At 38.8% G+C, this 144,179-nt stretch overlaps 3 protein-coding genes, 1 long non-coding RNA gene and 1 other non-coding gene across 7 annotated transcripts in view; 2 read left to right on the plus strand and 3 right to left on the minus strand.

Annotated features, from left to right (window-relative positions):
- Positions 1-25,958: 25,958 nt before the first annotated feature.
- On the plus strand, positions 25,959-81,262 carry DAPP1 (dual adaptor of phosphotyrosine and 3-phosphoinositides 1). Of its 2 annotated transcripts, XM_024574733.3 has the most exons (9): positions 25,980-26,215; positions 42,699-42,821; positions 47,182-47,315; positions 58,473-58,603; positions 73,892-73,939; positions 75,281-75,343; positions 75,966-76,051; positions 78,167-78,254; positions 79,584-81,262. In XM_024574733.3, exons 1-9 carry the CDS (start codon positions 26,115-26,117, stop codon positions 79,650-79,652), a joined length of 843 nt encoding a protein of 280 aa, XP_024430501.1. In that variant the 5' UTR covers positions 25,980-26,114; the 3' UTR covers positions 79,653-81,262. The 2 variants fall into 2 exon arrangements, with proteins under 2 accessions (XP_045039590.1, XP_024430501.1); XM_045183655.3 differs by lacking the exon at positions 42,699-42,821 and having other exon boundaries at positions 25,959-26,215.
- LOC112317914 (small nucleolar RNA SNORA42/SNORA80 family) lies at positions 49,853-49,990 on the plus strand. Its single transcript, XR_002976163.1, has one exon. It is a non-coding gene; the product is annotated as a small nucleolar RNA SNORA42/SNORA80 family (small nucleolar RNA).
- LOC128780707 (uncharacterized) lies at positions 78,166-86,494 on the minus strand. The gene is made up of 2 exons (XR_008426708.2): positions 82,345-86,494; positions 78,166-80,349 (listed from the first exon to the last, which is right to left on the minus strand). It is a non-coding gene; the product is annotated as an uncharacterized lncRNA (long non-coding RNA).
- A 3,743-nt stretch (positions 86,495-90,237) lies between these two features.
- Positions 90,238-107,192, minus strand: LAMTOR3 (late endosomal/lysosomal adaptor, MAPK and MTOR activator 3). The gene is made up of 7 exons (XM_024574885.4): positions 107,012-107,192; positions 106,685-106,730; positions 103,735-103,769; positions 97,628-97,686; positions 93,737-93,870; positions 92,599-92,662; positions 90,238-91,082 (listed from the first exon to the last, which is right to left on the minus strand). Exons 2-7 carry the CDS (start codon positions 106,691-106,693, stop codon positions 91,009-91,011), a joined length of 375 nt encoding a protein of 124 aa, XP_024430653.1. The 5' UTR covers positions 106,694-106,730; positions 107,012-107,192; the 3' UTR covers positions 90,238-91,008.
- Positions 107,193-123,370: 16,178 nt separating this feature from the next.
- DNAJB14 (DnaJ heat shock protein family (Hsp40) member B14) overlaps positions 123,371-144,179 on the minus strand; it is a 46,664-nt gene continuing 25,855 nt past the window's right edge. Inside the window, exons 4-8 of one of the 2 annotated variants that reach the window (XM_024574797.4) lie at positions 133,685-133,870; positions 132,017-132,111; positions 131,165-131,274; positions 130,161-130,333; positions 123,371-128,307 (exon numbers count right to left, since the gene is read on the minus strand). In XM_024574797.4, the coding sequence (XP_024430565.1) occupies positions 128,183-128,307; positions 130,161-130,333; positions 131,165-131,274; positions 132,017-132,111; positions 133,685-133,870 (689 nt within the window). In that variant the 3' untranslated portion in view covers positions 123,371-128,182. Of the gene's footprint in view, positions 128,308-130,160; positions 130,334-131,164; positions 131,275-132,016; positions 132,112-133,684; positions 133,871-144,179 lie in introns of those variants that run through there. The other variant, XM_045183702.2, reaches the window with a different exon arrangement.

Raw genomic sequence — 144,179 nt, forward strand, 5'->3', positions numbered from 1 at the left:
ATTATAAATATATATATAAATACTGCTACAAGAAATGCCTGAGATTTTATTTCCTATGATTTATTCTAGAATTTTTGTGGTTTTGAGTCTAACATTTAAGTCTTTAATTCATTTTGAGCTTATTCTTGTGTATGGTATAAGAAGGTGGTCTAGTTTCACTTTTTTGCACATATCTGAGCAACTTTCCCAACACCATTTATACACTAGTATATTCATACACTATCTTTAACCCATTGTATGTTATTGCCTCCTTTGTCAAATATTAATCAACTATAAAAGTGAGGGTTTATTTCTGGGCTTCTATTCTGTTGCATTGTTCTATGTCTCTTTTTATGCCAGTGCCATGCTATTTTGATTTCTATGGCCTTCCAGTATTGTTTGATATCAGGTTGCATGATTCCTCTAATTTTGTTCTTATTTCTCAAGATTGATGTGGCTATTCAATGTCTTTTGTGGTTTCATATAAATTTTTGGAATATTTGTTCTAGTCCTCTGAAATATACCATTGGTATCTTGATAGGAAGTGCATTGAATCAATAGATTACTTTGGATGGTATGGACATTTTAATGATGTGAATTCTTCCTATTCATGAACATGGCATATACTTCCACTTATTTCTATCTTCTTCAGTGTCTTATAATTTTCTGAGTACGGGTTTTTACCTCCTTGGTTACATTTATTCCTAGGTATTTTATTTCTTTTTTGATGCATTTGTAGATGGAATTGTTTTCTTAGTTTCCTTTTCTTATAGTTCATTATTGGTGTATAGAAATGCAACTGATTTCTGGATTGCTTTTTGTATCTGCTTCTTTACTGAATTCACTTATCAGTTCTAGTTTGTTGTTGTTGTTGTTATTTGGGTGGAATCTTTAAGGTTCTCTCTATACAGTATCATGTCATCTGCAAATAATGGCTTTTTTACTTCTTCCTTTCCAATTTGGATGCCTTTTATTTCTTCTTCTTGTGTGATTGTTGTGGCTAGGACTCCCAGGACTATGTTGAATAAGTGAGGTGAGAGTGGACATCCCTGTCTTGTTCCCAATCTTAAGGGAAATGCTTGTAGTTTTTACCCATTGAGTATGATGCTGGCAGTGGGTTTGTCATATATGGCCTTTATTATGTTTAAGTGTGTTCCCTATATTTCCAATTTGCTGAAAGTTTTTATTATACGTGGGTGCTGGATTTTATCAAATGCTTTTTCTGCATTTATCGATATGATCATGTGATTTTTATCCTTCATTTTGTTTATGTGACATATCACATTTATTGATGTGTGGATATTGTACTAACCTTGCATCCCTGAAATAAATTTCACTTGATCATATGATCTTTTTAATGTATTGCTGGATCTGGTTTGCTAATATTTGTTGAGGATTTCTGCATCTATGTTCATCAGGGATATTGGCCTATAATTTTTTTTGTACTGTCTTTACTGATTTGGGGATTAGAATAATGCTGGTCTCATAAAATGAGCTTAGAAGTCTTCATTCCTCTTGAATTTTTTGGAATAGTTTGGGAAGGATAGATGTTAGTTCTTTTTTGAATGTTTGGTAATATTCACCTGTGAAGCTGTCTGGTCCAGGACTGTTGTTTGCTGGGAGTTTTTTGATTACTGCTTTAATTTCATCAGTTGTAATATATCTATTCAGACTTTCTGATTCTTCCTGATTCAGTTTTAGAAGACTATGTTTCTAGGAACTTATCCATTTCATCCAGATTGTCCCATGTGTTGGCATATAGTTGTTCATAATATTTTCTTACAATTCTTTTTATCTTTGATGTCATTTGTTACTTCACCACTTTCCTTTATGTTTTATTTATTTGGGTCCTCTCTTTTTTTCCTGATGCATCTGGTTAGAGTTTTGTTAATCTGTTTATCTTTTCAAAGAACCAGCTCTTGATTTTTTTAAACTTTTGCATTTTTTAGAGTCTATTTCATTAATTTCTGCTTTGATCTTTATTATTTCCCTTTTTATATACTTTGGGCTTTGTTTGTTGTTGTTTTGTAGTTCCTTTAAGTGTGAAGTTAGATTATTTATTTGAGATTTTCTTGTTTCTCGAGGTAGGCCTGTAATGCTTTGAACTTCCATCTCAAGACTGCTTTCTCTGCGTCCCACAGAGTTTGGGTTGCTGTGTCCTCATGTCCATTTGTCTCAAGGTATCTTTTGATTTCTTCATTGATCTCGTTGTTAACCATTTATTACTTAGTTACCTGTTATTTTAGCCTCCATGTTTTTGTGTATTTTTCAGTTTTTTTTTTGTAACTGATTTCTAGTTTGATTCCATTATGGTCTGAGAAGACACTTGATATGATTTCAATCTTCTTAAATTTTTGGAGCCTTGTTCACTTTGTGAATTTAAAAGAGCATTAAAGTGCTGATTTTTGTATCGCTGGAATCAGTAAAGCAAAACAATGGGCTAAGTCAGATCTCAGCTCCACCACTGACTATATGCAGGACCTCAGGCAAGTACTTTATTATTGCCCAACCCATTTGCCCAGCCTGTTAGAGGGGTTGAAGTTTCTGTCAAGATACTCCCCATGAAAAGTTTGAAGGCCTTTCCAATTTCATAATATCCACCCCAAGGTGAACCAAGATGTTTTGAAATTTTAGCTGCACTGCTCCCTTTACTCTGCCCCCTTCACTGTGGCCCCACCCCCAGCCCACAAACACAATTACGGGTAATTTCAAGGGTGACCCATTTTCATAACCTGATTCTACCCTGGCACCTCCTGGGAAGCTAGAATATCTGAGAAATATATTAGCTGGCTCATTAATCAAATCATTTTTGCACTTTGTCATTTGCACATATTGGTTAGTGCAGCAATCTTTTCAAATGAAGTCAGACAGAAAGTACAAGAAGGATTTGAATAAGGCCCACATGATCCAAAAACATGAAACCACAGTTTCTCTTTGTTGAATTAGCAGCTACTATTGGAAACTTAAAAACAAGCTGGTGTTTTTGAGTTTTCATTTCAGTCTGTGCTTTTGTTATTCAGAAATTAGTGCCCAGACGATTAAGTATGACCTTTCCATACAGATGGAGCCTCTCTTCACCAGGGAGAACAGTACCTGTCACACTAACCCTCAAATGCAGATGTTTGTATATATTTAAGATACAGTGTCTTAAAATGGCAAAGTGAGTGTTGAAATAAAGGTTTTGTGGAAGGGACGATAATACCACTTAGTCTGTTTGGATTACTTCATAGGAAAGCTATACTGCAATTCTAGGAAATTAGGGGACATGTCAAACAAAGCACTCTTCTTGAACAACATGTACATGTGCTTTCTTAAAATGATTGGGATAATGTACCAACACTGCTCTAGCTGAAGGTACTCTGATAAGAGGTGTTTTGTTAAACGCAAGTAGTCCCCGGATTCAATGCAAAACATAATGTGCACAATGCGCTTGTTGGTAGTTTCCACAACACTGCATGATGGTTTCCAAAACTTCACAACATCTCAAAGTTAAAAGGAATCTTCAAAGTGATTTTCTCCAAATATAAGAATACTACTACTAGCAGCTACAAAGATGAGTGAAGGAGGATTGGGAGCAACTGAACCCCAAGAATAACCAAGAAGAATTGAGAAACAATAATAAACTCCAGTTGGAATATGAAGGCTGTCTGCTGTAGACAAGGAAGAATGATGTTGCAGATGAAGTCCGAGAGCAGTCTTCTGGAGAAGTGTCATGCTCAGGGAAAGCTAGTCCTTTTCTTCTATTCAGTCCTTCAACTGATGGGAAGATGCCCACCCAGTTATGAAAAGCAATTTACTCAAAATCAATCAATTTAAATGTTAATCTCATTCAAAAACACTCTCACTGAAATACCCAGATTAATGTTTGACCAAATATCTGGTTGGCCGGTGACGCAGTCAAGTCAACACATAAAATTAACCATTACAAACACATAGTATCAAGACATTTAAAGTCACTGCCTTCTGGAGCTCACATTCTAGGCAGTGACCCAGATGATAAGTGTTGTTTCAGTTGCCTGTCACAGGGTAACAAACCACCCCAAACTTTGTGGCATAACACATCAACCATTCTACCATGTGCCTGTATTCTTTAGATCCAAAAATCAAACAGGAAATAGAGAAACAGTATGTCTTGTTTCTGTTCTTCAATGTTGGGACCTCATTGGCAAAACTCAAACCACTGGGAGTGACTTAAATGGCTAGAGACTGGAAACATCTGGAGGATTCTTCAGTCATCTGTCTAGAACTTGGAATGAAATGATTCAAGCCAGCGCACATACCGGAAACACTCCACATGATCTGGGAATGACAACTGGATTGTAAAAGAAAATGCTTTGGGGGGAATGCCTGCAGAGCAAGCGGTCCATCAGATCAGGGAGACACTGCAAGGCTTCTTATCTAGCTTCAAAATCATTCAGTGTCACCTGCACCACATTCTATTGGTCACAAGTGAGTCACCAGGGCCAGGCCAGATTCAATTAGGTACCAGCTACTTTTTTAATATAAATTTGTTTGTTAGCCCAAACACATAGTTACTTATTATAAGGAAAAATTAATATATGCACAACTGTTTTTGATAAACACAAACATTTTAAGTCAGGAATTATGATGGAGTTATATCAACTTCTGTTATTTGTTTTTGGTTGCACATAATGAGAATATTCTGACCCACAAAACAAGTATTTGCAAAAGGTGATAGTTTTTATTTCCTCATCTAACAGCACACTGTGTAGGCACCACCTCTTGATGGAGTAACAAGGTCACATTACAGATTACGTCAGACGGAGATATAGATGGATAGACAGATAGATTGATAGATGATAGATAATACATAGTTGTATGCAATATAATTTATTTGCCACCACAAGTTAGCAGATATCCTACATAATTAATTCAAGTAGAGCTAAAAAGAAGTGGCATTCAAAATATTTAGATTACAAATGACTACAAAAGATCTTTTGGAATGGTAAAAACAACCTAAAATCAGATTGTGATGATAATTGCACAGCTCTGTAAATTTACTAAAAATAATTGAATTGTACATTAAGGAAATGAACATTACAGTATGTAAATTACAACTCAATACACCTGTTAAATACATAATTAGCACATCACAGGTACTGGAGAACCAAAGCAGACACAGATGCTGGCCCTGGTGCTGGGATGGGGTCCTGGAGGCTCTTTGCTTTAATGGAGCATGGAAAGGTCTCAAGTGTCTGGGGGACATGGGTGGCCAAGACGACAGGGAGATGCCTATAGGTTCAGACAGTGGCTATTTCCAAACTTGTATGGAAATATTTTACTATTTTAACAACCAAGCTGAGCATTTTGAAGCAATAAGGCAGAGTAAGGGAATAAAAATGACAGGCCTGGGGCAGAAGGAGAAGCCTTTCAGATGTGTGGTGTTTAGGGAAATCTTTCTGAGAAGGTGACCTTTGAACAAAACACTCAGTGGACCACAATGCTATGAAACTAGAACTCAATCATGAGAACACTGAAAAATGCATAAAGACATGGAAGCTAAATAACATATTATTAAACAATGAATGGGTAAAAAACAAGAGCAAAGAAGAAATCAAAAGATACCTTGAAACAAATGAAAATGAGAACACAGCAATCCCAAATCTGTGGGATACTGAGAAAGCAGTCCTAAGAGGGAAATTCAAAGCATTACAAGTGTATCGAAAACACAGAAAAACTCTCAAATAAGCAATTTAACTTTACACATAAAGGAACTGGAAAAAGAAGAACAAGCAAAGCCTAAAGTGAGTAGAAGGAAGGAAATAATAAAGATCAGAGCAGAAATAAATGAAATAGAGTAAAAAAAATCAATACAAACATCAATAAATCCAAGAGCTGGTTCTTTGAAAGGATAAAGAAGATGAACAAACCTTTAACCAGACTCATCAAGAAAAAAAGAGAAAAGACCCGAATAAATAAAATTAGAAATGAAAAAGAAAAACTAACAACTGACACCAAAGAAATACAAAGGATTGTAAGAAAATATTATGAATAACTATATGCCAACAAACTGGACAACCTGGGTGAAATGGATAAATTCCTAGAAACATACAGTCTCCCAAAACTAAATCAGGAGGAATTAGAGAATCTGAATAGACAGATTACACTTAGTAAAATTGAAGAAGTAATTTTAAAAACTCCCAAAAAACAAAAGCCTTGGATCCAAAGGTTTTACAGTAAAACTTTAGTAAAGTTTAGTAAAGGTTTGGTAAAACATTCTGGGAAGAACTAATACCTCTCTTTCTCAAACTAGTTCACAAACTTCAAGAGGAGGGAAGTCTGCCAAACAGATTTCACAGGGCCAGGATTATCCTAATTCCAAAACCAGTTAAAGACACTGCAAAGAAAGAAAATTACAAGCCAATATACCTGATGAACATACAACTAAAATCCTCAGCAAAACATTAGCAGGCTGAATACAACAATACATCAAAAAGATCACACACCATGATCAAGTATGATTTATTCTGGAAAAGCAAGGTTGGTACAACATTTGCAAATCAATGAATGTGATACAACACAGAAACAAAATGAAGGATAAAAACCATGTGATCGTATCAATAGCTCCAGGAAACGTATTCAATAAAATACAGCACCGTTTATGATAAAAACTCTCAGCAAAGTGGGAATGGAGGGAAAAAACCTAAACATAATAAAAACCATATATGACAAACCAACTGCCAGCATCATACTCAATTAGGAAAACTACAAGTGATCCCCTTAAAATCAGGACAAGACAGGGATGTTTGCTTTCCCTTTTCTTATTCAACATACAAGGAGTGCTGGAAGTCCTAGACATAGCAACTGGACAAGAAGAAATAAAAGGCAGCCAAACTGGAAAGGAAAAAGTGAAACTGTCTTTATTTGCAGATGGCATGATACTATACACAGAGAACCCTAAATATTCCACCAAGAAACAAGTAGAACTGATAAATGAATTCAGCAAAGTAGCAGGATTCAAAATTAATATCCAGAAATCAGTCACATTTTTATGTCAACAATGAACTAACAGAAAAGGAAATTAAGAAAACAATCCCATTCACAATTACTACAAAAAGAATAAAATACCTAGGAATAAACCTAACCAAGGATGTAAAAGACCTATACTTAGAAAATTATAAGACACTGTAGAAAGAAATTGAAGAAGATACAAATAAATGGAAGCACATACCATGTTCATGGATAGGAAGAATTATTATCATTAAAATGTTATGCTACCCAAAGCAATTTATAGATTCAATGCAATTCTTACCAAGATTCCAATGTCATATTTCATAGGACTAGAACAAATATTCCAAAAATTTATATGGAACCATAAAATTCCCCACATAACAACAATGATCTCAGAAAGAAGAACAAAGTTGGAAGAATCATACTACCTAATATCAAACTCTACTGTAAGGCCATAGTAATCAAGATAGCACAGTACTGGCATAAAAACAACAACAACACATAGATCAATGGAACAGAACAGAGAGCCCAGAAATAAACCCACAACTTTATAGCCAATGAATACTCAACAAAGGATGCAAGCACATACAATGGGCTAAAGATAGTTTATTTAATAAATGGTATTGGGAAAATTGGACAAATATGTTCAAAAAAGTGAAATTAGACCACCTTCTTACATCGCACACAAGAATAAATTTAAAAAGGATTAAAGACTTAAATATTAGACCCCAAACCATAAAAATCCTAGAAGAAAACATAGACAGTAAAATCTGAGACATTGCTCATAGAAATATTTTATTGGGTGTTAATAAATACCCACAGCCTGTATTTTTTTTTGTTTCCCTTGCCTGTATCTCCACAGGCAAAGGAAACAAAAAAAATAAACAAATGTGACTACATCAAACCAAAATATTTTGCACAGTGAAGGAGACGATCAACAAAATTAAAAAAATCTACCCATGGAATAGGTATTTGTCAATACATCTGATAAGGGGTTAATACCAAAAATTTATAAAGAACTTACAAAACTCCACACCAAAAAAACAAACAATCCAATTAAAAAATGGGCAAAGGACCTGAATAGACACTTCTCCAAAGAGGACATACAGATGGTTAGTAAATATATGAAAATATGTTGAACAATTACTAATCATCAGTGAAATGCAAATTGGAACTCCAGTGAGATATCACCTTACACCTGTCAGAATGGTTATCATCAATAAATCAACAAACAAGCACTGGCGAGGATGTGGAGAAAAGGTAACCCTTTGTATGGTTGGTGGGAATGCAAACTGGTGCAACCACTGTAGAAAGCAGGATGGAGATACCTCAAAACATTACAAATGGACCTATCTTTTGACCTAGCAATTCAACGTCTAGGAATATACCCAAAGAAACCCAGGACACTAATTTGAAAGAACATAAGAATCCCTGTGTTCATTGCAGTGTTATTTACAATTGCCAAGATATGGAAACAGCCCAAGTGTCCATCAATAATGAGTGGATAAAACAACTCTGGGACATTTACACAATAGAATACTACTCAGTCATAAAATTAAGAAAGTTTTACTCTTTGTGACAACATGGATGGACCTGGAAAATATTATGCTAAGTAAAATAAGCCAGTCAGGGAAAGATAAATACAATATTATTCCACTCATATGTGGAATCTAATGAACAAACTGAACTAACAAGCAAAATAGAGATGGACTCATAGATAGAGAGCAGGATGACAGCTTATCATGGGGGAAGGTTAGGGGAGGAAGGGTCAAAGGAAAAGGAAAAAGGGCTCATGGACAAGGACAACAGTGTGGTGATTGCAGGGGATGGGAATAAAGGTGGTATGGTAATGAAAAATATAATAAAAAATAAAATGCAATATTTTGGAAGGAAAAAAATAAATACCCCATGAAGTGTAAGAGGGAACCAGGTGAGACCTGGAGGTATAGAGAGCCAGGAAGAGGGAATAGCAATTACAAAGGCCTGAGGAAAAAGTGAGTAAAGTTCAAGGAGGAGCAAGGAGGAGGGAGGAGCAAGGAGGAAGGAAGAGATAGTTTGGACAGTGCTAAACATGTATTTATTTTTTATAATCTAGGGAGATAACCTGTCACTAGTTCAATAACAAAGCAACCAAACATACTGGTAGGAAATGAAATAAAGTCCACAGAAGCCATGAACTTGATCCTTGACTTCCATTCTCATGGCCCTGATGGAGTATGTAAGCTTTGCTCTACTGTGAAATCACAGTGGATGAGGGGCACACATGGCCCTCAGGAAAGGTTGAGAGAACAGAGCTTTTCCTGGGTGACACACCACAGTGATATTTCTAGGGAACCTCAATGCAAAACAAGGATTTCCCCACTACTACAGAGAATGCTTGATTTTCCACCTTTCTTGAAGTGGTTTTGTAAACTACACAGCTGCATTTCTGTAAAAAAAAAAAAAAACAAAACAAAAAAACTTCATATACTTGAAGATGATATATGAAGGAATTAAACCAAGTGATTGGTTTAGTGAATGGAACAAATATTTCAAATTAAATGAAGAAGGCTGAGAATGGAGTTCAAGATTGAATACTGAAAATTAAAAATGGGAAAACAATAGGGGAGAAATAATAAAGAGGAAAGGGGAAAGATTGGAAAGATCTCTGCTGGGTGTATGCTTCTGGCAGATATCTGGTTTGTCTGGAGATGGAATTGGTAAGCTGGAGTGCCTGGACCCTGGGAGCCAAGACTCCAGAAAGCCATGATTGATTGTTACATAGCTTTTCTTCTAGAGGAGATCAGTGGTCTGGGACATTGGGAGATGCTCACTGCAGTCTTTCAGCTGCTCCGGAGCTAGCATTTTGTCATAATTATTTGATTAAAAGGAATAGAGGTGTGAATTTAAAAAGGTGGTTCTAAGGAAAGTAATCTCACAGGGTGATCTGATCATAGATTCCTAACTGAGCAGGTCGTGGTGAGTAGTCATGCCTCAGGCACATAACTTTTGAGTAAAATGTTTATCTTTGCCTTAAGCAAGCCCTGCTGATTGTTCTGTGCATCTAGGTTAACATACATTTGAAAAAAAAAACAAAAAACCACCTTCGAGAAAGCACATAAACTGTGCTGTAATCCAGTCCTCACCATGCTATCTCCAATCTTCTTTAGGTCTACTCCTTAATTTCAAAGGCATAAAAAAAAGCTGCAAAATGGTTAATCTTCAGAGCGTTTGAGATCTTGCTCCCCAGCATATTTTTCCAGTTTGGCTGAAACAAACTCTTACAAAACTTCTCTACAGGTTTGTATGTTTCTTATGTCAACAGGGGGAACATAACTTTTATATTGAAACCCTTCTGTGGCAGCCATGGGAGCCCATCACAGAAACTCTTCAGAAAGAACCTACTGTGAAGGCCATGACAAGGATACTAAAGCTGGACTATTCCTTCCCACTGTAAACTTCTCTAGTGGGCAATCTTTGTTCTGGGGCTGCCTGTTGCCCTGATGGAGACTTTCTTAGAACTGAGGCTCTTTGTATTCAATCCCCCTTCTTCTTCTTCTTTCTCTCCCTCCACATGGATCAATGTGTACTGAGTTGAGTAGTGTCCCTCCAAAATTCACGTCCACCTAGAACTTCAAAACATGATTTTACTTGCAGATAGATTCTCTACAGGTATAAGTAGTTAAGATGAGGTGGTCCTGGGCTAAGGGTGGTCCTGAATTCCAATGACTAATGTCCTCACAAGAAGACCATTAGAAGACGTGGAGAGAAAAAGGCAGTGTGAAGAGGCAAAGATTGAAGAGATGCATCTACAAGCCAAGGAACACTAAAGGATTGCCAGCAACTGCCAGAAGCTAGAGGAGGGGCGTGGAACAGATTCTCCCTCAGATCTTCCAGAAGAAACCAATGCTGCCAAGACCTTGATTTCAGACTTATGACCTCCCAAACTGAGATCAAACAAACAAACTAAACAAACTTCCAAACAAACTAAATTTTTGTTTGTAGATACCCAGTGTATGGTACTTTCTTATGGCAGCTCTGGAACCTAGCACACAGCTCCACATTGTGGTCTGAAGCTCTCCTGGTCTCCTTCTCTCCTCCCCTCATCCATCCTTTACAGGCATTTCCACCTAAGATATTTCTTGCACTTTTAGTTCCATCTTGGCATCTACCTTCCAGAAATTCAAACTGACACAATGCCCAAAATAAAAAGTTATCCCAATTGTCATCTTTCTCTCAAAATCTTCAGAAAGGCTCTCTACCATCAACCAAAGAATTGTCAAGCTGTTACTACCCCCCAGGTACTGTGCTGAGTGGAAGGGGTATAAAAATAAATGAGACATAAGCTCTCCTCTAAGTGCTCTCTCACACAAATGAATAGAGTTTTGTCCTGAGGAATACATCAAGAAAAAAAAAAAAACCCTTCAATCTCATTACCATGGCAAAAGTGTTATCATCTAGATATGCGAAGTATATTATGGCAGTGCAGATGCTGAGCAGCACAAAGACCACCTAACCCAGTCTGCAGAAGGGGAGCCAGAAAACCACCACAAAAAAAAGAGATAAACATATGCTGAGGCTTGAAGATGCAAAGAAGGTGGCTGGAGGAAGCACAGGGCAGGGCATACCAACAGAAGGAGAGTATGCCAAAGCAAATGTATTCTTTATGGGACTAAATTTAAGTGGTGCTTGAGTCTCCTCCACCCTAGGGAAGAAGAAAGGAGAAAAGGTGACCAAGTAGTTTCTCAGAAATGGGCTTTTGTGTTGTGCTGGTGCTGAGGATACAATGTGGAGTCTTGCTAAACCTTCTCCTACTCCTCACTCCTCACCAAGTCAGACTCACTCCTTGTTTTGCATGGGATTTTGGAGACCCTGTATGGAGTTGGGATTTAGACAGACACAAACATGACTGATGATCTAAGAAACCCAGCAGAAATCTGTTTGCATAAAGTTACCAATGAGAGCAAAATGTCTAAGTAAAGAAGGACTCTGGTATGATCAATATTATATAACGGTGGTCCTAAAGAATGGTTCTGGATAGAATATGACAATTATCAAGCCTATCTTAATCCAGTTCCCTGGAGAAACTTATGCTAAGGCTGTCTGGATACGGCTGTAACTCACCAACTTCAAAAAATGGGTCACCTCCAACCAGCGCAATGCTGAAACAACTTTCCTGTCCCCACCAAACATCATCAAAAAAAAAAGAGTGAGCCATGTAGGATCACAGACATAGAGATATCTCTGTAGAGACAGAGATAAGGATTATACATAGAAGAATGAATAGCTTTCCCAGGGAACTTCAGAGATCAGGAAGGAGCAATGGCATCCATGAGACAGAGCATGGAACATGGCAGTCTGGTGCAAGCCTATTTAACAGTGAAGGACCTGGAAGCAGATGGTGATGGCATTCCATGTGTAGCAGCTGAGAAGAGAGTAGAAACTAAAACACAAGTCAGAGTTCAAGGTTAGGTCCATACACCACATAGCCTATATGGGTTGGTGGAAGAAAAATTGGCCAAAGACCATTAGAATGACTCCTAAAAGGAGTGGTGAGAAGAGAAGCCAGAACAGCCAGGTGGCAAGGTTCAGCCAAAAATGAATTGTGTGTGACCAGTCTTGACCACAGGGCTCATATAGGGAGAACAGAATGGCTTTCTCACCACCCCTTGGACATCCAACCGCCTAGCTGAGATATCCATTTGGTCATCCTTGTCATTTTTCAATGACCAAATTTACCTTTATTAAATATTTCCTGAGCATCTGGAAGCTCACACCATGGCTCTACCAGGCTTAATTTTTCAGAATTTTAAATCACCCAGTAAATGAATGTACTGGAAAGGTAAAATCCAAAGTGTTTATATCTTTCCTTTCTCCTTCTGTGGAAACTCCTTCTATTTCTGTTTCCATTGTCCCATTCCTCTGAAAGAGGAAGGGGTTAAGAGTGAATTTTACACCTTGAACTTGATGAATTATAGCCATATCCAGACAGCCTTATTCAACAAGGAAGGTAGGACTACTTATATGAACAAGAGAAGAAAATAAAATAGGGTTCCAATTAATTTGAGAAAACCAGTTGCCTTAGCCGTTGCTACTATATTAAGTGATCACATAACAGTAGCAGAGAACACAGAGGTAGTAGCTCAAAGTAAAATTCCAATATTTCTAAAAGCAAATTGGCAGCTCTGAGCTCGCCACGCAATTAGGAGGAGAGATGAAAGCCCTCCTTTTGGAGAGCTGAACTTCTGCTGAAAAACAATGTCCATTCTTTCTTTGTCTGCTGTTCTTCTGTTCCAATTTAACATTAAATGGTAATTTCTTATTATCCATGGGTAGGAAGAACAGACAGTGAGAAACAGAGAAATGGTCCATCAACCCCAAGCTATTGTAACCTCAGTCCATGGTAATTCCAAGTCTTGGTTTCCCCTTCAAGAATGTATCTTTTATTTCCCACCAATGTAAATGATGGAAAAGAAGAAAGAGTACGTGCTTAACAGTAAATCAGTAACACAGGGAGCCCACAGAACGATTCCCACTGTGGAGGGCACCAGTAAAATTGCCATTGCTGGATGACTAGGTGAAAACCAGACATGCTGCTATGAGATTTCTGTAGAGACAAATAAATTAGAAAAAGATCAAAAAGGGTCTTCAACAAAATGGAATCATTTCTATTAAAAAGTTCCCCTTAGTAGAGAAGATGGTGGAAGCTGACTCTACTTGCTATTGCCCCCAACTCAGATAGTTGGATTATTTTTTGAAAAATAGACTGATCATTCAACGGATTGTTAGCTGAAATGAAGTTTGGAAGCTGAAGAGTACAGAAGATGCTTCACGGCAGGCAATAAGAAGATCCTGTAGGTTGAAAGAGAAATACCCCAGGAGTGGCGTCTGCAGATGCAGAGAACCCAGTCAGAAATCACAGCTCTGAGGCTCCCTCCCCTCCCAGGGCAGAGAATCCCTCAGACCCCGGCCAGGAGTGACTTGGATACACAAAGTTGGGGAGATCCAGACTACACACAAACACACATCGAGCAGCACACCCATAGCTGCAATGGCAAACACCAATCAGGAGAGTGCCAGAGAGAGAGAGGGATTCCATCTGCACCTGGATCAGGTGGAGACAGTCCGTGGTCAGCCATGACTGTGAGAGACTTTTGGATTTTTGGAGAGGTGGTGTGTGAGGAAAGCCGGACAATGACTCAGTGCTGCAGTGGCAGTGCCCAGAGAGACTTTTTAAAAGGGGAGCTGAGGCATGCTAGGAAGGGACCCTGTGCACTGCTGCCCTGCCAGCAAAGGGAAAAAATTGAGGATGTGGTTTGCTCCTACTGAGTGCAGCTGGCAGAGAGATCAGAAAGGTGCACACCAAGGGGATATCTCAGCCCCAGCCCAGCACAGCTGGTAGGCCAGAGGCTGCAGAGAGTGGAAAGCTGGGGACTGTGTCTGCTGCAATGGCAGTGGGCTGGGAACTGGACAGGCAAGAGTTGAGCACATGAGGTTATTTACAGCCAGACAGAGCCCCTTTCCCAAAAGGATGCATCCAGCCCCTATCTCCTGCAGGTTTGCAAGCCACCACCAACAGGGAAGCTCTGCAAAACAGGCAGGACGAGCTCAAGAACCCCTTGTAGAGTGCATATCCACAAGACAGAAAGAGAAATGCCTAACTGGCCCATTTTGAACTTCTCTCAGAGAGACAAAATACACTGAACCCTATTCCTAGGGCCCTATTCCACTGAGGCCAGCAAACTAGGCAGATCAGAAATTGGTGCAGCAAGGAGAAATCAGGGCTCTGCCCAGCCTCAGCTAGCACACAGAGCTGCCATCAGCACCAAGCAGAAGAGTTGACCCTCTTACACAGATGGGCCCCTCCCTTAAAACAGACAGCTAATTTAGCAGAAACTACACATTATTGGAAATACTCTGGAACAGACCAAGACAGGTAGTGTGGGGGCAGGGAAAACACACCCACAACTTTCCCAGAAGAATGAACAATGACTCCCAAGGGAGATCTAGGTGTCCCACTCTCCCTATTGAAATAGAAGCCCCCTCTAGACGCAGGTGAAGGTAATAGAGGAGATGCTGCCAGAAGTTGGACAACCCAGCCCTGGACTTTGAGCTGATAAAAAGCCAGAGGTGGATCCAGAAATAGAAGACAGAAGGAAAACACCAAACTCTGCTGAGATGAATCCCACCCCATTCTTCTTCAGAATTTGTTATTTTTTTTTCTTTCACATAACCTTTAAATACTTCTTTTGTGTCAGTTGTATTCCAACTAATTCACTCTTCTTTGTCTGTTATTTCTTACTCTTTTTATTTATATTTTAAGTATATTTTTTGTTTTTATTTCAAATCTCACATTGTACCTTTCCCTTGTCTTACTTCATTTTGCCTTCTTCCTGCCTTTCTTATTTTTGCTGTAAATTTTATTTTCCCCTACACTATACCTTCTTCCTATTGCTTACTCTTACTATTTCTCCTCCCTCTATCCTCTCAAAATCACTCTTCCTTCCTTTAGTCAGTTCACATTATTTTCCCCCTTCTTATAAGATTCTTATTTTCTTTCCACCTTTATAAATTGTGGCTTGCTTGGCATGGATATTATGGTTATTGCCATTCTTCTTCAACTATTCTTATTTGCTCACTATTTTTTATTTCAAATATCATAGTTTACTCTCCCCCTGGCTTATTCCATTTTGCCGTCTTCCTGTTCATGCTTACTTGCGTTAGGAATTTTATTTTTCCCTTTTATTAGCCTCAATTCTATTCCTGACTCTTACTATCTTGCCTCCCTCTATCGTCTCAAAATCATTTTTCCTCACTGTAGACATTGCATATTCTCTTTTCTCTTGTGTAATATTCTTTGTCTCTTTCTACTTTTATTAATCTTTGCTCAACTGTTATTGTTATTGACACTGTTGTGCTTTTTCTACAATTTTGTTCCCTTTGGTTAACTACTTTTTAAATTTTATTTCACACCTTATATTACACTCTTCCCTTTTCTTGCTCCATTTTGCTGTCACCCTTCCCTGTTTTACTTACATTTTAAATTTTATTTTTCTCCCTTTCCTTGCCCTGTTTCTATTCCTTACTCTTATTATTTCTCCTTCCTCTTCCCACTCAAAATCATTTTTCTCTCCTATAGTCATCTCATATTCCTTTTTTCTATTTTATAGTATTCTTAATCTCTCTCTACCTTTATTACTATTTGCTCAATTGCTGTTGACATTGTTCATATGGAAAGGATGGCAGAAAAATAGTGGCAGAAAACTTCCCTAACTAGGTAAGGGAAAAAAGTCATACAAGTGCAGGAAGCACAGAGGGCCCCAATTAAGATGACATAGAAAACCCTATAATCTCCACCAAAAAACTACTCAACCTAAGAAGTGAATTTGGCAAAACAGCAGGATACAAAGTCAATACTCAGAAATTGATGGCACTTGTGTACACAAATAATGAAATATCAGAAACAGAAACTAGGGAAAAAATCCCATTTGCTATAGCAACAAGAAAAATAAAGTACCTAGGAATAAATTTAACCAAAGAGGTAAAAGACTTATACTTGGAAAACTACAGAACACTGAAGAAAGAAATTAAGGAAGGTACAAATAATTGGAAGCATATGCTGTGTTCATGGATTAGAAGAATTACCACCCTTAAAATGTCCATACTACCAAAAGCAATCTATAGATTCAACACAATTTATATTAAATTACCAATGGCATATTTCACAGATCTAGAACAAATATTTCAAAAATTTATATGGAACCATAAATGACCATGAATAGCCTCAGTAATCTTGAGAAAGAAGAACAAAGTAAGAGGGATTACAAAAACAGTCTGGCTCTGGTATAAGAACAGATACATAGATCAGTGGAACAGAATAAAGGGTCCAGAAATAAACCCATGTCTGTATGGTCAATTAATATTTGACAAAAGGGCATGAACATACAATAGAGTATGTTCATGCTCTATTGACTCTAAAATAGCCTCTTCAACAAATGGTGTTGGGAGAACTGGACTGGTAAATGCAAAAAAATGAAACTAGACCATTAACTTATACTATACACCAGAATAAACTCAAAATGGATAAAAGACTTAAATATAACTCATGACACCATAAAAGTCCTAGAGGAAAACACAGGCAGGAAAATTTCAGATATCCCACGTGGCAATATTTTGGCTGACATATCTCCTAGGGCAAGGGAAATAAAAGAAAAAAATAAACAAATGGGACTGCATCAAACTAAAAAGCTTCTTCACAGTCAAAGAAACCATCATCATAATGAAAATGGAACCAACTATGTTGGAGAACATATTTGCCAATGACACACCAGACAATGGAATGATTTCCAAAATGTATAAAGAACTCATATAACTCAATACCAGGAAGATAAACAATCCAATTAAAAAATGGGCAAATGACCTGAACAGACACTTCTCCAAAGACATACAGAGGGCCCATAGATATATGAAAAGATGCTCAACATCACTAGCCATCAGAGAGATGCAAATTAAAACCTCATGAAATAACACCTCACAGTGGTCAGAATGATCATCATTAATAAATCAACAAACAACAAGTGCTGGCGAGGATGCGGAGAAAAGGGAACCCTAGTACACTGTTGGTGGGAATGCAGACTGGTGCAACCACTGAGGAAAACAGTATGGAATTTCCTCAAAAAATTAAAAATGGAACTGCCTTTTGACCTGGCAATTCCACTGCTGGGATTATACCCTAAGAATCCCGAATCACCTATTCAAAGAACTTATGCACCTCTATGTTCATAGCAGTGCTATATATAATAGTAAAGTACTGGAAACAGCCTAAATGCCCATCAGTAAATGAGTGGATCAAAAAACTGTGGTACATTTACACAATGGAATACTACACAGCAGAAAGAAAGAAGGAACTCCTCATTTTCGATGGCTTGGATGGAATTGAGAGTATTATGCTAAGTGAAATAAGCCAGTCAGTGGAAGACAAATACCATATGATCTAACCTATAAGAGGAACCTAATGAACAAAATAAACTAACGAACAAAATAGCACCACAGGCATGGAAACAAGGAACAAACCGACGTAACCATATAGGAGGAGGGAGGGGGATAAGGGTAGAAAGAAGCAGAAGGGACTAGTCAAAGAACATGTATGAATGACCCACAGATGTGGACGACAGGGTGAGAATTGACTGTGGAAGTAGGGGTCGTGGGATGGGTAGAGAAGGGCCAAGGGGGAAAAATTGGGAGAACTGTAATAGAATAACAATTTTAAAAATTATTTAAAAAATTTCTTAGAGGAGTCCCATGTGTTAGCTCATTCTTCTAACAATGAAATTCCAATCTGGACAAAATATCTCTCTCCAAATTCCCTGTATGAGAAAATTGATGATCTGAGTGTGATTGCCATCCAAAAAAAGCCTAACATTTTTGATAAATAAGATATTTTCCAACAAAGAATAAGATGTTCCAAAATTGTTAAAACAAGGTGGATTGTTTTTGTCTATTTTTGTGTCCAATGTCAGTATAGAAGGAATTAGACACTATGAGCCAGCACCATTGAAGATGTTATTAAAATAAATAAAAAGTAAATTATGTCATTTTTAAAAACACACTTGTTTAAGATATTTGGAAGCAAAAGTTGTGATTTCTTTAATAAAAGAATTATAAAATCCAAACAACCTAATGGAAAATATATAACTGCTACTGAATGGACCTGTAGGGGAGGGACAATATGCTATTACAGAATGGGTCCCCCTATACTAGGTTTGCCTTGCCCATCACCAGGGAATTACAGCTCTCAATGTCAGAGACTGGTGAAAAGGAAAGGAATTATTTATTCAAAAGTTATACAGACTTAAGAGAATGGCTTAATGTCTTCATTAAAATCCCATGTCCCTTAAAACACCCACAAACACACACAGTCCTTCCTTCCCCACTTTTGCTCAGTCCAGGGTATCATATCTCAGGAAAAGAAATAGAAGTCCATGGCTCAGGTAGCCCCCGGTTCCTCCCAGTAATCCGTGCTTGGCTGGCAGGCCTCCCACGGTTCCCAGAACCAACGGCTGTGTTGCCAGGATCTCCAGTTCTTAATCCAAACCTGTGTGGCACCTTCTCCAGGCCCACCAGCAAGAGTCCTTTCACCCCTTTCCTTCCTGCAGCGCCTCTCCAGCATTCTTCCGAACTGCTGAGAGAGAGCTCTGCATCGCTGCTACATCTTGCTTTCTAGCTTCCTAAGCTGCGTGGCAAAGGGAGCCCCAAAGCTGCGTGGTTCCCCCTGCATGGCTGCTGTGCTTGGGGTTAAATCCCAGTGACAATCTTCCTTTGCATCCTCATTTCTGACTCCTCCCACAATCAGTTACACCTGCCAGCATTCCCATATTTTTCCAGCTTTTCTGGGCTGCCATAATAAGTCCAGGCAGGCGTGACCCTTTGGCAAGGAGCCAATCATCCCCAAGCTCTCACGCAGGCACTGCAACCAGGGGGAGTTGCCTTTACATCCTGGGTGGGAGTCTCCCATCCTCTTGGCTCAAAGCATAGCCACAGCCATTTAACATATCCATGAAACCAGTCAAAAGTTATAGATATGTTAAATGACTGTTCTAGAGGTTATTTGAAAAACTGTTGGTATGCAAAATAACTCAATGGCCCTGCTCCATGTGTCCCATCTCCCAGTTCAGACTTGTAGGGGTGAGTGTTACAGAGCATGCAGGGGGGTGGCTCACGATAAATTATTACAGAAAGGATTCCCCCTTTCTGTCTCTGGAGGTCCCCCCACACACACACCTGCTAGGTTTGCAATGCCCGCTGCCAGAGAGTGGTGAAAAAGAAAGAAATTATTTATTTAAAAGTTACACAGACTTATAGTAATGGCTTAGTGTCTTCATTAAGATACTAAAGTCCTTCAGAATACCCACAGATGCACAGTCCTTCCCTCTCCCTGTGCCCAGTTGGGGGTACCGTATCTCAGGAAAAGAAGTAGAAGTCCATGGTTCAGGCTCCAGGCACTATCAGCTGTGTGACTGCTGCAATCTCCAGTTAACCCAAAGCCATGTGGCACCTTCTCATGGCCCACCAGCAAGAGTCCTTCTCCCCTTTTCTTCCCAGCAAAGTCTCTCCTGCTGCCTAAGCCGCATGGCAAAAAGAAGCACCCCAGAGCCACATGGTCCTCCCTCTCTTCACTCCTTCAGAACCGCGTGGTCCTCCTCCTTTCCCCTCAGAACCACGTTGTCCTCCCTATTTCCTATTCACTTCATCAGAACTGCCTGGACCTCTACCTATCTGCTTGCTTCAGAACCTCGTGGTTCTCTCTCCTATGGATGCCGCACCTAGGTTTAAATCCCAGCACCCATCTTCCTTTGCAGCCCCATTTCCGACTCCTCCTACAGTCAGTTACACCTGCCAGCATCCCCGTATTCTTCCAGCTTTACTGGGCTGCCGTAGTAAGTCTGGGCAGGTGTGGCCCCATGGCAGGGAGCCAATCATCTCCAAGCTCTCACGCAGGTGCTGTAACCAGGGGGAGTTGCTTCCCAGTTACATCTTGGGTGGAATTTGTTCCCATCCCCCTGGCTCAAAACATGGCCACAGCTAGTTAACATATCTATGAAACCAGTTAAAGGTTATAGATATGTTAAATGACCATGCCAGGGGTTAGCTGCAAAGCTGTTGCCACCCAAAACAGCTCTGAATGGCCCTGTTCCATGTGTCCCATCCCCCCTGGCTCAGGCTTGTGGGGGTGAGGACATCCTATATATTTTTTTCTAATATTTCCTGGACACCTTGAGTTCTGGACCCCATTACAAATCATTTCTTGGGGCCCTACTCTTGGCTGCACCCTGCTTCATGAGGACATTATATATTTTTAATATTTCCTGGACGCCATTACAAATCCCTCTTGGTGGTGGGGGGCAGAGCTGGCTGCACCCTATTACATTACCACAGCAATTTTCCACTTGTACACTGCAAGAACTTTAAGAACATGCAATACCTGACTACTTAGTCATGGGTACCGACCTCTTTTCCCATAGATTTATCAAATACAAAATGACAACAGCCAAATTTTGAGAGGGAGGATGGTGGCGAGGTAGGTGTGAGCAGAGCCCACTTCCCCCTGCGCACAGGTGAAACACCCAGCCAATCTGAGGAACAGAGTGAACAGCCAACCGAATCCCAGCTTATATGAAGGTCAGAGGCCAAAAAATGTAGAGGACATTGAATAACAGATGGTAAGGAGATTGCGTTGGGATGGTAAGGTCCCCAGGAGCAGTAGAGGGAACAGGGCTGCTGCAGCCCCAGCCAGGCGTATGTCACAGGATCCTTGGACAGAGCCACATAAACAGCTCCCTCCCCTGCCAAACAGGGAGGACAGAGCCGGGGGAATAAAGACAAAGTGGGAGATGCACAGGGGCTGTGTTCACCCTCTGGGACTGTGGATGCCGGCTGGGTCATTACCAGAGAAATTGGGGAGCCAGGTGATGCTTGGAGAAGGGAGAAGAGTCGGGCCGTGTCGGACCCTGACCAGATAGTTGCTGGTCTGGTAGGAGAGTGGGGCTGTGTGAGAAACTTAGCACTTGTTGAGAGTGGTGGGCTTAAACAGGAGGATTTCATTTTTAAAAAAAGCTCTCAGTTGCTGTTTGGGGAACTCTCACACAGCAGCCGCCACCCACCCCCCTCCTTGCACTGCCTCTTTGGTGGTGCTCAAGCCACTGCTGAGGCCCAGCCCTTGAGACACTGCATGGCCGGCTTGATAAGAGGAAGGAGGAGGCGCCCCGCAGAGGACGGCAGCAGGGTTCAGGGAGTTAGCAGTCCCCGGAGTGACTTAACTCAGTGGGGGAGCTGAACTACCCTGAAGAGACTATGAGAGTGCCTAGCACCTAGGACAGCAAAGAGAGTAGGTGGTGTGTGAGTTGCCCCAATTAGTGCACCTCAAGGACAGCACAGCTAGTGGATTAAAGGTGCCGGCCTGGCGCAGATGGACAGTAGGGGCCTTTGGCTGGAAGCAGGGCAACTATGCATATTGCTGCCCAGACCTGGCCCCCATCCTCAAAAAAACCTAGGAAGGGAGAAAAGCAAAGCCTAATCCTCCTCAGCCTGCGGCATCCAGGAAGACCAGCAGAACTAGTTTAGCCGGTTTAAAGTCAGCAGGGGACTTTAAAGGAGGTAAAAAACCTGTACTCAGAAAACTACACAACACTGAAGAAAGAAATTAAGGAAGACACAAACAAATGGAAGCATGTACCATGTTCACAAATTGGAAGAATTAATGTCACCAAAATGGCCATACTAACCAAAACAATTTATAGATTCAACACAATCCCTAGTAAAGTACCAATAGCATATTTCACAGGCATAGAACAAACACTTCAAAAATTTTCATGGAACCATAAACAACCCAAAATAGCTGCAGCAATTTTGAGAAAGAAGAATAAAGTAGGAGGGATCACAATACATGATATCAAACTGTATTACAAAGCCATGGTAATCAAAACAGTCTGGTACTGGCATAAGAACAGACACAGAGACCAATGGAAGAGAATAGAGAGCTCAGAAATAAACCCATATTTCTATGGTCAATTAATTTTTGACAAAGGGGGCAGAAGCGTAAAATGGAGTAGCCTCCTCAACGAATGGTGTTGGGAGATCTGGACAGCTACATGCAAAAACGTGAAACTCAATCATCAACTTATACCATACAGAAAAATAAATTCAAGGTAGATAAAAAACTTAAATATAAGTAATGACACTATAAACATCCTAGAAGAGCACATAGGCAGGAAAATCTCAGATATTCTACGCAGCAATATTTTCACTGATAAGTGCCCCTAGAGCAAGGGACGTAAAGGAAAGAAGAAACAAATGGGACCTCATTAAAATAAAAAGCTTCTGCATGGCTAAAGAAAACAGCATTGAAATAAAAAGAGAACCAACTGTATGGGAAAACATATTTGCCAATGATACCTCAGACAAGGGCTTGATCTCCAAAATATATAAAGAACTCACAGAACTCCACTCCAGGAAGGCAAACAACCCAATTAAAAAATGGGCAGAGGACTTGAACAGACACTTCTCCAAGGAGGACATACAGAGGGCCCAGAGACATATAAAAAGATGCTCAGCATCACTAGCAATCAGAGAGATGCAAATTAAAACCACAATGAGATATCACTTCAGACTGATCAGAATGGCCATCATAAACAAATCAACAAACAAGTGTTGAAGAGGATGTGGAGAAATGGGAACCCTAGTGCATTGTTGGTGGGAATGCAGACTCATGCAGCCACTGGGGAAACAGTATGGAATTTCCTCAGAAAACTAAAAATTAAACTGCCTTTTGACCTGGCAATTCCACTACTGGGATTATACCCTAAGGATCCTGAAATACCCATCCAAAATAACCTATGCACCCCAATGTTCATAGCAGCACAATTTACAATAGCCAAGAGCTGGAAGCAACCTAAGTGCCCATCAGCAAATGAGTGGATCAAAAAACTATGGTACATTTACACAATGGAATTCTACGCAGCAGAAAGAAAGAAGGAGCTCCTACACTTTGCAACAGCGCGGATGGAACTGGAGAGTATTATTCTAAGTGAAATAAGCCAGGTGGTAAAAGACAAATAACATATAACCTCACCTATAAGTGGAACCTAATCAACAAAACAAACAAGAAAGCAAAATATAACCAGAGACATGGAAATAAAGAACAAACTGACAGTAACCAGAGGGGAGGGGGGAGGGGATAATGGGGGGAAGAGGGGGAAGGGTTTTCAGAAACATGTATAAAGGACGCGTGGACAAAACAAAGGTGAGGATGGTATCAGGGGTGGGAGGTGGGGATGACTGGGGTGGGGGAGAGTGGTGGGGGGAAAATGGAGACTACTGTACTTGAACAACAATAAAAAATAAATTAAAAATTAAAAAAAAAAAACAGCCAACACATCAATTGGCATCTGGTATGAATGATTCAAAATTACACTTATTTTTCTCACATTGGTGAAAAACGTAATATATTTTTGGTGTGTGCAGAATTTTAGTAATTAGTTCATATGTGCCATGAGATAAAAAAGGCTGAAAACTACTGTATTTCCAGATAGTTTTATGAATATCTGGTAACTTTGTTGAAGCTACCTACTAATGACGCTGCCCTGGTTCTGCTACATGCTGACCTTGTACTTACTGGAACAGGGGTTAAAGGGGAAGGGAAGGATCCTGGGGAAAATGGAACACATGACAAAATGAAAGAATGACATCACAGGAGAAGACGACAGATGGAATAGCAAAATGAGAAAAGGAGAGTGGCAGGAAGATTGAAAAAAGGAAAGAGGGTCATCTTAGTAAACTCTGCTACTTTACTGAAAAGAAAGGCTAAAAAATAGAAAACCCAGAATTTGCTAAAACAGGAACAAAATAGATACTAAACCACTAAACAAAGGGCTATAGAAAGGGAACAGGAAATTTGCCACCAGCTGGTCCCCTATCTCTGCGGCAGGCACATTCAGCACCTTCCTGGTCAGGACTGGCCACTGTTGCAAATGGATCTTGCACTTCTCTGCAAACAAACTGCAGCTGAAAGAATTTTAAATGTTTGTATACAATCAGGGTGTGTTATCAGAGCCTACTCTCCTCCAGGCTGTCTCTAGAAACTCTGGAATTTCTCTCTGGCAATCAGAAGAAGCCAGGGTCTCACAAATGACAGACACATGCAGAAATAATAGTGAAGGACCTTCAGGAAGGGTACAATGGTGCTAGGTGCAGGTCAGCCTCTACTTTAGGAACAGATGTCTTGGTACCCTATAAAAGTAGTTGCCTCAAACTTTAAGGTGCAGGGAGTGACTTTGGAGATCTGCTTTTAAGGCAGATGCTGGTTCAGAAGGGCTGGGACAAACCTGGAATTCTCTGTTCTCATAAGCTCCAAGTGATGCCAATGGTGAAGGCCCTCAAATGACACAGGGAGAAGCAAGCTATAGAGCACTCTGGTGAACCCTGAGTCAAGGAGAGAGAATATGAATGGGACCAGCCAGGTGGCTCAGTTGGTTGGAGTGTCAGCCTGTACACCAAAAGGTTGTGGGTTCGATCCCCAGTCAGGGCACATACCTAGGTTGTGGGTCCCATCCCTGGTAAGGGCATGTACAAGAGGCAACTGATCGATGTTTTTCTCTAACACTGATGTTCCTTTATCTCCTTTCCTCTCTGTCTAAAATCAATAAACATATCCTTGGATGGGGACTAAAAAAAGAAAAAAGAAAAGAAAAGGCAAAACCAGAAGCACATTCAGAGAGAAGGCAGGAAGCAATACATGCTTTTTTATCCATTTATTGCTGGGCTTTTTCCAGTTCCCAAGAATTGAGAGTTACTGCAGTTTCCCGTTAGGACTTTCAGGCAGATGAAATTCTCTGCCCATGAATGTGGACACAAAGCAGTACAGGCTGTTAAGCCCAGCACAGGTAGTGTGAAGAGGGGTCAGCATTCTAACACCCCCATTAGTTGGCACCCGCCTGGCTCCCTCCAACTTTTCCTACCTTGTTCTCAACTTATCTTTTTTCCACCGAGGAAATAATAATTGTCTCTGAATTGTGCCAACTTGAAAGTCAAACATATGTTGGAAACTTGGATAATTGAAGCAGAAATACTGAGAAAGTGCTAAAAACCAACTAACTTCAGAAAGTGCTAAAAACTAACTTCAGAATTCAAGTTGGTGATTTGACTGATTTGTTTTCCCACTGTAATGGTGCTCCTGAAATAGAAGCTTCCTCCGTATCCTGCGTGCTTGTGTGTGAGACAGAAGGTGTGGTGAACGAGTGCATGCACCCCGTCTACAAACCAGAGAAGACCAAGGAGGAGCTGTGGTCTGGCCTCACAAGAGGAGTTTGAATTCATTGTCCAGTCCCAATTGGAGTGCTGTCATATTTATTTCCTTTGACAGAAACTGCAGGTTGCGTGATGCAGTGTGGGTGTCCTCAGAGGTAGCTAGCTAAGTTTGCATACTTCCTGACTGACAGAACACTCCTGCCAGTGCCTCGGGCCAGGGTGGTAAGTGTCGGTGGGAGGAGTAACCAAGTTTCACTTCCTTGTGAGTTGGAGACTCACAGCTGGCTTCTCTCGGAGGAGGAGGAGGAGAGCGTGAGGAGCAGCAGAGCCCATTGCTTCTTCCCTTGGCACCTGCAGGGGCTTCACAGACGTGAGGAGCGCGAATGGGCAGAGCAGAGTCTCTAGAAGGGAAGATGAGCACCCAGGATCCTTCAGATCTGTGGAGCAGAACCGATGGAGAAGCTGAGCTGCTGCAGGACTTGGGGTAAGAGAGCAGATTTACTTTTCAAAGCACTCCTTGAGTGAGCATTAAGTCCCCGTTCCCTGACGCTCACTTTGATTAATAATTATCTTTAGCACTCTGCCACCCCTATTTTCCATCCCTTCCACTTGACTCATTTGTGTCTGTTAGGTGTCTTCCTGCTTGGAGCTAACTGCACTGTAAAAGCACATTCTATTTTCCCCGATGTGCAAGCAGGTAGATGCAGACTATAGGACAACATTCAAATGTTAGACAGACTTTGAGAGTAGGGACAGAATTGATATGTGTAAGTTGATGTTGCTTGGTTTCCTTCATATTGATCTGATTTATAAAAATATGTGCTGTTAAAATTTTTTAGCTCTATTGAGCCATTGCCGGTAAGATAAACAGAAAGCCTACCCTACGTACAGGAGAGGGACTTTTTCAAAAGAGAAAGGAGGAAGTGTCTGCAGCAATGTCCATAAGCCTTTCTTTTCCTGACACTGCTTTTGTGAGCTCATGTATGCAGGCACATCTGCAGGGGCAACTTTGAGCCTCTTAAATACTAGCAAGTCGGAAAGAGGATACAGTTTCTGCTTCAAACAGGTAATGAGTTTGAATAGGTGGCGTCATCATAGTCCTGTCTTTAAGAAGGGACCAGACAACTCATCAGGATATTTAATCAGAGAAACAAATATTACATAAGAGAGGAATGGGGAATTTCCTAGAGATACTAAACCTTTACCCTAAAGTACCAAGAACAGCCTGGTGAGGCTGGTTTTGACACCTGTGCTTCACGAGAGGTGAGACCTGCACCTTCTGTCTTAGTAAACAGCTCAAATCTTCACAACAACCCAATGAGGTAGGAACTGTTATCATCTCCATCTTACAAAGGAAGAAAATGAGCACCAAAAGTGTTGAATAACTTGTCTATGTCACACATCAATTAAATGGCAGAGCTGGGATTCCAATCTGTGAAAGCTTGTTCTTAACCAGAGAAACTCTCAAGCAGGGATGAAATCTCTCTGCACTAACATGGCAGGGGTTGTGTCTTTTGTGTTGTATTAGTATAAAAGTTCTCATAAGTCCTGTCTTTAGATTTTAAATGTGAGGTGTCAGAATCGAGCCCTACCTTCAGAAGGTAAATCAGATGTAACAGGCTAGAATTTTCTATAAAGTAAACTCTTCTTATTGGAAACTCAAAGTTCCAGGATATCGCTAATGTTCTAGATTTCCCCAAAGAGAAAAGGTAAAATGCCCCTGAGCACCCAAAGTGGGTGTCACACGTCTGGGCACTAAAGCTGGGTGCTTGGGCTCTCAGAGCCTTATTAAGTTATTAAACTATAATTCTTTCGTACTTGTTTCCTTATCTATATTCCCACCCATAATCAGCAGGCAGCCCCCAAAGAGAAAAGAGCCAAAGGAGATAATTGACTCTGGTCCTTTAATTCAATAATCCTGGAGCCTAGACCCCTTGTTTGAGTACATTGGTACTCACTTAGTTGACAAGGTGAGCAATATGATGTCTTCTCCCCACCATAATGCCCATGGCAGGAAGCAAGTACAGGTGAAACCCACAGGGAAACAAATCTGTGTCTTCCCTCCATGAGCAAAGAATAGACATTCAGTACAGCCCAGAAACACCCCAAAATGGGCATTCATGTCCAGACTTCTCTATTTCAGAAGGCCTGGTCATTTATCAAGCACCTGAGGATGATTTCTGTAACAACAAGCAAGCTACAGTTATCTGGAGAGATTGCTCCATACTGTGGTTCTAAACTTGGTGGCACACTGGAATCACCCTAGAAGTTTTAACAAAACTTCCGCCCAGGCCACAGACCAGACTCATGACATCCGTGTCGTGGGAGTGTTTTCTGATTAAACTTTGCAAGTGATTCCAGAGTGAGACCAATCACTGCGTAGAATACCAGTCCATCAGAAGTGCTGAGTAAATATGGCTTCACCTTTCATTTATGGGGGATGTACCTGAATCTTAAAGCCATCGATATATGCTGACATTTTGTTTGTTAATTTGGGGGCATTTTGTTTAATAATTCTATTGAGGTATATTTTAGAGATCATAAAATTCACTTATTTCAAGGGTATACAGCTCAATAATTTTTAGTGACTTTAAAGAGTTGCACAACCATCACCATAATTCAATTTTAGAACATTTTCATCCCCCCAATAAGACTGAGAAGAGCGTGGTTGATTAAAATATACTCAATGGTGTGCTGATAAGCCACGTAGACAAGGGGGAGCCCTGATTTCCAGAGACTGCCTATCTCCCTACTATAAATGTTCCTACTGTGGACAACACAAACCACCAAGGATTTAACAACCAGCTTGCAAAATTCCTGATAATGTACTAATTGACTTAAGCCAGTACTTGCCCTTCCTAGACATCACTGATACACCTTTTATAGGTAATAATTTCTGAGAAAACTTGAAAATAACCTGTTGCCTCTGGCAGAATTCTGAATATAAAAGAAGGGTTTTTTTCCCCCAACCATTAAGTCACTGATTAGTGACTTAGTTTGGTATGACCTATACCAAAACTTCTGGTTAATTTAGATTTTAAAAGCTCCATTAAAGCAGAAAGTGGCTTAGAGTGCTTGATAGATTAAAACAGATAGTTTTAAAATTATTTTTAGTAGGTTGTTTGATTAAGCAGATAGATTTTTACATTTGTATTTCTGATCCATATAGACATAATATGATGATTAAATTAGACAGATTACGTCTTTGTTCTCTGGTCCCTGTTTTTCTTCAGACTCTGGAATATGGAAGCTCCGTAAACTAAACCCTGCACTGCAGCAAATCCATCGCTTGCCTGCCTAGGACACACGTGACTTGCTCAGAGCACAGGCTTGTTCTTTCTACAGCACTTACATCAAGTAACTCAGATGGATTTCTGCCTCATTTATAGTGTCAGCCAAAAAACACTCATTTTCTGTCATCTTAAAGGTGTTTATTTCCTCTTGCAAGAGGAAATAAAACAATCCGTGGTTGTCACTCAGCCTCACTGGTACCTTGGTGTGGGATTGGGGGAGGAGTGGGTAGTGGTGGTAGAAGGTGCAAGAGGGGAGATAATGGCCCTTGAGAAGCAAGAGGTGAGCTGAAACGGTCAGGCTGTGTGCTGCTTTCAGCATGAGGCAATGGGGGAAATGAAACAAGTAGTGAATATTAGAATCATCACCTAAGCAACAAACTGGTGTAGAACTGCTAGTCAGTTAATAATTTAAAATTCCAGAACTTCTTTGACTACCACAAAGTTTCCTATGAGATACTGTAGGAACAGTGTAGTTATGTAGTTTATAAAGGGATAAAGTTTATCCCTTTATAAACTACATAACTACAGATGCAAAAGGGACACTGAGAAATGCAAATATTTTAGGATATTTTTAAATTAGATTTTTAGATTATCTAGTCACATATATTCCCTCAGTGATAAATATAATAAATATCCCCTTTTTCATATAATTTCCCAAATCTTAAATTTTATAAGTGTTAGTGTTTGACTGACCAGTGTCAAGAAACTAGACTCTAAGCTCTGGGTATTTAAGTAAATAAGTCAAAATACCTCTCATTTCTCTACCCCTTACCTTCACATATAAGAGAAGGTTAGAATAGATCAGGGGTCAGTACAATTAATTTATAAATAGCCAGGTAATAAATATATTGGGCTTTGAAGGCCTTATGATCTCTGCCAGAACGCCTCCCATCTGCCGCTGTGGCAAGAGAACAGCCAGGATAACAGAAGCAGGGACCATGATGGCGTTCGAACAAAAAGTTACTTTTGGACACTGAAATGCGAATTTTATGTAATTTTCATGAGTCACAAAATCTTCTTTTTTTGCCCTCCTGACCATTTAAAAACATAAAACCATTCTTGGCTTTCAGTCCTTACAAAAACGTGTGCTCTGGCAGGAACTGGCCCTCGGGTGATGATTTGCTAACCCAAGGAATAAATAACCCAAATGAGTTCTTATTATGAGGCAGACATTTTGCACACACCAGCTCTGGTCCTTAATAGGTACTGGTATTCCAACTTTATATGCAAAGAGACCCATCAGCAGAAAAATCAGGCTGCCCAAGTCCAGCAAATATGGGTCCCCAGCCCATATGTAGTCCACCAAACCAGGATGCTCTCATGTCACGATATTCTTCACTGAGCCCCTACTCCTTGCCTGCACCATGCCATTCACATTCATTGTGTCATTTAGCTTTTACAGTAACACTTTCAATAATACTCATTTCATAGATGCACAAGATGACATCAAATAAGTTCAGCAAACTGTCCAGGTCACTGACCTCCTAAGTGGTGCTGCTGAGTGACATGCCTAGGAGATTACCCCAAAGCTGATGCTCTTTCTACTGATCCAAGAAGGCGTATGTTCTAATCGTGGCAGTCAGTACTTACTGGGTGCTTGCTATGTTCTAGGCACTATTTTAAGCCCTTGGCCTGCATGACTATTAAATTCACACGTCACTGTACATAGATACTATCACTAATGTCATTCCCATTTACAAATGACAAAAGTGAAGGACAGAGCTTTGATCACATGTCAAGTTTACATGCTGAGAAACCTTCAAATCCAGTTTTGCTTCAGAGTCCATGTGCCTGTCCACCAATGCAACTTCCTAATTTCCATCAAACTTCTTTCTTCCTACACTAGCACTATATACAAGTGCTAGTGTGAACTGAGAGAAATAAAAAAGTTCTGCGATGACTACAACCAATACATTTTATTACTAAAAGACATTAATCACTCTTTCACATAATTCACATTATACATATACACGAGCATGACAAAACCAAGTAAATATCCTAATAAATAAAACCTTTATTGAATTTTGTGTAGATTTCATTTTGAGGTCTAGACAAATTGACAAGGCTAAGAAGAAGAATAGAAAAGTCAAAGCTTTATAGGAACCTGTTTACAAATCTGTGATACCACATAGAGCAGTGACATTCATTCCTCTTCTGTGCACAGTTCTGTAATCTTGGAGTCTAAAAACGGAAGGTGAGTCTCTTGTGGAGGTAGGAGAATATGTAACTAGCATACAGTGTGTTCTCTCTTTGAGTCAAGTGAATTTCCTCTTCACTTGTGTTTTCTGTTCCTCTATGGCTGATGGTGTTTTCCTTCTACTTACATGTGGAAAGCTGTCCACCCAGGTTCTCCACCCTGAGTGGGGTCGCTTTGCTTCATTCATTCACTTTTATGTTCATTCATAGATCCATCTGTTATTGAAATTAAGAAAAAAGTGGCTGTCCCCTCCAGGAGTTTACAGTACAGAGGACAGCGAAGGCACATGTGCATACAGTTAGAGGATGCAGGGTGAGGGGACCGAGGGCCATAACAGTGTCTGCATAAAGCATAGCTCATATGGCAGGAGGGAAGGAGATCACTGGAGAAGATGGCCTTGGAACTGATAGGATTTTTGTCAGTTGAAGTCAGAAAAAGAAGACATTTGCTAAACAGAAAATGGCATGAGTAAAGTGGTAAAAGTGGCAAAAGACATGACTATTTGGAAAATAAAAAGAGCCCGCTTGGACTCAACCTTCCCAGTCTCTGACATCCAGCAGTTAATCCGCAGTCAGTCTGATTCTGGTCTTTACCTCTCAGAGTTCCTTCCTTCAACCACATTCTATGAGAAAGCTTCCACCTGGTTTTCTTCTTCTGGTTTTCTAGTGTCTTTACCATACCCTTCACTATAAAAAAATGTATTGATTTGAGACAGAGAAAAAGAAGAGACAAACATCAATTTGCTGTTCAATGACAATGCAGTGTGAGGACAATTACACTGAAGCAACCTTTTAAAGGTACAGGCTGCATGAACACCCAGAGTAAGTGCAGAGTCAAGCTTGATTCTACTCAGAGATGAGTCCTCCTGAGAGAACCTCTGGCTCTGGGTTTCTGTGCAGCCATGCTAGTCCTTCTCAAGTTCTTATCCATGAAATAATTTTTCTAGTCAGTCTTCCAGCTTTGGGTCCCAGTCCAAATCAAACATTCCCTGGCCCCAAGCACTGGGTGTGCAGTGACACTGTTACAGCCATTCCTGCACCATGCAGGCTGATCAGGGGACTGGACAGAGGGACCGCTGCTGAAACGAGATGCAATTTGCCACCCTCCCTCCAGTCTCTCCAAGTCTGATAGCCTGGGTGTGTTTACCCACCTTTGAGTCAGGCCCTGTGGGTCTCTCCTTATGTGTCTATGTCCTTCTTTCTGTTTGGCTTCCGCCCTGTCTTGTGGACCACTCTGTTTGGGTCATATGTGTGTCTGTCAGTCACTGTCCTGTATGCTTCTGACTATCTATGGAAGCCGCTGTGCCTTTCTCTGTCTCCACATTTTGTTCTCTATCTTGCCATGTCTGTCTACAGCTCTTAACTTGTGTCTCTGACTCTGTGTCACTCTGAGTCCCTGTCTTTCTCTCTGTGTTTTCATCTTTCAGAACTTCTTGCCTCATTCCTCAGACTCCTTCAAGAACAGGTTTATCCTGGTCTCCAACTCCCACAGATTCTGGCCTTCCTTTCAGTCCTATTTCCCTTTAACTGAGCCTTGACTTCCACCAAAACAACTTGGGGCCTGCCTGTAGTTCATTGTTTGACCAGATACTCACATGTCTGCCTCTGTCATCACTCAGGTATGCCTTTTAAAGCCTGGGGCAACTGGCCTCACAATTTAGCTCTGCTATCAGCACATGCAAATTTCAAAAGGCAACATGGAAAGTCACAGACAAGCTGGGTCCATCACAGAAACCTCCTTATTGGAAAGACTCTAGTGAGTCTTTTTTTCTCAGTCTCTCCTATGACCACACTTTGCCTGTCTGAGGCCTCATTAGAACTTTTGGAATCCTGTGCAAAGCCTTTGCTTGATTCTCTGTACTTTGACAGGGCCCCTAGCTATGATCAATGGAAAGATAAGCCCAAATTTGTGAATATGGCAGTTAATGTTCATATATAGACAACACCGTCTTGTCCTAGATATTTCACAGCCTGACTATAATGCAAATTGCAGCATGGATAGTTCTTGAACCAAATAAGACATTTCCTTACCCAAAACCATGATTTCTGATGGTGTGGAGGCTAAATGCTTTATTTTTCACAAAATCAAAGGACCTAGCACCAACCCGATAAATATGAACATGGAGGAAATCAGTAACTAAGCAATCCCATGGAATATAACTCAAGTGCTAAGGACATATTAACCCAAGTTAAGACTGCTCAGAGTGGGATTCCCTAATAGATTCACCTCATGGTCAATCTCTACTCTGTTCAGAAAGATTCTCAGGCCAAATATAGGTTTAGCAAGAAAGAAGACAGATCAATGAGCCTTTCTATGGCCTTAGAAATGGGGAGTAGCATCATATGCTATGCATTAGTCATCTTTGGCCTAGAGACTTCAGAAAGTGTACCAGTGTCACTTGAAAGTGAGAATAATTTTGCAAATGAAGAAAAAAGAGAAAATTCTCTGGAGAACAGTGCTTTTGTTGACTGTTCAACTCCAGACATTTCCCCTGGTTTCACAATCAAGGGTTGAACCTATCTGGGTTGAAATGTATGTTCTTACATTTCAAAATGTATGTCTCATTACAATTCTAATGGGACAGAATGTAGGTTCTATGTTACTTCTCTTTGCCAGGAAGGAGAAAATATGTCATTAAATATATGAATAATCTGTACACATGGGTTACTGAGGAATTTTATCACCCACAAATACATAATCTAAATGGATGCACAGCCCACGTTTTAACGTGAAAGATCACTTTCTGTGCCCACTGTTCTTCTAGCTTCCTTTTGCATTCCTCCTCAGCATAGACCTTCTGTTCCAGCTCATGATCTTCCTCCTCCAGGGAGCTTTCCCTGACCACCCCAGCCTGCTGTGAAGTCCCCTCCTGTACTATCTACTGTCCACTTCACTAAAATGGCATCTATTTGTGATTTCCCGACAACCCTGGCCTCCAAATCCTTTTCATTTCCTCCCCACAGGTACTGTAAAACCACTTAGTATTGTGCTTTGACCTCTTTTTCCTCCTCTTCAGATGCCACAGTGTGTGAAGGCAGACCATCAGAGTTATAGAAATGAATTGAAATTGTTTAGGTCCAAGAGTTTTTCACCTCTGTGATTTTCAAAGTATAAACTGCATATCAGTCATACGGGGCTGTTGCTAGATAGAGATTATAACTCAGCAGGTACAGGGGGTCTAATGTGAGTTTCTAACAATCTCAGGGCACTAAGTAGCAAGGCTTTGCATTGTTTTCAAACACCAGGTGTAACCCATTTAGTGTTCTTAAAGTCAGTTTAGTGAGTCACAATCAATATTTGTTAAAAAAAAATAGAAGAGAAAAAATATTAAATAGCATATAGAATAGTGTTGTCCCCTATAAATTTTTTTTTGCTTTTTGTGTATGCTTATAATGTATGTCTCTGTGTGTGTGTGTGTGTGTATAGAGAGAGAAATACAAAATGTGTTTTATACCATAGGCCAGTTCAAAAAGTTTAAAATCCTATGCTTTAAAGACCAGTGCAAAATGATATATAAACTTCTTTCAGCAAAGTAAGGCAGCAAAACCCAATGGGATAAGAATTTATGGAGGTTCCAAAATGCTGGGGCCAGTCCTCAGAAGGTTCTAGCATGAAGGGGCACTGGAAAGAAAGAAGAGGTTGAATATGGGAACCAGTTTTCTGGATCTAGCTTGTCTCTTTTCTCTGTGGTTGGGCTTATTTCCTGTACCTTGCTGAGAGGCAGCTATGAAAATTCTTTAGTGGGTGGGTGTTTCCTAATTTGTTACTATATCACGGAAGGGATAATACCACTGTTTCCTTCAAGGTCAACTGCTGGTTTTGATAATCTCAAAAGCCCAGTACAAATATTCTTTTACAGCTTGATGAGTCTCTGTTCTGCTGCCTCTATGAGCCTTGAGACACAGTCATGGCAATGTGTGGGCCCTGGGGGAAAAGCAGACTGTGACGTTGCTTTGAACGTGCTGTTATAAACAGTAGTTCCTGTGCTTTTTAATTTCTTCAGGGAAAATGAAACCAAAAGTTTTTTTTTTAAGTTTTAGGAAAACAAACTTTATTCCTAACTATTCCCAGCACCTAGCATAATGTCTGGCATATTCATAACATGTGGTATAATTAGTAAATTTTGTATTCTATTCTCTTCTGGTTAAGGAAGCATATAAAAAGTTTATAAAAGAAGACTTCCAACATATGAAAATAAGAGGGTTTTCTTGCTAGGCATTATTGTAGTCACCTTAACAGACGAGCGAAAACTGAGGTTGCTACTTGAGAGTGGTCACAGTGCTAGTAAGTAGAGGTCATTGGCGTGGATAGACTAGCTGAGGAAATGACTGGAGACAAAGGCGTTGTCTCTTCTCCACGAAATTCCCACTGCCACTGCATGGATGTTCCAGATGTAAGTGGCTGCTGATTAGCTTTCCTTTTCACTTAGCATTTTCCAGTAGTAAAAAGGGTTCTTCTTGCCCTTAACTTCTAAAGACGTCACCCTTCAAATGTAGCTGGAGAAGTCCCGATGGATCAGCAGAGAAAAATGACCTACTTGGGAGATTTAATCAATAGTATGTTTAGTGTGAATCAGCAGCATGATGCAATTGTCAAGAAACTAATGCAATCTTGGGTTTCCGTAATGCAGACAGCAGCTAGAATAAGGGAGACTTGTGGGGCTTGTTTTGCATGTCAGGCCTTAGCATTAAGTTGTTTATAAGAATTTGGAAAGTAGTCAGAAGAGGTAAGGTTTCTGGGTAGTAAGGTCCCTGGGTGCTAAAGGGACTGAAAGACTGTCACAAAAGGAGAAGTTGAAGGTGATGGAGAGGGGTGAGAATACATTCTAAATGCTTTAAACTACAGTGTCCAACACAAATAACACCACTTTTTTATTGCAAAATATTTTATTACAAAATCATAAGCATGCAACAGAACAATATCACACTCAAGCACACCATATGATATTTTAGATGAAATGTTCGAATTAAAATTATTACACCCATTTTATTTCTCTACCAACCACAATCAAGCAGGCATTACTTCTGCCAGACCCTGTATTTGTTTAAGTCGTCATTTTTTAAAGTTTAACACCAAAAAGTAGCTCTTGGACCACCTGTTGAAAGCAGGAAGTAGCAATTCCTGGAAATAATCATGGAAGTACTGAAGTATGGAGTGAGCTTACTTATGAAATAGTGAGTTTCCCTTCATTAGTAATATGTAGGCAAAGGTTGGATGAGAGTCATGTTAGGGTTTAGATTTTATTCACACACTATACAAAATTTAAAAGAATTTTAATCAACTTGATGGTTGCAATGGGAGATTATACATGACTTTTATTTATTAGGGTAAACATTTTAATTGTTTAATTTAAAAAATAAAAGTCCTTTACGACTTTTATAATCACCAGAGATGAGTTTACTGTGAAGACAATGAAGTTTCAGCCTCAGGGCCCCTCCTTGCTGCAGACCTCAGCTGTGCAGTTAATAAACATTGTCACCTCGAAGAGTATTTAATATTAGTCCCTGTACATAACATTTCAAATGCTCTGGAATCTTACAGCTTACATTTGAGAGAAATCTAATGGAAGTTCCCAAATTTGCCAACATTCTTAAAAACTTTATTACCAATAAAGCTGAAAATAACTTTTCTACACTATCAACAATTTTAAAAATTATTCTAGGTGAGAGACTGAATTACTGTGCTAGTCTCTCTCTAGAAAACTATATTTTAAAATTGTTACTATATGAAGAAATAATAAATAATAATACAGTCAAAAACAGAAAGGGGAAAAAGTATGGACATAAGTTAATAAATAAAAATTAGTTATTTTTCTCAGAGTTGTGATGTTTGTGATATTCATCAACTTTTTTAATTTGAATTTTTTGTGATTTCTCATTCTAAATAATTATTTCTTTTTTTGTAATTTTATGTTACATATCTTAATGAGACATCCAAATTTTATAAGCTTAAGTTTCTTAAAATCTGACTCTTCCCTCTAAGAATCATAACAACAAAATAAAAGAAAACCTTTTAAACACAGTTCCTATTAAAGGAAATTTAGGTCCATGCAATTAGGACTCCATGGAATGAACTGTCGGATATGCATTTTAAGCCGTAAAAGCCCTATCAGTAAAGCCTGTGTAACAGTGGCCAGGGACCGGTAAGTATCCAGCACCAAGCATAGCACAGCATCAGTCCCCTCCTGGCTTCATCTCATCACTTGGGACCACTGCCCTTTGACGCTCATCCTGAAGCAGACCCACCGCCATGCAGGGCTCTGATGCTATGCGCAGCTAGCATTCCATTGCCTCTAGGACTTGGCTCTGGTTATTCCCTTCCACCCCACCCCACCCTCCATCCAAGTGCCGGGCCAATTCCAACAATTAATAAACAGTAGATGAATAAACTGAAAATAAAACAAATTAGTAACAGGTTATCTTGGGAGGTTGGATTATGGAAAAAATGAACTCATTTATTTTCAAATTTTAGTTACCCAATAAATATATGAATCTATTTTTTATTAGAACATGCTATATTAGGAAAATTTGATCAAGCTAAAATCTCCTTTAACAACACCCTCAATCTGGTTCCTTCCGTTACGGAAACCATACTTATGACTTTGGTGTATACTTTTATTTTATGCATTCGCCTTCATTATATGTACACATACATGTGTTGTATTGTTTAGGAAGAGAAGGGTGATTTTATACAACTAGTGGTATCATTCCGTACCTACCACTAATTCCTCTAACTTAACAGTATGTTTTGAGAGCTGTCAACTTATAATGTGTGTGTGTGTGTACAACACCCCCAGTGTTTCTCAGTGGGGGTGTAATTGGTGTTCTGAGCAAGAAAATTCTTGGTTGCTCAGAACTCATCATTCTTCATTAGATGTGGAGCATTCCTGGCAGCCCACCTCACAAAGTGCTCACAGCACCCAGTCCCCTGCCCTCATCATTTGACAACCAAAAATGCACTCATGTATTTTCAAACACTTTTGGTTAACTTTTTACATAATCTCATCCATGAGCACTCAACCTCGTCATCTCACTATTACTGGGTGTTTACGATGGCTCCAAATGTTTACTCTTGCAAACATGTCTGAAACAAACACCTGTGTTCATCTTTCCTCTGCTCACGCGTGAGTTCTGCTCGGCAGACGCGAGAAGTGGAGTCTCCGGTCACCTGTGCGTGTCCTGTTACGCTGGCTCTGCTGAATTCCCCTCCAGTTTATCCCCCTCCCAACCATGGACAATAATATCCATCATCCCCAAATTATCTAATAGTTAATACTATCTAACTCTTCAATTTTAGTCAACCTAATTGATAAAGAAAATGGCACATTTTTGTTTTAATGTGCATTTCTCTGTTTAGTACTGAGACTTTATTTAAAACATGTAATTCCTCTTGTGTGAAAAACTTTCACTTTCTCTTCTGTGTGTGTGTATATTTTAATTTTTACTACATAAACTTTATAATCAAAAAATTATACACACTTTAAAAAATAGCTTGCATGTCCTTGAAGGCCTACTTTGGTATTGGCTCATTTAGGGAATGGCCTTGATTTTTTCCCTGAAACCTCTGCTGGGTGCTTCACTCTGTAGTATACAGTTTGCAAGTATTTATCTCGTCCTTCTGACTAGATTAATGGTTCCTTGAAGCCCAGCCTCGGGATTTTCCATTTTTGCCCTTTTGACCTTCCCAGTACAGTGCCTTGCACAATACTTTGCACAGATTTAAAGCTTAATAAATAAAGACTTATAAAGTTGAATGACACAGGGTAGAGAAGATGGATTGTGAGGGAACTACCAACTTCGATTTTTAAATTGGTAGGGAACTACCAATTTTTAACCTTTAGGTTTTCATAGACACAGGTGGACATATTTCTATAAAAGACATGTAATGTTATTTGGATGTACAGTCAGTTCCCTGGAAGATATGCTCATCCTAAGTTTCTGGAAAAGAATTGCTTAATTCAAGTAAAGGTGAGATCCAGGCATTCATGGGAGAGCTGTTTGGGGACTGAGGATCCTCATTGCCCCACAGTGGCCATGAAGTGTGTGTAGGTGGCTGCCTGGTGCACTCTGTCTCAGGTTTGCCCAGGCTCAGGACTTGATAAAATCCAAGAGACGTCAAAACTGACTCAGCAAGCCGCTACCCAGAAAATAATATTCACTGAGATGTCCCAAATTGGAGCACAGTGTGATTCTTCTTGCTTTATACTCAAGTAAATTTTAGTGTTTATTTATGTATTTATTTCTTGTATTTATGACATATCATTATTATTAAAAGATTACCATACAAATTTTCTTAGAAAAAAAATGCCATCAAGCTGTAATTATCAGAAGAAATTTGTAAATTTTTTAAATACAGACTTCAGATCTCATCGAAAAGAATCCTAAAGAATGACCAAATCCTTTACATTTTAGAATTTTGTTGATCAAACTTTGTTGCTTCAAATACATGATCTGCTTGCTCAAACTAAATCTTATTCTGAAATGTCCATCCAAAATTTAGTTATTGGCACAAAGAATTTAAGAACTTGCGCCCTTGTGGGGGTTTCAGCTATCAAAGGAATTAGAACTTTGGTTGTAGCCAAACCTGAAGTATTTTTATAGCTTCGCTCTTAATTCCTCCAACTGTCTTTTTTTTAAATTGAAGTATAATTGACATACAACATTATGTTAGCTTTAGGTTCCAGTTGTCCTTTGAAAGCATTTTGTAGTGAGAAGATGTGAACTTGTCTGTGAATCAGTCCAATGAACAAGGATGTTTTGTGGGTAAATAACTCGATGGGTTTTTTAATAAAATGTTTTTCCTTGTAATTGTTTTCAGCTAGCAAATACATTTCTAGTACAGGATGGAGACATCTCTGCCCCAAAGAGGAAATAAGCTAAAGAAACACACATTTAGCAAATAGCTTGGAGACCTATGCAGAAGCTTCCTTCCACAGAGGGTCTTACATCTAGTTTTTCTTACCAGGCTAAAATTTCAGGCCATGGGGATGTCACAGTGGACGCTAGTGTGGCTCATGACAGCAGGGTCCCTCATGCGCAGAGTTAGGCTCTTCTTCTAAATCCTTGTACGCTACGCATACCTCGCTAACAGTACTTCCTTTATTGACATTATTTGTATAACTGCCCATGTCCCCTTCCCCCGCACTGCCCTGGACTATGGGTCCCTTTCGGTAGCAACTGTCCCTGGTACCTAGCTGTCTGTTATCTGAAATAAATTAAAAGTAATACAAAATTATATTTGAGCAACAAGAAGATCACACCACAGAGGACACATCACAAATTATGGCTTTGTGGATGGCAGTGACTTCATGCTGACAACTGATGTGTACGAAGTTTTGCTGTTTGCCAGGGCTGCTTTGACCATCTCATGTGTGTTAATGTGAGCAGTACTCACAACTGACCCACGAGGGCTGTTATGAATCCATCTTAGAGGTGAGAAAGCTGAGGCTCAGATTGGTTTTGTAACTTGTAAAGCTTCTGAGAGTTATCACCTGGATAGGGATTCGAGCAAACCAATGCCAGAAGCCTCAATCCTAATCACCACCTTGGACTGCCTCCACCAACTCTTTTTTTTTTTTTAGTAGAATCTTTTTTATTGAGGAAAAAAACCCCCCAAAACAAAAAATTTTCCAAACACACACAGGAGGTGTCTGTCCTTCCAGCCCTGGCCCCTAGCCCATGTGGTTTTGGCAGCAACAAAGGGTGTAGGGTAATGGCCCCCCAAAATAAAAATGGTGTATGTGTGTGTATGGGAAGGAGAGGGGTGGAAAAGCAGTGAGGAGTGGTGGGGGGAAGGGAAGGGCGAGGTCAGTAGTGGGACCGATGCGTGCGGGAGGCTCCCGAGTCTTCAAGGGAACAAGAGCAAGGTGCAGAAGAGTGTGCCTAGAATGCTCTGTTTCCATGGAATTAGGAGAGGGGACATTTCTGAATGTCTCTAGGTCAACAATTTTCAACCTTTTTCATCTCGCAGCACACATGAACTAATTATTAAAATTCCGTGTGGCACACCAAAAAAATATTTTTGCCCATCTGACAAAAAATAGGTATAATTTTGATTGATTTACAAAATGATAATAATAGTAATTACCTACTCTTTGCTCCAAAGTGACTTTTTAAAAATCTGTGCTCATACTTGCACATAAAGATTTCTGGTACCAGGAATTAACCAATCACACAGAACCATATTATGCAACATGACCAATAAGATGCAACTCCCATATATTTATGGTTCAAGTCAGGACATTCACACCAGCTGGCTATTGTTGTGTTGGTTGTTATCATTTTTCTATTTGATGATCTAAAGAAAAAGAGGTCAGTGCCCCTGACTAAGTCGTTAGGGATTGCATGTTTTAAAAGTTCTTGCGGCTCACCAGTGTGCCTCTTGCTGCACACCGGCTGAAAGTCACTGCTGTACATGTACAGGACATCTCTTAGGAGGAACCCCGAGAAAATGGTTGGCACTGGTGTCCTTTAGGGAAAGGAACAGGGGAACTGAGGATTAAAGATGAAAAAAAGCTTTTTTATTTTCACTACGTCTTCTCTTGAAGAGCACTTGGAATTTTTTTCTTCTATCATGGATTTATGTTACCTTTTCTAAACCCTTTTTATTTTTAACCCAAAGATTGATTTGAATATCCTTGGGACTTCCTCAGCTCTACAGATATTTGTCAGTTTGAAACAATATTTAATGTGGCTTATATCTCTTATAAAATATCTGAATTTCTCATGACAATGGACTCCAGCATTAAGTAGCTCAGTGGTTTCCACACTGCAAAAAGCGGTGCCACGCTTGCAGGAGAGACTGTGAGAGAGAAAACAAATGAAAGAAAAAAAATTGGCTGAAGTCTATTCTTACAGTTATTTTTGACTCGGACTTTTAAAAAGTTTCCTGTTTACCAAGTAATTTTATGTAGTTGTCTGCCAGGGCTACCATGACAAAAATATCACAAATGGGTGGCTTAAACAGAAATTTCTTGTCTCACAGTTCTGGAGGATAGAAGCCTGAAATCAAGGTGTCGATGGGTTTGGTTCCTTCTGAGGGTTGTGAGAGAAGGTCTGTTCCAGCCTTCTCTCTTTGACTTGTTGCACATTTACATGGCACTCTATTTGCAATTCTATCTCCCTTTTTACAAGAGGACACCAGTCATATTGATTAGGACCCATGCTAATGACCTCATAACTTCCAGAGACCTTATTTCCAAATAAGGTTACATTCTGAGGTTCTGGGGGTTAGGTCTTCAACCTACGATTTTCAGAATACAATTCAGCCCAAAACACTTTGTTGGTAGCCAACTGTCTCTGCTCTTCCTTTTAGTCAAGCCCACTGATTTCCTCGTGCTGTTGTTTCAGCTGAGAGCTTGGTCTCTGGGCCACCTATGTGGGGAGTATTGCCAAGGCGATCTTTGAGAGGAAAAGCCAGTAAAAGAAGAGTCACCCTGCGGTTTGCCCTGAGTGAACGCACTGTTCTCTCCTTCCTAGGTGGTATCACAGCAACCTTACGCGCCACGCAGCGGAGGCTCTCCTCCTCTCAAACGGATGTGATGGTAGCTACCTTCTGAGGGACAGCAATGAAAGGACTGGGCTGTACTCTCTCTCCGTCAGGTAGGATGCTTAGTCACTCTATGAATTCAACATGGTCCCATTTCTTAACTTGGATGGCCGTTGACTTTATCATCACACTCAAATAGTCAGATAACAAAATCATCTTCGCTCCTGGTAGACCAGCCCGTCTCAGAATTTCAAGCTCTGAGCAGTGGAACTGTAAAACACATTCTTGCTCCTTCCATTAGCCAGTAAAAAATGTAAGAGCTGAAGGACACTGTATGAACTGTTTAATCCGAACCTCTGGCTTGACTGATGAAGAAACTGAAACCTGAAGTAATAAACTGTCTTGCGCCCGGGGATACAAACAGCACCAGAATGCACATCCCTGAATGCAGGCCAGTGTCCTTGCTTCCTCTGGAAACTCAGAGTGATTTGTGTACGTGCAGCTTTCACTATCACAACCTCAGGCAGGCATTAACGCAACTTTTACTTTTTCTGTGAATGGACTGACCTTATTTCTCAAGGTTCCATTTCCCCTGAAGGTTAACAAAGTTAATCTAGTCCCTACTAGGTATCAAAAACAGTGACTGCCCAGTCCTACCAGGGTCTCTCTCCTCCCCCCTCTCCCCTGGATGGCCTTCCTATCAGAGAGGTTGGCCTCGCCATGAGATAAGCAGGGGGAGCCGATGGTTCTCAGTCAGCATCTGTCACTCTGCCTTCTGTCGGCAAGTAGCAAGTCTATGTGGGTCCCTGGCTTAGACTAGGCACACAGGACTCCATGAAACTGCCTTCAGCCACCTGCCCATTAACCTCAAACTATTCCTATTTTGTTACTGCTCTGATGGCGTCTCCATGTACCCTCGAAAGAAAGCAACAGGTTCCCTCCCTCACGTTGATCACTGATCCCTCATAAAAAGGTTTTCTTTTTTTTTTTTTCCTGCTCCACATGGTCCAGGCCTCCTTGTCTCTGTCTCAGTAGCAACCTCTACACTCCTTTCTCTCTGAACCCTCATTTCTATCCAGCTCAGCAATATTTTTTTTTAAATCTCCTCTCCTTCTGATGGGGGAAAAAAATGGCTATAAACAGATTTCCTTAAATAATTGATGGCAGGCTGCTATGAGTGCAAAAGCCAATATTAATGTATCTTCTTATCTTCTATTTGGACTTGGGCCTTCCACATCTTCTATACTACATAGAAAATGTACTACACTACATAGTAGTATACTACATAGAAAATGTAGTATAGAAAATGGAGGGTGACAAATTACCCTACATCTTAGTGGTTTAATACAACATAAATTGATTATCTCACAGTTTCTGTACATCAGAAGTCCAGGCATGATATAGTTAGATTCTCTGCTCAGCCTCTTACCAGGGTGAAATATAGGTGTTGGCAAAGGCTGTGGCTTCTCTGGGGCTCAGTATCCTCTTCCTTCACTCTCTCCTTTCTTCTTCATTCATTTCCTTGCTGCTGTAGGACTGAGCTCCCCATTTTCCATATAGCTATAAACCAGGGATGACTCTCAGCTCCTAGAGGCCACTCACAGTTCTTTGCCAAGTGGCCCCGATAGGCAGCTCACATGGACGTTTGCTATTTCCTAGACCATTAGAGCATATATCTCTGATTTCCTCTTCTGTGACCAGCCAGAGGAAACTGTTTTTACCAAAACTCTTACATGATTAATTCAGGCCCACCCAGTCTTCTTATTTTAAGGTCCGCTGATTTGGGGCCTTAATTATCAGAAAAATGCCTTCACAGCAGCATTTATATTGGCATCGTATTGGGTAATTGGGGAAAGTGTGTATACTCCAGGAGCTGAGAACTTTGGGGCTGTGTTGGAATGCTGCCTGCTACACCTTCCATTCCCTGGCTCACTGGAAGTCTAGAGGCTATTCTAAGGGAAACGAGAAAAATAGGTGGGAAGGTGGTGGGGTAAATAAGTGGGTCACAGCAAAAAAAAAAAAAAAAAAAAAGCATTAACATTTTTATGTTCCTCAGCTGTCTTTTCTTTGCAAATTTTCTAAACATTTTTGGGGAAACTATTAATCAAAAATGGAATTCTGTTTAGGTGGAAGCAGGAACTGTGCTTTTTTGATCAGCAACAAATGTTAAAAATTCATCAAAGGGTTACACTAAGGATCCTCTACTGTATGTGTCTCCCAAAAATCTCAAACAAGACTGTGGAATTATGGGATCAAAGCATGTTAACTTTTCACTTATATATGTTTCATCTGAACAAATGGATTATTAGCTCCTTACAAATAGATGGCATATATATTACATCTATATAAAAATTTAACTATAAGCAATTAATTCCCCTTACAAGCACTTTTAAATGCTTTAAACATACACATACACACGCACACACACATAGCAGATGTGACAAGAATCATAGACCAGCTCAGGATAATAAATAAATATTTAAGAGCATCCACTCTGTGCCAACCATTTTAACAAATCTTATAGGAGATTCAAAGAATTTGCCCTTAGGAAGGGTAGCCTTACATGAGTAATAAGATATTTCCAAATACCTCACTACAAAGTAGAGTGCAGTAAATAACATGAAAGACAGCAAAATAAGTGCTTGGATTCTTAGAAGAGGAAAAGCAAGTAACCCAAGCTGGACGAATCTTGCAGTATGTGTCAGAGTAGGTGGTATTTGAATAGATGCTTGGTCAGAAACAAGGGGGAAGCAGTTGCAGATGAAGGGAAATGTATGAGCTAAGGGACAGTGAAAAATCCTAGGAGAAATGTAGGTCCAGCTGGACTAGAGCAGCAGTTCTCAAAGTGTGGTCCCCAGACCAGTAGCATCACCTGAGAAAGTGGTAGGAATGCAGATTCTCAGGCCCCACCCTGGACCTACTGAATCAGGAGGTAGGGCCCAGAAATCAAGATTTTAACAAGACCTTCAAGTGATTCTGAATTTTTATTGATTTGAGAGATAGAGAGAGAGATCAATTTGTTGTTCCACTTATTTATGCATTCATTAGACAATTCTTGTATGTACTCTGACCAGGGATCAAACCCGAAACCTTAGCATATTAGGATTATGCTCTAATGAACTGAGCTACCCTGCCAGGGTTGATTCTGGTTTCTGATGCATGTGAAAGCTAGAGCCTGCCCTTCACAGAGAGGAGAGGAATAGTGGGATTCAAATAAAATATACGAAGTGTCTCCAGAAGGTATCCAGCCATGTACTATAAAAATAAAGACATTTATTGAACAAGATACAAGATAGAAGAAACACTGTACATAGGACAATGATGCTTCAATGATGCCTTTTGAAGTGGATAACTTGGGGCCTCACACAGTTCTCCCAATTGCCATCAGCTGCCCCGTTGTATTTGCCTGAATCTTATTGATGGTCTGAAATCTCTTCCCTTTCAAAGATGATTTTAGTTTTGGGAAAAGCCGGAAGTCACAGGGTGCCCAATCTTGGATGTAGTGGGGCTTAGTCAATGGGGTGATTTGATGTTTCCCCATTAACACTCTGCATGAGACGTGATGCATGAGTAAGTGTGTTGCCATGATGCAGCTGCCAATCACCAGCTGCCCATAGCTGCAGCCTTCTGTATCATCTGAATAACTTCTGCAGAGGAACATTTAAGCGTAACACAAAATTTGACGCAGATTCATTACTCTACTCACTCAGTCATTTTGAATACGATGGCCACACAGTACATACGCTCACTCAGTGGTGTCTACAACCCCCACTGACAAGTACAGTGGAGTCATCATTGTTCACACATGCACATTCCAGTCCACTCTCCTTGGCTGCCAGTTTACATCGAGGTCACACAAGCCATTCTTGTTATATTAACAGTAGTTGGACTTTTTCTGGACAGATCTCATATATACTGTAAGTAATTTATAATTTGTTTAAAGCTCTGCCTCATTCCAAAAATGAAGTGGAAAATTAAACATAGGGAATTTGATATTTTAGTCAATAAGCAGTGGAACTGGCATGGGAGGGAAAGGGGTGGACTCCCATAACTAGTTCAGTGACAGAAGTAGAATTCAGACTGCCAAACAACTACGGAAGTTAGGCCAAGGACAGGGGAGAATGTGGGGAAGATGTGACTTGTCATTTCCATCATCTCTTTTCCCTGCCCTTCTTAAGCTCATGCTCCTTGGGGAAGTTAATGTGCAAGGACTCTTTTGACAAGTCACAAAATGCATAGGGAATGCATAGACAATTGTCTCTTATCCTCCATTGGAGTGAAAAGTTGTTAAGAGCACAGTTTCCCCCCAAAAAACCCCTGTGCTTTAAAAATGCCAATGATTTCAATGATTGTGTCATAAGTCTCAGTTTTTAGGGGGGTTTAATGGTGATACAAATACCTAAGGTTACTATTTTCCTTCAAAAATGATATTTATTTGTTAAATAACATTAAGCATTTCTTTTCCCCTTTCAGAGCGAAAGATTCTGTCAAACACTTTCATGTTGAATATACTGGATATTCATTTAAATTTGGCTTCAATGAATTCCCATCTTTGAAGGATTTTGTCAAGCATTTTGCAAATCAGCCTTTGATTGGAAGTGAGACAGGTAAGCTCTGAACAGATAGAGGCTTAATGTATAAGACATTGTTTCAGGATGGAGGAGCAACAGGTGGATTTCAATTAAACACTTGTCACTTCTATTGAATTAGGTGCGTATGACATGCAACTGGATATATATTAGAAACTTTTTTCCAATAACTGTCTCATGTGCTACATTCATAAATTATATATATATTTATATTTATATGTATTTCAGTATTTTTAAGGAGAAAACAAAGTGCTTTGCACAAAGTAGAGACTTTTTGTCAGAATGTTGTTTAAAGGATTTGATTAAAAGCGCACAATTTCTTTAAATTGACCTATTCACTTTATAATAGTATATACAATAAACAAAGAAAGAGCACAGTAAGAACAACTTTTTGATTCCTCATAATTTTAGATATGGGTAGTTTGCATATTGGGGAGATTTGTAACAGATCATTCTGTTCATAAAAAATAAAAGTCATATTTAAATTCCCACACAGATCATTGAATATTGAAAATATTGACTAGCAATTGCTCTTCTGAGCAGTTCCTTCATTTCATCATAAAATTCTGTTTCTCTTGTCTTGGTTTCTTATAAGTTTTTAAATTGTTTTTATATGTGGCTGAAAAAATTTAAACTTACTTATTTAAGTTGTTAGAGTCAAACCAAAATCTGCGAGTTAAAAAAAAAAAACACTATCTTAGTATTTGAATCATCAAGATTTTTTTGTCCATACTATTTAAATAAAGTAAAAGATCACCCCTATATTTTTGATATAAAGTCACAGTTTTATATGTAATGGTAACTAAATGGTAACTCTCAGTTAATCAAGAGTTGGGCAATTCCAAGAACCTGTGGCACAGAGGAACTCAAGATTTAGTAACCCAATTGGTTACGGTGAATTCATACATACTGTTTTCTTGGTAAACACGGCCACGGGGGTTTTTGTTAACTACAGTGTGGTGGGAAGAAATGCCATTATGGTTTTTTCTTCTGTGCTATTCCTGTGGTCTGGATAGACCCTGATATAAATCACACAGTGTAGAGTATAGATGAAAAGCACAGTGGAAACCATGAAATATTTGCCTTACTTAATACTGACCACACAAGGCCTATCACAGAATATTCCAAACTACAGATTGAAGCTGTAGTTTTTTTTCTGTTGGAAATTCTCTCCATCAACTCTGAAAATTACTTCACCACTTAACCAGAAGTAGTTCTCATAAGCAAATGGCAAGTAAGGTTGTATTTATTTCCACTGCTACTGTGGATTTGGCAAGCATTTCAATTTCTCAAATCCCTTCACTTCAGACTTATTTCCTGCTTGTTTCCAACCTACACTCAATTTTGTTCAAATCTTGGTCACTGGCAATGGAGAAGAGATTTTTGAAACCAAAGACTTGTTCTCTCTGCTTCTATTTTTGTCCTTCTGCATGTCCCTCAGCGCACGGCACTTTGGGTGAATGAATGAATGGATGGATGACTATGAATAGGAAATATTTGAAGCCTTCAACGCCATTATGATTGTTACCTCCAGCCTGTTCTTCTTTCTCCATGCAAAGTCAGCCCCCTTCTTTTAAATTCTCCTCCTGGACCCTATTTTGAACCCATTTGATCATTCTCTATACTCTTTCCTGGACTTTCTTGAAGTTAGGAAAAAAGGTTTCCATTCTGCCAACCAACAGATTTCAAAACAATTTAAGATTAAATGAATGCAGAGATTTTTAGTTGAACCTTTCTGGCCCTGATCCAATCACCAGTCATGGGGATCACCTCAGACTGCTCTAAAGTAAAGGCTTCCTGACACTGAATTTAGGACAATGTTAAACTTCCCAGTAAATATATTAATCTAGCTAAAGAAGGCTTCTGATGAATGCATTAGGGATTGTAAGGATTTGTAATCCTGACTCCTACAGTATTCTCCAAAGCCAAACCTTGCTCTACCATTATCATTACCATCTCCTCTGTTCTGTTCATTACCCAGTAAGGAATTTGCTGCTATTTGAACCCCTGCTACAGGATCCTGGTGCTGATGGACAGACACTTGACTTACTGGCTTCTAGCTCTTGAGTTAGATTCTACTAACTCTATGAAATATGTCTCTTATCCACCCCATCCAGATGAAGGCAAAGCCATGAAGGCTAGGAACAAGGGGCAAAACCCATGACAAATAGGTGTTCCAGTTTTGCCCTCTGGGAGTAACAGGCTTCAGGAAACTAGATAAGGTGCTGAAGTCATGATGACTTGAGCCTAGAAGTCCCTTGGAAGCCACAGAGTCAGCACTGTGACCTATGAAGAATGGTGAATGGAAACTGGGATGCCACCTCTTAAAAATAGGTGTCTTGTTCATTCAAGAGTTGGCATCTGTCCTGGTCAGGTGGCTCAGTTGGTCAGAGCATCATTCTGTACACCTAAAGATTGCTGGTTCGATCCCCATTCAGGGTACATATGGGAGGCAACCAATCAATGTTTCTCTCTTTCTCTCTCCCTCTTTCTCTAAAATCAATTTTTAAAAAAATCCTCAGGTGAGGATTTTTTAAAAAGTATTGGCTTCTGGAGCATGATAATGGATTTATGGTGGGCCCTTGTCTGTGGCTCTCTAATAGTGTACCCATGCCAGAGTAACTTGCAGCCTTGAACATTGCCCAGCCTCCTTACCTGCAGGCTGTGAGCACTGAAAGGGGGGTTGTACAGTGTTAAGAAAAAAAAAAGAAGAAGAAAGAATTGGCTTCTGGTGTTGGTTCCCTGTGATCAGCAGACCTCCAGGTTGATGATTCCTGGTGCACCACTAGAAAAAGTTCAAATTCTTCTTCAAGTTTTTGTTGTGTAAAAGATCACCAAGGGAAGGAAGCATTTGCCTGCACAGTGGAGGAGGCCCTGCCAGGGTTCTGACCTCCAGATCCTCAGAAAGGGAAGGACTAAACTTGGGTATTTCAGGCCTCTCCTCAGCCCAGACCCCATTCGGGCCAGTCTTACATTGTAGTGCCTGGAGAGTGAGTTTATTTAAGAGAGACTTTCTCCCACTCATCCACTGTAAGCGATGGAATCACATCTGAGGGCAACGGAGATCTTCAAATAGCCAACAACCTTGCACTCTTGCCTTGCACTTATATTTAATGTCTTGAGTAGAGTGAAACCCAGAACACTTGGTTCTGGGTCATAAGAAAATATTTGTGCTCAGGATAGGTGACAGTTTTAATCTAAAAGGATGAATACTATTTCAAAATATCTTTCTTTTCATTCTATTTCTACTCCCTATTCTTTAAACTCTAGGAATTTCTGTCTCCTACTCTGAAGAATGATTTCCTAAACAAGATTGGATCCTCCTGACAACCTTAAAATTCTCTTATCATAATTTCCCCTTTACCTTGCTATAATCTGCATTTAAATCTCTCTAATCTCCATTAACATATCTGTGCACTCTAATTTCTCCTTATTCATACCCCAAAACACTCATGAACTATTTCTAATTCTCAAAACCCAATCATGTACCCTCTTGCTGTACTTTCCTCCATGACCCTTTTGTCTTTTAATATATTTATAATTCACTTTAAAAATCTTTGCTGTAGTACATAAACCCTATGAGAAGAAGGATTTTTGTCAGTTTTGTTCTGTAGTATGTCCCAACCCATAAAAGAATCAAATTACCCCCACATTTCACATGGGATATCCATCCCATTACCAACGCCTGTGCTGCAGCTGTGTGGCAACGCCACAACCAGCAGACCCCTGACGATTAACATTCACTTCCAAAGTTTATACAGAGAATAATTGGAAATGATGTCATGTGTTATATGTATGTCAGTAATGATTCAATTCGGAATTTTCCTTCCATTTGTAATATTAAGATGTTACATAAAACATCTCTTCATATTGTACATGGCTTTGAAATTCAACCCAAATAGGCTTGAAAATTTGAGACTTTTTATATATGTTTAGTCCCTTATTAATTTTTACTGTCTCCTCTTGTAATTGGCCATTTCCTATATATTCTTGAAAATATAGACAACAATTCTCTTTATGTTAAATTCTAAATATTATTACAACAAAAATTACCTTTCCCATTACCTTTTGTTTCTATTGCAACACTTATGTATATAAAATTGTCATATATGATTCATTGTAGGAATCACTGTGTTGTGACTTTAATCACCTAACAGCATGAAAAACTATCATATTAGTCAAGTGCTTTGTTTGTACTTACCCTTTATAGTAATTGGTTCTTGGTTTTGAAGATCCTATCTGGTTCTTTCTTAAATGTCAAATTTCCACTTCTCTTTTTGTTTTGTTGTGGGGATTCCCAACCTCTTGATAACCACTACAGTTGTTATTATTTTATTTTTTGACACCAGCCATTCTACTCAGGTACCATTTTTAAATAATTAAGTTAAAATTATCTTTAATTTGAGAATTGTGTGACATTTCTGAAAATAATTGCTGACAAGTTGAAATTTTGCCAAACCACGACCAGGAATCACTTCTTTTAGTTTGTGTTTGCCAAAAATATGTATTTTCTTAGTTTGTAATGAGGTGTGTTTGATAAAGGAAAAAGCAAGCAAGGAAGAGGATGAGACCCACATTTGCGGAGTACTTACTAGTTCTAGGCATTCTATTAGATGTTGTGACTAATATCAAATTATTCAATCTTCTGAACCACCCACAATAATGTGTGAAGTAGTACCATTTTCAAACAAGGAAATCAAAATTCAGAAATTTTAAGTTATTGTATTTCCCCAAGTTTGCACAGCTAGTAAACATCAGAGCTGAGGTTGGAATGCAGACTACTGCAGTTCTAAAGTGAATACACATTCCATTCCCATTGCGCCCTCCTGAGCTGCTCCCACGGTGACACTGGATTACCTATATATTGCCACTGCACAGCATGGCCTTAAATGGGTGTGGACGGGAAGAATCTCTACCACAGCATATAATAAGATGTTTATAGGATATGGCTGCAATACGTATTTCAGTCCTATCCCTCCGTCTCTGAAGTCTATAATAATATTTTTGGTTTGTGATGTCAATCCATTGTTCTAAAGAATGCAAGTCAACTTGAACATCTATCTTTATATTTATTGCCATTTGAGAAATTACACATATACTAGAGGAAATCTTAAAACATTAAAAGACTGACTAGAAAACATCACCCCAATACTTTGGCCCATCTCATTCCTGTCTCTCCAGGAAAGATACAAAAGAACCTATGTAACTATAAGAAGGCAAAATAAAATTTGAAGTTTAATGGAGGAAAATAAAAATGAGATGCAAAGATTAAATGACATCAGGAAAAAAGTATTTAAAATGAATGTTGTGCATCTGCAGGAAACAGGACATGCATTTAATTACAAAGCACTCTAATATTTCTTCCCCTCAATTGGGCCTGTGCGTCTAACTAGATTTACAGATGTGAGAATGGGCAAGGATCTGGAGACCACTTAATTTCTTCTGTACCAGTCAAGAAACTGAGCCCTGGTGAGAAATGTTGATGCAAAAACTCACATCTTTTTTCCTGAAGCTTTCTCCTAAAGAATCCATTTCTTTGAATTTTGGCTTATACATATGCTCTCTTGTCCACACTAGATAAAGCATAACTCACAGGCCATAGACAGTTTCCATGGTGGAGACCACACCAAGGCTGAGAACAGTATAGAGTATAGCGAGTGCACACAAATTCCCAGTCCACTCCCGTCTCTGTTGTTTACCAACTGTGTGTCCTCCTGCAAGTTTCGTAACTTCTCTGAACTTCAGGTTTCATCATGTTATAAAATTGAGCTGATGACATAATAGTTCATACCTTAAAAATTCATGACTTCTGTGAGAATTGAATGAAATTACGCATGTAAGACATTTAGAATGATTCATAGCAGGGCATAAATACTCAATCATTATTATTGTTATAATGAAGCCCTTTTTGGGGTAATTCATTCCATATTATACACAAGAGCTATACATTCTTTGGTATATCATGAAGAGTTAGTTTAGGGACAGCTGAATTTATATTTATCAAATGTTTATAATATTTTTCAAATTTTAAGTCCCTTTCTCTGTAAATGAATGTGGCTTAACTAGCACCATTTTATGATGAGTTATAAAGTCCACTTACACAGCAGGTTACAAAGAAGAAAGGAGAAAAATCTTGAATATTTCTAAACCCACCCCCTCACTCCACCAGAAAGCCACTTCCCTCTGGCAGGAAGAGACAGAGGAACCCATCATGCATAAGCCAGTTGCAAAGCTTGTTTTCTGAGCTTGAGGTCAATAATGAAACATGAGTGGATGTGATCTTATGTTACTACAATTCATCAGATAGACATTGAGTGCCAACTATAAACTGGGTACTGTTAGCCACTGACAATCTGGTGATGAATCAGATATCATCCTTGCCCTCAAACACCTTATAGTCCAGCTGGGGAACCTGCTAAGTAAAGCACTAGATATAGCGCATAAAAGAAATATCCTACAGTTTCCCTTTTGGGAGTGATCTTGCATTATACTGTATTGTGCTCTTGCATTATACTGTATTTCATATATCACACCAATACGTGGAGCCTGAGACTGTTCTTACTCTTCCTGCTGGAATACAAGGTGAGTTCCTCCAATGCAGTCTCACAGTATTACATACAGAGTAGGTGTCCTGTAAGTTACAGTTTAGTCAAAGCAAATTGAAATGCCTACCACAGTCCTGCTCTCATCACCTCAAAAATGTACCTCCACCAAGCATTTCTGAAACCAAGTTTCAGTCAAAGGCAGGAAACAGTCTCCTCCATGTAGCACAGAAACTGAAGTGAAATTAGCAGCCAGGTTTCCAAGACCTGTGGTTGCTGATCCTCCTCTCTCTTCTCCTTCTACCAGCCCTGCCTCCAGTTGACTTTTATCTGAATCTTCCAACCAAGTCCTGGAGTTAATCTGTTTGGGATATAATTAACCCAGAGTTCCTCTCCTATGGAGTCAAGGCACATCTCGGACCTTGAGTGAAAATTATAGTGAGTCTGTAATGGCTTAATTATGTAAGTTTCATTTGATTGAAATCCTGACAAACTGATGAAGAAGAAGAAGAAGAAGAAGAAGAAGAAGAAGAAGAAGAAGAAGAAGAAGAAGGAGAAGGAGAAGGAGAAGGAGAAGGAGAAGGAGAAGGAGAAGGAGAAAGGAGAAGGAGGAGAAGGAGGAGGAGGAGGAAGAGAAGGAGAAGAAGAAGAAGAATGATGATGATGATACAGGGAGAGAAGTAGAATTTTTTGGAAGGATGTTAGTATTTCCTCCAAGAATATAAGGACATGCTGAACAACAATAAGGAACCAGCCCAGTGATCACGACAGCTCTGAAACTTTCAGAAAATTGAAATGGCTGCCTTGGTCCTGCTCTGATCACTTCAAAAATGTACCTCCAGCAAGTGGTTCTGAAACCAGGCTTTATGTGAAAAGCAGGAAACAACAGTTTCCTTCGTGTATATATATACTTGAGAAACCGAAGTTAGTGGACCTTCTCTCCAGAGAAGTAACTAAACAGATCTCCAGGAAGTGAGTCCAGTGAGTGCGGCCCAGATGAGGTGTTTAGGGGGGAGCCAGGGCCTGGGATCTACTTCTGTATTGGGATGTGATGGTTTCTTCAGAAGGGGAAATCATTGTAAACCTAACAGCCATCCCAGGAAGTCTGCATATTGGTTCTTCCTTGGGCAGAATGGCCAACTCAGGAGACCTGTCTTCTAGGAGACCAAATTTTTATCAGGGGAAGTTACCATTTTTTAAGTAGTTTATCATTTTCTTCATGCCATGATTCAATCTAGCTTCATTCATGGTCTTGCTAGTTAAAATTAATTTATAGTCAGTTCTACTTTCCTGGTTGACTCAATATCATTTGCTTCAGTTTAACCTTTATTGGTTAAGCTTTAGAAGAGGATTTCAAAATAGAATTTGGGTCCCCCACAGGAGACTTGGAGAGCTGCACTTGAAGTTGTCCTGTCTGTGCCCTGGGTCAAGATGGTTGTGGACCTTGGAGGCTGGCCCATCCAGGTTCTTTCCTGCCTTACACCTGAATTACCGTGACATTCCTTCATTCATTTATTCACTCACTCACTCACTCAAGACTTCATTATGTCAGAAACTCTATCAAGAGGTGGGTGGACAAAGATAAGTTTGGAGCCATACCTGCTCTGAGGAGCTCATAAGGTTTGAGAATGTGTCTGTTGTAAAGGCAATGGCTTCATAATACCAAATGGTTACAGCACTGCAGTTTCCAGGAGCAACACTAGCCCAGAGGTCCTTACACAGCAGCGCAACTGCCCCTATAGCCATGCTCTCCCAGGGACTGATACTGTGGCAGGCAGGATAATGGCACCCCCAAAAATGCCCACATCTCTCCCTGAACCTGTGAATAAGTTATGTTACATGTTGAGACGGAATTAAGCTTGCAGATTAATTAACCCTACTGATCAGCTGCCATTGAGATAGGGAGGTGATTCTGGATTGTCCAGCATCCTTATAAGTGAAAGACAAAGGCAGAAGAGGGACAACCAGAGACATAGCCACATGAGAAGACTTGACCTGCTGTTGCTGGCTTAGAGGGTAGAGAAATGCAGCCACCAGTCAAGGAAAGCGGGCAGGCTCTAGAAACCGGAAAAAGCAAAGGAATGGACTCTCCTCTAGAGCCTCCAGAAGGAAGCCAGCTCTGTCAATTCCATGATTCTAGATTAGTAAGACTCATTTGAGATTTCTGACCTCCAGAACTGTAAGATAATACACTTCAGTTCTTTTAAGTCACTACACTTGTGGTGATTTGTTAAAGCAGCAATAAGAAAATAGAATCAATAGAAGTATGCCTGGGGTATGTATGCCTGGTTACATGCAGAAAGAAGATGGAGTAGGTGCATCTTTCTAGAGCATCATTTAAAAAACCATTTTCATATGGAGCAGGATAAAAACTTAGCATCAACCTTGAAGATAAAACACAAGATTTTACATTCTCTCTAACTTGTGAGCTGCTTCGACCCCTGTGCTCCAGTCCCCCATACTCCCCTGTCATACAGAAGTGTTCAAGAGACACTGATATGTCTTACCTCTGCAGTCAGCGACTGCCAGAAAACTGCCATTGTTATTCTTAGCAGAATGTTACACATTGGCCTTTTTTAACTTAACATTTTAAAATTCATATTCCCAAGGGTGAGAACATTGGACTTTCTTTTAAGGTTTTAAAAATACTCTATATCAAAGTATAACAGCTAACATTTTTATAATCCTTTCACAAATACTACTTCTTTATTGGTCCCTAAAACAACCTTGTGAAGAAAGGGTTAATTATTCTCACTTGCCAGAGGAGGAAACGAATGCTAGAATGATTGTCCAAGGTCAACAGGCACTGAGTGGCAGTGTTGGCTCTTTCCATGACAGCAGGGTGGCGGCGGGTGCATTGTTGGAGGGTTTGGTAGGCCACATAAGTGCCAGCCCCAAGCCCATCAGGCATCTGCCATGTTACGACCGTGTTCACACAGCCTGAGCCTGCACAACGGCTGCTCTTCACGTAGGTGTCGCTGCTTTCACTATGACTGTGAAACTGTAACCAGACCCCAGTCCTGATATGACTAGATCTGTTCCGATGAAAGGATCATATTGACAAAAGAGGATCAGACAATCTGTGACAGCAGGACTGGGCCTTCTGATAACTGCAAAAGGCCATTTTCGTTGTGATCCCCATGCTACCACCATGAGCTCGACGCAGAAAGAGGAGGAGACCAGAGTCTCACATTCTTCACTGGAGACAAGATCACAAACCCCCTTTGGCCTTTCCCAACGTTCCTTTTTATTCTCAGCAGTGCGTTATCTGAGTCCACATGTTAGAAGCCCCCGTTGTGTTTGTGTAGTGAGCTCATTGTGTGTATTCAAGCACCACAGAAATGTTTAATTTTGTTTGCAGGTTTATCATTATCAATAAGGGTTTTATAACTACACAGGAGGTATTTCCGCATGGCCTTCCTCTTACTCCATTTGAAGGTCTCCACTTTCTATGATCCTTCAAATTACCTTTTCAAAGGAGTCTTTCTGACCACCATATAAATATTATCTTCACCCAATCCTGTGCTTTTTGGTCTCTATTCCTTTACCTTGCTCTATTAGTTTGTTCAAAAACACTTTCTGACCTGATATATTATTTTTTTCAATTTCTTTTTGTCTCCCCTGCCAGAGAGCAGATGCTCTATCTCCTTTGTTTGCTGTTGTATGTAGACAAGTGCCTGACACATAGTGGAGCTCAGTAAATATTTGTTGGGTGAATTGCTGAATTCTTTAATCTCCCCCAGTGTGTAGTATAATCCTAAACCTGCCATATGAGAGACCCTGGTAAAATAAAAAGGAAGCCCTATCTACGGGGAAAAAACTGTTAACTTACTTATCTGTAGTCAAAGTTTCTAGTTTCTGATTAACTGATTGATTGGGGGAAGGGAAGGGTCAGAAGGGAGAACCTTCGGACTTTGGGGCGGAAGTGCAGAGTCAGAACTACTCTCAGCCCCTGAATGAAGTGAACAAGCCCCCAAACCTGGTCCCTTCTTCAGATAGAAATGAGTGGTCCCAGCGTGTTTTCTTAAGATACTCAAAGGCTTTGGTTAGCTTATTTCATTAACTGAGTGGTAGGAGATTGTAGAGAGAAGCTGCGAGTCCAATTTTTGAGATCCAGTGATTTGTTACAAGTTTTTTCTGAAACTCAGAAGAAGTAAGAGCAGTGAAATAAATCCTCCTATATCCCAGTGCATGTGTTGAGTTTGTTTTTATGGGTTTTGTAAAGTCTACCTGGAAAATTTTCAGTCATTGCTTAAGGTCTAGATCAATGCCACCTCTTGTAGAGGTGCTGGTTCTTCAGGGCCTCTGGGAGCTACCAGTGTGCTTTGTTCATGTGGCTAACATTGGTCTCTTACCCTGTTCATTTAAATGACTATCTGTTAAGTGATATCCATTGATAGTTCTTTCTGAGCACTAGGAGGCCGGAAATCATCTCATCATGCTTCATGTCTCCAACATCCTGCTTGAGTGTCTGGTACATAGTTGGTACTTGATAAATGTTGAGAAAATAGATAACTGAATGCCTGAAAAAACAAGGGATTGCAGTCCAGCCACAATTATCCAGTTGTTAACATTTGGACCTCCTTTCTGGGGAAACTATTTGATTACAGTTTCTTGCTTTTCCTTCATTCAGGCACTCTGATTGTTCTGAAACATCCCTATCCAAGAGAAGTGGAAGAACCTTCCATCTATGAATCCGTCCGGGTTCACACAGCAATGCAGACAGGAAGAACAGAACACGACCTGGTGCCCACTGCACCTTCTGTAAGTGGCCATTAATCTAAGCCAGCTCTCTCACTGCCTAAGAGCGATAAAGTGCAGTAGAATGATATAATTTTCAAAGTATGTTTGTTCACATAAAAATTCTAACTTGGGATGTGTAACCTGGAAAGGAACACAAGGTTTTAAGCCTATGACTCAGTTCATTTGGTTCAGCATAAATTGTTTAAAAAAAAAAAAAAGATTCAATGCAATTAGTGAGGAGACCTTAAATACTTAGAAACTGACACAAATTCCCATCCTTACTTAGCCAAACTAGGTCATACTAGAATGAATGAGAGATGTTTAAGTTTACATAGTTGGCTGAACTATTATTCTTCAACAGGTTTCTAAAATGAAGAAAAAAAATGTTCTTTTACCTTTGAAGTGTAATGGAAGAAAAATATTTTCCCAAAATAGTTTACAGTAAACCCTTGGGATGTTATTTTCCTTGCCTTTTTTTCCTCCACCGAATGAAGGGTACAGACAGAAAACACGTGCACGTCTCTGCGACACGTGCCATTGCACGGGCGCAGTGCGCCCAGGTCGCTCATTGTTCTTCCAAGAGTCCGCTTCTTTTTGTTCTGTGAGCTGTGAGCTGCAGAGAGTCTTCTCTAGCTCCTCTGCCCTGCATTATGCTCAGGGCTCTCCTATTCGTTTTCTCTTTGTTTGCTGGTATAACATTCCTGGTATAAGACACCTGGATTTGTGCAGATGATAAAGAAGACAACACCCTAATGAAATATCAAGAACTAATTCTAGACAGTAACCATCACACTTGAAAAATTATCACTTGGAGATAAGTTATATTAAAATATGTGTGACCTTTCTGTCTCTGTAGTACTTTCTGTACTCTGCCACCAGAGACATCTCTCTTAAAAGATAGATTTACTGCATGACCTTCCTGCTTAACACCCATGGTCCGCCCAGCCACCCTGGACCCTGCTCATCTCTCTGACCTCACTATATGCTATTCCGACACTCATGCTCTGGAACCTGCCCCCCTTAGCAACATGCATTTCTGATTGTGCTCCTCCTCCCCACCCTACATCTAAAGTGCCACCAACACCACACTGTCCTCTCATTTTTTAAGTCTTGCATCAGAGATCAGTATCTTCCAGGAAGAGACTTCCTAGCTCCTGCTGGTTTCCTGTAAAATGCCCCTCTTCTGTGCCCCAAAGCACCCCTGTTTGCCTTTATTCTGGACTCGTCATACTGGAAGCTAATTACCTGCATGTGTGCCTGCCCTTCTCGGCAGCCTGACACTTCTGAGGAAAGGAATCATAGCTCGTCTTTGTAGCCTTGTAGCCTAGCCAGGTTTACAACACATGTTACCTTCTTGTCACTTCTTACATCTACTCAAAAATTAAAATCTTGGACATTGGTTGAGAAAGATATTTTAGTTTTGTTGGAGTTGAATAAAGAAGCATCAGACCTCACAACTAAAGAAATTTAGGGAAACAACAGAAATTGCCGTCAACCCAAGAACAAATGAAGACCGACCTCCCAATCTTTGTTTTCCAGTTGACCCACGCGTTCCCAATTTTTCTCTTTTCTTTACCCGTCCTTGCCCCACCACCAATCACTTCAACATGTCTTTCATCTGTACCCTCAGTTTAACTTCATTATCTCCTCTTTTACCCTTTTCCTGAAGATCTCCATTTAAGGTCAATCATATCATACCCTGCTGTGTATGTCCTTTATCAACGGTAAAATGCAAGTAATGCCTAATTTGAAGAGTTGCTGTGAGCATGAGATGCAGTATACTTAGGTAGAAGTAGACCACTTTAGCCCTGGCTGGTGTGGCTCAGTGGATTGGTTGCTGGCCTATGAACCGAAAGGTCTCTCATTCGATTCTCAGTCAGGGCACATGCCTGGGTTTGGGCCAGGTCCCCAATAGGGGGGCTGTAAGAGGCAACTGATGGATGTATCTCTCAAACATCGATGTTTCCCTCACTTTCTTCCTCCCTTCCCCTCTCTCTAAAAATAAATAAAATCTAAAAAAAATATGCTAAAACAATAAAGAAGTAGACTACTTTAGACCAAATCCTGGAAGCCTTATTATTTAACATCTTCGGTCACTCCAGGTATCAGGTGATTTACCTGCGCAAGTATCTAAATATGATCACACACAGAAGGTTCTGTATCACAGAGCTTTTTAAACAGTTGTGAGTGAATGGTTGAGAACAACTGCATTCACACCATCTAATGAGAAGTCCATGAAGTTCACTGTGCACTAATATAGACAGAAAACTGTAAAGGATTCCTAAGGGTTAGTGAAATGTCTCTTATTACTCCTCCCTAAGAAACAATTGATAACTACACCAGCCAACTGGGGAAACAGTTCTGATCAGGTCAGACGCTCTTGTCCCTTACTGAACATAAGTGTTCTCAGCCTTCATTGTTACCCCAAATGCCAACATAATGCTGTACCTCCATCTTCAACCACAGAGCTGAGGCCTTCCAGATTTCTCTCTTCCTTTTTTAAGGATGCTGGTCTTGCACAAGCTCTGGCAGTAGAGGAAGAAAATTAAGTCCTATTTACAGAAAAAAGAACTTCTTACTTAAAGTGAAAATGAAAACAGATGTCCCATTGCCCAGAAATGTAAATGGTTATGTAACACTGTTTAACATCCTTTGGCAACTGCATTTGGGGAAATTACTATTTATATATTTTATAAACAACATAAGATTTGGTTCCTGAGGTAGGATGAAATTTAACTAATTTAGTTACTTAAATTTTTAGTGGAATTTATTGGGGGAAATACTGCTAATAAATATAGGTTTCAAGTGTACAGCTCTATAACACATCGTCTGTATATTGCACTGTGTGTTCACCACCCAAAGTCAAGTCTCCTTCTCTCACCATTTATTCTTCCTTTACACTCTTCTACCTTCCTCATTACATCCCTTTCCCTCTGACAATCACCTTGCTGTTATCTATGAGGTGTTTTTCTTTGCTTAATACCTTCACCTTTTCCACCAAGCCCCAAAACGCCTCCCTTTTGACAGCTGTCAGTCTGTTCATATCTATGAGTCTGTTTCTGTTTTGTTAGGTTATTTGGTTCATTAGCTTCCACATATAAGTGAAATCACATGGCATTTGTCTTTCTCTGACTGGCTTAGTTCACTTAGTATAATGCTCTCCAGGTCCATCCATGCTGTCAGAAAAGATAAGATTTCCTTCTTGTTTATGGCCAAGTAGTCGTCCACTGTGTAAATGTACCACAGCTTTTTTATCCATTCACCCACAGATGGATACTTAGGCTGCTTCCAAATCTTGGCTACTGTAAATAATGCTATGAACATAGGGGTTCATATATTCTTTCAAGTTAGTGTTTTGGGCTACTTCAAATATATTCTCAGAAGTGAAATTGCTGCATCAGAATGCAATTCCATTCTTAATTCTTTGAGGTAATTCCAAACTGTTTTCCACAGTGGCTGCACCAATCTACATTCCCACCAACAGTGCAAGAGGGTTCCCTTTCTTCACACCTCAATAACACTTGTTGTTTGCTGATTTATTGATGATAGCAATTATAACAGGTGTGAAGTGTTATCTCACTGCGGTTTTAACTTGCATCTCTATGCAAGTGATGGCTAGTGATGTTGAACATCTTTTCTTTCATATGTCTATTGGCCATCTGTATGTTCTCTTTGGAGAAGTGTCTGTTCAGGTCCTTTGCCCATTTTTTAATTGACTTGTTGTTTTTCTGGTGTTGAGTTATACAAGTTCCTTATAAATTTCTAATATTAACCCCTTATCAGATGTATCATTGGTGAGTATGTTCTCCCATTCAGTGGGTTGTCTTTTCATTTTGTTGATGGTTTCCTTTGCTGTGCAAAAACTTGTTAATTTGATGTAGCCCCATTCGTTTATTTTTTTTCTTTTGTTTCCCTTGCCTGGGGAGATATATCAGAAAAAAAATATATTGCTACAAGAAATGCCTGATATTTTACTTCTTATGATTTATTCTAGAATGTTTATGGTTTTGAGTCTAACATTTAAGTCTTTAATCCATTTTGAGTTTACTCTTTTTTTTTTTTTTTTTTTTTTTGCTTGGAGTGGGGAAGGTGGCCGATCTCTCAAAGAAGGGCCAAGAGCCTTTTCCTCAATGGGCTTTTATTGGGTTCAATTTGCACAGGAATACAGGTAAAGCTCATCAATCATTGTCAGGCAGTAAAGATCAAACAATAGATAACAAACAAAGAACTCTGAGTCAGGGTCAATTAGCTAAAGGGCTATAAGACTTTGGCTACAAAGTCTTGGAAACAAACTCATTTCAGGCTTGGACCCTTATCGTTTAAATTGAGGGTATTAGCAAAGCAAGTTTCACAGGATTTTATGCATTCTTTCTTAGGCTCAGGGAACCTGCCCTTTCCAGCACAGGGCTGCACCCACCTCTGGCATTGTTTCAGGCTTAAGTAGAGCAGGGGAATTAAGGCAGCCAAGAGATTAGGAGACTTCTTGCAGACAGAATGAGGACTCAGGCTATGTCAAAGCCGAGGGGCGAGGGTCCATCACCCCCTTTTTCTATAGCCCTCCAAGTCCTTCCCTGTGGGCCTCTTCATGACCATGCCTGTCTTAGGTCGTCCCTCCCTTGAGGAATCTTACCCGTCATTGGCTAACTGGTCAGGCTCAGGGCCAAGCAGGGTAAAGTAAAGTGGGCAGGGGTGGTGCCCCTGCCAGGGAGATAAGCTTTGTCTCCTTAGTGGCTTATGGTCCCAAGGTCTCTGACTCAGCCTTAGCCATGGGGGTTTACAGCTTCTGAAACCAGGCAGGGCGGTTCCCAACATCTCCCCCTTTTTTGTTTGTGAAATCAATTGTAGTTGTCAAGGCTGTGAAACCTACTATTTGCTGTTCCCGAATGCAATCTGGAGCAAACAATCTCCATATACATCGTAAAGCACAAATAAGGGTTAAGACAAAGAGGCACCCAAAGGCTGCCATGACCTAAACTCGTAAATTCAGTCCATCGAACCAGTTTTTAGGGTTCAGCCATTGTAGGTTATCGTGGAGGGTCTGGAACACTTTCTGTTCAGTTAAGCGTTTGATGTCACTGAGCTGCTGGTGGAGCTCAAGCTGGAGCTGATCAATTTGTCCTTTGAGATTGGTAGAGAATGTGCCCTGCAGGCGATAACGAATATCTGCCCAGGAATGTTGAGTGGAATTCCACTTCAGGGGGTGACACACAGCTTAGAGAAATCTGGATTGGGGGAGTCCAATGGAGTGGAGATGGGTCGCCACTGCAGAAGCCTTTTCTGTGATGTGGCTTCACCCTCTTCACCACCAGCTCCAAAGGCCCTTCTGGAGAGTATACACAAGCATACCCTCTTCCCCAAGTTGATAGTTCAACTGGGCCTTTCTATCTTCCTTCCCCTAACGGGTCTTTGTATAAGACCAAGGGGTGTGGGCCTGCAGGCCTGTTTTGTACGAAGTGTTTGTCTATGGGTGACTTCAGATTATCATCACAATTCAAAAATTGTACGTATATATGGCTAGCATGGTTAAATTCCTGGGGGATATTCCCTGACTCCCCCTTTTTTGTTTGTTTAATAATGTTTTAAAGGTCTGGTGAGCTCTTTCAACAATTTCTTGGCCCGTGGGGTCATTTTGAGTTTACTCTTGTGTGTGGTGTAAAAAGATGGTCTAGTTTTCCTTTTATCACATATCTGTGCAATTTTCCCAACACCATTTATTGAATAGACTATCTTTACCCCATTATATGTTCTTACCTCCTTTGTCACATATTAACTGACCATAAAGACATAGGTTTATTTTGAAACTTTCTATTCTGTTTCATTGATCCATATGTCTATTTTTATGCCAGTACCATGCTGTTTTGATTACTATGTCAGATAGTGTGATTCCTCCAACTTTGTTCTTCTTCCTTAAGATTACTGTGGTTATTCGGTGTCTTTTGTGGTTTCATATAATTTTTTGGAACATTTGTTCTTGTTCTGTGAAATACGCCAGTGGTATCTTGGTAGGGGCTGTGTTGAATCTATAGATTGCTTTGGATACTATGGACATTTTAACGATGTTAATTCTTCCTATCCATGAAGACAGTGTATGCTTCCACTTACTTGTATCTTTTTCCATTTCTGTGGTTAAATCTTTGGTTAAATTTAATTCTAGGTATTTTATTTTTTGAAGCAATTTTGAATGTTTATTTTTAATTTTCTTCTCTGCTAGTTCATTGTTGATGTATAAAAATGCAGCTGATTTCTGGGTATTTATTTTGTATTCTATTTACACTGTGAGTTCACTTCCGAATTGTTGTAGCTATTGTCTTCTTCCTCCTTTTTAATATTATTACCTCCTTTAAACTCAATGAAATATTGAAGTGTGTAGTACCCCATTCTTAAAAATGATACTGCTTCTGTCTGCGAGTTAGTAATTTTACTCACAGTTTTGTGTTTGTTCTTTGTCTCTGGTAGAGTAACCTACCTGAGTATTTCCTTCAATGGAGGATCTTCTGGTAGTAAATTCCCTCAGCATCTGTATGTCTGGAAAAGTCTTTATTTCTTCTTTACATCTAAAAGTTAACTTTGCTGGATATATTATTCCTATCAAGTAATTTTTCTCTTTTAGTAGTTTGACTATTTGATCCCACTTTCTCCTAGCTTGTAGGGTTTCTGCTGAGAAATCCAATGATGATCTAATTGGATTTCTTTTATCAGTTACTATCTCCTTTTCCCTGGCTTCCCTGAGAATTCTTTCTTTGTTGTTAATTTTTGACAGTTTTGATACAGTGTGCCTTGGCCAACACCTTTTTTGGGTAGAGATAATTAGGTGCTCTCTTTGCTTTTTGGACTTGAGGATCCAGCTCTTCCTATAGGTTTGGGATGTCCTTTTCATCTATTTGTTTGAATAGAATCTCTGTTCCCTTTTCCCTGTCTTCTTCTTCTGGTATGCTGATTATTCTTATATTACTCTTTCTTATAGAGTCAGATAGTTCTCACAGAAGTTTTTCATTATCTTATGTTTAAGTCTCTTTCTTCTTTCCTTTGTGTCATATCTAAATTTCTATCTTTGATATCACTGATTCTTTCTTCCATTTGGTCAGCTCTCTTCTCTATGCTTCCTAGTTCATTCTTTATCTCTTTTATCGAGTTCTTCATCTCCAGAATTGCTATTTGGTTCTTTTTTTAAAGTTTCAGTCTCTTTGGTAAAGTACTTGTTTTGTTCATTGAAATTATTTCTGAGTTTATTAAACTGCCTATCTGTGTTTTCTTGTAACTCATTGCGTTTTTTCAGAACTGTAATCTTGAATTCTCTGTCATTTAAATCACATATCCTCACTCATGTTTATTTTCTGGAGATTATTTTTTCATTTTCTTTCTGAGCTGCCTTGTTACCTTGGTTATTCATGGCATTTGATGGGTTATTTCTCTGTTTATGCACGTATATATGAGTGGCACTTCTCTAGCAGATTCATAAGAAGTCTTTCTATGGTTTTCCAATAGGTAGAGCTGTGGGCCGGAAGATGTCCTGTGTTACCTGGGAAAGTGGGCATCCCCTCTGTGTTCAGGTCACCTCAGTCTCAGGGCATCAGCCTCTCAGGGGAAATGTGGTGGACAATGGGCTTCCGAATCCATGAAATCATAGTGCTGTCCCCTGCAGCCAGATGGTGCAGCCTCAATGGGTGGGGGTGGGGTGAGCGGGGTTGGGGGGGCTGGGGGAGGGAGGCTGACTAGTGTCTCTGTTACTTTGTTCTCCCAGTAATAGTGACCCGCAGACCTCAGCAACCTCCTTTCCATATCTCCCTCGATCTTGGGATTAGTCACAGAGTGTACCTGTGGCTCAGGGAAAAAATGTTTCTGTAGTACCGGTTTTCCGGGTTGGAGATAATGGGCTCTGCAACTCAGCACTCACTGCTACAGCTGCTCCTGGGGCCTACTGCTAGCTCTGGGAAGGTAAGGGGAGGCAGCCAGGGTCTGGGACTTTGTTCTCTGTCTGCAATGCTGATTGCCAGACAACCGTGGCCACACGTCTGTGCTTCCTTCCTGCACAGGTCACTGGGTTCAGCAGCAGCATACTGACTACTCCTGCAGGAATGCTCATTGTATTCCTCTGCTTATCCCAGCGTAAGCGAGTGCCAGCGGCAAACCGATTCCTCCCTTCTCTGGTCTGAGCCCTGCAGTAAGCTCTAGGCTATGAGCTCCGGGGTGCACATCTCTCGTATCATCTCAGCTTTTCTCCCTTCCCACCTCCCCGCCTCACTCCCACTTGCTCACCTTCTGATGTGTCAATACATGGATCTCTCAGATGTGCTTGTGTGTTGAGCAGGGAATCATTTTTTGAATTACAGCTGTTCAAATTGTTGAAACTTCAAGGGGAGAGACCAAGGGGAGCTCTCATGCTGTCATTCCTCCCACATCCTCTAAACTTTTTTATAAGTGCCTGCAATACACCCAGTTTTAAGCACTGGTGATTTGGCAGTACGTTAGACAAAGGCTCCCCTCTCCTTGAGCCCACATTTCAGGGGAGGGGTCACAGGCACTAATCAATGCAATAATATAAAACCAATAGTGATACATCTTTAAAAAGAGAAAGCAGGATAAAGGGAGAAGAGAGATGCAGGGGAGGCTCCTTTGAGGAGGGGACATTTGAGCAGAGGCTTTTCTGAAGGAAAGGGAACACTCGTGACAACAGGTGGGAGTGTTGCAGGCAGAGAGAACAGCACAAAAGCCCTATGCTGGGAACCACACTGAGATGTTTTAAAGTCTAGCAGGAAGATCATAATGACCAGCATGGAATGAGCTGCAGGGAAGGTGACAGGAGATGAAATTGTGGGGGTAATGAGGGGTCAGATCATGAAAGATGGTGGCATTCTCAAGAGGGAGAACTGTCCAGCTAAGTGTTTGGAGATTTCTGAGAGTGTTTTAGTTGTCACGGTGCTTGGGGCACTACTGGCATGAGTGTCAAGAACTGTGAGGAACCTAAGACTTCCCTACCTGCAGGCCACCAGTGAGCCTACCACAGTTTCACGAGAGCTGGTACATGGCACCAGGCTTCTGGTTGTCTGCCTTTTCCTGCAGAGGAAGACACTTTTAATCTTTTAAGGCTGTTTGCTATAAAAATATGCTTTAAAATTTGGTCTAGGAAAAACAGCCGTTACTGCCTTGCTCATAAGATGCACAGAAACAGAAGAGACCCCTGGAGAATTGTTTCCCAACGATGAGCAGCCGCCGTGGAGGCCGCACATGCTTCCCTGCCTGGTGAAGAAGCACCCGCCCACAGCGCCAGTGGTCCCTCTTTACACAACACGAAGGGTTGTGCAGGGCGGCATAGAATTTGTTTCTGTCCTAAGCATTCATGAGAAATTTTAATATTTTTGAGTAACATAATTTGTTTTTAAGTTTGGGGAAAAGGGTCATTATTACTACTACGTGCAAAAGGGAGTGGGGGCAAAGGTGGAGGCAAGGAGACCAGGTGGGAGACTGTGAACAGCCGACCAGGTAAAAGATGGTGGTGGTTGAAACTGGGGAGAGGGGATAAGAACGGGTACTTAGAACAGGAGGAAGGGATAACTGGTCAGTTTTAGAGTGTGTGTTGCATGTAGCAGAGACAAGACTTACTGATGGGTTGAATGCGCTCTGTGACAGAAAGAGCAACAGGGGAAACGCTTCATTTACCAAGATGGCTAAAGCGTCAGGAGGAATGGGTTTGCGGGGGATGGGAACGAGGAGTTCTCTTTGGAACCAGGGAAATGTGAGATACAAATTAGTGGTGTTGATAGAGATTACGTGAGATAATATATTTTAAGTACCTGACATAGAGTAAGTCCTATCTGAAATGTTAGCTTCCTTAGCTTTCCTTTTGTGGTATTTGACATTTTTAACAACTTCCTTCTAAAATTTCAGTTCCTTTTGCTTCTGTGACATTTTTCTCTATTCTGTTATCTCTTTAACACATTTTATACTTCCTTTTCTTGGACACTCCCCTTGTATGTTTGTGATTTTTTAGCAGTCTGTCTTTGGAGCTCTCTCACAGTTAACACTTTAGTGTCTATTCTTCTAGCCTCTCTCTTGAAAAAAGATTATATATTATGTATATAACATACCTATTATACATATAAAAATGAGCTCTTCATTGTAAATAGAGTTCAATGTGCTTGTTTAATTATCTTGTGAATATCTTCCATGTCACTACAGTTTTCTAAAATGTCATTAAAACAAATTTCTAAATATTCCAATATTTAGATACAGCATAATTTATTAAGTTAATTCTCTATTATGTTTTTACATTCTATTTTTGGTAGTTGTTCAAAGTTTGTTAAAAGTATACAAGCTATTTATTATTTTAAATGATTTCAAACTGACAGGGGAAAATTGCAAGAATAGTACAAAGATTATACCATACACAAAAATAAACTCAAATGGATCGAAGATTTAAATATTACACTTGAAACCATAAAAATCCTAGAAGAAAACACAAGCAGTAGAACCTCAGAAATTTCTCGTAGCAATATTTTTTTCAGATATATCGTCTCAGGCAAAGGAAACAAAGGAAAACATAAATGAATGGTACTACATCAAGCTAAAAATTTTTTGTACAGCAAAGGAAATCATCAACAAAATGAAAAGAAAACCCACTGAATGGGAAAATGTATTCACCTGTGATACATCTGATGGAGTTAATTCAAAATTTATAAAGAACTCAATACCAAAAAAAACAAACAAGCCAATTAAAAAATGGGCAAAGGCCCTGGCTGTTGTGGCTCAGTGGATTGAGTGCCAACCTGCAAACCAAAGGGTCACTAGTTCAATTTTCAGTCAGGGCACATGCCTGGGTTGCAGGCCAGGTCCCCAGTAGGGGTGCGCGAGAGGCAATCACACATTAACATTTCTCTCCCACTTATTCTCTCTCCCTTTCCCTCTCTCTAAAAATAAATAAATAAAATCTCTTTAAAAATGGGCAAAGGACTTGAATAGATGCTTCTCCAAAGAGGACATACAGATGGCCAATAGATATATAAAAAGATGTTCAATGTCACTAATCATCAGAGAAATACAAACTAAAACCACGATGAAATATCGCCTCACACCTGTCAGAATGACTATCATCAATAAATCAACAAACAAGTGTTGGCAAGATGTGGAGAAAAGGGAGCCCTCATGCACTGTTGGTGGGAATGCAGATTGGTGCAGCCATTGTGGAAAACAGTATGGAATTACCTCAAAAAAATTAAAAATGGATCTGCATTATGACCCAGCAATTCCACTTCTGGGAGTATATTTGAAGAAGTCTGAAACACTAATTTGAAAGAGTATATGCATCCCTATGTTCATTGTAGCATTATTTATAACAGCCAAGATTTAGAAGAAGCCCAAGTGCCCATCAGTAGATGAGTGGATAAAAAAGCCATGGTGCATTTACACAGTGGGATACTGCTTGGCCATAAAAAAAAGAAGGAAATCTTACCTTTTCTGACAGCATGGATGGACCTGGGAGCATTATGCTAAGTGAAATAAGCCAGTCAGAAAAAGACAAATACCGTATGATTTCACTCATATGAGGAATCTAATGAAAAACAAACAAGCAATGTAGAAACAGGCTCATAAATAAAGAGAACAGACTGACAGCCGTCAGAGGGGAGGAGGGTTGGGTGGGTAGGTGGAAAAGGTGAAGGAATTGAGCAAAGAAAAAAGAAAACTCATTGATACAGAGAACAGTATGGTGATCACCAGAGGGAAAGGGGAGTAGGGGAGGAAGAAGAGGGTACATGGGGGATAAATGCTGATGGAAGGAGACTGGACTTGGGGTGGTGAGCACACAATACAATATACAGATGACATATCATAGAATTATGCACCTGAAACCTATGTAATTCTATTAACCAATGTCACCCCCAAAAATTCAATAAAAAATGTTAAAGGAGTAAAACAAAAGAATGTGTTTGTCCCTGAGCCATCTGAGAGTAAATTACTGACACGATACCTTATTGCCCCAGTACTTCAATACGCATTTCCTCCACACAAGCGCATTTGCTACGTGACCACATACAGCCATTCAAATTCCAAAACTAACAGTGACACGTGCCACCGTCCCACCCATGCATCTCATTCAGGATGCACCACTTTTCCCAGTAAGTTTCTGTACAACGAAAGGGTTCAGTCCGCAATAACAAGTGGTATTTATTTTCCCCCATCTCTTGAGTATTCTTCACTCTGAGCAGTTCCTCAGTTTTTCCTTGATTTCACGGCTTTAACACTTCTGAAAATTAAAGGTCGGCTACTCTGTGAACTGTTCTTCAACTTTGTTTTGCCTGATGTTGCCTTAAAATTAGATTCCGGCTTTGCAGTTTTGGTAGAAACACCGCAGAGGTGGTATTTGCCCTTCTCGGTGCGTCCTCTCAGGTGCACATACTTTCAATCTGTCTCAATAAGGTGTGTTTGCTGCTTGATTTGGTGGTGTCCGCTAGGTTTCTTCACTCTAAAATCGCTTTGTTCCCTTCTTTGTTATTACTGTTTTGGGCAAAGGTTGAGACTAAGTAAATATCCTGTTCCTCATTAAACTTTTATCCACCAGTTTTAGCATCCATTGATATTTCTTGGCTATTTAATTATTTCTATATTGTTACCAAATGGAACTTCCGTGATTCTAATTTTTCTTTTACATTTATTGGCTGTCATTGTACTATAAGAAACAGCTTTTTATTTTCTGAAGTTCTGCAATCATTTATTTTTATATCATTGACCTATAGTCATGACTATCATTATTTATTTTGATGCTTTTAATTTTCCCAGGTTGGCCATTAAGAGCTCATTCAAGGTGACTTCCATGTTATTATAAGCTCATAGTTCTGTGAGACATTTTTTTTACTTCCTTGTGTAGCATAATGTTCTCGGGTTATCTTATACATTCCTTGCATCCATTTCTAGAATCAGCTATTTCTCTAAGAAATTCTTTTCTTTTTTTCTGGAAGTGTGGTACTTTAGAAGCCAAGATCTGGATGCTACGTGTTTATTGTTATTAGGATGTCACTCTCTCAGCGCACTCTGAGAGCAGAGCTGGCAAGAGTATGTGTGCGTAGGCGTATGTACACACACCTATATTGATATCTATAGTTAATTCTACTTCTATCTACATTTGTCTGTCTATCATCTGTCTACCTACCTCTAACTATATCTCTATGTCAATACCTCTCTACCCATCATCCATCTGTGGGTTCATGCCACTACCTCCAATCCTAATCTAGTACCAAAAGGCTCCTTCTAGTATTTTCACTTCTCATAGTTGTAACTCCCCTCTCCCACAGTGAAGAATGCAGATTTCATTGTCTTCAATACACTTACTCATTTTTGATCGATCAAATGCAAGCAATCTCCTATTGCCCAGGGACCACTGCGCAGCCATTGCTACTCTTATCCCACTGCAAGTGCCCACCTACTCTGACTTGGCTCTATCGCTATGCCCTGTCTGCCGCTTCCATCCCTTCAGGCAGAAAACACCCTGCCCCCCACCTTCCAGGCTTCAATACCTCACTCCGAGCCGCTGCAGCCTCCGTTGTCAACACAGACGCTCTCTGTACCCTGCCGTGTCCACCCTGTACTAACGTGGAATGCCCTGCACACACTCATATTGATGGCCACCTTGCTTCCCCTCACCCAATGACTTCTGACTAAATTTAAGGCAGGCAGGCACCCCAGCGGATAGAAAGGATGATAGGAAGGCTAATCCTTTCTTTTTAAACATTTAAGCGGTTTCCAATTTGAGACTCTTATAAATAGCTTTCCTGTTATAGATCATAATTTTTTTAAAAAAGATAAATCTGCTATGTAATTATTTCCCTCCTTACTTGCTGGGACCATGAATAAAATTAGTAGTCTCAGCTCTTCCCTCCCAGCCTTCCAGTTATCTACCAAAACCTTAGAAAAATATTAGACTCATAGTATATTGCTTGGATGGAGGTGAGATGAAGTGAGCAGCAGCATCATTCCTTAGCTTGACTCCAATGAACAATTCTGTCAGTCTCCTATGTAACAATTTACCCGTAATTATTTTACCTCATCAAACTTTAACCTGCAACAACCAAAGTCTTATTTTTTGCCATTTTCATAATAACTGAACAAAGTTCAGCCACTTCAATTTCTTTTAATGTCAAAATAAGTGAAGTGATTACACTAAATTAAATTCACCATATTGTTTATGATCATTTAAATGAACACTTGAGAAGTTCATTCTTGCTTTAATGCTATAAAATTTTAAAAGAAGTGGTTAGTTATTATTTCTTGCTTTAACTCTTTTCACTGTGATGGTTATTGTTCCTCTTTTTATTTGGTGGAGAGAATTTACCTCAGGGAAAAAAAATAGTCTGGAAACTCCCATAAAAAGAACCTTGACGTCAACTAAGTTATTTCCCAATTTTTATTCATTTTTCCTCATTAAGATCAGATATATTATAACACCATATCACAACAAAACATCTACCAGGAGTTCAATTTCTACAGAACTCTATAAAATTATAAATTTCTTCATCTTACAGTCCTTATTTTATGCAAATTTCTATTAACACAGCCCCCTACCATTTGTTACATTTTCTAGTTTCTAGGGAAGTGTCTCGTTACCTTTGAATTAATGATATGTGAGTTAAAAGAAATGATTCATTCTCACTTCCAATTCCTTTTGGATCAATCAAGTATAAGTACATCTGCATTCCTGAAACTCTGTCCCATGGAATATAGATCTCAACTGATGGTGTATGAAAAACTAAAGAGGGGGTTGGTGGAGGATTATGCAATAAAACAAATATTGGAATGGCATTGCTAATGTTCCCTTTTAAAAATTCACAAAGTACATTAGCATAATACAGACAGACTCTGGGAAGCGCAGAAGTAATAAATCCCTTTACTTGCTTAGTCCAGACTTTCCCAAACGTGCTGACCCAGTATCAACGTGTGCACCTGTTTATGTGCCTAATACCCCAGGGACAACCCAGCAGGTGGGTTTTATGTGACACACTTTGCCCAGCACCAACTTTTATAAGTGGCAAGATGTGGTTTATTGTTTGCAAATAGCAAATTGCAAAATTTGCAAACTTTTGCAAATTGCAAGAAGGAGAGGATCTCAGTTGCTGCCAGTTGCTACAGAATTACTCGAGACAATCCAGTCTGACAGTCTCTAAACACAGGAAGGATTTTCCAGTGCCCAGGTGAAACATAAAAGGTGATTATTTAAAGATCAAAGGCAAACTTGTGTTTTATTTAAAATCAGGACAGAAACAGAAAGACAAAGATCATGTTGTGATAGTTCTGGCCTTCACCTGGTGCTTCTTTCTTTTTCAGCTGGGCACCAAAGAAGGCTACCTCACCAAACAGGGGGGCCTGGTCAAGGTAAGGAGGCATGTGTTGGCTAGTGCTCGTCACCGAGGAACAAAACCTGTCATGCACACTCAGTTCTCACTTCGACGCTTTCATAAAACATAACTGCCTGTCCGTTTCGACCCAGTTGTAACACTTACCTGTTTCTGGAGTTCATCTTTAAGGCTAGTGTTAGTTAAAATTCTGGAAAGTTACTTGACTATTCTTTAGCAAAGTCAAATGTATCAGAGTAGCCCACAGTTAATACCCAAGAAAAAATACAACCCTTTTTCAATGGTATAATGGAGGATGAAAGTAGCAAGTTAACTTTAGCATATTCCTTTAAAAAATTTTTTTTAACAAAGAAGTTAAATTGTACAAAATGTTACCTAAAAGTAAGGAAAAAACATCACTGGCATTAATGTAACTATGTTAAAAAAAATCCCACAGTTTAGGACTTTACTAGTCTGGAAGTCCAACTGTCCTTCAATTTGTGTGATGGTATTTTTAAAGTTACTCTGTTCCATTTAACTGTGCCAAGAAGACCTTCATGGAGTAGCTCTATTTTAAGAGTCAGGGCACTTAATATCTCTCAGAGCTACTTCCCTGCTTGAACTGAACCCGTATGTTTAGTTATTTGTGTCCTTACTAGACTGGATGCTCCCTACGAATACAGAAGTATTCGTAGCCATTGCAGATTGTTTTTAAATCCATTGCTGTTACTTTTAACCAGGCACACTGGCATTCAGGATGAGAAATAAAGGATGGTGGAGAACAACAGTTTTTGTCATCAATGTTGTGGAATTCTTAGGCAAGGTTTAGAGTATCATGTGGTTAGAGTAGTTCCTAAACCTCAAATTTTTACAAAATAAGGATAATATTTGGCATTGTAGAGGGAAGAAGGGTGGAGGTGAGAAAAAGGTGGGAAATGGGGATGTCTGTAATAGTGTCAACAATAAAGATAAAGAAAAAATATTTGGCATTGTATGAGGATTGGCTATAATATCAGAAACATCCAAGGGCAGTATGTAGCCCACATCAGATGCTCAAAAAATGCTACCTATTCTTATTACAGAGTTCGCAAGGGGGCAGCTTCAGTGCTTGTCATAAGACACCTTGAATACTTATGATTGGCTGTTTCTTTTTCTGTGTTTAAATATGTAGGTGATATCCCTGCCTTTATTATTAGCTTAATGCACAAAATCATTTTAATTTTTGTAGCTATTTTGAAACATTTTTACAGAAATGACACCTACCGCAAGAATATTTTATTGTAGCTAACGTTTTAGATATTTTTAAAACAAAAGGGAATGATCTCATTCAAGTATTGCATTTCTGTTTTTAAAACCTGTGCGTTCTAATTTTTGCCCGCAGACCTGGAAAACGAGGTGGTTCACTCTGCACAGGAATGAACTGAAATACTTCAAAGACCAGATGGTGAGAAACATGATTACACATTTTCCCTTTAAAAATCATCTCTCTCGATGAAAGGAACATCTGCCTTTAAAATCCCTAAAATTTCCCTTATGAGCACCTGAAACACCTGCTAAATGAGTGGAGATGTGAGCTCTTGACTGCTGATGTGAGCCAAGTTCTTTTGCAAAGATGAGATGTGTATCCCAGAACTGCTTTCTGGGACAAGCTAACCTGTATTAACTTTTGCAGCAATCTCCTCCTTTGTTAAAAGCATGTCCGTTTCCCATGTCCATTTCATTCAGCCAATTTAAATGGATTTTGTTTCCTCTCACTTCCCCTATACAAAGTTTCTGAGAAAGTTGAAGTTTAAAGACATAAGAGAAAAATGACTCCCTTCCATGTGTTAAAACGGATCTCCATCAAATTAAAGTAGATAAATCAATGTCTTCTTAGTGCCCAGTTTCATGAAAAACCGACTTCCAAACCAGGGATGCGTTACTTCCCTTAGTAGATTTTCTATTATCTGTCCCCACGGAGAAAAGAAAATTGACAGTTGCACATAGTGGAAGATTTGTTAGGGGAATAACTGGTGGACAGATTTGTATGGTTTTTTTATAGTGACAGGCTGTTGTGTTTTTTTAAGTCACCAGAACCAATTCGGATCCTGGACTTAACAGAATGTTCAGCTGTACAATTTGATTACTCACAGGAAAGGGTAAACTGTTTTTGGTAAGTTGTTTTATAAAGGAAATATTTTTAAGAGTCTTCTTGCCACTTATTTTAGCTGAGGAACGAAACCTGTGTGCCTTTGTGGGTACAGTCGCTTTGATCTGAGTGACGTGAATTCCGCCATCACACCGGGTGTTTATGGTGGGATTGTGTGTCTGCTGGCACAACTGGTTCGGTTGTACACTGACCACATATGATACACTTAAGAGGACCCCATTCACATCTTAAACAGTTTTATTCCCTTGGAGTTCTCCTCTCAATGAAAACTTTGTTGACTCCAGTGATGGGTGCTTTGTATCGTTATGACAGTTTCTGGAAAATGGTGCAAAAGTGTTTTGCTCTAATGTAATCAGCATAGCATGACAATTTTCTAACTGGGAAAAGTAAAGTATCTTGAGGAAGAGGTGTCTTATTTGCCACCAACTTTTATTTTAAAGTTTTCAAGCATACGAAAGTTGATAGGCACATATCCATAAACCCCTCACCCAGAGGCATCCACTGTTAATGTTTTCCCGTAACCGCCTGATCTCTGTTCACTTTCTTTTACCTGAACCAAATGAAAGTGAGGTGCAGACTTCATGGCATTCTACCCCTGAGTACTTCAACGTGCATCTCCTCAGAATAAAAATGTCACTTAGAGAACTACAATGCTATTATCACGTCTAAGAAATTAACATTAATTCTAGAGTATTAACCAAGAGTGGATATCTTTTCAAATTTGCATAAGGAAACTATGTGAACTAGCAGGGGGCTATTGTGTTCATATAACAAAATGTGGGGAGACAGGCAGCTGTCGTGACGACGTCAGGTGCTGTGTCTCTACACCCTTGCCGGCCTTTTCCTCCTGCTGGCTACTGCAGCGTTCATGTAGGTTGGGACACAGGGGTAGGGATGGCATCAGCCACGTCCACCCACTTTTATCAGGAAAGCAGACATTCTCCCAGAAAGCCTCCATCAATGTCCCCTCTCCTCTTGTTGGCCTGGACTGGGCCCCGTGGCCATGACCAGCTGCAGAGGAAGCTAAAGAAGGGAACTAGCATGATTATGATTGGCTTCAACTAATTATATCACCTGGAGTTCTGTTGGTAAAAAGAAAGGAAAATGTTATCTGTATTAATAGTCAGTCAATAGTATCTCCCACCGGGTTGGCAAAGAGTGACAATTCCAGAAGCCAGTTTCGTAGCGTGTGTGCACAATAGCACTCCCAGACCCCCACACGCTGTCCACTCAGCCCCGACCAGACCTCACATCAGGGTGTACCTGTTGTTCACAGGGGCTGGCCTCTCATCCACTCGACGTGAATTACTGGTACAAACAAAATATGCTGCTTAGGCTTTAGGGTATAGAAACCTTTCTGAATTTCAGCTCAGGACTTTTTTTTTTAATCATAAAAGGGAAAAAGATTTTTGGCATATTGCATCTCAATGGTAAGGACAGAAAGTACGGGCAAGATATAAGCTACCTATTAGTCAAATGATTTTGACTCTACAGCCAAAGAGACAATCAAATGAGCGACCATGTTCCTAGAACAAGTCTTTTGTACCAGTAGGCAAGTTCATCTCCCCTCCAGCAGAGACTGACTAACTAACTCACGGCCAGGGGTGGGCGGAATGACTAACTAGCTAAGGAGTTTCGTCGTCTGTGTCTCCTGTCCTCCACATCTAACTCTGCCCACATCCACAGCGGGCAGCGTGTTCCTCACTGAAGCAAGCTCACCCAAGTGAGCCCCTTCATCAAGCTTTCTTTTTTGTCTTGCCTATTCTTTGAAACATAGCACAGATTTTGAGTCATTTTACAGATAAGCTGAACAAATATGAAAGTGTTATATTCAGTCTAAGGCAAAAGGATATGGGGGTGTCCTGGACATTTTTTTCTCTTCTTTAAATTCTAATTAGAAAATATAAATCTGGCCCACAATGATAATATGAATATACAGCATCCTCAACATTTCTGCAGAGTGCTGGCAGAAATAGGTCCATGTACACAAGTTCTCAGATTGCTTCCCCAGGCCCTTTGTCTATTCTTGTTTTCTTGGAATACTGTAATTAGTGTTCAACTAATGTATACTCAGTTAACCACGTGCAGTATCTTACCCTCTTTCTTTCATCTTATCAGCTTAGTGTTTCCATTCAGGACATTTTATCTCTGTGCAAAGACAGGGGTAGAAGCTGATGAGTGGATCAAGATACTACGTTGGAAATTGGTGAGTTATACAAGTTTTCTGGATGGATGCCTAGTACTCGGAAATAGCATGGTGATGATTTGAGACATATTTCAGTTGAAAGAGTCCGAGTATCCCCGAGAATCACTGGGATGTCTACTTGCAGGCTTGTGCAATAGTTCATTCTTCTGGGACATGGAAAGGCTGCAGAAAGGGGTAAATAGAGAAAAGATGGATCTGCACTGAGGTCTCAGCCCCAGAGCCTTTGCCTTGCACCTGAGTGTCTATGGGCCTTCCTTTAAGTGTGCAAGCTTGCCCAGCTTTGTCTGGAGGAGGACAAGTGGGACCGGAAGGTCAGAGAGAGGAAAGCTGACATATTTCTACAGTAGAAAGTCCTTTTAAATTGTTAGAGAAGAAAGCTTGCCACAGGAACTTAGCTTAACTTCCAATGTAAGCATTATTTTTTACAGGTGACAAAAATTAATTTATTTTGTTTGCTTCCTATGTACCTCCCAGGGGGGCTTATAAAAATTTATCAGTCTCATACATTTTCCTATGTGTCATAGGTCAATGAACTGTTAGCCCAGAATTTGTTCTTAAAGCTTTCTAAAATTTCCTGTAGACATATTATCTTGAAACCCATGATGTTTTTAAACATAAACAATTTTTCCTAATTAATTTGTTATGAAATTAGCTGATATATTGAATCTTGTTGAACCTTCCTTTCTAGATGCTGGGACTTTTGCTTTGGGAATCTTTTCAGTTTGAAATCCAAATAAATATACCACTCATTTTAAGTAGGCTCCAATATATTTGATATTCAGTGAAAACTTTTTTGCCATATGAAATATTTGCTGATAAATGGGTCAATTTTTTATTCTTCCTATTTTATAATCATGCAAGCAATATATAACCATTATAGAAAAATTATGGATAAAAATTCATCAAATGCACATACTTTCAGATTTCCCTGTGCCAATAAATAATTTAAAAGAAAACTTAATTATTCTTAAGTGTTCTTTACCTGTTCACTGACTCCATCTAATAATATGTTATGGATACCTTTCCTTATCAATAAATTTAGATCTATGTCTTCTTTTCATTCATTTAATAGTACTGCATTTTATGAATTACTGCATTAGGCCAAATCCCAATTTGCACAAGTTTTAGCAATCACTTTACTATGTTCCTCTTGAGAAAAATACAAAAAAAAATAGATTAAAACTTAGGAAGGGGGCATTTGATTATTAACTTATTGTTGCATAGTTTCCTTTCTAATCAGCATGTCTTATTTAATATTTGTTAAAGCCAGAGATAGTTATCTTAAAATTGCTTAATAACACATACACATGTGTGTGCGTTTTATTACAGTCTCAAATAAGAAAACAGCTGGACCAAAGGGAAGGCACAATCCGATCCCGGTCCTTCATCTTTAAATAGACTTCTCCTGACCGATGCCCTGGCCAGAGCAGGGTGGCGTGCTCTCTGATGCTGTGATCCATAGCAGGCTGCAGCCGAAAGCTGACTGCGGATTTTTCTTTAAAAACAAATCAGAAGCAGATGCTGATTGGGATCTTTCCAAACACACCGCATTTGCTGATGCATGGGGAACTGCTGCCCTTCAGGATGTTCTCATCTCCTTCAGAACACTGAGTAGTCGTCCTTCTGATGGAGACCGATGCAGCCACCACACCCAGTGCGCTCACTCTTGGAACTCACGGGAGAAGATAGAGGGTTTGTATTTTCCCTCATCGTCGTCTCCAACCTTGTGGACACTATTTGCCCAGGGTCCCACTCTGTGTCATGATCAGCTTCTCCGACATCCACACTGAGCTATTAACCAGGAAGGAAAGAGCTATGTACCTTGAAGCTTAGTCTGCCTCTTTAGAAAGTATATTGAGATAGCAAATGTCAAAGACTGGGTTGGGGAAGGAATAGAGTTATTCTGTTTTTTTCCTCACTTTATACAAAAAACAAAACAATTTCCAAAACTATAATGGAAAATAATTGCAGTGTTTATTTTCTCTTTGTAAAAGGCTTGGAAATCTGGTGGGTTCTTTCTTCCATTCGAATGGTAAACTGGTGAGAACTAAATGTTGCATGGATGATTAGATAGGATGAGAAAGGAAGGCATAATCTAAAAAAAGAAATATCTTTTAATCATTTTGGAGAAACATGATTTAAAGAAGGAGAAAACATAAATCGAGGAAGGGTGATAAAATAGTAGATGATGTAGTTTAATGATAATATTATACATATTATATAATAATAATAGAGCACACGTAAGCACTAAGTTATTTTCACCCAACATTTCTCCAAACAGTCTGAAAGAGCCTACTTGAGAAGAGTGTGTTACAACACTCCCTTCCCCAGAGTAAACTGTAGGCGTTAGCCCAAGAGAAGTAAGAATCACCTGGCACTGAGATGGCTGAGCACCTTGCACCTTATTCAAGAGCAACTTCTGTTGCTGGTTGAGGGAGCAATACCAAATCCTCATGCAGCGTGTAATGGTGTGTTTGTTACACGGCATTTTCAAAGTAGAATGACGGGATTGAAACAGCAGGAGATACTGTCATCCAGAGCTCATAAATAGATTCTATTATCTTTCTTAATACTTCCTCTTTTTAGACAGAAGTTTGAAGGGAGAGAAAATGGAGGAGGGACCCCAAAATGTAAAGATTATGGTGCAAAACTGTGATATAACACTGCTCTTGCAGTCCAAAGAAATACCTTGTTAAATAACTTTTTCTGTTAATTTAAATATCTAGGTTTCAGAAATTACATTAAATTTTTGTATATTTCAAAAAGATGCTTATTCTATTTTGTTATGTTTGTATCATATGACATAAAGCAAATGTCAAGTTAAAATGTATGAAGTTCTCAAAGTAAGGAGACGCAAACGAATCCTTACTGAAATGTACTGTTTTCTTAGAACCAAGAGTGTTACTTTGTGTAGGCAATACTGTTCTTACCTTTTGTAAAATAGGCCATGTTTATTTATAGTTTGGGGTTACATTTATTAAAAAGAGCATGATTTTCTGTGCCTGAAATGTTTGCTATTAAAATATATTTTTCATATCTGTCATTTAAAAGAAACTTAACTTCCTAACATCACAAACAGTAATGAAGAATCCATATCAGTTAGACTATGGGCTATGAAGGATTCAGAGTTGAAGAAGTAGCCTGGGCCCCCTAGGATTTTATTTGAATACAGAAAAGATAATAAATACATGGTAATGCATAGACGGTAAATACTGCAGGTGAGGCCCATAGAGATATGCTGGACAGCGTGCTGCAGCGGTGATCAAGCCATTTTCTTGAGGGTTTGACAAGAAAAAGGCGAGCTAACTTATATCTGCTATATCATTAGTACTACGCTCGATGCTTGACCTGCTATCAGCAGCCCCGAGCAGTGGTCATGATTTCACTCCCTGAGAGGAGGCCCGCAGCTCTTTCTGCAAGTGCAAGATGAGGGAGAATGTTTCGTGCCAAGGGCAGATCTGGGTGGGGTTGCTTGGGAGAGTAGCCAATGGTGTGCCTGTGTCAGGCCATGTCTGCTGACAGGTATGTGCTTATCATAAAGGCAGTACTTCTTAAGGCACAGCCCAAGTATCAGCAGTTGCAGTAGCCCCTCGTTATCTGGGGGGAATATGATCCAAGACCCCCACGGGTTGTCTGAAACTGCAGATGGTACCAACCCTAGAAATACTGTGTTTTTTTCCTTGCATACATACCTATGATAAAGTTTAATTTCTAAATTAGGCACAGGAACAGATTAACAATAACTAGTAAGAAAATAGAACAATTATGATATACTGTAACAAAAATCATGTCTCTCTCTCAAAATAACTGGAATTTTCCATTTAATATTTTCAGACCAAGGTTGAATACTACCATGTTCTCACAATTCCCCATAGGAATATCTTCCCCCACAGAAGCACTGTTCCCTCTGGATTAGGAGAGCCCAACCGCCTCCCCCCCCCGCCCCGCCCAGCCGTGACTCTCCTGCTATTCCTGCTTCTGAACCCTGCCCCCTAGTCCAGAGCCACTGGACATCAGAACACGCAGCAGGCTAGAGCTCTTCTCTTCCCACCCACGTGGCGTGTGAGCGAGTGGGCTCTTAGATCCTCACCTGGGCGAGTACAGTATTCAGCAGACTTCCGAGCTCGAGCCCACACAGCTCACAATGATTCAGGCTGTCAGAGCATGATGTCAATCAGAGTTTCTTAAATCACCTGTGGTGAGGGAGCAGCTTTTCTTTCAGACTGACATTTTAAAAAATCCAATAAAAATAAATTATTAGAAAAGTATAATAAAAACACAAATATCCAATCCCATGTTTTATTATCAGATTCTACAATCAAAAATCACTATGTCAAATTACTGTAAGATTTTACAGCTCACGATTTCTGTACTTATCTTGCCACATAACTGCCAACAGCCCAGCTTGCAGACCACATTTGGAGGAGCTCTGGTCTAGTGGGCTGGCAGGTAGAAGGAACCAAGAGCCTTCTTGAGAAAGGATTCACCTGAAGGTAGAGAGGGTTGAGGTGTGAATGTTTTATTGATAAGTTATGGACCCCTGTAATAGGGTGATTCTGAGAACATTCTTGTCTATTACTCTGATGCTTGACAAAACCTAAAGAAGTTTTTTCACTGGGGTGTCAAGGGACAGGCATTGATAATTGTGTCACATTTATAGCTGTGAAGATGGTACTCTTAGCCTTCAGCAGCCTCTAGGCACCCCTGCTTTCTGTCAGCAGCACCACCAATGGCCAGGGTTGGGGTACATGTAGAGCTCATCTGGAGAACAGAAAAAAGAGCAAATGAAATTGGCCGGTGCCATGTGGCATCTGCAAACACTGGTTTCGAGAGTACATGTAAAGAAAGGCTTTCCGGGGAAATATCTGGAAGGCATTTGAGAAGCACTGGGTTTTCCACAGAAGCAGCAAGAATGGAACCAGAGACGCGGTCCAGTGAGCTCCGGAACCTGTGGCCATTGTCCCAGTTTCCGAGAGCAGCATTGGTACAAACATACGCAGTCACTGGCAGAATAGCCACGTTGGTTTTCTGACCGCTGGCATGAGGGCTATTATGGGAACAAAGGACAAGTGTAAACTGCTGGAACTGCCTCTACCTAGGAAGACAGTAAATGGAAAGCAATGGTGAGATTTCAGAGATTAGTGCCGCCATCAGACTGGAAGGATGCAAGGGTGGTCTTTCCTATCACATCCTCATGTGGCCCACCTATCTGGCCTGTGCAGAAAATAGATGCCTCCTGGAGAATGACGGTGGATCCTCACAGACTTAACCAGGGGTGACTCCAGTTGCCGCTACTGGCCCAATATGATTCCATTGCTTGAACCAATTAACACATCCCCTGACACCTGGTATACAGCTATGGATCTGGCAAATGTTTTTTTTCTTTATACCTATTGGTAAAGAGCCCCAGAAACAGCTTATCTGGCAAGGCCAGCAATATACCTTACACTCTCCTCCCTCAGAGGTGTATCGGTTCTCCAGGCCTGTGTTGTAATCTAGTCCACAGAGACCTTGATCACCTTTCCCGACACAAGGCATTCTCACACCGGTCCACTGTGCTGATGATATTATACTGATCGGACATAGTGTGCAAGAAGTAGCAACTACTCTAGACTTACTTGTAAGACATCTGTGTGCCTAAGAGCGGGAAATAACTCTAGCAAAAAAAAAAAATAAGGCCTTCTACCTCAGATTACTGTATCAGATTTTGTTTGTATGAAACTCTAGGGGTCTGGTGGTGTGGGACAGGTCTAGGTATCTTTTGTAAGGTAAAGTTTAACTTAATGCATCTGACTTCTCCCACAACCCAAAAAGAGGCACAATACCTAATAGGCCTCTTTGGATTTTGGAGATAATATATTTCTTATACTGCTTATGGAATTCATTGGTCTTATCACACTCCCCATCATCCTGAAGCAGTGGGCCTGACAGGTGGGGGAATGGCCTTTTGAGGACTCAGGAATCACCGCACTACCTAGATGGCAGGCAGCACTTTGCAGGGTGGGGCAGCGCTCCCCCGGAAGTTGTACCTGCTCTAAATCAGCATTCGATACGTGGTGCTATTCCTCCCATACGTCAAAGAATCCAGGGATGGAAATGTACACGGCACCACCCCTATTAACCCTAGTGACCTTTTGGGCTGTCCCCACGCTCTTAGGCTGTGCTGGTGTAGGGGTTTTGTTACAAAAGACGGAATCCCTCCCTGAAAGGATACAACGATTCCATTAATCTGGACCTTAAGACTGCTACTTGGTTACTTTGGGCTCCTCATGCCTCTGAATCAACAAGCAAAGGGAATTACCGTCCTGGCTGGGGTGATTTATCCTGATTGCCAAGGGGAAATTGCGCTGCTACCACACAGTGGAAGTAAGGAAGAACATGTCTAAAGCACAGATCTCCTAGGGAATCTTTGTATCCCCAAGCCCTGTAACTAAAGTCAATGGAAAGCTACAACATGCAATTCAGGGAGGACACCTAATGGCTCAAATTCTTCAGAAATGAAGGGTTGTATTACCCTACCAGGCAAACAGCCATGACCAGCCGCTGAGGGCAGAGGGAATATGGAATTAGTAATGGAAGGTACTTATAACAACCAGCTACAACCTCACACCCAGATGGGAAACAAGGACTGCAATGATTGTTTTTCCTCCTTATTTTATATTTGTGTGTACATGTATCAAATATATATTTTATAATATATATAAAGTATATAGCACACATACATATATGAAGCATGTCTGTTTTCTTTCCTCTCACCTTCCTATGTAAGATACATCAAACCTGAGTAACCTTCCATCATAGTATCTATGCTGAAGTACATTATTACTCCAGGACTACACCCTCTTCCAGGGAAAGGAATAATGTCTTCTCAGTTATACACTGGATAGTTGATTCATGTTAGACAGATGTATGACTTGGCTATTTTCATTATTTGGAATTAAATGCCGTTTATAGCTGCCAAGCTGCCGAGGATAAACAGCGAAGGCTATGGGTCACTTGGCTAGGCTACCCAGTTGCTCAACAGAACAGGAATCCAGATGTTGCTGTGAAGGTATTTCGTAGATGTGCTTAACGTCTACAGTCCACTGAATTTAAATAAGAGATTATCTTCCATAATGTGTGTCGCCTCATCCAATCAGCTGAAAGGCCAGTTTTGCTAAAAGCAAAACTGAGGTTCCCAAGGGGAAGAATTTCTGACAAGACTGCAGTCTGAGCTCCTGCCCGAAATTTTCCAGGCTTCCAGCCTGCCTTACAGATTCTGGACTTGCCACTTCCCACAGTCACGTAAACCAGTCCCTGGAAATAAATGTCACATATAATATCCCACTGGTTGTTTCTTTGACAAATCCTGACTGACACAGCATTCTGCCCCTAACCCCTTATCACCATTTTATTTTCAGGTTTGTTGTTTGATAACATATTTTATTATTTTTGAATAGTTAAACATTTTTAATTCAATAGTTTACAGTGAAAGGCTCATGTCTGGGATATCTGCACCCAGGTACCTAGTCCACTCCTTGGGGGTTACCACTGTGACCAGGTTGTGTATCTACAGAGATGCTCTATCACATACAAGCAAATATAAACACACACGCATGCATATTCTATTCCTATACGTAACTGTAGCATGCCACACTGTAGCATGCAGGGTCGCACCATGCTTTTTTTTCACTAAAAAATTGTCTTAGATCATTCCATCTCAGTTTTGATAGAGACTGGATCAGATCACTGTGGAGGAGGGAGGGGCTGCAGGAGGAGGTTGCCCGAGGCAATGGTAAACAGCCAGGTAGAGATTAGCTGGGAAGATGAATGCCTCCAGAATGCATGGAATTATGGGCCAGAAGATTTAAAATAAGAGGGCAGAGACTGGCTCTCGGGCTCTTCTTCCTCGAAGATGCCTGGATGATTGTGCTGCAGCTGCCTGCGTTTCCCAAAGGATGGTATTGTAGATGGGAAAGAACTCCGGGCGCAGCCTAGGGCTGGGCTGGCCTGGCAGGGGGTAGCAGGGGGTGGCAGGGTTATTCTTTTCTGGGTGTTCAAGAGGGGAGGAGCTCTGAGGCAGAAGCCTGACATTCTTCCAAAATTGTGTAGTTTTTGTATCTTATGTTGGTTTAGTTTGTAAACTAACCCTATAGAAATAAGATAATTAAAAACTAAGGAGAACAATAGGGGAACTCAGGACTTAAAGATTTTAGGCTTAGGTGATTAAAGCTATAACTGAAGTTAATGAGTTTAGCCTTAAGTGACTAATGCATGTGGAAAGCTGTCATTCCAAAACCGTGTAGCTTTTGAATAAAGACTCCTTTCCTTTGTCATCAGAACTTTGCCTCTGTAATTTTCCTGGAGGGTGGCAGTGGGCAGCAGCGCCTCACTTGCTGTTTGGTAACAGCAATGGCGACTCTGGTGGGAAGCAAGCTGCCTGTGGCTGGTGGACCCCAAGCGTGGGACTGTGGTGTTTCCCAGTCTCCGCGAATTTTTCTGCACATCTGCTCAAGGCATTGGCCACCTGGCTGGTGAAAAGGAAACGGGTCTAGAAAGAGGCCGTGAAACGAGGTCCAGGTGAGGGCTGCTTTGGGGAAGCCACTGTGCAAGGACCAGGGTTTGTGAGGCTGGCTGGCAGATTTGCTTGTGCGTACTCTTTGGAATAATGGGGTCGGGGATACCTGTTTTGTTTGTATGTTCTCAGGTTTCTTGGATTTTTCTGGTTATAGCTCTTGGCCTGGAAGTCTGGGCCAATAAGGACAGTTCTGTGCTGGCTCCTGGAGGGAGCCCATAGGGCAGGATTTTGGCAGACTGGAGCATGCACTGCCGTTATCCAACGTCCACGGAGGTATCGATTCGTTACTTTAACACTGTGTGGCCTACTAAGTTTTGGCTTGTGAGGAAAGGTGGCCCCTGCATGGCTACCTAAGTTACTGTACCGCCATGAATTTGAAACAGTATTGCCAATAGTTAGACAGACAGAATGAATTTCCTTATGTCAATGCATTCATGTCATTGAATAATAGGATTTTGCCAGGGACAGAGAATTGCTCGATGGTACAGAGAAGGGAGGAGGCCCCCAAACCTCTTCCCCATAGTAAGGCTCAGGAAAAAAAGGAGACTGAGGAGGTAAACCTTGTCAATGTCCTGAACCCAGGGAACCCCGAGTTAGTCGCAGGAGGGGTTTTTGCACCACCACCCCCTTCTCGAACTGCCCCTGAAGTAGAAACCAGAGAGCCAAGGGCTCCACCCTTGTGTGGTGAGGGATGGGTCTCCCCCTCAAAGACCCGACAGGGCACCCAATTTGGCAAGGGAGCATCCCTATCTAGAGGAAGCCAGTTTCCTTTAAGACAATATCCTACTGGTGGAGTCAATCAGGAAGGGCAGCCTGCTGGCTACAATTGGGAGCATACTCCATTCTCCCCTCAGGCTTACTGAATGGGAAAAATTCCAACCTTTCATATAGGGATGATCCTCAGAGAATGGCAGATCTTATCGCCTCCATTTTTGCCACTCATCATCCAAACTGGGCAGATATTCCAGCTCTCCTCAATATCTTAATTGTGGATGAGAGATGGCTGGTTATAAATAGGGCTAATGAAGAGGTCTCTACCAAGAGAATCCCAATGAGACCCCCAACCCAGCTGCGGCAATTCCCTGGACATCCTGACTGGTACCCAAATGCGGGGTAGGGTGGGGGGTGGGGGTGGCTAGCCTTCCTGGAACATTACAGAAAGTGCATACTGGAAGGGCTTAACAAGGAGGTGCCCAAGCAAAAGAATCTAAATATGATACAAGCCCTTCAGCAAAAGCCCAATGAGGACCCTTCTGAATTTTCAGAGGATCAGGCCTATAGGAAGCACACTGATGCTGATCCACAGGCACCAGAGAACGTGCAGATGGTGAACATGACCATTATTGGGCAAAGTACCCTGGGTATCAGAAAGAAACTCCAGCGTTTAGATGGGGCATTGGGAAGATTCCCTCTCAGCTGGTGGACGGAGCACTGAAAGTTTACAATGCCTGGGAAGCAAGCAAGATAAAACTGACCACGGTGCTCTTAGAAGCAGGGTGGGGAGGCCAAAGGAGGAACCAGGACCCCTCTTGCTGTTCGGTAACAGTAACTATTGTCTTCTTTACTCTTTTTTTCCATTGGACAAATGTAGCCGTTATTTAACCAATCCTCTATGATTAGGGTGACCATATCATTTCTTACGTAAAATGGGGCACTCGAGAGTTGAAAGCTCTCATAATTATACTGTGAAACGTATAAACTGGTACTGTTATAAAAAATAACAGAACCAATGGTCACCTTATCTATGATAGCTCTCTAGGCTTTCAATTTTTTTGTTGTTAACCAAACTGAAATGAATAGGCCTGAAAATGTGTAATTTTGCATATGTCTATACGCATCAGTAGGATAAATATCTAGAAGTGGAATTGCTGGCTATAATGGTTAATTTTGTGTCAGTCTGACTGGTTGTGAGGTACCCAAATTAAGTATTTTGTGTCCGTGGGCACTGCTTCCCTGGAGAATCCTAGTATTTGGAAGTTTGATAGAGAAAGCCCAACTGTACCTCATAAAGGGGCATAACAATCTTCACTTTCATCAGCAGAGTATAATAAAATGCACGCTCTACTGGTTATTGAATAATCCTCTCCCCATAAAAACTGACTTACATAATTTTTATGTTGTAAGTCCTCACATGTATGTACTAAAGTCTGTTCTTGGATTAGTCTGCTCTGTTCATCTGTCTAGCTGTGTACTTAAGTTTTATATTACCTTTTCAAAAAGTTTTTCTTTTTTTGACGTAGGCTTAGGATTAGGGCTAGATGAAGGGCTAGGGATAAAGTGAGAGTTCAGGATAGGGCTACGGTTATACATGTTTAGGGCTGGGGTAGGTCTAGGTCTAGGGTCAGGTTTAACATTAGCCCTTTCAGAACTTAAGAGATTTTCACCTTATTTTTCCAGATGAACTATAGAATTTATTATACCCCCTCAAAGAGAAATTTTAATAGTAGTATTTGCCATGCAAAGGTTAAGTACCTACATTTAATATAGTTTTCTTTCCCGGGATTTTTAGATACATAATTATTACCTGCAGTTAAAATTTTGGTCAACTCATTTATAAAAGACTTCGTTTTATGAAGCATTGCCCTAGAAAAAATTATCAGGGCACTACTAAATAGTAATCCAGATAATGGGAACTCTGATTTTAATGGGTGTATGTTTCATTAGGTTATACAATTCCTTGCAGATAAAACCTCTCTCCTGCCTACTTCTCTGTAAAGGCTGTTGCTCTTGCCCAAATTAAATGCCCCTAGTCTCTCAAAATGAAGCAAAACCTAATTCTAAAAAAATAGTAAAATAAATCAATGCTCCTATTCTGTCTCTATAGCAGCCTTCATCACAGCATTTCATACACCTGTTTCACTTATTGAACTTTAAATTCTTTAAAGGTGGGTACCACAATTTAGTCTGTTTGTATGGGATGGAAGGAGGGACTGAGGGAAAAGCAGCAAGTAGGCACAGTGCCTGGCCCACTGCCCCGCTCCACAGCTGCAGGGACCACATCTACACACATTCCACGGAAAATGCGCCCCTGGAACACGGAAATGTGATGTGGATTGTGCCCCCGAGACTTCTACAACGCGGCAGTTCTGGTGAATGGCTCAGTGCACGCGTACTGAACTGTATGTACCACATCAAACTCTGACTGTGAAAGAACCTAGGAGGAAGTTAACAACCTCGAATGATGGACTGCATTCCTGAATATAAAGGGCATATTCTATTAGTATGATACCAATTTCACAGAGATTAAATTAGGTTCATGGATATTTATTTTCCAACTGACAGTTTATGCTAGATAAAACCATCTCCCGAGCAATATCCACAAGAACCTATCTATTCACATGGGTGAAAAGAATGAATGTAGTAATTACATTCTTTAAACTTTTGAAAGAAGTCTGGGGGGAAAAAAACTATACAATGCTTGAACTATACTTTTAAAAATACTATTTTATTTATACTTATGTATTGAAAAAAATGGTTGTAGTATCATGTTTACATACATATCAATATTGGAAACAGTTCAATAATGAATTACACCTAAATTTTATAAAGAACACACAAACATTAAAACACTGATTGGTTATAGAAAGCAGAGAGGGGGAAAAACCATCGGCTATCATTTTCATGGAACAGCAGCACCCTCTGAGGAGAATCAAATCAATTAGTAATACTCATCTATACTGCAAAATAATATATACAAAGGAAAGTTAGTGATTGTACTGATTTTATTACTTTACTAAGCCATTTTATCTTCCCCACACTCAATGCAAAGAAATGAAACAATATGAAAAAAACTATGTCCTCATTATTATTCACAATACAAAGGATCTGCTCCATTCCGCAGGCCTGGCAGAATGCACAGGAGGGAGCACTGCGTGGCTCAGGTGGATCAAAGTCACATTTTGACTCTGACCCACCGAACAGAATCTCATGCAGATTTGGTGACTGGACTAACTCCATGGGAGCTGCGAGACACTGAACCCTTTCTGTGGTATCCCCAGATCTCAGTAAATAAGATCTATACAAGAAAAGATAGCAATCAATCTGTATCTGTAGACTCTTTCTTTAGTGTAAGGTAGAAAAGGGGCCCTTTGTTGAGTACATGGATACAAATATTGTTGTGGTCTCAAGATTGCTAAATTGATAATTGTTTGTGTCTGTTATATTGAAGATAAGGTAGACATCAAAACCACTGTCAGATTAAGAAACTTCTACAACTTGTCTCAATTCTTCAAATAATGGAGCCAGTTCCTTTTCTAGGCTGACAATCAGTCCTACAACAAAGAGATTAAGAAAATTAGAACATTCGGGAAAAAATGTTCCTAAAATGTTTTTGACTTAAATTTGCTTTTGTTGTAATTTAGTTACTAAAAAATAAATGGGACATAGTTTATTCTCTGTACTAAAACAAAGAATTTAAGTAACCCAAAAACTTATATTCACTATGAAGTTTACATATAATTCCATGTTTAAAGGAAATTTAATGATGAATCTGAAGACAACCTAGTGTATAAATTAGTAGATTTAGCTCTCCTTAGTTTACCAGAGTGAAAGGCTATTTATTTTAGACACTGCTGGTTACATCTTCAAATAAATATCTTCCTCTATCTCAGAGAATATTAAAAGCATTGGAATTATCAAGGAAATATTCTAAGCACTAAATATAATTCTGTACATTATCATAATTTATAACAACTAATGACTTATTATGTGATGGTGACTTATCACAACTGAGGTTTGATATACTTCAAATATTGACACCACTAATATCCTACATAAGGGCGGGCAAAAGTAGGTTTACAGCTGTAAGTACACAAAACACAGTTTATTCTTGTACTTTATTTATTTATTATAATATTTATTTGCATTATAATTGTAAACCTACTTTCGCACACCCCTGTGTAAATTACCAAGTGTTTTCATATATATATTTTACAGCTTCAAAAGATTTCAAAATGGAAAAGACCTATTAGATCATCAAATCTAAACCCCTCGTTTTAAAGATCAGAAATCTAGTGACTGGCTTCAGTGACACAGATAGAAATAGAACTTGCTCAAACAGCTTGGAAATAAAAAAACAGAAAATGAATGTGTAACAGTTCTAAATAGCAGTCAAATCTGAAGGAGACAGATCTTAAATAAAAATCCCACTTTACCAGAGGGAGTGAAAAAATACAATTCAACTGAACAGTATTACTTTACACACAAATACGCAGTGAAGGCAACTGGATATAATGAGAACTTACTATCCTCTACAGAAAGCACAGCCTCCCAGTGCTTGTTCACAATTCTTCGACCCTCGAGAAGAATGTGACTATGTTTATCCTATCATACTCTTCATATTCACACTCTTCACATTCATCTTGCTCAATACTGTTCAAGATTTAAAAAATTTCTCATAGACTGGTCTACATGGAATTTAACTCATCCTTGACCATTGCATGTGTTTTGTTTGGTTCTCTACTCTCTTTTTGTTTTAAGTTGTTTTAATGTGAGCAAACTGTGGCATTCAAGATGTAAAGATAACATTTTATTTCCTATGTTAAAGTATAACTTAGCCACACACATCGTCTCATCTGAACTAGAAAATAACTGCATAAGATGGTGAATGCAGATATTAGCTCCATCGTACAGACATGGAAAACAGAGCAAGGCCTAGACTGTGGACCTGGCCCACAAATTCAGTTGTTTTTTATTTTTACCCTAAAACTACTACTCCTATCATATTGGACTGCTCAGATATGGTATTACAAGGAATTAAAAGCTCTACTTAGGGTAATTAGAACACACCTGTATTGGCATTGCTGCTGGCTATGAAACTCACCACCAAAGGTAAACGATTAAATTGAACAACCTAAAAAGAAAATAAGATCTAAATAATATGTTGTATTGTGAAAAGGCAGTATAATTCAATGAACTATCTTAATCTTTCAACAAACTTTCAAATGGCAAATGTGTAAGATACCAGTGCGACATCATGGCATTACATCATGAAATATGAAAGAGCTGCAGAGAAATATTTCCATAAAACACAGTTAATGATTATTTCTTAGAGACGATACCATTTAGCCTGGAAATTTTTTAAGGTGGGACTGTGTCTTCATCTTTTTATCTCTAAAAGACCAGCAAAGTGTCAATTACATTGTAAGAGCTCAACAAAAATTTAATCATTTAATGGCTAAAGAAAGTATTTCTCAGTCATTCAACTAGTTCTATCCTCATGATTTTTCTGCTTCCTATGTACCACTATAATTTAAACAAATTTAAATTAACTTCAGATTAACTTTAAATTAGCTTCAATCTAATCCTTATTAGTGCAGTTAAAGGTGAGATGGGTTTTGCTCAGTACACATTAAAAAACACAACTTTTAAAATGAAAGATGTTACTTGTGTATTATCAGTAGTACATAATACTTTGGTAAGCATCACTAAAACACAGCGATTAATTTATTCTAAAGAAAATGCAGCTGGACACTTTTTAATATATATAAAATATAAAATATTCCAATTATATAATACAATATAATTACATATATTATATAAATAATATAATATTTACATTATTTACCAAATGAAAGAAGTAGCTGAAATAACACATTTAAATAACTTATTTGACTTCCAAGAGAAATTTTTTCCTGTCACACCAGTCACATGAGATACCAGTTACGCTGAGGGCACCACCTACTGGAGGTAATAGTGACCCGACTTACCCTTTTCAGGGTAATGTGTACGTTCCCACAGTAACTAATTCCTGGTGTAAAATGTGAAGAAAATCACTATAGTTTAACATAACCAAATTGAAGGCCAAGATTTTAAAATTCTACTCCCTTCAAAACTCAAATTTAGAATGATAACACAAGCTATTTTATATAGAAAACATAACAATAATCGTTGAAATCGGCAAACCATTCAAAAGTTATGAACTTACCTGGTAGGTATTATAATAACAGATGATACTTTTATTTTTTGAAAGTCCAAGTTTGCTCCCCTGGTCTGTTGCAAGGGCAAAAGTAGATAAGAAACCGGGTCTCAAAGCATGCTCTGGAGCGTTATCGTTGGCCACTGGAAACACAAATGAGTTAAGCAGAAGTTAAGCATTGGACATGGTAAAAATTAATTTACAGCACTTTTTAAACATATTATCTGTAAAAATATTAAGCATAGGGTTCTGCTTCCAATATTTAAAATCATATCACTGACTGGTGGGTCTCATCAATTTAGATGTGAAAAATTGCTTAGAAGTTGAGTGATCACAACTAAGGGAAGAAATGATGATTCTCCCAATATTTTTTTAATTTTTAAAAATACACTAAATGTTTGTATCTCCTTAATGTCTACCTATCTTAAAACACAGATTAATCAGTACATTTAATAAATTGCCAGCCAACCTAAGTAAAAAAAGCTCAGAGAACTTTGCTCTCATAAAACCCACAGCTGAATCATGTAGAGATATTACTAATCCTGCAGCTGGCCCGCCCTTTCCCTTCACTCATCAATGTCATGGAGTTAGTTGTGCAAGTTTAAGGCTATAACACAGAGATCTTCAGGAAGAACGTTAAAGCTGGAAAATCTCTAAGATTATTTTGTTGAAAGCCTTCATTACAGGACTCAGAAAAGCCAAGTGACTTGCCCACAGCTGCCTGTTACGGCGGGATAGAAAGCACACCGCACCACACATCACGAGGCGGTGGATTCTCCTATTATTTGTGTCACTGACTCACACTGCCATTTTGGAATGACAGTATACTCTTTGCAACTGATTTCTAAATTTCCTTTCATCTCTAAATTTAAAATTACCTGACATATGTGATAACCTCAGGTGGAAAATAAATTGGCAACAGAATGTATAGAACATTATTTAACCTTTCTTTGGTAAAGCTATTAAAGCTACCACAGTGTCCCAGTATAACTATAAACATCCGATCTGATACCAGAGAGAAGTAGTGATAATTGTCTTACTATATGACTGTGACATCATATATACTTAAAAAAAAAAAAAAAAGGCTGAAATCAGATAAAAAAAAAAATTTTCAGCCCTAGCTGGTATGGCTCAGTGGATTCAGTGCTGGCCTGTGAATCAAAGGATCGCCAGTTCGATTCCCAGTCAGGACACATGCCTGGGTTGTGGGCCAGGTCCTTAGTAGGGGGGCACATGAAGACAACCACACACTGATGTTTCTCTCCTTCTCTTTCTCCCTCCCTTCCCCTCTCTAAAACAAATAAAATCTTTAAAAAAATTTTTCAGTTATCAAGCTTTTATTTTTTGTATGTTATCTTTAAATTTTTTTAAAGGTGTATTTTATTGATTATCCTATTAGTTATCCCTATTTTTTCCCCTTTGACCCCTCTGTTCAGTACCCACTTCCCTCCACAAATCCCCCATAGTTCTTAGTTCATAGTTCATGTCCATGGGTTGTGCATATAAGTTCTTTGTCCTCTCCATTTCCTATACTGTTCTTAACCTCCCCTATTTTGTACCTACCATTTATGCTTATTTCCTGTACCTTTTCCCCCTTTCCCCCTCCCAGCTGGTAATCCTCCATGTTATCTCCATTTCTGTGATTCTGTTCCTATTCCAGTTGTTTGCTCAGTTTGTTTTTGTTTAGATTCAATTGTTGATCATTGTTCCTTTGTTGTCATTTTACTGTTCATAGTTTTGGTCTTCTTTTTCTTCAGTAAGTCCCTTTAACATTTCATATAATAAGGATTTGGTGATGATGAACTCCTGTAACTTGAAAAGATAGTGCTTCTCCTTTTCACTGGTTCTGGGATGCACTTTATCTGCCCTTGCATTCTAAATGATAGCTTTGCTGGATAGAGTAATATTGGTTATAGGTCTTTGCTTTTCATCACTTTGAATACTTCTTGCCAGTCACTTCTTGCCTGTAAAGTTTCTTTTGAGAAATCAGCTGGATAGTCTTATGGGAACTCCTTCGTAGGTAACTCCTCTCTTGCTGCTTCTAAGGTTCCCTCTTTATCTTTAACCTTTGACATTTTAATTATGATGTGTCTTGGCATGGTCCTCTTTGGGTCCAACTTGTTTGGTACTCTGTGCTTCCTGGACTTGTATATCTATCTCCTTCAAATTAGGGAAATTTTCTTTCATTATTTTTTCAAATAAATTTTCGATTTCTTGTTCCTCCTCTTCTTCTGGCACCCTATAGGTTTGGATGTTGGCCCTTTTGGAGATGTCCCAGAGTCTTCTTAGTCTCTCCTTGGTTTTTAAATTCTTGTTTCTTCATTTTGTACTGGTTCATTCTTTCTTTCTTATGTTCCAAATCGTTGATTTGAACCCCAACCTTCTTCCCTTCACAGTTGGTTCCCTGTGGAGTTTCCTTTATTTCACTTAGTGTAGGCTTTATTTCTTCTCTATGTGTTTGCCGAACTCAATGAGTTCTTTATCATCAAGTGTTTTGAACTCTGCATCTGATAGGATGGCTATCTCCATTTCCCTTAGTTCTTTTTCTGGAGAGTTATGATCTGTTCTTTCATTTGGGCCATATTTCTTTGTTGTCTCATTTTGGCAGCCTCCCTGTGTTTGTTTCTGTATTAGGTAGAGCTGCTTTGACTCCCTGTAAAAGGCACATGTTATGCTGTAAGGGTCAGAGCCTTAGGTATTCTCCAGGGCAGGGCAACCCACTTTGCCACTTTGTGGTACTGTATGTGGGGAGGGGTCAGAGAGGGAATAATGCTGCTTGCTTGGCTCTCACCCCATTTCCAGTCACTTGTCCACTTCCCATATTCAACTGGCACCCCTCTACTAGCTGTTGCCCTGGTGGCGGTTCCCAGAGTGGGTAGATGTGCGTATGCTCTAAGACCATGGAAGCCTTTTAAACAGACTCTCCTGAGACCAGAAGTTTCTTCCACCATCCCAACCCCCACTGGTGTTTACAGCCATAAGTACTGAGGCTTTATTTTCCCTGCGCTGGAACCCAGGGCTGTGTAGTCTGGCCTGGGGCTGGGACTGCTCACTTCTGAGGTGTCCCTGCCAGTTTTAATCAGCCACACATAAATGCGGGATCACCTGTTCCTCTACCTGTCACCACTACCTTGTTGCCACCACCTCTCCACTGTCACACCACATCCTGTCAGCCCTGCTTTCCTGTCTCCGCCCCTCCTACCCGTCTACATGAATATTTCCTCTTTAAATCCTTAGCTGTTTGACTTCTACACAGTTTGATTTTCTGGCAGGTCTGGCTGGTTTTTGTTTCAAAGTTAGTTGTGACCCTTCTTATGGCTGTACAAGGAGGCAAAGTGTGTCTACCTACACCTCCATCTTGGCTGGAAGTCAGCAAGATCTTCATTAGGTGAAGATTTGTTAGGTTCTAGTTAACTAAAGTAATTGTTTTTAAGATCTTATTTCCAGTAAATTAGTAAAAAATCAAGTAAGATTAAAGAAAACAATCAATATATATTGATTCAAATGTATGAATGTTTATCCTAAAACTACTGAACTACTGATAATATATGTGGTGGGGGGGGGGTCTTGTACATAATATATCTAGCTTGCATACATTCCCAGCCTTATCACTTGGATTTACTAATGGTTCTATTTTATACCATAAAATGTCTTTAATGGGAAACTGGGCCTGTGACAAATCCATGCTCTGAATGGTAACAAAATACATTTAACATATAGTATGTTGTAAGTTTCAACACAGCCTTCAACATACAAAAGCTAACATTTCCCCCCAAATTAAGAACATCTCTTAAATTTATTAAAACGGGCTTCATATGCTTGCTTCTGCACTACTCAGATGTAAGTGCATTTTCATTCTAAAGCAAACATGACACCAGCATGTTATGTACTCAGTTTTACCTTTAATAACAGGCACTCCATCTCTGTCTGACACAACAATAGCATGGAGCCCTTCAACACTAGAAAGGAAAGAAAGGTAAAATACTGTAACACATTTCACTTTCTGAAAACATGTACATCAACGTCATTATAGTAATTTTCATGTATATATTTCTGACAAAACCATGGAAATACAATTATGGGCAGCAGAAGCTCTAATGTTTGCCAAAACTTTTCCAGAAATTGAATGAATGTGTACAATTAACATGTTTATAATCTTTATAATTTTATGTAGTTTATTGATAAAGATCTAAACATAGCTGATTCTCCATTAAAATTGGTAATTATTCTATGGTTTACAAAACTATGACAGGTTATCAGCAATGGTAACAATGACAAAGACTTTTTCTTTCATTCATTCTAATAACAAATGCCCACTATTTGTGGCACTGAATATTTATAAAACCATGCTAAGTGAAAACAAACACACTGCCTTCACAAAACATGCGATCTATAATGGTGCTGGGGGGTTGATTTAGACAGGTGGGTCAGGGAAGGCCTCCCTGAGGAAGTGATAGCTCAGCTTAAATGTATGGTTCTGATTAATAGAAGGGTGAGAAGATCTCTAAGCTGAAGTAACTGGATGGGAAGAATGAAGGTCCCGCAGCAATCCCTTCAGCCATGCCTACGTCAGGAGCACTAAGCAGAACGGTCAAGACTGTATTTCTGAAATAAAGACCTGGGTCCCATCCAGGTTCTCCTGCTTACTACTTATGCCACCGTGGGCCAGTTATAAAACCTCTCTAAGCCTTAGTTAACAATCTGAAAATGAAGATAAGTGTACTTTTTGGCTATTGTGAAATTTAATAAAATCATGCACATAGTTGGTACATAATATACATTAAAAAATATTAATTATTAATACCAGGGTATCATCTGTGCTCCCTGACAATGATATAATTTATCATTGCAATTTAGGTATTAAATTAGTAGTGAGAATTCCTAAAGCACAAAATTATAGTGTTAAAAATTATAATAAGGAAACTTGCAATATTTATACAAAACCGAGAGCCTTTTACTATCTTGTAACACATGGAGATTACAATTCAGAAACATGCTCAGTGTTCCTACTATATAGCCCAGAATTACCCACTCCTTATGGTGTTAACCTTAATATTTTAACTTCGGAATGAATATTCATATTAACTTAGGATACCGAAATTTTATTTTTAAAAAATCCCATTGTCAAATGTTTAAGTCAGAGAAGTGTTACTGCCATTTGAGGAAAAAATGTTACAAAGCCAGTTCTCTGCCTCACATTAAAAATAAGAATGATGAAACAATGTGTATAAACATTTACTAGTATTTTTTGTTATCATTCAATGCTAAAATGAGTGATTGATTAAAACATGCCCTATATAATTAATACATAAAACAAATATACTCTTCTAAGTTAAAAACTAGGTTATATGAAAATATATCCAGCAGATACTTGGACAACCACACATCACTTTGTGCAGTTCTCAATAGCACCATCTCTTAAAATATTTTAACAAAAAAGATTGGAATCCTAACTATCCATCAAGAAGAACAAGTTAAATAAGTTATGACATACATGTGCAATGTATTCTGCAGACATAAAAAACAAAGCAGCAGCTCTTTAGGTACTGGGAAGGACTGATCTCAGTTATAGATGTTACGTGAAAAAACACGTTTTTGAATAGTATGTACAAGAAGCAACTTGTAACACATGTAGGCATACATGTGTGTATGTTACAACAGATTAAATGTGTCACCGCCAAAATTCATATATTAAAACCCTAATCCTAATGTGATGGTATTGAGGGGTGGGGCCTTTGGGAGCTATTAGGCCATGAGGGTGGAGCCCTCATGAATGCACTTAGTGTCCTCTTAAGAGACTAGAAAGCTAGCTAGCTTCCTTCCCTTTGTGGGAATATGAGAAGTCTGCAAGCTGCAACCCAGAAGAGGGCCTTCACCTGAACTCAACCATGTTGGTCCCTGATTTCAGACCTCCAGCCTCCAGAAGTAGGAGAAATAAATTTCAGTCATTTGTAGGAAATATTCAATCTATAGTACCTTGTTATAGCAGTCTAAACTGAGACCTCTGTGTATACGTGTAAATATGTGTTTACACATGTTTGCCTATAGGTAACACTGGGTGCCTAGGAGAAGGGCACTCTGACTGAAGGGCTGTGATGAGAAACTTCTCACTTTATGTCCTTCAATTGACTTTTGAATATTGAACTTTATGAATGTATTGCCTACTCAAAAATAAGCAAATTAAAAAATGGGTAAGAAAGTACTACAAAAATGTTTAAATAATCTGTGTCACCAAAGGTAGCTTTTTTTCCTTTTCACATTAATTAATTTAAATTCCAACTAATGCACCAAAAGAGGCGACAAATAAAAAGATGTTCTTTTTAATAGATTTCAAATTCACAGAGATAAGTGTCCAACAAAGTAGAAAAATTACTCACATACTTAGAGTAACCACTCAAAGAAATTAGACTATAAATGAAAAAGGCATTTCTAATTATACACATAGTCAACAAAGAACAGTATGAATAGATTTTTATTAATAATTGAAAATACCTATGATGCACTGATAGGTACACTATACTTTCAAAATGGATTACATTTTATGAAATATTCTGCAGAAATCTAAACCTTATTCTTATTAAAACATCTGTTATTCCAAAAAAAGCAAATGTTACATTAGTAACGAAAGACATCATACTTAGTTTTATTCATATAATGATGAAACATCTGCTTATTTTAAATACAAGGTGGTGACTATTTAAGCCTGAGACTGCTTGTGTCCCAACTAGATTTTAAAATATAAATCCAAGAACTGTATTTAACAGAGAATTTTAAAAAAGGAACAAAACCACATTCCATTAATATCTGTAGCTGTCTGACTTGGTTGAGAGGAACAGCAGTACATTTAAAAGCCTGGACCTACAGCTCTGAAGCCAGGCTGCCTGGGTCCAGCCCCTTAACTTTTACATACATCTAGCCACAAATCAAAGCATATATTCTAATATTTTATGTATAGGTGTTCAATATTATCACTTTTTCATTCTTTTGGCTCTTGGGATGCAATATGCCTACTTTCAAGAAGAAATGGTCATAAACATAAATCACACTGGCCTCAGTCATCATGGAAAAAAACACCACCTGGTGCTTACCCTTTTCTTCCATTACAAACAATTTTCATTATGTTTTTACAAATATCAACTATGCTTCCGTTTCTGTATTTTGTCATCAGTGTGACATTGCCCCCGTTCCTCACCATCATCATCACCAATTTTATCATCCTTTCAATATGCGAAGTCTCTAAGAAGGCAAATACAAATAAATATAGAAAGCCCTCATTTTTTAAAGTCCCAATTTGGAAACATTTTAATTATCAGTTTAGTTAAATTAACTTTCAACACCATGGGTCTAATTTCAGTAAGTATGGTATATTAACAGAATAACTGCATAAAGTACAAACTTCGCTAACTCTTTAGTTCATAAGTCACTATGTAAATAACTGTAAGTAACAGATACAGTTGTGATCAATAACCAGTCACACTACTTTTTTCAAAGTGTGTTGGTGATTGCTCACTGAGCATCTGTTGTGCAGAGAACAAAGCAAGTACTGTTATCTCATCCAATATTAAAAAATAACAGCAATAAGGCCAATAAAGATGAAATAAAGCAAAGAAATGAAAAGTGATAATGTTGGAAGTGAAACCAGAATAGAAAGTAAGTGGAGTTAAAAAAATAGCTGGCTGAGGGAAGGTTGACATTATCATTGTTCTGCATGAAATGTGCAGCCAGAGGAACTTAGTAAAGTGGACTTACTGACATAAATGAGAAAGTGGTTGGGATGAAAAGGATAAGATGTCCCAGAGGAAGTGACAGTAGCAAAAAAAAAAAAAACCCCTTCACATTAAAGAACTCTCCAAGAGATATTTCACAACAGTGAAAGCACAAAGGACAAAATGTTGAAAGCTGATCCAAACTTGGGAGTACGCCTATTTGCCATGGCACAGAAAAGCTGCCTGTTCCTTATCTTAAGGATGTAGTGTCTATAAGTTTTTTACAAAGAATAAATATACTCTAATTCTCAATGTTTATACTGTGCAAAGCTAGGACTGTCTGTATTGCTAGTCATTAGGTTGAGAACAGAATCAGCAGCCAGTACTAAGAGGAAAAGAGTAACAATTAATTTAAGTATTACATTATCATAAAATCAATGGTAACAAACAATTGTTTAATACACTAAGAGTGTCTTCTTCCTGAATGTGTGAGAAAAATATAGATAAATCAAAATCAGAAGATGATATCATTAATTTTTAGTGGTCTATAATTAGAATAAAGCACCAGTAAATAGGCAAGTCACACCAAACAATTCAAGAAAAAAATCCAAACAAGGGTTTTCTTTCCCTACCTATAGAAATAAACTGATACCTAAAACCTTTTTAACTTCAAACAGATTTGCAGGATAGAAAATTTTTAAAAAAATTTTAAAAGAACATATTCTGCTATATTATCTCAAGGGTTATTCAGTTATTCTGGAATATGAGAACGGATATCTCAAGTTATATTCTTCTCTCTCACTCCTTAACACTAAGGTATCATTTTACATTAAACTAAATGCAAACTTTAATTGAACTAAAGTGACAAAGTCATTTCAATCAGTAAAATTTCTAAAATGAAATTTGCTGTCCTCAACACAAGAGCCTAATTTATAAAATGGTAGTCCAGGAAGACAAACTACCCAATTAATAAATGGGCAAAGGACTTGAACAGACACTTCTCCAAGGAGGACATACAGAGGGCCCAGAGACATATGAAAGGATGCTCAGCATCACGAGCCATCAGAGAGATGCAAATTAAAACCACAATGAGGTACCATCTCACACCAGTCAGAGTGGCCAACATAAACAAATCAACAAACGACAAGTGTTGGAGAGGATGTGAAGAAAAGGGAACCCTGGTGCACGGTTGGTGGGAATGCAGACTGGTGCAGACATTGTGGCAAATGGTATGGAATTTCCTCAGAAAACTAAAAATGGAACTGCCTTTTGATCCTAAGAATCCTGAAACACCAATTCAAAAGAACCTATGCACCCCAATGTTCACAGCAGCACAATTTACAATAGCCAAGTACTGGAAGAAACCTAAGTGCCCATCAGCAAATGAGTGGATCAAAAAACTATGGTACATTTACAGAATGGAATTCTACGCAGCAGAGAGAAAGAAGGAGCTTATACCCTTTGCAACAGCATGGATAGAACTGGAGAACATTATGCCAGGCAGTGAGGGACAAATACCATATGATCTCACCTTTAAATGGAACCTAATCAACAAAACAAACAAGTGAGCAAAATATAACCAGAGACACTGAAATAAAGAACAAACTGACAGTAACCAGAGGGGAGGTGGGAGGGGATAATGGGGGAAAATAGGGGAAGGGCCATCAAAGAACACGTGTAAAGGACACATGGACAAAGCCAAAGGGAGTAGGTTCCAGGGTGGGAGGCGGGGATTGGTGGGGCGGGGAGTCATGGTGGGTGAAAATGGAGACAACTGTACTTGAACAACAACAAAAATAAATAAATAAATAAAATGGCACATCGCATGGACGGTGTGCAGGCTGAAGAAAGCCTTGTGAGTATTCAAGCATAAAGTGCTGCTTAGGTCTAGCATTTTGGATTATGTGTAGACTTGACAATTAGGTCTTAAAAGCAGTATTTAAAGACAAATTCTTAGTTTTTTTCCCTTAAAATTACTCTAACTACTTCAAACTATAATCCAGTAAACTGTTATGATAGTATATTTGAAAGAGCTCTAACGTGGCAAGAAAAGAGTTCTAGCCCTCCAGTATCCACGAGCTGTTTAACCTTTACGTCTTTTAACCTCTCAATGCCCTGTTATTTAGCTGCAAATTCAAAGGACATCATTTATGCTACCTAGGGATATACTAGGTATTTACAGTGCAAAACAATAGCATAATATACACACAATATTAGTATAAAATAATAAGAAACAAAACACTATATAAAAATAACAGGTTATGCAGAATTTACTTAATGACAAATTAATAATTTTTTTACCTTGGTAACTTTTTATACAGGAATCGCTTTAGGTCCTGAAAGAGGATAGTAAAGAAATCATATAATAATATGTCTTGCACTAGTTCCCTAGATCCTGTCCCATTCACATTCCAGGTACCCTAAGTTAACATTCATAACCCTTCTTGCTTCTGTTTTCTTTCTCTTTCTGATTTTGACACAGTAGCTGTGTGACTTGAAGTAAGTTAACCCTTTTCTCTAAACCTCAGTTTCATTATTTGCTGAGTAGGGACAATAGCAGAACCTATGTCATAAAACAGTTTTAGGAGTTTATTGAGAAAGTGATTAGCTATCTGGTAATGGGCAACACAAATATATATTAGCTACAAAATTAGATCGTACTTTTCATATTATTTTATATCCTGTTGCTACTGGTATCTTCATTTGAGAATATATTATGAATGTCTTTCCACATCTATATATAAACTTTGTTACATCATGTTAACAATCTTGGGTAAGTTGATTTACTTCTCTAAAATTCAATTCCTCACATGACTAAATATATGAAAATGTATGCCATGTGTTTAATATGGAACATAATTAGGACAAAAGAAATATAAGACTATTTTATTTGTCTTATTACACTCTCTCATCTGGGGAATTTCATTGACAATCAGGTATCAATTAGGAGCTCTGCATATACAAATCAGGTATGTGTTGTTTTGAACCTCTAAGCCCTACAATTCTCCAAACCTGAATGTTCGTTTGTTACCACCAGTTTATCTTTGCTCTCATTTTAAACATACTCCAAAAAACCTCAACTCATCACAGTTTATATAAAATCCAAATTTTGTCATTTTGTTCATACTAATGGCACTACCAACCCTATTATTCAGGTTTGAAACTAAGAGTCACATTTAACCCTAACCTCAAATTTGTCACTTTTAAATCACTTGTGAAGTCAAATGTTTTAAAACTTATCTCCTTTTCAACTGACGTTACAGTTTATTTTCATTTTATTATTTATGACTCGCAATAACATCCCAATTGGTATGATGATCTCATGTTTCTATCCCACTCAGTTCTACACAGTGCAGAGAGTCATATTTTCCACTCTAAAGCCATAATGGCAGTGGTTCTCAACTTTGGCTGTGGATAACATATGAGGAGCATTAACATACGCACACACACAAACCACTGATTTCTGGGGTGGAGTTGCTCCCCAGATGATTCCCTGTGCAACCAAGGTTGAGAACCAATGTTTGAATAGTTCTTAACTATTTACTGAACTATGTATAAATTCTTTGGACATTTGAGACTCTAAAATATGGCCTATGACTAAGTTATAGCCCTGCTTCTTATCACCTCCTTATACACATCCTCAGCTCCCACTAAACTGGACTATTCACAACTCTTCCATATATACCTCTCCCTTTCCTATCTCTGTAACTGCTTAGGCTATTCATTCTTTTAATAATATTCTCCCTCTCTTACTTTTAAAAAAAATTGCTACTCATCATTTAGGGCTAGTATCAACCACCAAATCCTCCAATCAAGCTTTCCTGATAGACACAAACTAGAGGTAATCCCTCTCTCCTTTGAGTTTTCACACAAATCTATGATGACTTGCATACTATTTTTTTCAACTGCAAAGCCCTGAAGGAGAGGAATTATACCTTAATCATCATTATTTCAGCTACAACCCTTATTACCGAAACCTTTCCAAGGCAGATGCTCAACAGATACAGCATTTAGTGATTTGATTATGCCTACTAATATGGTTTCAGAAATACAAGGTCCAGCACAAATAACGCCCCCTTTTTATTACAAAATTATAAGCATGTAATTCTGTACCACAGCATCACATTCAAACACACCATGTGACATTCTAAGTGAAATGTTCAAATTAAAACTATAAATTATGTCCTGGCTGGTGTGGCTCAGTGGATTGAGTGCTGGCCTGCAAACCAAAGGGTTACAGATTTGATTCCCAGCCAGAGCTCAGTTGCTGGCCAGGTCCCCAGTAGGGTAGGCATGAGAGGCAACCACACATTTATGTTTCTCTCTCTTTCTCCTTCCCTCCCCTTTTCTGTAAAACTAAATACATTTTTTTTAAACCTATAAATGATTACACCCATACTATTACCCTACCAACCACATTCAAGCAGGCATTACTTCTGCCAGACCCTGTACAACAGAAGACACCCAAAAATGGAGTAATAAATAAAACGTTGTTTAATGTTGAAATCCATAATCTTGCAACCTAAAAAAAAGCATATTCATATTAATGCTGAATGACTATTTAGTGTAATGGTTACATGGATTCTGGAGCCAAACTGCCTGGGATGGTATCTTGACTCCACAAGTACTAGCTGTGTAATCTGAAGCAAGTTACTTGATCTCTCTGTGCCTTATCATCCCCATTCATAACACAGGGATGACAGTGCCTACCTCCTAAAATGAATAAATGTTCAATATTTAGAACACCCAGCATGTATATAAGCAAAGTAACAGGATGCAAAATGTAAACATTAGTATGAGTACTAATTTCTTGCTGTTTTTAGTAACTATCACAATTAAGTTGCCCAAACTTTTGTCTTTTATTGATGTGCTAGAGACATCAGCTGGAAATCAACTAAAATTGCTACAATAAACCTAGAAAGGCAACCATGACCACTTCCTGAAACAAAGGATTCCAAGCAGCAAGCCACTTTAGAAACTCGAATGGTAAATGTCCAGAGCCTCCCTTATGGACGCAGAATTTGGGGAGTGGAAACAGCACCTCGGTGCCCTCCATTCCCATTCCGGGTCCCTCTAGGGCCCCAAGCAAATCCATTCATGAGTCTCTCACTCCACAGCCTAGAGAAAATAATTAAGGGGCGGGGATGCAAAACGAGACAAATTTCTACTCGGGAAGCGCTACTTCTCCCCACGCCATAGTCTCCAAACTCTCCACCCTCTCCTTACTCTCGTGCGGGGGGTGTTAACTCACATCCGCCATGATGAACCCTTTTCTCACGTAGGTTCAAGAGCCACACCTGCAAAAGAAACTCCTGGTGACGCTCCCGTCAAGTCTACCTCACCCTTCCCACCCTCTCCCCATAAGCGAGGTGAGCCCGCACCAGGGTCTGGCAAGAATCCGAGCCTCTGGGACTCGCGGACACCGAAGGGAATCGGAGTTCCCAGATACCGATACAGGTGGCCGGTTGCCTTAGCCAACTCCACATCCCCAGCCCCCAGGACCTAAGCCCAAACGAAAAGAGTAGGGGCGCCCCACTGCGCTTTCAGCTCAACGCCCGCGCCCCCCGCAGGACCAGACCTTGAACACCTGGCAACGTGGCTCCAATTGCCCAGCTTTCTGGGATGCCTGGTTCTCCGTAGAGCAGGGTTCGTGGCTGTATGCTGTCACTTCAGGGGCAGCTTCAAAAACAACACCCTCCGAAAGCCGCCATCACATGACTTGTGGCCGCCACTGTGCTTCCGGAAGCACTCCCTACCCCTTGGACGCCCGTGACACAAGATTTCCGGGAAGGTGCCGCCTACACTGGGAGCGCAGGCGTGCATCTAGCCCCGCCCCGCCCCTTTCCTCTTTCGCTGTCCCTGGGCTGCTGCCTCCTGCGCCTGCTCAGGCGCCTGCGCAGATACCGGGACGTAGGATAGTTGAGACACCGGTAGTTGGAGGGTGTTCGTGTGAGATCGATACTTCTAACCCCACACAGAAGAAAGCATGACAAAGGACATTTTGGTGCGGGGAATATATGATTTTCATTAGTTTTTCGGGGACTAGTATCTTAAAACCTTTTTTTCATTGAGAAAATTTGTGGGGGTTGTGTTGCAAGCTGAACAGCAAGCACCAGAATGCCCTTTACTAGAAATCCCAAAATCAATCCCGTTTTCTAGTCCCTTGGGCTTTCTCCTCTTTGCCACCCACTGCCCCTTACTCATGGTCTTGTGTAGATTGAATTGAGGAGTCATGGGCTGTCTGGAGGGCTCACCGTTTTGCTTGCACTTCAGCATAAGCAGACGTTGGACAACCTTCTTTCACCGGCTCTTGAATTAGAAGACCAGGTCTGCAAGGAATTCCCATATCACTGTTTTGTTTGGTGCCTTGCTTGTTTCTGCGTTTAACAAAAACCTACAGTAGGAAGCAGGAAAATGAGGTCTATGGGGACGTGTTTACGATTGAGCTTCAACTCCGATCCCTAGCAATAGTACAAAAAGAATTAACCCTAGCCTAAGATGTGGTGAAAAGAATTGTATATTAATTTCCTGGTTATTCCTGAGAAGATGAAATGGTAAACTACAAAGCTCCCAACTGTTACAAATGACTCTTAATTATTACAAGTGAATTTAAGAGTTTCATAGCGACTATCATTGAAAATCACTCCCTCTTCCTTATTTAATCCTTTTTGATTTCTTAGCATCTGGGACATAGCTACATTTATTTTAGGCCCTCACTCTAGTTGCTTAACTCTTAAATGATGCTCGTCTTTGTTTCTCAGCTATGTTTTTCTCTTTCTACACTATCTTAAGAGTGTGAGTCTTAAATCTGCACCGTTTATCTGAGTTTAGGTTCATATTTGCAGCTGCTTGTTGATAGATATTTCTTCATACATGTCTTACTGTTAGCTCTAAATCAAAAACTTGAAAAGGTTTCCAGTAAATCTGGTTCTCCTTATCTATGTCTGTATTGGTTTTGTGATTCTACCGGTCAGGTATCATGTTTGCACTCTCTTCTTCTTGTGTCCTCTTCCCTAACAATGTTTACATCTATATATTTTTTTTCAATTCTTCCTTCAAACCGTTATTCTATTCAGCAAGACTGTATCAGTAGCCGCTTAATAATGACCAGATAAACCCTCCTAAAACAATACACATCACTGCTGCTCAAAAATTTTAGTGATGTACCTTTTTCAGACAATGGCAAAGTTGACAGTCTGGCATTAACATATCCTTCTATTTTACTTCTGGACTCTTTCTAATGTGAATCCTATACTCAGCCAAATTTACTACCTCACTGTTCCAGCAACATGACTTATTTTTCTCACACTGGTTCTGGAGGTTCTTTTCATCTGGAATGATTTCTTCTCTTGTAGGGGAGGAAAAACTTCTATGCACTTGGGTTTTGTGGCAGGGCCTAAGAATTAATCTGACATGGATAAGAGGAAAATCACACAAATGTATGTATTTTTACATGTAAATAGGAATTGCCAGAAGGAAAATAAAGATCCAAGGAAGCCATTAGGAGCAAAAGTTTATATACCTTTTTACACACAAAAAAATGATAAATTGTGGGGATGTGACAAAAGGGCTTAGGCTAGGAGCATTAGTTGTGGGACAGTGACTTAAATATATGAGGCAAAATAATGGCAGATAAGGGTTATTTTAGTAGGTTTGTACAGGTCCATTTCAGCATCAATCCCCAGTACATGGTGTTAGGAATGTTTTCTTCCTAGTAGGAGGAAGGCACCTTTCTCATGGGAATTGTTAAAACCTGATTTTAGGTAGAAAGGGGAGGTCAGAGAGCCCTTACTGCATCTTCTGTTTCTTAGTGCCTTAGGCTCAAAATAGTCAATATGTCAAAATGGCATATTTTTGCCAGATGAGGGAAGTTCTCCTTCATTATTTGTTCAAATAAGTTTTCAATTTGTTGCTCTTCCTCTTCTCTTTCTGGCACCCCTACAATTCGGATGTTGGAACGTTTAAAGATGTCCTGGAGTTTCCTAAGCCTCTCCTCATTTTTCTGAATTCTTGTTGCTTCATTCTTTTCTGGTTGGATGTTTCTTTCTTCCTTCTGGTCCACACCATTGATTTGAGTCCCAGTTTCCTTCGCATCACTATTGGTTCCCTGTACATTTTCCTTTGTTTCTCTTAGCATACCCTTCATTTTTTTCATCTAGTTTTCGAACAAATTCAACCAATTCTGTGAGCGTCTTAATAACCAGTGTTTTGAACTGTGCATCTGATAGGTTGGCTATCTCTTCCTCGCTTAGTTGTATGTTTTCTGGAGCTTTGAAGTGTTCTGTCATTTGGGCCTTTTTTTTTTTTTTTTGTCTTGGCGCGTCTGTTACTTTAAGGGGCGGAGCCTTAGGTGTTCACGGGGGCGGGGTAACGCTGGTCGCTGTGCTGTGACACTGTACGTGGGGGAGGGGCTGAGAGGGAGCAATGGTGCCCGCTCCACTCTCCACCGGATTTCAGTCTTTCATTCCGCTACCCACAATCAAATTGGGCCCCTCTGGTGCTGGTTCCCGAATGGGTGGGCTTGTGCACACTCTAGGCCCCTGTGGGTCTCTCCAATGACCTCTCCTGTGAGGCTGGGAGTCTCTCCTGCTGCCGCCCCAACACCCACAGGCGCTTTCAATCAGAGGTCTGAGGCTTTATTTCCCTGCGCTGGAGCCCTGGGTTGCGCGGTCTGCTTCGCTCCCCGCCGTTCCTCCCGGTTTATCTGTGTGCGAATGTGGGACCAAGGGATGCTACCCGCCGCTCTGCCTGCCCCGTTCTCTGCCACTCTGAGTCCAGCCCTCTCGGTTTATCTGTGCACGAATGTGGGGCCGCAGAGTCTGCTAGTGTTCGGACTGCCTGCCCCGTTCGTCCCACACTCTGCCAGTCTCGGTCCCGCCACAGCCACACGAGTCCTCTCCGCCAGGTGCCTGTCTCCGCCCCTCCTACCAGTCTGGATGTATGTTTCTTTTTATCTACTTGGTGTCAGAGTTCCTTGCTGTTCGATTTTCTGTCAGTTCTGGTTGTGCGAGGAGGCGCAGTGTGTCTACCTACGCCGCCATCTTGGTTCTCCATCAGAATTTTATTATTTTTGATACAATTGTAAATGGGATTGTTTTCTTAGCTTCCCTTTCCGATAATTTGTTATTGGTATATAAAAATGTAGCCTATTTTTAAAAATTACTGATTTTTAGAGAGAGAGAGAGAAAAAGGGAGAGACAGAGAAAGAAGCATTGATTTGTTGTTCCACTTATTTATGCATTCATTGGTTGTTTCTTGTATATGCTCTGACCAGGTGTTGAACCTACAACCTTGGTGTATTGGGATGATTCTCTAACCAACTCAGCTACAGGCCAGGGCACAACCAATTTCTGTATGTCAAATTTGTACTATGCTTCTTTACTGAATTTACTCATGATAATAATTGTTTTTATATGCCCTTCATTATGTTGAGGTATATTCCCTCTATCCCCACTTTGCTGAGAATTTTTATCATAAATGGATGTCGTATGTTGTAAAATTCTTTTCCTATTTTTATTTTTTATTAAAAAATATATTTATTGTTTATGCTATTACAGTTGTCCCATTTCCCCCCCTTCACTCCACTCCATCCTGCCCACCCCCTCCCTCCCACATCCCCCCCCCATAGTTCATGTCCATGGGTCATATTTATAACTTCTTTGGCTTCTACATTTCCTATACTATTCTTACCCTCCCCCGGTCTATTTTCTACCTACCATTTATGCTACTTATTCTCTGTACCTTTCCCCCTCTCTCCTCCTCCCACTTCCCTATTGATAACCCTTTATGTGATCTCCATTTCTGTGGTTCTGTTCCTGTTCTAGTTGTTTGCTTAGTTTGCTTTTGTTTTGGTTTTAGGTGTGTTTGTTAATAACTGAGTTTGCTGTCATTTTTACTGTTCATATTTTTTATCTTTTTCTTAGATAAGTCCCCTTAACATTTCATATAATAATGGCTTGGTGATGATGAACTCCTTTAACTTGACGTTATCTGAGAAGCACTTTATCTGCCCTCTCATTCTAAATGATAGCTTTGCTCGATACAGTAATCTTGGATGTACGTCCTTGCCTTTCATGACTTCACATACTTCTTTCCAGACCCTTCTTGCCTGTAAGGTCTCTTTTGAGAAATCAGCTGAAAGTCTTATGGGAATTCCTTTGTAGGCAACTGTGTCCTTTTCTCTTGCTGCTTCTAAGATTCTCTCCTGTTTGATCTTAGGTAATGTAATGATGATGTGCCTTGGTGTGTTCCTCCTTGGGTCCAGCTTCTTTAGGACTCTCTGAGCTCCTGGACTTCCTGGAAGTCTATTTCCTTTGCCAGATGAGGGAAGTTCTCCTTCATTATTTGTTCAAATAAGTTTTCAATTTGTTGCTCTTCCTCTTCTCTTTCTGGCACCCCTACAATTCGGATGTTGGAACGTTTAAAGATGTCCTGGAGGTTCCTAAGGCTCTCCTCATTTTTCTGAATTCTTGTTGCTTTATTCTTTTCTGGTTGGATGTTTCTTTCTTCCTTCTGGTCCACACCATTGATTTGAGTCCCAGTTTCCTTCGCATCACTATTGGTTCCCTGTACATTTTCCTTTGTTTCTCTTAGCATAGCCTTCATTTTTTCATCTAATTTACAACCAAATTCAATCAATTCTGTGAGCATCCTGATTACCAGTGTTTTGAACTGTGCATCTGATAGGTTGGCTATCTGTTCACTGCTTAGTTGAATTATTTCTGGAGCTTTGAAGTGTTCTTCCATTTGGGCCTTTTTTGTTGTTGTTGTTTTGGTCTTGGCGTGCCTATTATGTAAAGGGGCGGAGCCTTAGGTGTTCACGGGGGCGGGGTAACGCTGGTCGCTGTGCTGTGACACTGTACGTGGGGGAGGGGCCGAGAGGGAGCAATAGCACCTGCTCCACTCTCTGGGAGATTGTAGTCACTCCCTCCACTACCCACAATCAAATTGGGACCCTCTGGTGCTGATTCTTGAGTGCATGGGCTTGTGCATGCTCTAGGCCCTCGTGGGTCTCTCCAACGACTTCTGTGAGGCTGGGAGTTTCTTCCGCTGCTGCCTCAACCCCCACGGGTGTTTTCAATCAGAGGTTTGAGGCTCTATTTCCCGGAGCTGGAGTCCTGGGTTGCGTTGTCTATTTTGCTCCCCCACTGTTCCTCCCGGTTTATCTATGCGTGAATGTGGGATTGAGGGGTCTGCCAGTGGTCACACTGCCTGCCCCATTTGTCCCACAATGTGCCACATCTTTGGATCCAGCCGCGTTGCCCTGAGTCCCGTGCGCCCTGGCTGCCCATCTCTGCCTCTCCTACCTGTCTGGATGAATGTTTCTTCTTTATCTCCTTGGTTGTCGGACTTCCAGTGCGGTCGATTTTCTGTCAGTTCTGGTTGTTTTTTGTTTTTAAATTGTTGTTGTCCTCCTTTTGGTTGTGCGAGGAGGCGCAGTGTGTTTACCTACGCCTCCATCTTGGCCAGAAGCCGTAAAATTCTTTTCTGCATCTATTGATATGATCATATGATTTTTATCCTTCATTTTGTTTATGTGGTGTATCACTTTAATTGCTTTGCAGATACTGAGTCAGCCTTGCATCTCCGGAATAAATTCCCACTTGATAATAACATATGATCTTTTAAATGTGTTGTTGAATTTGGTTTGCTAATATTTTGTTAAGGACTTGTACACCTGTGTTCACCAGGAATATTGGCCTATAACAATTTTGTAGTGTTTTTGGTTTTGGATTAGGGAAATCTTGACCGTGTAAAATGAGTTTGGGAGGCTTCCTTCCACTGTAATATTTTGCAATACTTTGAGAAGGATAGATGTTATTTTTTTTGAATATTTGGTAAAATTCACCCATAAAGCCATTCTGTTCAGGACTTTTGTATGCTGAGAGTTTTTTGATTACTGACTTGATTTCCTTGGTAGTTATCTTTCTGTTGAGATTTTGTTTCTTCTTGATTTAATCTTTGAAGATTGTATGTTTCTAGGAATTTATCGATTTCTTTTAGTTTGTCCAGTTTGTTGGTACATAATTGTTCATTGTATTTCCTTATACTCTTTTGTATTTCTGTGTTGTTGGTTCTCACTTCTCTTTCATGTCTGATTTTATTTATTTGGCCCTTCTCTCTTTTTTTCTTGATGAGTAAAGGTTTATCAGTTTTCAAAGAACCAGCTCTAGGTTTCATTAACCATTTCTATTGTTTTGTTTTTTTTTTTACTCTAATTCATTTATTTCCACTCTGGTCTTTATTATTTCCTTCCTTATACTCTGGGCTTTGTTCCCCTTTCTCTAGTTCCTTTAGGTGTAAGGTTAGATTGTTTCAGATATTTCTTTTTCTTGAGGTAGACCTATACTGCTATGAATTTCCTTCTTAGAACTAGTTTGACTTTGTCCCATAAATTTTTAAGTCATTGTGTTTTCATTTTCTTATGTTGTAAGGTATCTTTTGATTCCTTTCATGATCTCATAGTTAACACATTCATTGTTTAGTTATCATGTTATTTAGCCTCCATGTGTTTGTGTGTTTTTCAGTTAAAAAATATTTTTTTAATCCTCACCTGAGGACATTTTTTTTTTCATTGCTTTCTGAGAGAGAGGAAGGGAGAGAGAGAAACATCCATGTGAGAGAAGCATCAGTTGGTTGCCTCCCATATGCGTCTGCTCAGGGAATCCTACATGCCTGGACCGAGGATCAAACCTACAGTCTAGGTATGTGCTCTGACCTGGAATTGAACCCATGACCTTTTGGCTATGGGACAACACTATAAGCAACTGAACTACATAAGCCAGGGTTTCAGTTTTCTTCTTATAATTGATTTCTAGTTTCATACCATTGTGATTAGAAATGCTAGATAGGATTACTATATTCTTAAATTTATTGAGACTTGTTTTATGGCCTAACATGTAGCCTATCCTGGAAAATGTTCCATGTGCACTTGAGAAAAAGGTATGTTTAGCTGTGTTTGGGTGAAATGTTCTAAAAATATCAATTAACTCCATGTAGTATACTGCGTTATTTAAGGGCACTGTTTCCTTGTTGATTTTCTGTCTGGATGATCTACCCATTGATAACAATGGGATGTTAACATCTGCTACTATTTTTCTACTATTGTCAATATCTCCCTTTATGTCTTAATATTTGCTTTATATATTTAGGTGCTATTACGTTGAGTTTACAGATGTTTATGACAGTTATGTCCTCTTTTTGGATTGCTCCCATTATCATTAGGAAGTGACCGTTTTTGTCTCATTAATCCCTTGATTTAGAGTCTATTTCCTTGGATACAAATATTGCTTTCCCATATTTTTTTTCATTTCCATTTGCATGAAATATTTTTTTCCATCCCTTTATTTTCTTGATCTGAACAGGGTCTCTTGTAGGCAGCATATGTATAGGTCTTGTTTTTTTATTCATTCAGACATTCTATGTCTTTTGTTTGGGACATTTAGTCCACTTACATTTAAGGTAATTATTGATAGGTATGCAGTATTGACATTTTATTAATGTTTTCTGATTTTTGTAGTTATCTATAGGAGACCATTCTGCATGGTATGGGCCCAGCTCCCAGTCGGAAAGGCCGGTGGGGAGCAAGGTTGGCACACAGGACCCACACCCATGGATAGGTTTTCCCTTGGGGAATCAGGCCTGCATTGTACCTAGGCTGCTTTGAGACTTACTTTTTGCTAAAACTCCCTCACTCTGAACTGAGTCAGCAAACGTTTACTGCATATCTTTAAAGTAACTTCCTAAAATCTGTGCTAAACTTCCCAAGGATGAGTGTAACCGTTTCAACCACTTTTCCCTTTACTTTTGCAAATATCCTTCTTTTTTGATGTAATTAGCAACATCCTCTCCTTTGTTTTCTGTAAAAGGTAACCACCTAAAGAGAACCTGTGCATAGTAAATGAGGACCATTCTCAATGTAATGTGCCCAGAAAAGCAATAAAAGCCTGTCCAGGCAAGGGACGGGACTGGCCCTCTCTTTCACCGAGAGAGCAGCTGTGTCATCCCTTTTCCTCCACAGGATTTCTGTAGTCCGTGTGAATTTGTCTCATCCATAATGCCGCAGACACTGCAGGCTGGTGTCTGCATCAGTTATCTATTCTTTTCTTATTCTCTTGCTCTCTTTATGTTGACTTTCTCTAATGTTGCGCTTGGGTTCCTGTCTCCTTATTTCTTGTATATCTCTTGTAGATTTTTGGATTGTGGTTATTATGTGCTTCCTATATGCCAAACTATGTTTACAGTAGTCACTATAATTTTTGCTCTCCCCTCCATATTCATCTGTCATTATTTTTACTTTACTGTTTATGTGTATCCCTTAATTTATTGTAATTACACATGATCTTCATACTTTTGCCTTTTAACTTTTGAACAAGCTTTATATTGGTTGAGTCACTGCTTTTCTTATGTATTTGCCTTTGATCATGAGATTTTTTGTTTCCTATATTTTCTTCATATTTTTGACCTTTTCTTAAAGACGTTCCTGTAATATTTCTTGTAATAGTGGTGATTAACCCCTTTAGTTTTTTTTATTGTATGAAAAACTCTTTATCTGTCCTGATTCTAAATGATAGCTTTGCTGGGTAGAGTAAGCTGGGTTGTAGGTCTTTGCCTTTCATCACCCTGAATATTTTGTGGTAATCCTTTCTGGCCTCCAAAGTTTCTGTTGAGAAATCAGCTCACAGTCTTATGGGAGCTCCCTTATAGCTAATGTTTTTCTCTGATTTTAAGGTTCTCTTTTTGTCGTTGACCTTTGACCTTTGAATTAGGATGTGTCTTGGTGTGGGTTTTCTTAGGTTCATCTTGATGGGACTGTATTCTATGGACTTGTATGTCTATTTGCTTTGAAAGGGTAGGGAAGTTTTTTTTTGTCATTATTTTTTCAAACAGGTTTCAATTCCTTGCTCTCCCTCCCTTTTCCTTCTTGTACACCTATGATGCAAACACCAGTAAACTTGATGTAAGTCCCTTAAACTTATTTCCACTTTTTTTTTTTTTTGCTGTTCCAAATGGTGGTTTCTACTACTTTGTTCCAGACTGCTGATTTGATCCTGTTTCACCTGATCTGTTGATTACCTCTAATGTATTACTATTCATTTCAGTTAATGTGCTCTTTGTTTATGACTGTCTTTTTGAATGTTTCTATCTCTTTGTTAAAATGAGTGCATTTTTCTTCCCCTAAGTTCATTGAAATCCTTATAACCAGTGTTTTGAATTCTGCATCTGGTGGAATGCTTGTCTTCATTTTGTTTAGTTCATTTTCTGGAATTTTATCATATTCTTTCATTCGGGACATGTTTCTTTGTTTCCTTATTTTGGGTGCCTGTGTTTTTGTGTTAGGTAGATTTGCCACCTCTCCTGTTTTGGCAGAATGGATTTACATACTATGTGTGCTTTGTGCCCAGTGGCACAGTCTCCCTGGTTACTTGAGCCAGCTACTACTCCAGGGGTGTCCTTTGTGTGGGTTGTACGTGCCCTGCTGTGTTGAGCCTTGATTGCTGTTGGCACATCGGTGGCTGGGATTGAACCCTTAGATTGACTGGCTGTGAGGAATGGTTGTAACTACAGTAGACAAAGTTTTTTTGTGGGGGTTGACCCCTTGTAGTGGGGTTCACTTTAGCAAGGCTCTGGTACCTGCTGAATATATCCAAGGTGTATCATTTGTGGAGCTGGTTGGTTGGTGCTATGGTGTGGTCTGAAGCTGGCCACTGGGTGTTATTTATTCTGGGTCCTTTTGAAAGGGGCTCTGTTGCAGACTAAGGTGACCTGCTGTCTGTGCTGAACTGGTGCTACCTGGTAGGAGTTACAAAGTGATCTGTGTTTGGTTGCCATCTGTGCTGGGCTTGGGAGGCAGCAGGGAGGACTAGGCCATGAACTGAAGCTGGCTGCAACTGCCGCCTGATTTTTGGCGTTGCTTAGCAAGAAATACTGGGCACATCGAGGCCAGCTGCTGCTTGTTTTGGGTTTGTGGACCTTTGAAAGAATTTTTCCCCCTGCATGGGCCAAGTGAGGCTGCTTGCATGGAGGATACACTGGAAGAGGTTTGAGCTGGTGCATCCATTTGTTGTGTCAAGGTCTGAGAATTATCAGGTGGACAGAATGGTGTTAGCCAAGTTAATGGAGAACTCAGATTTGGCACCTGCCTGCACCTACCAGCTCGGAGGAGGGAGGGCTCAACAAAGGAACAATGGTGTCTGTCAGCACTTCTGTCCCTAGAGAGCTGCCCTGACCCCTGCCCCTCCAGCCTTGCCCTGAAGCCTGTCAATTCAGCTCCTCACCATGTCTCTGGTGATTTTTGAACTGCTGTACCAGCACAGGAGTACAGAGCAAGTGAGTTTGTGAGTCTGTGCCTAATGCCTTTTTGTCCAGCAGTGACTCAGTCTCCAGCAACCCTCAGTATTAGCTGCAATCCCCACTGGTTTTCACAGCCAGTTGTTACGGGAACTTTGAGGCACTGGAACACTATGTTGAAGATCCTGCTGTAGGGCTGGAACCCCTTGTTCCTCAGGGGGCAGACCTCAGCCAGCAACCAAGATATCCCTCCTGTTTCCTAACCATCACACTATGGGTTTGGGAATCACCCATTCTGTATCTTCGCCCCTACCAGTCTCAAACTGGCTTCTTTATATCCGTAGTTATAGGAATTCTATTTAGCTAGTCTTCAGGTGGTTCTCAGTGATGGCTCCTCTGTGTTTGATTTGGTCCTGAGAGGAGGCAAGCACAGCATTTACCTACTTTGCCTTCTTGACTGGAAGCCCACCTATCATATTCTTTTGAATGCTACTCCATATTACCAAGAATAATTGAGGTATTTTTTGTGCATAATTATGTCACAGTTCTAGTTTGTTTCCCTAATGAGACCATAAGGTCTAGAGGGTTGGGTCGTTTTATTTATTTCTGTTTCTTGTCTAAGTTTCTTGCACTCAGCAGAACCTCATTCAATATTTGTGGACTAAACGTGATCAAAGAAACCACTGATACCTGGCCCTGTCTAAAATCTTATTCCTCTATTACCATTCCTGCCACCCAAGTTTAGGTGTAAATAAAAATACAAACTCTAGCAAAAACTTTTAATTTCTGGAATGGCTTTTTATTTTAACAAAATTTTCCATGTTAATGACCATAATGAAGGGAAGTTGACCTGGAAAATATTGCTGATTTTTTTCTTCCTTTTGAGTGACAAAAAGGGAGACCATAGTTTTCCAAAATCTCCGAAGACCACTATGTCCTCAAATTTAAAGAACTAATGAGATTTCTAATTTCCAAGTGTGGTGATTTCTGAATTACAGCATGTCAATGGGAGAGTGCCTGTGTACTCAGATTGATCTGTTTGCATTTACTCATTAATACCACTGCTGTTAGTTTAGGACTAGGGGAAATATTTACTGGCCTAAAAGGTTATCAGTACTCCACACCAGTTTCCCAAAGTGGGGTGGACCAGATGACTCCTGATATTCAGGAATAAAGTAGAGGAAATTGTACATATACACCCACAACATTTTTATCTCATCATCCAAATTTTCTATTATGTATACAGCACATAAGTATATTATATAGTTAATAAACACACAGGTTGAAGTTTAAACTTTATTGGTTTTATCATAGTCTTTGTTTCTGCTTCTCTTTAGCTTAAATTTCTCTTAGCTATTGTATATAGTAGAGGTCTCTAATTTAAAAAATTTTTCTTTCCTATCAAAAAATTAATTATTTGGATTTTGTTGTGTGGAAAATTCTTGTTGGCTCTCAAACTCATATGAGGAGAAGAGTCTTGTTGATTCTCCACCATACAAAAATGAAAATTTTATCACTTAAGACCCAAATTGGATGTCTTACTAATTTTGATTCTGGCTGTTGTTTGGGATATGGCTCAATGAGAATAAAATTACAAGGTCGGAGGCAATAACTTTCTCTTCCTGGGTGTGATTATGGTAGCATAATCACACCCAGGACTTAGTCACCTCAGAAATCACTAATTCCTCCAATCTCTAGCTTACATGAAATGTGAAACTCAGAGGAATCACTCACTTGTCCACATCTTAAACTCCCCTACCATTTTAGTGCCGGACAGAACCCCAAATTTGAATGAGTAAGTTAGTATTCTCCATGCTTATCCCTATGCTATTGCCTTAAGCTAGAGAAAATATACACAGATTGTAAATTCTGTTACCAACCTGAGACCCACAAAAATCCCACTTATTTACTAGTCATCTGATTCAGTGAAAATGACTTCTTCAAATTGTCTTCTTTCTAAGAAAACTTCAGGCCAATATCGCTGATGAACATAGATGCTAAAATCCTCAACGAAATATTGGCAAACCGCATCCAGCAATATATCACAAAGATCATACATGATGACCAAGTGGAATTCATTCCAGGGATGCAAGGATGGTACAATATTCACAAATCAATAAACATAATACACCACATAAACAAAGACAAAAATCACATGATCATATCAATAGATGCAGAAAAAGCATTTGATAAGGAACAGCACCCACTTATGATAAAAACACTCAGCAAAGTGAGAATAGAGGGAGCACTCCTCAACATAATAAAGGCCATATATGAGAGACCTACAGCCAACATCATACTCAATGGACAAAAACTTAGAGCTTTCCCACTAAGATCAGGAACAAGACAAGAATGTCTGCTCTCACCACTCCTATTCAACATAGTATTGGAAGGCCTAGCCACAGCAATCAGACAAGAAAAAGAAATAAAAGGCATCCAAATTGGAAAGGAGGAAACGAAACTGTCATTGTTTGCAGATGACATGATAGTATACATGGAAAATCCTATAGACTCCACCAAAAAACTACTCGACTTAATAAATCAATTTGGCAAAAGAGCTGGATACAAAGTCAATACTCAGAAATCAAAGGCATTCTTTTACACCAACAATGAAACATCAGAAACAGAAATCAAGAAAAAAAATCCCATTTGTTATAGCAACAAGAAAAATGAAGTACCTAGGAATAAACCTAGCCAAGGAGGTGAAAGACCTGTACTTAGAAAACTACACAACACCGAAGAAAGAAATTAAGGAGGCAAACAAATGGAAGCATGTACCATGCTCACAGAATGGAATAATTAACATCATCAAAATGGCCATACTACCCAAGGCAACTTATAGATCCAATGCAATCCCTATTAAAGTACCAATGACATATTTCACAGATATAGAACAAACATTTCAGAAATTTATACGGAACCATATACGACCCCAAATAGCTGCAGCAATTTTGAGAAAGAAGAACAAAGTAGGAGGGATCACAATACCTGATACCGAACTGTATTGGAAGGCCACTGTAAACAAAACAGCCTGGTACTGGCATAAGAACGGACACAGAGATCAATGGAACAGAATAGAGAACTTAAAAGTACACCCACGTCTCTATGGTCAATTAATATTTGACAAAGGAGGAAGCAGCATAAAATGGAGTAACAATAGCCTCTTTGACAAATGGTAGTGGGAGATCTGGACAGGTACATGATAAAAAATGAAATTCGATCACCAACTTACACCATATACAAAATAAACTCAAGATAAAAAACTTAAATGTAAGTCATGACACCACAAAAGTCCTAGAGGAGAACATGGGCAGGAAAATCTCAGACATTCCACACAGCAACATCCTCAGACACGTCCCCTAAAGCAAGGGACATAAAGGAAAGAATAAACAAATGGGACCTCATCAAAATAAAAAGCTTCTGCATGGATAAAGAAAACAGCATTAAAATACAAAGAGAACCAACAGTATGGAAAAACATATTTGCCAATGATACTTCAGACAAGGGCCTGATCTCCAAAATATATAAAGAACTCACAGGACTCCACTACAGGAAGACAACCCAATTAAAAAATGGGCAAAGGACTTGAACAGACACTTCTCCAAGGAAGACATACAGAGGGCCCAGAGACATATGAAAAGATGCTCAGCATCACGAGCCATCAGAGAGATGCAAATTAAAACCACAATGAGGTACCATCTCACACTGGTCAGAGTGGCCAACATAAACAAATCAACAAACAAATGTTGGAGAGGATGCAGAGAAAAAGCACCCTATTGCACTGTTGATGGGAATGCAGCCACTGTGGGAAACAGTATGGAATTTCCTCAGAAAACTAAAAATGGAACTGCCTTTTGACCTAGCAATTCCATGGCTGGGATTATACCCTAAGAGCCCCAAAACACCAATCCAAAATAACCTATGCACCCCAATGTTCACAGCAGCAGAATTTATAGTCAAGTGCTGGAAACAACCTAAGTGCCCAACAGCAAATGAGTGGATCAAAAAGCTATGGTACATTTACACAATGGAATTCTATGCAGCAGAGAGAAAGAAGGAGCTCCTGCCCTTTGCAACAGCATGGATGGAACTGGAGAACATTATGCTAAGTGAAATAAGCCAGGCAGTGAGGGACAAATACCATATGATCTCACCTTTAACTGGAACATAACAAAAGAAAAAAGCAAACAAAATATAACCAGACACATTGAAGTTAAGAACAATCTAACAACAGCCAGAGGGGAGGGGGGAGGGGACAGTGGGGAGAAGGGTTTTCAGGAACTACTATAAAGGACACATGGACAAAACCAAGGGGGAGGGTGGAAGCAGGGGAGGGAGGTGCGTTTGGCTGGTGTGGGGCAGAGGGATGGGGAGAAAAGGCATACAACTGTAATTGAACAGCAATAAAATAATAATAAAAAACAGATTGTCTTCTTTCTAAGCTTCTTTTTATCATTCTTCCCTCTCCCCCCAGTGTAACAAACTATTTCATCAAGAAAGTGCAAGCCATACCATTATGCCACCAACAGTACATATCTACCTGCATTTGTACCCATCCTCTGTGCATTCCCTTCTGAAAGAATGGTGGTGGTGTCTCTTAAAGTAATTCTTCTATCTTGACAGTAGATCCTATATCCTCTGGATATATCGGGTACTGAATGCTATTATCCCTTTTTCCCCATCTTAACTCTCACTTTCTTCTTGCCCCTTTATACTAGAATAGATGTTCTCCCATGTAGTAAGTAGTAAGGTCTCATGTAATAAATAATGGAAAAAAAGAAAAGCCTTGTTTAGAAAGCACATTCTCTCCCAGCTACCACCCTCTTACTCTATTCCCTCTATAGCCAAATTTTTGAAAAGTTTAATTGCTGCTTCCACTCATCCAAGATCCAATCAATCAAATAATTCCCTTGATCGTACCTTCTGAGTATCTCTCAAAATCATTTACTGATCTATATTCCTACTCTGGTCCAAGCCATGATCATCTCTCCTTTGACAATTTCCTATCCCTCTTACATTCACTTTTGCCCTCCACTCTTCTCCACACAGCAACTAAAATGATACTTCAAAAACCCAAATCTCGTAATTCCTTCCTTAAAAACCACAAAGGTTTCCTGCTGACTTAGGATAAAGTCCAATGATCACCTTCATGGTTTATACACTGTCTTATGGAATCTGGCCCCTATCTTATTTTAATTCTCTAATTTTCCCTGGGTCCCTTATGTGATACTCATACAAATTTGTTTTCATTGCTATAAAGTTTCTATGATTTTATCAATTGAACACACTCTGCCCGAAACATTTCTCTAGAATTCACCTCACTCCTACTCTAATCTTTTGGGTGCCAGTCTCTGCACACTTTGTCAGAGAAATCTTCCCTGGTCCTCCCAAAGTGGGTTAAGTCTTCTAGATATATGCTATCACCTGTACCTTGTAATTTTCTTTGTAGCATTCATCATAATTATAATTATTTACTTAACATTTACCTTCCTTGCTAGATATAAACTTCATAAGGGTTTTTGTCTTGTTCAATGATTAATTCCCAGCACTCAGCTCCCTGTATATAGCAAGCATTCATATATTTATTGAATGGTTGAAAGAAAGAATGAACTTATTAAGAATATAAAACATGATAACAAATCCTGTAGAGTGAGAACAGACCTTTTTATTCATATATTGAGATAAACTGCAGAGACTGAAAGACAAAAAATCATAAATCACTCAGAACATTCATTAAAAATCAAATTCATTTTCTTTAAGAGTTCTCACACAGAAAATTTTATTTTATATAAGTTTCATACAATGTTAAATACTTTACAAATCAAACATTTCATTTTAAATCTAATTGTATAACTTAGAATGCACTATAGACAAAGTTAAGATTTCCTACACCAGTTTCACTTCATTGAACTAATACAAGGCTTCCATTAAAATTCCATCACACCTTGAAAATTACCTGCAGCTTTTAAAAACACATGACTTAAATGGAAGGTCTAGGTAGCAAAACAAAAACAAACAAACAAATATGTAAGAAGCATTTCTTAATACAAAGAAGTTACAAAATATCATTTATGTGTGAGTTTCTTCTCCTTGGTAGTTATCCAACTCAAAATAATTCATTTTAAAATTGATGCTTAACATACTCCAATGTCACTGAAAAACTCCTACCATTTTAGTGGTGCTCTTAAATGGCAAAGTAGGGTATTAGATTGGAACGTCCCAATTCCTGTGCTGAAGTGAGTGAGACTTGCTCACATTCATGCTGGGTGTCATGTGCTATGCAGTTACTAGACAGCTTGGCAACCAGTAATCCCAATTTTCAATAACAAATTAAACTAGGACATTTCAAGGAATACTTCTTACCACCTACGTATTTCCAGATTGCTAGATAAAGGAAGATATAATTATATTTGAAGTATGGGCCTTACAACAGGAATCTGTTTTAAAATACGAAAAATATCAACAGAAAGAATTCAAACCAATGAAATTCTGTGGGCTGACTTTCAAAGTTAGAAATAGGAATATCCACTGCTAATGGAAGCCCTGCTCTGTGCAAACATAGTGTGGTATAAAATAATCACACATTTGAGGTATTAGCTGGAAAAAATATTATATACAGCTATACACGGACACATCCACAGAATATTCACAAATCTATTGGCCCCAAAACCAGCAGATAATAAATAAGGAATCACGTACCAAAAGAAAAAGTTACACACGGAATTTACAAAAAAAATGTGGTTACAAAATCCTTAATATAAGGAGTATGCTTTGAATTAACCTTTGAGGGAAAATGTTTCCGTTTATATGAAAATATCTATTTAAATAGCAGTAAAACCAAAAGGAAAGCCTGAATTCTAGGACTGTGTTGCCTGCCAGATTATTAAAGGGATATGCAAGAATTCCTTGATGATCCTCATTCTACCACTTTTTGTTTAGAAGTTGTCATCAGATGACTCTCTTCTTTCTCACTGGTTTATAGAAAAATTTATGGATTTTAATTAGGCGTAGTCCAAAGTGGCCAATAGACAAGGCTTTTTAGCTATTTACTAAAGATTAAAATCCTGATTTATTGTTCATTTTCAGAAGTTTTTCTCTTCTGATAAGAAAAAAGATTATGAATGCCCTTTTATTTTTGCATCACTTAGTATGAAGATGGTGATATGGGTAATACTAAACCCAAGCTTCATATTTGGAAGCTAAACAAATGCACAAATTATCCTTTTGAACCATTTAGTCCTTCAATGTAATACTGAATTGGAAAAATGGCTCATTTGGTCCTCAGGCCAACATCAAGAAATATTTCACTGCCTTAACAAAGGTGGGAGATTTATTTATTTTTCAAGAGTATGTAGGAATACATTAGTAAGTAATATTAACATGTCATGTATATTACATTAACAGCTGAATTTTAAAATATTGCAAATCAACAAAGGGACATCAAGATGTTAATCATTTTCCTTCGTTACTATCTTACATACTAGTGTAGCTGAAGATTAACAGGAAGAGATGAAAGCATAAAAGTGCAATTAAAGTAAAGGACTGGAGTTTCACATTCCCGTTCCTGCAAACACCTGAGCTAACACAAAAGCAGAGTGCTATAATACCTTGGAATATACATATAAGAAAGGACTTTCTTTTCTCTACCAAACTTTCATAAATCATAAATAAGCATGTAATGATTATGAAACAAATACTTATTTAAGCATTCAAATGTAATCTGTTTCCAAAATATATTGTTTTCACTCACTAGATGGATTATAATTTGAAATTTCTCATTGTTGAGAAATAAATTCTCAGATTTCATTAAAATAAATTCTGAAACTTACAAATGACTAGCATCTATTTGAGAACTAAGGGATCAAAAACAGTAGAAGGAAAGGTATTATTTATTCCCCCTAAATCCTCACAAGGACAATGATGTTTGTGTATATGTGTAGAAGGGATAAAAATGTAAAGCATTAATAAATATAATTGCTGTAAAACTTCTAAAATACAGTTAGAAAAGCTAATAAAGCAACACTTAAAGAATGAGAGCTTTTAGACAATGTTTAAAGTAAACAGTACAAATTTTCAAATGAAATTGCAAAGTTCATATAGGTAAAACTAAGATGACAAAATGTTGGGGTTTTTAAAAGTAGCAAAAAATATGAAAATCTCACATTAAGATAGCTAAAAATTTTTCTTATTTTGTAGAATTAACCCCCAAATTCTAACACACTTAGCTGGGCTTTCACACCATAATATAGGTAACATGAAGGACTTAATCTTTACCTACATATTTTATATGTAGCTTAAATTGTCAGGCAGTCAGTCATTTCTCAAAATTGTTTGAAGATATTATCAAGCATACTTCCCCCAACATTTTATGAAATGCAATGGAATGCAGTAGTGTAAGTGAAATACAATATAATAATACTGTCCAAAGCCAAGTATGACTTCTTAATATATAATTTCACTTATTTTGGTAACTTCACCTATCACCTTAAAGCCAGGATATTAAGGGAAAAAGAATCAGTCAAAAAGAGTCAATTCACATAAGCATCAACCACAGTCATGTAAATATCCCAATAAAATGGAAAAATAAATGGATGAAATTTTTCATTTATAAGTTTTTCTGATGCATACAAAGTTTCATAATCAGAATGTTGTGATTTTCTTTTTAAAAAATTCATTCTACAAGCTCAAGAAAATATTTAAAATTGCATTTTCTTTTAAGCACTACTATTTTTTTAAAGGTGGCATTTCTAAAAGAGAGTTGGTTAAGCTGTTCAGTTTTCCTAGGACAATGTGTAGTTTAGTTTAACCTACTAACTCAATTAGGTATTTCTATTGATTCATCCAGAAAAGGGACACAAGGGAACATTTTTAAAAGAATGGTCTTTTAACAGTTTCACCAGATGCTATAAATTAACTTCATTCAGAAAAAAATCTTTCAACAAAGGAGAATAGCTACTTTAACTAGCATTCTCTCATATTAAAAAAAAACTACTAAAGATGTATTCACGTTCCATTAACTGAATGTGAAACAAAGTTATTAAAATATTACAATGTTAAACACAGAAGATTAGAAATAACTAGTTTCATACCCAATATAGGCACTAAAAACTCCAATTTCCAGCTATTTTTTCAAATTTATATTATGGATTTAACTACAAGGAGCTTATTCCTATAGGATTAAATGAATTACTCAATGGTGAATAGATTTTAGCTCAGAATTTTATAAGGATAACTCGCTATAAATCACTATTCTACCTGCTGCTGTATTTCTGCTCACTGTTGCAGGTGGCCAAACAGATCATGCCCTGATCAGATGTGTGTGCTGTGATCTACGTACATGTGTAAAAGTTGGCAATAAAGTTAAAAGGCACAAAGCAAAGTAGTAATTTTTCCTATTACTTATTTGTAGAAGAATCTACTTACTTTTGGGTTCTGCTTAAATGATCACTAAGAAGAAACTACAAATTTCCACGCTGGTTGGGGGGAACAGGGAGGTCCTCTTCATAAATTTTAGCAGCCTTCAAAGACATATACAGGGGTTGGCAAAAGCAGGTTTATAGTTGTGAGTACATGAAACAGAGTTTATTCTTGAATCATTATTCACTAATTATTGTATTATTTATTTATATTACAACTGTAAACATACTTTTGCCCGCCCCTTTATAGGAACATTTGGGGGGTATTTTAATAATTGAAATTGCAAATGACAAACTGCCATTTACTGTTAAAGACCCTTTTTGTTTACTCTCTATATAGCCATTTCTTTCCTCATATTTTCTTTAAAATCTATCAGTATAGCATTTCATTTCTATGCATGGCTTTGCAATTAATAAAACTAAATAAGTAGCAAACTGATACTCTACACCAGTTCATTTGTCTCAATATACTTTTGAAATATAATGGCAATATTAAAATAGGTAATAATGCTATAAGATTTTACACAAAGTTAAACAGCTTTTGTTTTTTCTTTTCTTTTGGAAAAACTTTCACTGTTTAAACTCCACACATTTGACATCTGACAAGGAACATGTAATTTTGTCATAGAACATTTATTCCATCAGTTTAAACTGAAGTGTCTCATGGAGCTAAACACTAAAAGAATTTACATTTTTTAAAAAAGGCAATAACCTATATACACACAAAATGATCATTCCATAAATATTTACGTAAGGGAAAAAATGGAGAATCACTAAGACTGGAAAGTGCTACAGGTGTGACAATCCCTTCTTTAGACATTTTTAGTTAGTAATCAGATAAGCTTACAGAAGCATAACTAAAATATTTTAGTTTTCAGTTTCTTATTATTTAAAGAAGTCAATAGGTTATAAACAGCCCAAGATTTCAGGGACCAACTATTTAGTTTAGTTTTTTACCAACAAATCTTCTTTAGCTCTCATGATGAAACTAAATTCACAGAAAAAATAAATAGTACACTAAAAGATGTATATAAAATTACAGTTCATCCTCCTTTATAAATACTGGTCAGCCGCTCCAATTCTTTACAGTTATCCATGCTCAAGGCTTCCGCCTTTCTTCGAAGTCGCTCATCTCGGTACACTTTTGCTGCATATTGCATATCTGTTTCTGTTAACAAACAAAAATATTTTGCTAAGTAAGTAATAATTTAGATCATGGAGTTGTTTTAACATAAATGATGTTTCATAGATAGAAGCCCTTCAAATACTTGTTAATTGACTTTTTAAAAATAGAAAAAAATCCAACTGCTACTCTTAAAAGCCATTTGGAAACCTAGCACTTAAAAAAAAAACCATACAGAGCTGTTTGGGAAAAGCAAGGATAGAACCCTACCAACCTTTTCCCTCCACTCCTGTCCCCAATGGTTTAAGAACTGCTCTAAAGCGTCATCTTGACTCCTTACCCTAAAAGATATCATATGCTATTCAATACTGCTACTGTTTGTTTTTGCTGTGACCTTTTGTTAAGGTTTCATATTACTTAATTATGCCAAGACTTAGAAAATTTTGAAATCTTTTTCTGAGTTTGCTTGAATTAAAACACACACATACACACATAATAACTTTACTGAAGAAACACAAATGAGAAAAAAAGCTTACACTACAATCATAGTAGTGATATTCAGCAAATAAGTACTTCTGAGGCTGCCTTCAGTATGTGGAATGCATTTTTTACTAAAGAAGAGTAAATGAACAAGAAATCAAACATTCTTCAGGGACGTTGTCTCTTATTTTCCTGTTATTCTGAGCCATTTCATTGTTTGTTAACACTTCTAAAGAGTGGCAGTACTTAGAGAGGACGTAACACAAAAATGAAAAGAATGGAAAACGGTGACCAAAGTAGAGAAAATTAGCCAGGAATACAAATAAGATACTCAAAACTAAGAGTGTTACTGATTTTTAAAATCTTCAAAAATGATCTTTATTCAATGAAATCAGGCTTGGATTTTAACAACTAAATAGAAATCAGTCCACCCCTTTTATTTACAAATGAGGCACTTAAAAAACCCACTTGCAGCTGATTCTTCCCAAATGAGGTATATTAATCCAAAGTTCCCAGGGCTAGTATATGGTAGAATCCAGATTCCAACCCAAATCTCCCACTCCTAGTCTAATATTCTTTCCATTACCTCAAATTATTGTATTATATAAAATACCTATTTTACCAATCTAGGCATTACAAAGTGTTGGAAATGACTTCAAAACAGAAAAATCCTGGCAAAAGAATATAGACATTGGCCAATAATCTTTTTGATATTATTAATTTATAAAATAAATTAATTATTGTCTTAACAGTGAATCTCATCTTAACAAGAGAAAAATTAAATCACTGGATTGTTATACTGAGTCCCTTTCCACTTCCATCTTCATTTAAAACCACTAACATAGATGTGCTGAGCTTGAATTTTATTTTGAACATGTCAAACCTACACAAAAGAGTACTACAACGAACACCCTAAAACCTTTTACCTCGATTAATTCTTCACATTTTATCAAATTTGCTTTAGCTGTCTCTACAATAAACCCTGCTGTTATTGTTGTGGTGATTATTATAACTCTGTAGAACCATTTGAGAATGAGTTACAGATATCATGACCTTTCATTCCTAATTACTTCAGCATGTTTTTAACAACAATTGCTTTCTCTTATATAACCACAATACAATTTTCAAATTCAGAAATTTAATAATGATACAATACCATTATCTAATATGTAGTCCATATTCAAACTTCAAAAATATTACTGACGACAAAAATCCTAACAAATACCATTTAAATCCTTGCTATATGCAGAATACTGTTACAGGACAAATGTATATTAAAACATTCTGTCTCATTCAAGTATTGAGGTCTGATTATGTACTAGGCAATTATAGACTATTCCTTGGATAGGGCAACCTGCAGTAATCAATTCCCAAGATTTTGAATAAGTTTTTAAATGTTAGGCATTTGATAAACTTACTCTGTTGTCTTTCTTTCCAGCAATTATTTCGAATATTAGTCACATAATCTTCTTCCACACTCTTTTCAACCTTTTGTAATAACATTCCTTTATATTCATTTTTAAAGTCCTTGTTGACATAATAAACGACACCCAAGTTTTCTGTCTGCATTTTAATAGTTTGCCCTGATCCACTGTAAAAGAAAATGCTCATTATTTTTAATTAAAACTGTACATTCTGATCTGCTAGTATAAACCAAGCTAACAAAATGATGAAAAATAATTAAAAAGTCATTACCGGTAATCATTTATTTATATTATCTCAAATCACCAACCACTACCATTCATGTCATAAAAAAGTAATCATACTTTATTTTTTAATATAATCATTTTAATATAGTATGTTCTTATAAGTTCTCTAAATTTTTAGTTAACATAAATCATACTTGGAAGAAATAAAAAGTTCTTTCTTACTTTTAGACCAATGTTTTTAATTAAAACTGTAAAATCACTGGCAGTATGATTTTACAAAGTCTCCTATAGGTTCATGGTATTATAGTGAAGTTTGTAGAATAGATGCATTAACTTTCTTTTATGTACTGACCTTACATTTAAGGTACTTATGGAAAAATACTTCATATCAAAGAAATATTTTTCTATTTCATCAGTATTTTATAAACAGAAGAGTGAAATCAATTTCCCCTTAATAACAAAAACCTATGTAAGACTAAAGACAATTCTATTTTTGTCTTTAATGTCAACATATTACATATTATGTTAAATTGCTATCAAATTTAAATAGTATAGCACTTCAGTCCATCCACAATGGAACAGATGTAAACTAACAACATAATGTTCTAGCACTTGAGTAACTATTTTAAAAATTAGGCACTGTAAAATCTGATACACTTATAGTAATAGAAGATACGGCCTTTAAAAGCTGAAAAAAGCACAAGGCCTTTTAAGGAAAGCCAAGTAAGAAACAACTGCAATTCTTTTTTGTAAAACGTCACTTAGCTACTTACGATCTGGGATGTAAGGAATAAGGAGGATTAGAGACCATCAATTGACTTAGTAATGACACAAGGATCAATACAATAATGGGCATCAGCTGAATAAACACAGAAAAACCTCCCTATAAAGAAATCATCAAAGAAAAAAAGAATTGTAGTAACTGTAGTTGTCAATAATCCATCAGCTGTCATGCATTTCTAGAGGCAGAAATGATATTTGAGATCTGATTCAGTGCTTTCAAATCTGTCTGAATATACCAACTTCCTAGGTGATTCTTAAAATACAGCTTTCCAGGTGCTTCACCTAGTAATCCTGATTTGGAAAACACTAACACAACCTGATCTTATTTTACAGACCAGAAGTTCTCTCTCTCTCTCACACACAGACCCTATCAATATGCAGGAGGTGCAGTTTTACTTTGGATTTGAGGGTAGAACGTGGAAGCTGATGAGTGGCAGAGTAAGGGCCCAGGCCTTTTAATTTGGAGTCTAATGCTCTTTCCACTTACCTTTCTACTTCATGTGATTTAATTGCTGTATGCAATTAGGTATAACTGCATTAAAACAAGGAAAGTTACATCCAATTTAAGTTTTTCAGTATAAATTCTAAATTATTTAGGACCAACAATAAGATATAACCTTCAAAATGTGCATATTGCAGGTTACCTTCATTAGAATCACAGAAAAGCACATTTAAAGGTGTCACATTGCCCAATCACCCTCTACCTTGACTTCTACACGTGCTCCCCTAATATCTCTAAGGGACGTTCTAGTCAATACTCATTCTATTTTCAGACAGCTCTAACTGCTTTTTCTGAACTGAAATTTGCCATTTTATAATTTGTAATCATATCATAAACATACATCTCCTCTTTCTTCTTCTCTTTCATGTCCACTATGTCGATGCTGATGTTGTTGGCTATAACCAGCTCGCCCGTTTGAAAACGAATGTACACTACCTAGAAAAATTAAAAGCAAGGTTAAATTAGGGAGAGCAATTATCATAAAAGAATTGTATTTTCTTTTACAAAGAAAATATTTTTAATTTTTATTTATATTTTGAACATTTAGTTTTTAAAAATTACAAAAATAATGCATTACTGAATAGTGAATGCTTATTGTCTTCTCTTCTCATGAATGAAGGGTGGACAGAAACAGGAAGGATTCTTCCCAGACTTTGCTTCCTTTAAAGATTAATTCTTTTTTATGAAAAGTTGAATATAAGTTCCTCCCTAATATGTACACATAGAGAACTTTTGTTGTGGTTCATTGTTTTTACAAACCTTAGATCATTACTCTGAAACTCTGCTTTCTGCATTTATCAACTAATCACAAATATCTCTAAAAATCAAAAGATGGTGATCTAATTCATTTTTGAAAAAAATAGCTGTAGAATACACTATGGTAGAGGTGAACCACAATGTATTCGAATATTCTCTTTCTGATGGACATTCAAGTTGTTTTCAAATAAGGTGACCAACCAGAAAGGGCTACAACTGATAAAGTAAGCTATGTTAAAAAAGCAAAAGAACTGTGAAAAAACTATCAGAAAATTCACTATTACCTGAAAGATTTTTTATTGTTCCTAACATATTTTTAGTCGGAATTATTATTCTGAATATGTTTTGAGAGGTAATTATATTCCTAATATTTCAAAATACAGGTTGTATTTTTCAGCCATTAATTTGTATTTACACATCATCTTCCCCACCAGGATTCTTCACAAAATGTCCCATCAATGACCATCACCTTTCTCAGTAATATTAGGACAGGGCCACCAGACCAAATTACAATGCTAAGTTTATAAAAATTCTAATTTTGAATGGGATGTGTAACTTTAAACCTTAAGGAAATGTTATAAAAAAAGACTGGAGCTTTAATTTTGAACACCTTAGAGGAGCTGCTCTTAAAGAAAATTAATTTCCATACAACTCATAGTAAATATAAGCAGAGTTTAATACTACTTATGCTATTATAAAGTCTATTCATTTAGTAGTGCCTCTACAATATTTTATTTTGATAGCCTGCAGTAATTATTTCTATCTTAACATAATTTAAAAAACCCACTTACTTTTTATATAACCTACAAATCAGGTATTTTAATAGTATGTCAATGGAAAACACCTCTACATTTATCCAAATTAGCAACTGACAATATTATAATAAAGTATCTACAAAGATCCCCAGGGAACCAATGTCAAATAGTCGTCCACAGTCATAATAGCACTTAACTAAGACATTGCCACTGGATTTCCTACTTACATATGCTTTCTTCAGCTTTATATAAAATACAGAATATCTGTACTCTTCATTTCTTTGTATTTTCAATTAAAATATGTTCTAGGAAAAAGGCAGATTTATAGTAAATGTAATTAGTCTAACACTTTCTTCTACCTTCATGAAAAACCATCACAGGATAATACTATTGTAAGAAATATAGGGAAGAAGGTAGATAAATCTCTAAGAAGCCTATATGGAGGTAAGAATCTCTAGCTTCATAAAATATAATATTTATAATTAACATTAAAATACCTGAAGGAAATCCACCACCAAAAAATATATTAAACAAGTCTTCCGGAGTTATATCAGCTTCACAACCTCTATGGAAATTAAATCTACCATTGTTTTGGTGATTACACGCTTGTTCTTCATTGCCTGTGAGGTCATATTGTTTTCGTTTTTCTGGATTGCTTAAAATAGCATAAGCATTTCCAATCTCTGTAAAAGTAATGAGTAAAAGTTGATAAGCAAAGTTTTTACATTTTAAGACTACCCTGTATAAAAAAAACCTGTCATGTTAACAACAACAAAAACTACTTGAGGCTAATTAAAAATAGTAAAACAGTAACAACTTCTTTTAAAGATATTACACTTGCTTGCAATTACACATATTGTTACCTCCCAGTACAATTTTTTATACTACACAGGCAAGTCTCCCTACTACCTTAAATATAAAGAAATGTCGATCTTACTTTCTTACTATTGTGCTCCATACCCTAATATCCTGCTTCTTCATTTTTGAGTATCCTAATCTGGTCAATTCATTAGTACCATTCAAACCTGTAATAGTAGCAGTAGCTAGCTACCAACTGCTGGGCTCTGAACCCAACCCATGAACCCCAAACCTTATTATATTATCCATTATTATACCCACTGTACAGATGAGCTGCCTAAGGTTCACAAAGATTAGGAAACTTGTTCAAGGTCAATTTTGTTAGCACAGCAAGTACACTGTATGCAACCTACATCATAAATCTTATTTTGTACTTTGCAGCTATTCTTCATTCTATTCCTGAAAAATTTATTCTTAAAACTGTAAACTCCATACAGGTAAGGAATGTGTCTATATTTTCACTGCATTATCCCCATGGTTCAACCTAAAGTCCAAATTTGTTTTTGAATGAATCCAGATGGTCTTTAGTTTTACCCTCTCACTTTGTTACTTTCATGATATTTATTTATAAAGAATTCTACCTCCCATCTCATACTCCTGAATCCAAAACAGGCAATGGTATAGGGGTGATCATTTCGTAAGTTATATAAATGTATAATCACTGTATTGTATACCTGAAACTAACATAATATGGTATGTCAACTGTAATTGAAGAATTTTTAAAAATTATTTTAAAAAGAGGCACTGGTACACTGGTTATCAAAATGTCTTCCTGAGGTAATTTATAAAAGTATAATGCTTTCATCTAAAAGCAGAACTACCCTATTCTCATTCTGACCTTTCCAATAATTAATCATTTCACAAATATAGTTTGCTTCTTAAACTAGATCACATAAGCCTCTTGCAATATGAGATATTTTAAAATACTTTTGAATCCCATGTGGTTGCTGCCATAGGTACTATGAAGCAAATAGATACTCATTAGGTAGTTGTTTTGGGCTGATCAAACATCATACTGAAATTAATTAAATACGGATACTCTGGAACTTTCTTCTGATATGGCTTCTTAAACCGGGATTTCAGAGATAGGTCTCAGATGGTATGGGAACCCTAATACATGAAAAATTAGGTGAATGATCCATTTATTTGAGGAGATGCTCCAAAACTTTCTTTACATTCTCAAATAGATCTATGACTTAGAAACGTAGCCATCATTTATAAAGTTGATCCAATGGGAAAGTATAAGCAGAGAGCCCAACAATGTACCTGCAAACACCACCAAGGTATTATAACCTGTAACCTAAAAAAATAAAAATAAAAGTAAAACATGTCTATGAATATCTGCCAAAGTTGTACTTTAATAATAATATCAGCTTTAGAGTTTAACCTCTATTCACTAAATGGATTATTTCAGGTAATTTCATAATGTTTTTTACTTTTGAAAGTAATAATATATTATCAACCCAATTGTATTTTTAAGGCTTTGCATTTTTTAAAAAAATTCCAGGAACGGGTGTAAATGGAAGAGGATAAAGAGGGCTAACTGGTAATGGAAAAAAATACAATAAAAAAAAGTATTCTAAAAAAATTCCAAATGTTAAGATATTTTATGAGATACTTGTGAAATACTTTCATAATACATAATTAGAGATATATAAGAAAATTTATTCCATCTAATGTGACTAATTGTCTATTAATTTATTTTGTGCTAGATACCATAATCAAAACTTTTTTCAGTTCCTTATTATCTAAAGAATTAAATTCAAAATTAATTTCAGTATTCAAAAAGCTTACAAGATACATTTCTACTGCAGGCTCAGTTACTTCACAAAAAGACATTTTCTCTTTATTCACTTTTAATTAAACTTTTAAATTTTGAAATAACTTTATATTCACATAAAGTTGTAAGAAATGAGTAATAGAGACAGATGCCTGTACCTGCTCTAATTTCTCCCAATGGTAGTATCTAGTAAAATTACAGTACAGTATGATATAGGGTACTGACATTGGCACAATCAGGATATAGAATATTTCCATCACCACCCTCACGTTGCCATTTTATCGCCCTATCCACTTCTTCCCCCCACCCCCTCTTTAACTCCTGACAACCACTTATCTAGTCCTTATTTCTATAATTTCAGCATCTCAAGAATGTTACATAAGTGAAATAATACAGGATGTAAGTCACATAAAACCTTTTGAGATTTGCTTTTTTCAATCAGCATAATTCTTTGGGGACTGATCCAGGTTGCTATGTAAAACAATATAGTTCATTGCTTTTTATTCCACAGTATGGATATATCACTGTTTTATCCCCCACCCACTGAACAGCATCTGAAATTGTTTCTAGTCTTGGGTACAGGTTTATGTGTAAACATTCATTTTCACTTATTTGTGGTAAGCGTACAGGAATGCAATTGCTGGATTGCATGGTATCTGAATACTTATTTTTTATGAGAAGTTGTCAAACTGTTTTATCAGAGTGACTGTCATTTTGCATCCCATCAGCAATGTATGAGTGATACAGTTTCTCTGTATCCACAGCAGTAGTTGGTATTGTCACTATTTTTTATTTCAGCCATTCTGATAGGTGTGTAGTGATATCTCATTTTGGTTTTATTTTGCATTATTTCTAATGGCTAATGAATGGATGTTAAGAATATTTTCATATGCTTACTTGCCATTTGTATATCATCTTTAGTGGAATGTCTCTTCCTGTTTCTTACCTATTTTCTAACTGAACTGTCAAATTTTTTAAATTTGAGTTTGGAGAGTTCTTTACATATTCCAGATATTAGTCCTTTGTCAGATATGTGTTTGGCAAATATTTTCTCCCTTCCTGCTGCCTGTCTTTTCCTCCTCCTCATAGAGTCTTGGCGGAGCAAACTTTAAAAAGAGTTTTAATGAAGCCCAACTTACCAACTTTTCCTTCTGTATAATCACTGCCTAGTCCAAGATCCTAAAGAGTTGCTCCCATGTTTTTTTGCCAACATTTCAAAAAGTATTCTAAATTTACATTCACGATTCATTTTGAGTTCATTTTTGTATAAAGCATGAGATCTAGATGAAGGTTATTTATTCATTTATTTATTTCACCTATGAATATCCAATTACTCCAAAACCATTTGCCGAAAAGGCTATCTTTCCTCTATTAAATTACTTGTGCACCATTGTAAAATAGCCATTGGGTATATTTGTATGGGTCTACATCTGGGGTCTCTAGATTGAAGTCTATCACTCTCTCAATACCACACTGCTTTAATAACTGTAGCTATAAAGTAAGCCCTCTGTTTTCTTTTTTCCTTTCTGTGAGTTATTTGAATTTTTTAGTTGAATTCCATTTAATTTAGTGTCTCTGCACAGCTTTTTGGTGGTTGCTTCAGGTATTACATTATATATACATGACTTATCCTGGCCCACTAGCATCATCATTTTACCAGTTCAAGTACACTGTGGAATCCTTACTTCTCTTTACTTTCCTTTATCCTTTCCCATTTATAATTGTCTTATATATTTTTCTCTGTACACATTTAGAACTATCAATGTTAAATTTTTGCATCCAATGTCAAACATAATTCAGATATTCAAAAGCAGCAATGTATATTCCATTACTAGTATTTTTCTTACTATGTTCTTTCCTTTTGATATATTAAGATTCCTTCTTTTACTGTTTCTTTTTGTTTAGAGAACTTCCTTTAGTTATTCTTTTAGGGTATGTCTGCTGATGACAAACTCTTGTTTTCTCCTTCAGCTGAAAATGTCTTGATTTCACCTTCATTACTGAAGAATATTTTTGCTGGGTATAAAATTGTGGGTTAACAGTTCTTTTTCAGTATTTGAAAAATATGCTATTTCCTTTTGGCCTGCATGACTTCTGATAGGAAAGACAATGTCACTTGAATTGCTTTTCTTTTCCCCATAGGTAAGATGTCATTTCTCTTTTGTGGCTTTCAAGACTCTTCCTTTGTTTTTAGTTTTTAGAGTTTGACTATGACATTGTATGGATTTCTTTGGGTTTATCTGTTTGGAATTCATTTAACTTCTCAAATTATACAATATAAGCTTATACCTCTTGGCAAGTATGGGAAGTTTTAACTTTTTCAGGTATGCCATCTTTCTCTTTTCCTTTCAGGACCTCAATGATATGAATGTCAAATCTTTTGTTGTTATAGTGCCACTGGTCACGAAAGCTCTCCTCCCTCCCTCCCTTCTATTTTCTCCTTTGTTCAGACTGGATAATGTCTATTTTTCCAGTTTCCAGTTTACTGATTCTTCCCTCTGCCTTTCTGCTGTTTAGTCCATTCCTTGCTAGTTTTTGATTTCAGTTTTTATACTTTTAAGCTGTAAAATCTCCATTTGATTATTTTTAAAAATTTATTTGTTCAGACTTTATTTCTTTGCTGAAACTTATTTTTCTAAATTTGTTTCAAGCATAGTTGCACTTGTTCATTGAAACATTTTTATGAAGAGTGCTATAAAATTTTTGTTAGGCAAATCTAACTTCTCTGTGATCTACATATTGGTATGTACTGATTGACTTTAAATTCAGTTTGAGGTTTTCCTGGTTCTTATTATGACATTTGGTTTTTGATTGAAATATAATCATTTGAGGTTTTACCTTATGAGACTCTGGACCTTATCTAAAACTTTTGTTTTACCTGTCTCCTCCTGACACTATTCTAGTATGGGAAGAGTGGATACCACCTTGTTATTCCCAGGTGGGAGTAGAAGTCCAGGTTTCCCTCTTGGCCTCTGATAACATCTAAAAGGAGGGGCTCCTCATTACTGCCGGGCAGTGATATGATTTCTAGTTCTCCATCAAGCCTACACTGATATTTCTTTGGCTATAAATAATAGGGGTGCCACATTACTGCTCCCCAGGTGGCTTCACCATGAGAATATGGCTTTGTTGCCTCTGGATGGTGGTGGAAGGCCTGACTCTCCACTAGGCCACTTGTAACACAACTCCGGTGCGGTAGTGGGGGGAGGGACACCTTGTTACTGCCAGGTAGAAATGGAGTATCAGCCCCTATTCAATCTTCTTTTTTACCACCCTGGGCAGGATGGGAGTGGGGACAGGTAAAGCATCTCATTAGAGCCTGCAGAAGGTGGCAGTTTAGGTTCTTGACTCAGCCTTTGCTGGTGTGGGTGTGAGTGGGGCCACAGTTTTGTTCCTATCGTATTTGGCTGCAGGAGAATGGCTATTGCTTAAAAGCTTTCTGTTTTGCTGGGTTACCCCTTTCCTGTTCATTTGGCTACTTTAGAAATCAGGCTTTTCTTGGGAATGGTGCTCATTGATGTTTCTGGGTTGTTTGCTTCTCCAGCACCCAGTCTGATATAAAAGGCAAAATGAAAACCCAACCAACTCCCTGCCATGTTGTTCTTTCAGTCCCAAGGTCCCTAGCCATTCTACCTTCTCTACTCCTTTCAGAGTTTTCTTATATTTGTTTTGTTTTATATATAGTATTTGGTTGCACTTAGGGCAAGGAACAGGTGAAAGTACATATGCTCCAATTTTCAAAAGTGAAAGTTCTCACTTTTTAAAAAATAATTTGCTTCATTTTCATACCCAAGTTTCTGCCATCGTCTAACCATAGAAATCATATTCATCTTGACAGAACTCGTAATTCTCAATTATATGAAGATTTCTCTAATTTTTCTGATCATAATACTACTTCATCTTTCTGATTCTTCTTCAGCCATCTTTATTCTGTTTTTATATCTAATTATATTCAGTATTCTGGGAGATCCTGGGCAAATCAGTTAATCTCTCTGACCCTCAGTTTTCGTATTTGTGAAAGGAGAATGACACTCGTCCCCTGACTATTTCATAAGATATTTAATAAGCATTAAATGAAAAACTATAAAATGCTCGTCAAATGTCAGGTATTATTATTCCAAAATTTCTATGTAAGACTTGACTTTCCTTTGTAATGACTTTTTTGTGTTTAGAGATATACTCTAGATGTTAAGAATATTGAACTAAGAGACCTAACACAGGCAATGGCATCTGATCCATTATTATTTATCAAGCAAACACATATATAGCAAATCCATGTCCCTTGTTATTACGTTCATGTATATGTCAACAAACAGACACTATTCAAATAGTTTCTGGGACTTCCAGTCAAGATGGTGGCATAGGTAAAAACAGCTTGCCTCCTTGCACAACCACATCAAAATTATAACTTAATTATAGAACGATCATCACTCAGAATTGTCAGATCAAGTTGAATGAAGTCTGACAACTAGGGAATTAAAGAAACGACATCCACCCAGACTGGTAGGAGGGTCAGAGACATGGAATGGGCAGGTCCCCCAATCACATGTGGTTGATAAAAATTCGGGAGGGATATATCAGGAGTGAAGATTCCCAGCCCCACACTAGGCCCCCCAACCCAGGGTTCCAGTGCCAAGAAGAATTAAGTCCCCATAGCTTCTGGCTACAAAAAAAAAGTAGGGACTGAGTCAGTGGAAGAAAATTCTAGAGTCCCAAGCAGTTCCCCTTAAAGAACCCACAAAGGACTTACTCAGACTCACTCCTGACCTCCAGCATTGGGGTAGCAGCTTGAAAGGCACCAGTAGCATACAGGAAGAACCGAGGTGTCTGGCATCAAGGTGAAAGCTGGGTGACAGCTTTTCCCAGACAGAAAGGTAGGCAGAGGCTATTCATTGTCCCTTTTCTGAACCCTACCCCACAGAGCCACAGAGCTGGCAGGCATGTGCCATATCTGAAACTCCTTCAACCTGGCTAACACGGTTCACCCCACCCTGGGGATCTCCTGAGTCTCCATCCCACCCAACTTACAGGCCCACCCAAGCTGTTACCAGATACTTTTCCATATGAATGGCTGGTCGTGGCACATGCATCACAACTTCCTAAAACCTCTCAAACAAGCAACCTCTCAACAAAGCTGGCCTCAGTGACCCCAACCCCTGTAACCTCTTGCTAAGTGGCCCAGGCCCAGCACTAACAGCAGCCAGCCTAGATTCACAACTTGTCTTCACTTGGGAATCTCCAAGCACAGCACAAGTAGCAGCCACCTGAGATTGCTTTATAACCCAGGCAGGGTGGCCCTGGGCAAACACAGGTAGGGGCTGACCTTGGCCTGCATCACTCAAGAAACTGCAGAGCCTGTGTATCCAGTGGACAGCTACAGACCATGCTGAAGCACCTTCGCCCTGCACAGCTGGTCCTCCACAGAGGGCAGAGGTTGGTGGTAAGTGGTCACAGCCAGACCTTGCAGCTGACTAGCCTGGGTAAATCTCTCCCACAGACCTGTCAAAAGCCATCAAGGCTCAACTACAAGAAGGGGGTGTACTCAGCCCACACTGAGGGCACACCTCGAGTACTTCGCTTGGGTCATAGGGGAGGCTGTGCTACTGGAACTTACAGGACACCTACTATGTTAAGATAGAAAGTCATAGCATTTCTACCTAATACATAGAAACAAACACAGGGAGGCTGCCAAAATGAGGACACAAAGAAACATGGCCCAAATGAAAGAACAGATCACAACTCTGGAAAAAACCACCCCAACAAAATGGAGATAAGCAATCTATCAGATGCGAGTTCAAAACACTGGTTAAAAGGATGCTCAAGGAACTTAGTGAGAACCTCAACTGCATAAAAAGATCCAGTCAGAAACAGAAGATTCACTAATTGAAATAAAGAACAATTTACAGGGAATCAACAGTAGAGCCGATGAAGCCGAGAAGCAAATCCATGATTTGTAATATAAGGAAGCAAAAAACAACCAATCAGAACAACAAGAAGAAAAAAGAATAGAAAAAAACAAAACAAGGATACTGTCTGTAATCAGCCTCTGGAACAACTTCAAGAGTTCCAACATTTCCATCATAGGAGTGTCAGAAGAAGAGAAAAAGCAAGATATTGGAAATCTATTTGAAAAAGTAATGAAAGAAAACTTCTCTAATATGGTGAAGGAAATGGGAATGCAAGTCCAGGAAGCACAGAGAATCTCAAACAAGATGGATCCAAAGAGGCCCACTCCTAGACACATCATACTTAAAATGCCAAAGGTTAAAGATAAAGAGAGAATCTTAAAAGCAACAGGAGAAAAGCAGTTAGTTACCTACAGGGTAGTTTCCATAAGACTGTCAGCTTATTTCTCAAAAGAAACTTTGCAGGCAAGAAGGGATTGGCAAGAAATTTTCAGTCATGGAAAGCAGGGACCCATAACCCAGACTGTTCTACCCAGCAAAGATATCGTTTTGAATTGAAGGGCAGATAAAGAGTTTCCCAGACAAGAAGAAAATAAAGGAGTTCATCATCACCAAACCATTATATGAAATGTTAAAGAGACTTATTTAAGAAAAAGAGTATCAAAACTATGAATAAAATGGCAATAAATACACATTTATCAATAATTGAATCTAAAAAACAAACTAAGCAAACAAGAAGAACAAAGACAAATTAATGGATATGGTGAGCATTCTTATGGTTATCCAATGGGAAGGGGTTGTGTGGGTATGGGTGAGGAGGTGAGGGGATTAAGAAGTACAAATAGGTAGTCACAGAATAGCCATGGGGATGTAAAGTACAGTACAGGAAACTGAGTAGCCGAAGAGCTTATATACATGAACCATGGACCCCATGGACAAGAACAATGATGTGGGGATTGCTTGAGGGAGTGGGGGGGTGCTGGGTGGAGGGGAGTAAAGGGGGAAAAATTGAGTCAACTGCAATAGCATAATCAAAAAATTATAATTTAAAGAAAAACAAATAGTTTCTGAAATACTTATGACTCTCTGAAGACAATGTAAACTGTTTTGAAAACACCCATGTCAGAGAGAAGGGAAGTTACCTATTTCAGTCAAATATTTTTTAAAAGTATGTTTACATATACTATGCAAGTAACTCTCAGGATATAGATAAAATATTTCCTGCTTTGAGAAACTTTACAATCCTAACTGTAAAGAACAAATAGCCACATGAACTTAAGAGACCATTTATTCCACATCCTTGATAACAACCTTTTATTTTTAAAGCTTTACAAAACACACAAATGAAAATCTCTCTTCTATCTATTTTAATTCCCTAAACCAATTTCAACCTCTTTTTCTAAGAAGAAATTAAAAGCAAGTGGTTTCCATGGTCTGCAAAAATGCTTTCGTAATTATTGAGCAATTTACCTATACTTACCTTTTATACAAAAGAAAAAATATACAGTCTTTGCTTAGAATAAACTCCTTTGTATCCCCAAAACAGAAGATCAATTGGTTAAAATTAAAAATGACCCAGAAGGTAATGAAAATATCCTGTGTGCTGAATGAATACAACCTGTCATTTCTGTATGATGACACGAGATGTAGTATTTTCTAATTAAGTGCCTTTACTCACCAAGCATCTTTTGACTACAACCTGGGTTTTCTATGTAGTTTTCACTCAATAAAAAATGGGCTCATCAACCACTCCCTATTCCTAACCTCTTTGGGGTTAACTGCCATTCTGATTTACAGATAATCTCCTGTAAGTCTCTCCTCTAGAAATAAATCACCTCTTAGCATGTTTATAAATATTAAGTTTCTAGTTTTGTAAAGGAGATCATTAAAATCTAAAATATACTAGAGCAAAGTACAATCACCTTTGTTAAACCCTTTCTGGGTGTCCAGCTTGGGTGCACATTTATGCTGTTCACCACTTCAAAATGCAATACAGGCTGTAAAAATATTGTTAGATTCACTTACTGTTATTCTAAAACCAATAATGCTAACATGACTTCAATGCAGAAATGGAAGAAAAAAGCAGTTTAACATTCTTAACATTGATGAAGAATTATTACTGACATCACCAAGCAGATCACAAACATGCAAATAATTCACTCTCACCTGTTTTTAAATGTTTAAAAAAACAACAACAAAGAAATTAAATGATTTCAATTGATAATGTGGAAATTTTGCTTTAACTTTTGGGGGAATATATGCTGAAGTTAATGTTTTTGAGTAAAGAAAAATTTCCTGTACTATCAAGACACCACTTTTAATTTAACGGAACTGAGAAGGCTCCGTCCCAGTGATACCTTAGTTTTACCAGTACCACTTTGGTGGCTGCTTTTACTGGAATATATTAACAATCCCCAAATGTATTTTGCTTGGCAACTTCTTTTAAGA

This window comes from Desmodus rotundus, chromosome 4 (assembly GCF_022682495.2).
Source record: "Desmodus rotundus isolate HL8 chromosome 4, HLdesRot8A.1, whole genome shotgun sequence".
Classification (NCBI taxonomy): Eukaryota; Metazoa; Chordata; class Mammalia; order Chiroptera; family Phyllostomidae; genus Desmodus; species Desmodus rotundus.

Excerpts from the sequence above, each read along its gene's own strand:
- DAPP1 (XM_024574733.3), top strand. The coding sequence starts at position 26,115 with ATGGGCAGAGCAGAGTCTCTAGAAGGGAAGATGAGCACCCAGGATCCT. Across the intron at positions 47,316-58,472 it reads TTTGATTGGAAGTGAGACAG|GCACTCTGATTGTTCTGAAA; the intron begins GTAAGCTCTGAA and ends TCCTTCATTCAG. Across the intron at positions 58,604-73,891 it reads TGGTGCCCACTGCACCTTCT|CTGGGCACCAAAGAAGGCTA; the intron begins GTAAGTGGCCAT and ends TTTCTTTTTCAG.
- LAMTOR3 (XM_024574885.4), bottom strand. Across the intron at positions 97,687-103,734 it reads CTGTATAAAAAGTTACCAAG|TGTTGAAGGGCTCCATGCTA; the intron begins GTAAAAAAATTA and ends TTTCCTTTCTAG. Across the intron at positions 92,663-93,736 it reads GTTATTATAATACCTACCAG|GTTGTTCAATTTAATCGTTT; the intron begins GTAAGTTCATAA and ends TTTTCTTTTTAG.